This window comes from Notothenia rossii (genome assembly GCF_949606895.1).
Source record: "Notothenia rossii genome assembly, chromosome: 6".
In the NCBI taxonomy this organism is placed as follows: Eukaryota; Metazoa; Chordata; class Actinopteri; order Perciformes; family Nototheniidae; genus Notothenia; species Notothenia rossii.
Window position 1 is genome coordinate 76,460,406 of NC_136909.1, and position 121,896 is coordinate 76,582,301.

At 39.4% G+C, this 121,896-nt stretch overlaps 2 protein-coding genes across 2 annotated transcripts; one reads left to right on the forward strand and one right to left on the reverse strand.

Annotated features, from left to right (window-relative positions):
* Nucleotides 1-27,264: 27,264 nt before the first annotated feature.
* sorcs3b (sortilin related VPS10 domain containing receptor 3b) lies at nt 27,265-64,443 on the forward strand. Its single transcript, XM_079687300.1, has 27 exons — nt 27,265-27,982; nt 40,206-40,273; nt 44,235-44,334; nt 44,473-44,631; nt 44,812-44,885; nt 45,683-45,747; nt 46,405-46,523; nt 48,209-48,298; nt 48,519-48,698; nt 49,558-49,704; nt 50,585-50,687; nt 51,052-51,128; nt 51,217-51,308; nt 52,113-52,220; nt 52,449-52,566; nt 52,746-52,879; nt 53,461-53,574; nt 54,113-54,284; nt 55,093-55,279; nt 55,593-55,726; nt 56,065-56,188; nt 56,493-56,605; nt 57,266-57,400; nt 57,830-57,929; nt 58,801-58,906; nt 59,012-59,172; nt 62,811-64,443. The coding sequence occupies exons 1-27, from the start codon at nt 27,290-27,292 to the stop codon at nt 62,873-62,875; spliced, it is 3,738 nt and encodes a 1,245-aa protein (XP_079543426.1). The 5' UTR covers nt 27,265-27,289; the 3' UTR covers nt 62,876-64,443.
* A 1,466-nt stretch (nt 64,444-65,909) lies between these two features.
* LOC307043492 (VPS10 domain-containing receptor SorCS1-like) lies at nt 65,910-109,132 on the reverse strand. The gene is made up of 27 exons (XM_079687977.1): nt 108,333-109,132; nt 95,265-95,332; nt 94,086-94,185; nt 93,693-93,851; nt 92,215-92,288; nt 88,301-88,365; nt 87,664-87,782; nt 87,234-87,323; nt 86,231-86,410; nt 84,310-84,456; nt 83,083-83,185; nt 82,716-82,792; nt 82,087-82,178; nt 81,835-81,942; nt 81,427-81,544; nt 81,166-81,299; nt 80,036-80,149; nt 78,593-78,764; nt 78,120-78,306; nt 77,278-77,411; nt 77,046-77,169; nt 75,801-75,913; nt 74,846-74,980; nt 71,951-72,050; nt 70,972-71,080; nt 69,735-69,889; nt 65,910-67,969 (listed from the first exon to the last, which is right to left on the reverse strand). Exons 1-27 carry the CDS (start codon nt 109,047-109,049, stop codon nt 67,911-67,913), a joined length of 3,753 nt encoding a protein of 1,250 aa, XP_079544103.1. The 5' UTR covers nt 109,050-109,132; the 3' UTR covers nt 65,910-67,910.
* Nucleotides 109,133-121,896: the final 12,764 nt, after the last annotated feature.

Sequence of the window (121,896 nt, forward strand, 5' to 3'; positions counted from 1 at the left end):
GTCAGAATCAATATATATGTTTTTTATTTTAAAAAAAATTCAGATTGAACATAGTAAAAAACTTTAAATTATAGTGTCCGTCCAAAAATTATTTGTTACGTATAGTGCAAACCAACCTTGAATGATGGGTTAGTAGACTAAAAGGGTTAGGAATCCAAAGTACAACATATAATAAGTACCCTGTATCAAGATTGATGCAAAACAAGTGACATTTGACCTTTTTAGACAGGTTTAGCAAAAAAAACCTCCACCTCCGCCATTTCTTTGGAACCTTCTTTGGAACATTCTTTGGAACCTTCTTTGGAACCTTTCTTTGGAACCTTTCTTTGGTGAGAAGGCTGACTACTACCAAACCATGCATGCTCTCAGGATCCTCAGTGAGGCCATGTGGCGCTTGTACTGGCAAGCATTTGAGGCATGTGCAGCAGAAAGAGAAACACAACACTGGCAGTCATAAGTAGAAAATGTTGTGAAGATGTTGTTTGAGAAAGACACCACTGCTACTGAGAAGTTAGAGATCATCCAGATGTCACGTCCACAGATATCAATCCTACAAGAACAGATGTTACTTTTCCAGGAATCTCTGAATGAGCACCCAACTGCAGTTTTCTGGTTAATCTTTCTGGAGATGTCAGACATTCTCCACAGATCCATCTACTACCAGCGGGAAGGTTACTGGGCAGGAGATCTCTGTGAATCAGCATGGATGCTACCTTACCTCACTGCAGCACGACACTACAAATATGGGCAGCAGTCTTTGCCTCTGTATTTGGCTGAGATGAAGAAACTGCCAGAGACAGCCACAGAGGCACATGAAGCACTGATGGCAGTTGCATTTGTTGGAAGGAGAGCAGATGGAAACCACAATGGTGTCTCTCCTGACATGCTTCTGGAGCAGACATATAATGCAGATGCCAAGGACGCAAGTGGTCTGGACGGTATTACACTCAATCGTGCTGCCAGGATGAAGTGGGTCTACACAAAACCAGTCAATGCAGCTATCTCTGCAGAGCTCAAGTCCATGCTGCACCTCCATTCCTCCAGCCCTCACCAAGTCACTGCCCTTCTGCGCATGACCCAGATCATTGCCAGTGGTGAGAGAACTCAACATTGTTGACTTCATAGGCAACCACGAGTGCAGTGACCTTCCCCCATCCCTCTTCCAGGAAGATGGCAGAATGAGTACAGGGACCAAGGCGAGCCTTGTGAAGATCTTGAAAGAGAGAACCAAAGTAAGCAGCATCCCTGAACTGCCCAAAGACTGCCTCAAGCAGTAGTCCACCATACGACACTGGTCTTTCCACACAGGTGAAGGATTTGGAGTGATCGCTGAGCGATACAGGCACCTGCTGCTGAATGATGTGCCTCCTGGCACTGACATCATACACTTCTGTTGTGACAGATACAGTACAACCAGCCTCAAGTCAGCTGAGCAGGAACAGAGATATGCCAGATCCAAACCAGCGAAAGTGTATGAAGTCAGTGAGCAGTACACAGCTCTGGATCCAAAGGAGTTTTTTGCAGTGTCTGCGAACAAAGCAAACCTGCTGAGCCTCCTTTGTGAGAAGTGGTGTGAGGATGAACAACTGGAACCTGGTCTTGGCCTAACTCATCTCTACCTGGGTGGTGGATTCAAAGAAGAGACCAAGAGTGTGGTGCTCACAGCAGGGTCTGTTATGGATGTTCCTGCTCTTGAATCAACACAGCAGGAGGCTGACACTAGGATCTTCCTCCACAATCTCTACAGTGTCCAGAATGAGGAAGTTGACAGAGTTGTCATACATGCCAATGACACCGACATCATTACCACATGCCTGTACTATGGTGCAACGCACGTCAGCGATCTAGCAGAGCTGTGGGTGAGAACAGGCCAGAATGCATACCTGACTAGTGCCTAAACATAAAATGGTTGTGGTGCTGGGACCTTCACAGTGTCGTGCCATGCCCTTCATCCACAGTCTGAGCGGTAGAGATACCACTAGTTATCCATATTTCACTGGCAAGAAGGCATGGTTCAAGAGCAGCATGAGTCTTGAAGAGTTTGGTGAGAACCCTGCCGATGCCATAGCAGATGACCTCCTCGATCAGGCACGAGACCTCACCATCACTGTGTATACATCCAAAGCTGATCACTTTGAGTGTTCTGATCTGGGCAAACTGAGAGCAAACAAGTTCCTGAACAACAAATCAACGCTCCTAAAGCTACTACCCCCAACAGAGAATGCATTTCTGCTGCACCTGAGCTGCTCTGGCAACCATCATTGACAAGAACGCACACATCGCCAAGCCAGAAATCCCCCCATGCACAGAATTTGGATGGTCTCTGGACAATGGAAATGTAGTTCCGGTACCATCTACAAAGCCAGCAATGAACAAGACAATCTCATGTGGATGTCTCAAGGGCTGTCAGAAGAACTGTTCCTGTGCAAAGAATGCAGCTCCATGCTACATAGGGCAACTGGCAACCAAATGCAGAAGGATACACACTGCCACACTTGAGAGCAGTGACAGCAGCTGTGACTCAGAAAATGAATAGAAAGCAAAAAGCTTTCTGGGACACTACCATGAATACCACCATGTGTACATTGAAAACATTTGTATATTCAGTGTAGGTTACTTTTTCCCCCTTTCTTCTTAAAACATTCACATTTTTCTAGTCCTGGGCCATGTGAATGATTATTTTGTGTTCAACTTCTGATTATTGTGTCATATCTGTTGATTTGTAGTTAATAACTAAGAAAAGAGTATGTGAAACTGAAATAAATGTTTTGCCACCAGGAATTTTGTTTATTTCATGATCAAAATAGGATATTTTTCACAAAAAAAAAGACATTGATTTGAACAAATAATAAAAGGGTATTGATTTGACATTAACTTGAACTTAATGTCAACTTCCAGATAAGTTGAACTCAATTTTCCCTGTCCTAGAACACAGTAAACCTTAAAGGTGGGGTAGGTAAGTTTCAGAAACCGGCTCGAGTGCACTAAAATTTGAGAGCAGGCTGCAGTAACGTTACATATCAGGCAAAGCTAAACACATCTAGCTTAGCAATACTACACAGCCAAAGCAACTCCGATATTGACTCTGGTTTGACTTCTCCTAGTTTCCACTTGCTTTTTGTTCTTAATTTGCTCAGTTATATATTTTTCTTTTGCGACCAGTAGACGATGTTGAACCTAACTCTGCCATGGTGAAAGTGGCCGCCTGTTGCTGACGAGTCATTGAAGTACTGCTGCAATGCACGCCCAATGACGGCACGCCCAATGAGGGCACGAGATACATTTGTGCGTGCATGAGATGGAAGGCTGACAGACAGGGCGGCAATCCAATCCGTTTAGCCGGCCCGGCAAAAAGTGTATCTTGAGTAAAGTAAAGTGTATCAAAAAGTGTATCTTGAGTAAAGTAAAGTGTATCAAAAAGTGTATCTTGAGTAAAGTAAAGTGTATCAAAAAGTGTATCTTGAGTAAAGTAAAGTGTATCAAAAAGTGTATCTTGAGCCGGTTTCTGAAACTTACCTACCCCACCTTTAAATTAAAGGGTTTTGCAAAGAAAGTGGCGGCCATTTTGAATTTCGCTGCCTGTAGCTTTCCAGTCTGTAAACTGAAAAATCTGTAAACAGCATCGGCAGCAAACCTTGTGTATACTAATGTAAACCCTTCAATATGTTATATAGAAATAGTCTTTTAAGTATATTTACCCATTTTGAACACAGCAAACAATCCAGAGGACCACAAGTGCATTTCTTGAAATGGATTTCGCTTTGGAGAGACAAAAAAGGCACAGTTTCATGTAGTGGCCTTATTGAGAACATGCTTAACCAAGGCCTCATCTGAAAGCTTATGTTCTGCTCTTTCAATAGGTTGGCTCAGTTTGTCTTTACCATGAACTGTCACAGAGATATTCAATCAGAAAGAGAATGATGGCATCTGATCCAGACAGAATTTCTGACTTTTTTTCATATAGGGGTTGCATTGTTTGGACCCTCACTGTAGCTTTCCAGTAGCTAGTTGACCGGGTTGTCCACCCATGTTGTGATCCTTGAAGGTCCTAGATATCATTTCTGGTGGACAAAATTTGACAACATTCCATGTCTGATTTCCCCCAAAAATTGGTTTTGCCGGGTATTAGTATTAAAAACAGGATAATATAATATTCTTTAATAATAAAATACTTTGAAAGAACCATTCTGTAAAACAAGTACATTACTTTTATTACATAGAGTATATGTTTATGCTGATAATTTTGTTCTTTTACTCAAGTAAAAGTGTGAATTCAGTATGTTTTCTTGTAATGGAGTAATTTAAAACCATAGTATTTTTACTTTTACATAAGTATAGGATCTGAGTACTTTATTCACCTCTGTTTGTAGTTTACTAGTTGAAATAGGAAGCAGTGCTGCCTGAATTTGCTTGTTGCTTTTCTTTTAGGTTAGTTTCGATCTTCTTTTAAAAACAAATGTCTATTGTTTTTTAAAATGAACAAAAAACTTTGTATGTTTAATATGTTTGGTATAACTCTTCTCTTGCGTTTATTCGCATTGTATTTGATATTTAGGTAATCCAAAAGTAACGGAAAGTAATTGGGTTACATTACTTTTACATTGTGTACTTATCACATTAGGGAAGTAGTAATTGTAACCCTCCCATCCCCTGATAATGACTTGTTCTCGGTCTTGTCCTGCTGCACGATGTGTTGCAAAGAAGGGTGTTTTCCCACCTGCGTCTGAGATCTTTTGTATAAAAATCATGAATACCATCAGAGTATACTTGTCAGGGCATTGTCTGCTTATTCAAAGCACAGGCGGACCAAAGAAGAATGTTAATTTATTGAAAATGTGGTGAATGTTCAAACGGTGTAATAAAGCACGTAGCATCCACTGTAGAATTCATCCTTTTGATCATCTGGCATTCATGTTAAGTTCAATGTATGCCAAGGCCTCCTGTGATGCATCCCGCAAAAATACATACAGACAGAAACTCTCCTCGCTGCCTTGATTCCTCTTCTTCTACCATATTTAATTTCTTTTTGCGACATCGAATAGTTCTACCACCTTCAGTTCAATTTATTGTGTTCTTAAAGTGGAAATGTTACGTGTTGTTTTGAAAGACAATTACTTGCATTTATCACCACTTGTTGTCTTGGCAGTGTGCATTTTCTAGTACCTCTGCAATGCTTAAATACAATGTTACAAAAGGCAAATGACAACCTAAAAATACCACTGGACCACTGTTGTGCTAAATTGAAATAAATCAAAAGCAGATGACGTATGATTGCAACAATGAAAGTATAATGCTAATAGCTGTAATCATAGGATCACTGTTTTTTTTCTTTTAATGGATTTTGATTGACATATCCTTTTTATATTCAGTCGGGGTCCACGTCAAACCTGAGCTGCACTTAAGGTTTATGTGGGATTTGTTCTTAGGTTTCTAAAGGCTTTTTATCTCACGCAACAGGAAGTGGTCTCAGATTTCTTCCGATTCATTGTTTGAATATTAACTTTGTTTGGATGTTTGAATAGTGTCATTCATATTGATCCAAACGCATTACAAATAAATCTCTAATTATCTCTCCTCCAACATACCTTTGAGAAATATTCAAACTAATGTCAATACTTGGTTGGCTTTCTGGCACAGCATGTCAATATTTCCTTCAATTCAGAAAAGCATCATTCTAAGAAATGTAATTTGTTTCTAATTTTAGTCTGCTCCTCTAAGGAAATGTCTGAAAATGGCTGGGGGGTTAGGGTTAGAAGTATCTCCTTTTGCTGATAAAACAGGACACACCATTTTAACAACTGCTAATTACACATATATCTGCACTTTATTGGCTGTGAAAGTTATCATACCACTAACATATCAAGCTTTAAAGCGATTAAAAATATATATTTTTAAAACAATGTGACTTTAAGGTACCTGCCAGGTGTTTATTTTATTTTGTCCACCTTATTCATTTCCATGAGTAATCTAAATAACAGAAATACTCCTGTTCTCTATAATGCCAAAGTTCACCTCAAAGTTACTTGCATCATGTTACGATATATTGCAGGACTGTTGTATTAGACCGATTTATTTAAAATATGAAGTCTTTGATTTTAATTGTGCAGGTTTTTTTTTTTATTATCTGTATATTATGCTTAGAAAAGTCTTCATGTTTATGACTGTCAAATGCAATGGGACATTTTGCTCTAGAGATAAAGTGCAATTATTGGCTTTTGTATGTCAAAAACATTGGAAAAATATCAAGGGACAATTTACGCGGTCAACACACACAGGCAAAAACACCCTCTCACAAACACACACGCTCATCAGGGACAAGGATACAATCGTTTTTCTTGACATTAATCAATGTTGACGTTCTTATTTCCAGAGGTATCGTTTTTTTTTTTCTTTCGCTGCGAACTATGAGATGAACCGAATGGATTTTCTACGACATTGGCTGGATCGGGCGACACAGATGCCTCGGTCAATAGGCCAGAGCTGCTTATGGACTCGGAGCAGAGGACAGTGCCAACAGAGCCGGATCAAACAGCTTGATCTGTAAAGGACTTGACTCAAGACACAAATTGACTGGAGGCGCAGGAGAGAGCACCTCTCCAGCAGTCAGATAACTTTCACAGTTCATAGACACAGGGAGGGACACATATTTGGAAGTGTGCCACAGTCATTAAATCCTGGCTATTTTTGTATTCTGCACACTCACATCTGCTGAAGATCTGTCAGCCCGGTTCTGATATCACGAGGAGCGGAATCACCTTTGCCCCCGACCCCCTCCCATGTTTGTGACTGAGGGACTTATGCTATTAGACACCACAGGAAAGGCTTTCACTCCTGTTACACCCCTGACTCCTGATTGAACACCCCAGCGCTGTTTCCAGGAGAGTGGTCTGCTGCTAGAGGCTCTTTGTGTAGTAGTAGATTATTTGCTTCCACTCAGATGGATGTACTTTAGATGACATTAAACAGAAGCAATATGGGATCTGCCCGGTACCAAACCCATCCCCCCTCCCCCCTCCCCCCTCCTCCCTCCTCCCCTTTGAAGAGCGTGGGAGAGTTTCATTCCCTATTCATCTCGTAAATCTAACATCTTACAATCAGTGGATTTCTTTTTTTTATCCAAAGGAGATTTGACGTGAACTCAATTCTCACATGCACTTTAAAAAAAAAAGAAAATGTTGTTTGCGTTTGTATCCTCTAATTGGCAATCATCTTGTTTGAAATGAAAATTGAACTCACTTTCAGCGTACGGTCCTAAAACATGCATCTGCATAGATCTGGCAGGCACTCTGCTAAGTGTTTCTAATGTCTTGAGAGAGAGTAAATAAAGAGCCCTAATGTGTTCAAGTGCACACATCTAAATAAGACTTGTCAAGAGAACATAATCTGCTCTTCCCATGATGCCTCGTATTTTGTGATGGCTTGTTTGTTTTGCGTTCAAGGGATGGCTTTGAAAGGGAAATGATAGTGATATTTTCTCGTCAAACGTAATGACTTCCCATTTGGAGATGTTAGAAGTCTGTAACAGAGGGACATTGTGCATCCAGATAAGCTTCAGGCCTGAACAGGCTCTATTCTCAAGTGTTCATGATCACAACATCGTTTGACAACAAAGATACAGAAAAAGATTAATTAAAGGGACAGCAACATTTTTACAATATCTACAGTAGCTTAGTCAGTATATTACATTTGCTTCACACACACAATAGTTTCAGTTTGAATATGAGAGAGGAAGTACTCAACTGTCTTTTTTCAAGTTCGGAGAAAGTTTTAGGGTTTTTGAAAAAACTGATTATTCCGCTGCAATAATTGCAAACAATTCCTTAATTTGTCATTAACATGGTGTCACGATTAAAAAAAACAGATTCAATCTTTCAACTCCGACTTTATTAAAACATTGAAGAGCGCTGCAGAGTCACACAATTATCACACTACAAGCTCAACCTTAGATAATTGAATATACAAATAAAAGCATTTTTAGAACATATATGCAGTTGAGCCATTGTTTTTCCCATTTAACTGCAGCTAAATATCACCAAGGGCCATTTGTCTTTAATTTAATCAGAAATAGAGGCAAAGGGCAACAGTAACAAATTCAATTGTTTAACTGCAGCTTAACTTGCAGACGTGTTTTTTGAAATAACTTTCTGTACGTTATTATTATGCAGTGAGGTGTATCACAGTGTCGCCTGGAATGCAAATTCAATGCAAAACCATAGGGTGTTGTATATACTTCAGTACAGCGGTGTACAAAGAGTCCAGAGCACCTGCAGAGTCCATATAAAGCACACTGTCTGTCAGAGGATGGTCTCCAATATGTATCAGACTATAGAGAGGCATGCTGCAGAGTGTTTGTTGAGGGTGTGACGTTCTGTTTTTATTAACGGACGGCAATTTCAACATTTTATCATAATCACCTCTATACAAAGTGAGACAGCTAGCATGTCATTATTTTCTGTAGGACTACCATACAGCAGGCTAAAATCACTGCTCAACAGCACAATATAATTTGTATTCATATAACTGCAGCAAAGAGACGTAGACCAGCGTTGGCGACAAAGGAACTACAGTACAATCGTTATTCAAGGCTGTTGACTGTTCATCTCTTTTATTTCACTTCAGAGAAAGCTTTACTTGTTTTTGTTATGATGTTGTGTTTGGAGAAAAGGAAGGAAACATAATTGTCTCAGGTTTACAGATTAACTCGTGTTGGTCCGACAAGTGTTCTGAAAGGCTGAGGGTATTGAGTTGCAGGCAGAAAGCAAAACAAATACAATAGAAAGCAGAACGCCTAAAACTTGTTTCAACCTTTTATGATCAATGTTTTGCTTCCTTCAAGATTAGAGGATAAAAACAGTCCCCCCTCTGGCTTTTAATACAAACTAGGAGATGTTTTACAAAGCAATCAAATTCAGGCAAAATGTCAAAATAATAAATAAAAAAACAACTACAAACCAGAAAGACATTTTAAATTCACTACAAAGATGATCAAATATTGTTGGTGTCAGGCATTGGGTTGGCTTCAGTTGGGTTACTTTGATATGTAACACCTGTCCCAGTTTGTGTGTTTGCCAGCCAGCTGACTGTTCATTAGGGCAGGTTACGCCAGCTTTTAAAACAGCAATATTTATTAGATTTTCTGCTCTCAGCGAGTATTAACTGTGCCACAAAAGAACAATGGTTTTCAGATCATTATGAGACAGAACTCAAAAGTACAAATACAACTTTTACATAACATGTAAGAGTTATTGTTCTGTTTTTATTTTTGAATATTATCGTCCACAATGAATCAGAAATTCAGTATTTTTTTCTATTGTGATTTTTTGATAATAGATTATTTCTTTTGGCAGAAAGTAGGAAATTGTAAAAAGTTAAATCTAACAACCTGACCGAGAGCATCATTTGTTTAAAAATCCTATCTGGATTTTACATTGTGAGTTTAACATTTTGAAAAGGGCTTCACACTCAATCCCATTCGATTGAGATGAGATAATATGCTCAAATTCTCAAAACTGATTTAAATTATTGTAAACAAAATGAATTGTGTTTAAACTCCATGACCCGATTACCCTGCCCTTTTTATGATTGTTTTATCCTCTATTGCACATGATTAAATGCCAATGCCACAGAAAAAATGCATACTATTTTCAGCTAGTTTTAATGATTAAAATTGTCACTGGTCCAGTTTTCGCTTCAATCGGCCCTGCATATGAATGAGATGACCAGGTTTGGTCGCAGCTACTTTTGATGAAAGGAGAGAATTCATTAATTGAACTGGTAAAGCAATTATGAAATATGTATATGGAACACATTGCATGAGCTGATGAAAGGCTGTCATTGTCCTGACGGCTGGTTTTAGCATTGACATTTTAATTGGTGATTTTCAGCTCTCATTCTGCACCAAAAATACACTGCACTGACGGCAGAGAAAGTTTCTAGGACATTTCCGTGAGAACGATAGCTTCTAAGCTGGTCACATACACAGTCATGCACACACACACACACACACACACACACACACACACACACACACACACACACACACACACACACACACACACACACACACACACACACACACACACACACACACACACACAGACACACAGACACACAGACACACAGACACACAGACACACACAGTGGAGCATTGAAATTGAGTAGTCTGACTGAGCCTTGTGTGGGCTCAGTGACAGCGTTGATTAAACATTAAGGAAGAGATATAATGCCATTTTACCATTGTGAGTTATCCAACCCCTTTGTTCTATCATTTCATCTTTGCCCTTGAACTCAAACACATTGCCGACTGACAGGATAGAAAGAATAATGATAATGAATTATGTATAAATGAGAACTTGAATTCATCTTTATCCAACTTTGGGAAGTTGATGCGTTCGAGGACCCCTGATAGTCATTTGTCATGCAGCTGACAGGAAACACTGCGGTTGGTACTTGTAAAAATGGGCTCAGTGTCTGTGCCAAACAGAACAGTTTGGCTCAGCGGGGATCTTGATCCTCCTCATCTTTGGTGGGCATGACATTACAAGAGGGACAGATGTCTCTACTTTTACTTACTTTAACCCCTTTCTTGAGATGGATTTGGAAGAAAGCGGCACTGTTTTTAAAAAGGGAGTGTGTTAGATATAACAATGCTAAATTACCTGTTCTGTTTACTCTTATCTCATAATACACAAACAAGAGCAAACACAGAAAATACTGGGACACCTCTTATTTTTAGGTTATTTCAACACAGCGGGTGTCCTATCTGATACCCTAGGTGTTGATTTCCTTTTTGTGCAAAACAGTAACAAAGCCTGTGATACCAGATAAAGTGTGTGAGATATTGAAGTGCAGCAGACTTTCAAAGAGAGGACAGGGTTGCCAGGAGGTAACTGACTGATTGCTGTTTTGTCTTTAGCTTGTCTGATCCATCACACTGTAACCATCTTTGGTAAATAGAGGTCGTTCATGTCTTTTCCTACCCATCAATAATGTTGAAAAGCATGAGCATTGGATCCACTTGGACAATCAGAAAGATTGCACCCTAACACACTGATATATTCATAGCTTTATTCCCAGCTAGGTTATACACTTATCACTTTCATTTTGGCCAATATATTGCTGTTGGGATATGTGTAATTTTCTCTGCAGGCCTTCGAATTTCCTGGATAGCTTATCATCAGCCTGTGCCCCTTGATATCATGAACTTTTAAGCATGATATGAAAGGTGGTTTGTGTACCTCCCATTGTGAGGCAAGATTACAGCAGTTTTAGTTTCAGATGTGTCACTACCAAATTGTTTCCGGAACATATTTGCATAACTTTTTTTTCTGTCATGGAGGTTTGAATTCCAGGCAACAAATGAACTAAGATGTTGAATTATCATTATGTCCGCTATTCACCACAGTGAAATAGATGCATTCGGCAGCAGTGGGCTAAACTCTCCATTTAAGCCTTAGGGTGAGTCTTGAGAGTACATTTTTATTTGGGAAAGTAAATTAAGACAAATATACTGTATCTTACATGACATTATAGGCCTCAATATATAAAACATAATATATATATATAATATTGCTACAAACTTAAATTATAATGATTAAATGAGCAAAACTATATGGGTGTAGTTTGATCAGCTTTGATTGACAGTCCTTAGTCACAACCCCATCACTATCATCACTTTTATTAAAATAAAAAAGAAATCCTGATTGGGGAACAGAGGGAAATGACATCACCAATTTTCCCATTCAAATCTCACCCTTACAAAGCAGTGATAAGAGCACATACAAACAAATAAACAAACATAAATACAGCCATCTGTTGTGTGAAATAACCCAAACTGTTGAAACGCTGGCACGACACTTTCTGTCTTTATTATTCATAGTGAGAAACAGTTTGAGGTTTCACAGACTTAAATGAAAACCTTACATCCATACAAATAATAACAGTGGTTACCTCATAACAAACAAAAACAAGTTTGTAAAAATGTTTTTCTTCTAACCTGATAAAAAAGCTGCAATTTCTGTTACACAGTTATTTCTGCAAATCCAATTTGCCCCACATTGACCTTTAAAACATACCAATGAATTATAGGTATTATCCTTACACCTGACCTACAATGTTCAAGGTGGGACGTTTTCCTACATGAACATAAGGTTAATTGATCCGTATATGTTCTTTGAATATGTAAATGACTACCGGAGCCTTAAAGTTAGGGTACATTTAAGAGAAAGTGCCCCTTGCTAACCTTGGGAATAATTAATCTTATAAATGTATCCCTGCAGTGCATGACAACGATACATATGCAGCTATGTTAATTTACATGTGCAGAGGGAGGTCCTCCGGAGCCAGGCTGTGCTTGATTAAGGGGCTATCACCCTCAATGAGAGGAATAATTATCACAACAACACATACATAAGTCCTCTATTAGATTAAGGCCCACTTTAATAGACTCACAGCAATAGTGGGAGTGATGGCTTAATGTAATTGGTTACAAGACGACATGCAGAGGGAAGCGTCACGAAAAATGAAGCAGATTTATAAGACCTGCTCTATCTCAGTTATTTTTCCTTTATTTGACCACTCTAATCGCTCCTGTCCTGTGATCTCACAAGTGTGTCATATAAATGGCTGGTGCATTCTGTTTATTTTCTCCATCCATAATACATAGGCCGGGTATCTAAATCCTGCTGGCGTGTGCAGGAAACAGAGGGGGAGAGAGAGAGAAAGAAAGGGGGAGAGAGAGGTGGCTTGCTAATGGTGTGAGGCACACAGGCTCAGAACAAAGTGGAAGAAATACATACACATAAGCCAAGAAGAGCCACAGAGGCCACGCACTGTGGTCTGCTGGTTGAGAAGTGGTGATTTGAGAGTTTGGAGCTTAGGGAAGGCTTTAGGCAGAGTTTTATCTGCCCCTGCTCCACCAGTATTTAGCATCAGCTGCCTAAGTATTGCTTCTCCCTCACCTGACTGCAAGGTCACCCAAAATATTAATTCAGTCCTCTGGAAAGCACAAATTGCTCTCCAGTGTAACCTTTATCTTTCTTTATCCAGCAATACTGGATTGCTCTCTGTCGGGCAGGATTCTGCGGAAAGCAATGTTTCCAGATTTACAGGTTCATTTCCACTGCAGATCATCATTTATAGACATGGCACCACCATATGTATCCCATGGAAATATACAGCAGGGAGTATATATTGTGCTAGAGCTATTTTTAACTGTGATTTATAGATTGCAACCAACAAATGTGATCGTTGCACATAAATCTGGGCTCCCTATGAGGCTTCCCCTCTTTATTTATCCATTGTCAAACCTGTCCAAATAACTGACCAACAAGTAAACACAAGAGGCTCTAGGGTGGTTATTTGAGTCAGCTATGAAGATGGTTATTTAACTCAGCATACTGTGATAATCTCTTTGAGGTAACATTATGTTACCTTTGTTTAGCTTCTAACTACACACCAAGCATAAAACAAAGGTTAAGAGCTAACTTTGGCGCCCGCACAGAAATGTTTATTGTGTGATTCTACTTCTTAACAAAATATAAATAGGGTTTTCACTTTCAATGCGATGTGTTATTTACAAAATGATGGAATATAAATATCCAACAAGTGTTAGTTGTATGCCGTTTTAACAAGGTACATTTTATCTAAAGGTTAGATCCTGAAGACACAATTCCTTCATATATGAAAGAGGTAGGTTGACAAAGGGACAAAGGCTGACAACATTTATTGTTCCTAGGTTTATTTGAATTCCTCATCATCAAAATTACTGCATTCAAAAATCTATATTTTTTATTAGTGCAGTAAACCATGGGCCACTTTTCGTTCAAAATATGTATCGAGCCAACTAAAATAGTTTCTTAGTAAAAGCTGCTAACGTAACATCTTTTTCCTCGATGTTTGCGTACTTACTCACACTTCCCCCCCCCCCACTTATATGCCCCTGAATGAGACTAACTTTTCGCCACTGCAAATTATCATCAGTTGTGTTTGTGCTTGTGGTTGCCAGATCAACGGCCAAGGGCCCCCTTTCTTGTGTTGATTGAAAACACGGTGGTGCGAGCGTGCCCCACTCACTGCCCCGTGGTTCGCTGTTAAGCTCTTGACTTCTGCACTCACATATGTATGCAACAACCAATGAATATTGCAGTTAACCCACAGCTAGACAGCATCAGTGGAAAACGAAAGTCATCTGTTTCATAGAGATTATTAAAAGAAATACAAATGTGCTATGTTATCTACTCTTTTGTTTTTCGTTCTTTCCCTGTATGGAGGATTTTTAGTTTTATGTCTTGCAGCAAAGCTTTATGCATAAGCTGCCTCTCAGTTTCCTTCTGGTCTCCTGCTTTTGCACAGCAAAGCCAGGATAAACAGGTGCCCGTTTTCAGATAATTCAATGTAAGTGAACTGTGTGAAAGTGAACGGCACGCTCTTCTACCTTTCTGCATAGTTCATAGAGAGAACAAAATAGGAGCTTTTACGCTGCACATCAAACTAAATACTGTAATTGCATAAAAAAAACACAGTTGAGTTGTGTACTGCCTTCTTGTCTCCATCTGATCCTAGATTTGTCCAGAAGCATTACTTTTGATTTGATAAAACTCAAAAGTCACATGAAAGGTTATTTAGATGCTGCAAGATCAAAGGGTGTCTTTCTAATAACTGCGTGTTAGTAGTGTGATCATCCACGAGCTCTGTTTTCAGATGCTGTATGAAGCTTTCACAGAACTGGGTAATTACACCTGCCAAGGGATATTCACAAAGGTAATGCTTTCCATCGCGGTTTCAACCCCCCCCCCCCTCCGACCCTATCTAGGCAGCTTGAATGACAGCATTGCAAAAATGGCGGAAAAGGAAAAATTAGAGTGAGTGAACTGGAATAGAAGTGTCGTGGAGGGAAGATGGATTCCTGTGCTCTCAGTGGAAAGCTGTCATAACAGTCCTCAGCAGCTGTTCTGGGAGCAGCTAGGAGTCTATGGAAATATGCCACACACACACACACACACACACACACACACACACACACACACACACACACACACACACACACACACACACACACACACACACACACACACACACACACACACACACACACACACACACACACACACACACACACACACACACACACACACACACACCACCACTCCTGCCTGCAAAGGCCCAGGTAGGAGTCCCACCTAACTGTGTCACATTTCCATGTTATTGTGGTGAAAGCCGCCCAACAGAGAGGGAGAGGAGTACAGAGAAGCCGGGGCACAGGGGGAAGATCCTTTAATTTAGTCTCAGAGGAAAGCGCTAAGCCTCTATCCTTCCCGGGAGGCAGAGCGCAGCGTGAAGCTCTATAGCTGGATGTTGCCCTCTCAAATAGTTTGCTTCCATCACAGCACCTCCATTACATCTCCTGTGAAGACGGTGATTGTGTAATAGATACGAACATATCACCTCTTTGCCGGTTTTTCTCTAACTACTGTACAGCTTAACTGGTACATTTCCGGAGTAGAAACCTGCCAAGCATTAGATTTAACAACAGCGAGTAGTTGTGGGGGGGATCCAGAGAGTAAAAGTCGTGTCATCACTGATAAGACTCAGCCCCTAGCCCTATGAGACAGTTTAAACTTTATCAAAATTATAAATGCCCACCAGACACTTGTACCACGTTTGTACCGTCAGCAAATTAACTGCTCTACCAATTGTGTTCTGCCTCAGCGGCTTGCAATGACAATGTGGGCACTTTGGTTAAACACCAAATTCATTTATTTATGCTTTTTGTTTTTAGCTCAGCAAACAAACATGGTAAAGATGAGCATCCAGGTAGTTTTCAGATGAAGTTGTCTTAGATATTCTTTTTAGATATTTATAGTTCAAAATGATGATATCAAATGTTTAAATTAATTCAAATTAGTGATCCAAACACAGTGTATTTTAATACGATTGACACTACATTTGTCAGTCTTTCTCTGTCCTCCTCTCCAGCCACACATCCCAGGCCCCCCTCATTGCCATTTTTAATGCATCCACCAGATGGCCTCGGACTTTGCCTCCTTTCCCCATCACCTGATTGACGAACCCATCTATAAACCTGTTTTCACTTCCCTCATGTGCTCTGCAGTTTCCATCCCGCCCTGCCCGGCCCCTCACCTGCATCTCTTCCATCATACGCCTCTTAGTTGATATACTCCATCAGTTACATTCATTTCCTGTCAGTTTGCAAGCTTGCAATTTTGCTTCCGAGCTTCTGTTACCTGAGACCGAACTGTACCTGCATGCACGCACACCTGCACCTACTGTAGGTGATAAAAGTTGATTTGTCAGACACTTGTGGTTAGCAAAACAGGCCGTAAACACAATGATATATTATGGGAAACTTGTTAGCAAACAGTTGCTGATACAGAACAACATTAGTATTCATTTGCAGTCGTTTGTGTCGACCGGCAAATGTAAGTTCAATATTCACTCTCCTTTCTGATCTGTTTGGCTCAACACCAACCCCCGAGGGAAATATCTGACTCTTCAGCTGCTAAACGCTCTGATATGTTAACAAGTTAGTCCCTAACTTTGTCCATGCACTGTTTGAAATTGGGTGGGGCTTAGTGGGTTTTTAGAGCCTTCAATCAGCCGCTTGCTGTGAATAGGAATGAATGATTAAATCAAAGATCAAAAGATCTAAATAACCCAAAAGTATTTGGAGCTGCAGGTTAAAGAGCAACAGCGATCAATCTATATTTGTCTTTCAAACGATAATTAAATGTATAACATATAATTGCATCATGTGTATAAATTGTATGCACTTTGATTTATTCAGTCCATTAGAGCCACTTGTCAGTTTTATAAATCATAGGTATATCAATCTGGAGTCAACTGAAATATTTAATTGCTTTTTTGTCTGCTACAGCTTACATAATATCTCACTTGTGCTGTAAATCACTTGTTCTGTGTTCTCCTTCAGAGAGGAAAAAATGGATCTTATGCAATCAGATAAATCTTTTGGTTTCATGGTTGTCTGGCACTTAGCTTTTCAAACATTGACCATTCAAATTCACCAAGGAAAAGTGCAATGCTCATTTAGCAGGCCAAATGCTCAGATGCAGCTCATTAAACAGCATGTACGTACGTGTAAATGCCAATTTGGTCCAGTTAAATGTTGGTGTGGTCTCCAGCCCGAGATATAGTTGCAAAGGGAACTCTAAAATACTGCGTGAGCTTCTCCTGGTGGCGATGGGCTTCATCGGTTTTTCGTGGACTCATTGGTTAAGGCTTAAACATATCAGAGATTCATGTACAGTATATGTAAAAGACCCACACTCCAGCTTAAAAGTTATTGTGATTGAAATGTGTCATACAGAAGGAATGTTTAGACCTTGCACAAAGACTTTTAGGCTATAAATGTTGAGTAAATACACTGATGCAACATGGACAATAGGTAGGACATTAGAGAGGAATTACATAGTTGATTAATCTCTTTAGTCTATGGTTAGATTCAAGGGTGGGTTTTATATTAAAATGTTTTTTGAAATATACTGTATTCAGTTGTTTATTTCCTTGCTTGTCCTGCATAGCTGCAGGATAATACCTCTGCTTCTGTATCTCAGTTCAGGCGTTTGCATCCAGTGAAGGACGCGGCCCACAAAGCTGTGTCCTTCAAAAGACCTGAAGGCTGCACCGAACCTCCCCAAATGAGCTGCTAACCTTGCAGAGACACAAATAATGCTGCATCCAGGTTCTCTTTATGACGTTTTAAAGTTATATGTTTCTCACCATGAAGTTGCCCTTTCAATGGCAACAATTAGTTAACTGGAAAAGTTTCACAACACCTGAGGTTCCTGTACGTATATGTTATGAACTACAAAGCATGATGAACGACACAGGCCAAATACATCAATATAACTTTAATTTGTCTGTTGACCTGAGATAAATGTCATAGTTGAGTTTATGCCAGCCTTAATGAAGTGGCTTAATCATGGATATATTCACCGGTTAAAGATCACCAGCTGGGACAGAAAAACATTAAGAGGTTGGTTGAAATCATGTAAAATGCCCATAACAAAATTTGAGTATGTAGAAATGGTGGCAACACTTTTTTGGATGTATAAATATTGCTGAAATGGGCCTCTGAATTTGAAATGTCATGAGATATAACACTATACAGTACTGTAAAATAAAAATGTATTCATAGTGTTAATATCTGTACAGTTGCATATTACTATAAGTAGCATTTACCTTCATCTCTCAATCTAGTCCTGCAGACTTTCTGGTCCTTCCATTTCATGTGTCTTGATATTTTGGCCTGAATTGACCCTGGCTTTATAATTAGCTGTCCGTTCCACTCTGGTTTTCTGAGGACAGTTTGCATTTTACACTGTGAGAAATTAGTAGTTTGGTACATTTGTCTCACTGCACAGTTTTAGCATGAGATGTACGATGGAGCCTGTACATCTGACAGCTTGGTATTCCAATTGAAAAGTAAAAGAAGAGCAATTATGAAGTGTGTCTCATGGCATGCGTTTTAGCACTGTCAGTCTACTCTGCTGCTTGAATATGAAAGATTAGGACTATGGGATAATGATACAGATGCAACAAGCAAAGGTGTTGGCTTGTGGATGAATGCTGACAGCCTGCATTACTAATGTTTATTCCCATGACATCCCGATAACATGAAAAAACAATCACAATTCTATTTTTACTGAGCGTCCACTGGCTTTTAATAGCAGTGTTTTTCTACTTTGACTTGAAAGTAATGTTGCAACATGTAATCTAGATGTGTGGCGGTGGATGGGTCACTCTGTGGGGAGCTGGCCTTTACACAAAAGGTGAAATAGGAATGCTTGGTTGGCTTACTGATGAACATTGGATGTGTAGATGAGAGGATTTGGATTCGTTATGTTGTTTTGATGTTAATAGTGATCAAAATCTTAACATTTTTAGTGAATCATTTCCCCAACACTTATATTTTCTGCTGATTGTAAATGATGGACTCAACTGCAAAAAGACAAAAGGTAAACAAAACCAAATTGATCCTTAAAAAATCAGCATGTGTACTATTTGAACATTTTGTACTTTGACGAACCCTTAAGTCTCCAAAAACAATAAACATTCTCAGAAACCAATTTGGCAGATAACAATGCCTGCTGCTACCCGGATTGTCTCATTAATCTACAAACAAAAACGTGCCATCAGAACGATCTGAAAGAGCTTACAATCACATAAGTAAAAAAAACAAATGTTGAAAAAGCATTGCCACAGAACACAATCCAGGGTTTGCAGAATGGTATTATATCTGGGTGGTGGATGAGATGCACCGAGCCGGGGAAGATACAGTAGCTTGAGCATGGATATTTGGTGGCGTTTTTATTCTGTTTTCAGTTTCATTTGACCTCTCTAGCATATCTTCACGGGTGTGTATTTTGTATAGTCCTAGCGAGTTTTCATTTTTCTAATTCTGCTCAGGGTGTGTGCAGATTTACTGTACAATATATCTTCATATAGGCCTGTGCATGTTACATATGGTGGCTTTGACAGATTGAAAAACCAAAATCATTTCTCACATCACGCCATGCTGGGCAGTGTAGATTTTTGATTAACAGCTGTAATCGAACTTGAGCCCCTCTTTCTGAGCCATTTCCCCTCGGCTGTCCAAAAAAAGAACCACGTTGGATTTCGAGCTGTCTCTGACTTCAAAAGGGTCGAGATGGGAAAGAAGCGAGGAAGTGCAAATGGAGGCACACAGACAGAGAGAGGGTGGGGTAGGGGTGGTGGGAATGTACTTGAAAGGAAGACCAAGAAAGACAGGGAGACCAAAAGTGTGTGCGTGTGTGTGTGTCTGTGTGTGAGTGAGGGAGGGAAAGGGCTGTTGGTAGTAAGCAATTGCCTGCCAATAGACCCCAAAAGTAAGGGGCAGAGAACAGTGCACCTTTGGTCAAGTTCTAAAGTGCTCATTTAAAAAAATATTGGAAACTTGCTGAGCGTTTTAGGCTGTATCGACTTTTCTTTCAGTTTGTGAGGAAGGCCTAAAGGAAACCCGCTGATTGTCAGAGTTAGCCCACACAACCAATGTGTAAATGTGGGACAAAATCCATAAGAGGGGAAGACATTTCTTTCCTCTGGCTTCTCTCTTGTCAGCATAAAATATAACGACAGTAAACTGATACAAGCATTACTTGTTTATTATGTTGGAGCAAGGAAGATCTCCTATCAGTTGTCATTCCAAACACGTACTGGTTCCTTTTTAATTTGCCATGTTATACCGCTATAAATCTGCCCCAGCATCATACTAATGCTAACAAGGAGAGAGGGGATTTGGATGAACTCGTGTCATGCAGGTTTTTATCTCTTCTCTAATCTAATCTATTCTTGTTGTTGTTTGCCATCCGCTCCTACTGGAACTAAACTTAATAAGAATACCTCTCGATTTTTTTAAGCATTCATATATTCCTCCCACAATAATGTCTGACATTCTGGGCAGTAAAGAAGTCCTGAAGCTAGAAACCAGAATATCAAGATTGTGTCAATAAGATGACTTACTGATACTGCTCCAGTGGAAACAGCGGTCACTTTGTAGATTCAGGGAATAGTTTGTAGTAACTTCAACATAACATACTAGAAAAAATATCAAATGTTAATGAGCTGCACAAATGTTCTTAGACAGAAATATCGCCCTAAAACTGCAGGAGGTGGTGGCAAATGAGTGTACCTTCTTCCTCCTCACCGGTTCTTTCTTAATTTCACTCTTTCACAAACTGTAATGCAATTATGCAGGCTTCCCTGTCCATGGAAGACCTCATTATACACAAGTATGGCTTTCCAGATTTGAAGTGCTTCACTCTTCGTTTGTCTTTAAAAATAGGCTCCATTCCGAAGATGAAATGTAAACAGCATGGAATATATCATGGGAGGAAAATACCCCAGTTACAGTTGGTGGGTTCAAAAGAGTTGAAATGTTAATTTAAGCAATTCAAACTACACTTAGGCATAACATTGCTGGTATCTCCTTTAAGAGACAGATTTGGTATAAAGTGGGTCAAATCATTGCTTCCTGATAACAGATGGTGTTTGCTCTCCAGTGGCAATAAACAAACATGTTCATTAAAAGTGAACAGAGCAGCTTTATAATTGTATTAATACATCTGTTGGTCATATTCACTGATATATTTGAGTGTAATATATTCAAAAACATTCAGAGGCATATATGTGCATGCCCGTTTTCTCTCAGAGGTGATCAAAAATAAGTTATACTTCCTTCAATCATTTTCCCTTATGAAAATAACCCAATGCTAGATGTGTTGCCTTCCTCTTCTTCATTTGGCAGACAACAAGCAGCCTGCAACGGTTGTCAGTCCATCATATGGTTGACAAAGACAGACAGTCACACATATTCCTGTCCAAGTATGTCAATCTTGAGTATGAATTTCACCCAGCTTGCATGTTTAAGTAGCATTGAGAGAACTTGCAAACTCACAAACTTCCAATCTGAAAAAAGAGACACTGCTATTCACTCAGACACCACTAGTAATGATTAGTTCGTTTTGGGTCAATGTGAACCTTGTTTTTGTAGTTTTTGCTGAGATCAATCAGACACATTGACATTGCTAAAAATAGGTCCAACAATCGGAAACGTGAGCTGTCAGATGATCAGGTCTGAAACCCAACTTCAAGGTTGACAAATATTATATAGAAGAGATAAACAAAGGGGAACAAAATGGTTGGCACCTGAGACCACAATTTCCTGTGCAATAAGCAACCCTGTCTGTTAAAAATGATGTTTATAACCCAAACTCCCCTCGGCCCCTGGCTCTTTGTTATAGGTGATGGATCAGTCTAATAGGAGGACAAAAATGCATTATAACTTGGGTCGAACTAGTATTATGATAGGCAGACAGATTATGTTCAGAGGTTGAGAATCCAAGAATATGCTGCTGAGATACAAAGAGGGCAACCTTTCTCTAAGAGTTCCTAAAAATGGTTTGAAGATTACTTGGCGTGTGGCGCAGTGGATAGAGCCTTGGTGTTGGGATCAGGGGATAACAGGTTCAAACCCCACTGCAGTCAGCATGTTGTTGTGTCCATGGACAAGACACTTCACCCCAAACTGCTCCTGTGGGGATTGTCCACAGTATTGACTATGTAAGTCGCTTTGGATAAAAGTGTCTAACAAGCAACATGTAATGTAATGTATGTATACGGAGAAAAATTAAATTTACATTGTGTGGCAATCTTACATAGGTCAGAGCTATGGGGAGTTGCATCATTAATGTTTAGAGTCTTATACAGTATGCATGAAAAGAAGTATGTAACTGTCTGTTATGTGCAGTCATGTTCTTGCTATGGTATGATTTTGGATTTTTGTTATTGAACAGTAAAGATGTTTGTCCGATGCATGACGGAGTGCATTTATTTCACAATCAAGGCCGGTTTACAAGATGTGGGATTTAGGGTGGGGGGTTTCTATGTTTATTTTGTACAGGGAAAATGAATAGGAATTAAATGATGTGCTTTAAATATAGTAGTAATTTGTTTTGCCAATAACATAATTTGCAATGTTCATTGGACCACCTGCTTTTGAAATAGTAAAATGTGTTTGTTTAGACAAAATCTAAGGATATATTTTATAGTTTTCCTCTGGGAACCTTCAGCCCCGTTTTGTCATGCATTTTTAATAGATGTCTTATAAGCATTTTCAGCTACAGCTGTTGCCATCTTCATTGTGTGCTTCTACCCTGGTTAGGGTGTCATCCTCTTCTCTCATTACATTTTAGGTGAGTGGAAAGGCTATGTTTAGTTGTTCACACACACACTGTTGCTCTCCCCAGTATAACGGGCTGTTTGAACAGTAGCTTTCTCTCTTGCTATTGTTTGTGTTCACCTACTGTAGCATTACCTACGCTACATGTGCTCTCCATACAGAGTCTGGACTCGTTCACTAAACTACTGTTCATTGTCTGGGCTTAGCTTGACAGGAGAAGCTAAATCGCAACACAGTGATATTTCTTTAGCTTACGTCTAGAGGAAGATTTAGATGGCTGACTGTACTCATTTATCCTGGCATTACTCATTCCTTCCAATAGCAGCACAAAATATAGCAGATTGAAACTAATATTTATGCTATATCCACATCCGCAGCACTTGAATAATGTAACAATAATGTAGGCTGACCTTTTCATAGATGTAGACGTGCTAACCTGCATGCTTTCTTATTTTGTCCCACCCCCTCGTTACTAATTTTAGTGGATTGTAGATACAGTTAAACCAAAAAATCAGTTTCTTTAATGAACTGGGAACGTTATATAACATCATTGTCAAATACAGATTACTGAATGCAAGATGCTTGCTAAATTGGACAGTGCAAGTAGCAGCAATAAGGCTGGCAGCGTTTTTTTCTAGCATGCAAAGTGTTACTGTTCTCTGGTAAACATGCAGTTAGCTATTAGCTGCTATCGGCTAGCTCATTCCTTGTCGTTTTGAAAGCCGTAGAAGCAGTCCCGGAATCAAAGATGTCCTCGGAATTCTTTATAGAGAACCTTTAACCGAGATCAGAGTCCTCCCTAAACTTAACCGAACGCTGTGAGTGCCTAACATAACCATAAAAAACGTTTTATCATGCATAGTTGCTAATGCGTATATTGTATTGCAAGAGTGGGGATTGCACTTTAGGGAATTACAATGCAATTCCTTGCCAGTGAACATTTTAGTGATATTCTCACTATCACCATTTGGCGACTTTGCAGATACATTCATTAACATAATGTTCTCATTATGTTGTTAGAAAACCTAATTCTGTTAAGATCACGTTCCTTGATAAACCTTTTTGCTGTTTCTTGATTAGGTGTGTAAATGTAAGTTCCAGGAGCCAAGATTGCAATCAAGGATATTCTAGGGTGTGCTTAGTTATTATTTTACTTCAAAAGAACAATCAACCTAATAACAATATAACCAAATGATTGGCTTACATTCTCTATGAATGTCTATCTGCTTGTAATTCCATACATCTTGTAGGAATTTCTTCATGGTTACAGCAGCAGCTTTAAGTCCAATTTAATCACAACTGACAGACACAATGGCCAAATTAAGACAATCCAAGTTGTACTGGAAACTGGAAATATCCTTTGAAAAATATGGATAATGTTAAAGAATATTGATGAGGGAACAAGACGTAATTGACCCAGCACGTCTGCGCAAATTCTGCAAGCTGTTGCATTACAGTCGTGTGTGAAAGATGAGCCGCAGCCGAGGGAGATCTCGTAAATTGTATTGATATCTCGACAGGCTCGTCCCTGTGTTCATCATGTACGGTGAAAAGGCTCCAGAACACAGACATCAAAGAGATAATAGTAATCCAGTGACTCGCCAATGAGGAGAGTTGTATTTTCTGTGACAGGGCCAGTCTATTGCAGTGGCAAACTGTCCTAACTACTCCTCCCACTGTGATTTTAAAATGCCTCTCTCTCATCTAGACAATGAAGGAGGTACAAAATAAGTGTTTTGCCATCTGCAATAAAAGAAAGTTTCTCCCTTTTTAATGGCATGGATAGAACCGGGCGGGAGTGCACCTTGCTGTTCATCTCCTGCATGCGAGTGTGAGCTGTCTGGGTGATGGCCATTATGGTTCCTGCTGCTGCCTATGCGTCTGCTCCGCCGGGATCACTGAAGTGTTGGAACTAACAAGCTTGGGATGCAGACAGCGGATGCACAAATGGGATTTTGTCCTGAAAGCTTTAGAGTTTGCTCCCTGTCTTCAGTAGAAACAGGAGAGAGGATGGGGCCGTTTGCAGGGACTGTCTGAATTATGCGCCACCAGAATGAGATGATTACATCTGATAATCTTGCTAATGATCTACACTGGGGAGGAGAGCACATCAAATTGAATGAGCAACACCGATGTACACAGCGTTCAGTCTCACCCTCTCATCTCTCTTATTCTCTTATTCTCTTTCACACTCTTCAAATTTATGCAGAATGTGAGATTTTCTCCACCCAGGAAGATATGCAATATTCCTTGTCATAGTTTAAGTACACACAGCTTGTGGGGTATAGACACCCAAACTAAGACATTCAAAATCTCCCCCCCAGATATTTCTACGCAAATAAACACGCATATCTTATCTCCCACAAATACACACACACACACACACACACACACACACACACACACACACACACACACACACACACACACACACACACACACACACACACACACACACACACACGCTCCTAAATACACTGAAATCCCCACAATGGTCTTTCAGGCCAAGGTTAGTACAGATTAAAGACGTGTCATTGATGGAAGAGGCTCCTCCTTCCTCCCCAGACTGTCTCAGTGTGTTTGGGAACAACCCACTTCATTTTACCACCAGCATAATGGGTAAACAGAGTGTGATCAGTCCAATTACCCCCTCATTGCAGAGGCGTTCTGGCGGGGATGGCCGGTAGAGAGATTGAGCTGTCTGATGTGCGGCGTAGTTGCAACAGTAGCACCTGCTGCCCGCAGCCCTCAATTGTATGAATCTCAATTTGTTTGTACAGCCGTGCCAAAAAACAGCTACCAAGACGTTAGGCCTCTGAGGAGGATGGCAGCTGGCTAGCCTTCTGATTGCTGTTTTCACTGCACTGTCTGAGGATGTGTGCAAGATCAGAAGGTGCTGCTCTCAGCAATGAAGTCATGTCAATGTCAGTCCTTCCAGTGGATTCTTTTGTGCTTAGTTCCTCACTGTGCAGCTTTCAAGGACGGGGAACATTTCTTATCCCTCACACTACAGCAGGTTTTACAGCTCAGTGGATGCATGATTTTGCTGCCAAGAGTTCATCCACAGTAGGCCTACTGTAAAGAAGCTGCAGTCCTAAATATACATTCTGAAAATTTAATTATACCAGGTTTCAGATATTGTGTTCACTGTACACACTCATTTGAAGAGGAGCAGAGCAGGGCAATAGACCCCTCTTCACTTTTACGATTTCTCTCACGACATACAGTCAGGACTACTTGACATGTTCATGCAAGTGTGGAAGTATATTAACCTTGACCAAAATGAGAAATTGCCTTCACTTTACCTTAAAATGTATAAAAAGTCTGCCCTCCCGTTACAAGGACATATCATACATATTTTGTCCTGTTCCATTGATTGAAAGATGTGTTTGTTGTTCTTAAAGAATATGGAAATCCTTCTGTTGATAGATCTCTTTCGGGCAGCTGTCTGGAATCTGAAGCCAACATATCTAACGTGTGTTTTAGCTCTATTTTACCAAGCATTAAGATACATTTTGTGAGTAAAAAAAAGGTTATTTTCTTAAATCACAAAGAGTAATTTCTGTAACAACTGACAGAGAGCTCTGTCAGCAGGAAATAGAAATGGCCTTTCAGGATTCATTTGGCTCCACTAATTGAAACTAATACCTTTCAAATAGCATATTGATTCAGAGAAAGTACATTTTTTCCAATGTGCACAGCAAAAATGAATAAATAATACTAAACGTAAAAGTGCCAACAGTAAAACAGAGTTGTAAAAGGATTATTGGCTGTGTGGCATCACAAGTCATGGAGATGACAGCAAACATGTGAATACTTCAAAGCACCTCTTCGTTTCCTGGGCTGTTGTGCAGAATAGGGCCTGGGGTGCGTTGTATTAGTGCCCTAATAAAAAAAAGGTATTCGAGTGTCAGGAGAAATACTCGCACAGTAGAAAAACCCTGCACATCAAACGATATCAGTAGCACGTTTGGATCATATAAGGAAGTCCAACTGAATTTCCCCGAAAGGTATACTCACAAGAGCATGCACACAGTTGACAGGTGAATCTGGAGTTGATTTATGCAAGTAAATGATGTAGTTTCTTTCTTTTCAGAGGCAGAAATGTTGCCACAGCGTGAACACTACACTGCTCTGCAAACTACAAATTAGTCATCTTTTGCTGTCAACCAGTCGCGGTAAATCTTGTTGTATTTTGGATAACTTTTCCAAAAATAATAGCCTCTTAGAAGTTGCTGAATAAAAACTCTACCGAAAAAAAGGGAAACAATATCGTGGCGTTTCATTAAATGATTTTAGCATTTTAAAATCATCTTCCCCCAAACATCCTCATGAACAATAAGCTGAAATCGTTCCTGCAGTCACTCTCCGTCGGCGCGTTTGCCTGATGCGCAGCGCCTCCCCAACTGGTCCCTCACTTTGACAAATTCCTGGACGTGAGCGGGTCTGCTGGATGGCTTCTTGCTCGTAAAAATGACACCCTGAATGTTGCCGAAGTTGCCACATCTTTTTTCTCTCCTCTGTTAGTGTGTTTCAGTTTGGAAGAACACAATGGGACTGTGGTCATTTTGGAGTCTTTCCCTTTTTGCCTGCGTATTTCTGAACCCCTTTCACTCTAAGTTTGTGGCTCAAGCTGAAATAAGTTCTCTGAAAACAAACGACAGATTTTATCGCCTGGAGGTTAATCAGCTAGAGGCACTTGTAACCCGAGAATCAACGGAGGTCAAAGTCGACAGTAGTACTAAAGTTTTGAGCGCTTTTCAATCGAGAGAAGTCGTTGCTTTGAAAGCGAACGATGGCAAGCAAGTGGAGAAAGAAAAACAGAGAGGACTTGAAAACGAGGCACTGATCGGCAACAAAACGGCACTAAACTGTCTGACCAGTCCCACAATACCTGGAAAAAAGTGTAATAACATTTCCGAGGACAACCAAGGACGACCTACAGCGAATATAGTGATAGAAAACTCATTTCCCGACACGAGAAAAAGAGTAAAAAGGGGTTTAAGTACATACGCCGAAAATATGGATAGGAGTATTCATGGAGAAGCGCAGTCCACAGAGAGGTTTGTCGAGACTGTCCAGGGTGTTTCCAGCTCCCGACCCGAGTACCGGCGAACTGGGGACGAAGGCAAAGGGTCTAACCCGAGGCAAAGTGAGCCGCACCTGGACACGTCCACTTTTGCTCTATCGGGGGACTCTGCGCACAACCAGGCGATGGTGCACTGGTCCGGACACAACAGCAGCGTGAGTTTCAGTTTTACAAAAACAATTTATACCATGAAAGATTTAAGAAAACAAGTAATTTCATCACACACTGTATACAACGCTATTTTATCTCTCCTAAATGCAGATTTAAAACATAAAACAGATGTACATGAAACTCCCATTTTTACGCACATCTTTTCCTGCGCGTACAGTATGATGGGGATTCCCACTCTAGTTATTTCAGTCCTAGTTTTGAATTCAGCAATGCATTCTCTCTTTTCACCTTGTGTATTTGTTGCAATTGCATAGAGGTTTGTAAGCGGATTGTCCGCCTGTTTGTGTGGACGCCTGATGGATATGACTGTGCACTTGCAGGATTCCCTCCACTTTATTTCAACATTTGTCGCCTGAACTTTGAATTAACAGTTTACCCCGCAGGTGCATTTATATGACACTGAACTGGGAAGGTGCAGGCATTTAGTCAGCAATCATAGCGCATTAATTATTTATGAAATAATCAAGTGATGTCTCTCAGGAAGGTGCTGTAGCTACAATTAATAGGGATTTTGTCCACCCTTTGACGCTGATGAGACACAGCCTGACCTTTTGCCAAATGCACCAGGCTTTTGTCATTGACATTTGACTCACACTTTGTTGTTAGTTGTTTAATTGCCTGGTTTAATGTTTCTTTTTGAAATGCTGCCAACCTTTGCACTTCCAAATGTGTTGATAGGAATGTGCAGAACTTTAATGGATGACAAGACATTGCAGCAACCACCCAGATAACCCCTCCGCCCCTCCCTCTTACACAGACACACATACACGCCATTGTACCATCACAAAGACAAAGCCATGGCGATGTTATCTCCTACTTTACATATAAAGCATGACAAAGTGTTGGTAGCTCCAGCATTTATCAGGTACACAGATCTTACAACTACTAACAGCCTTGTACAAAAGAAAGGAGCTGCTCTGCCTTTTTACTGCAGGTAATTCAGATCACCTCAGTTCTGGGCAAAAGGGTGTGTGGCAGCAAAATGAATCTGGGAACACATCAGAATGTTTTTGTGTCCCAGAAACACTGTGAATATTCATACATTATCCAAAAATACAGATATCTATAATTCACCAATCATTTTCTTATCTGGTACATTTTCTGTTTGGTAACCTATACGCAGTTCATAACGTTTGTCAGACATTGGCTATGTTGATGTATTGCTGTGGACAGTCTCTATGGAAATACACCAGAAATGCAGATAATCAATTCTATATTGTGAAATATGTTGTTCGTTTGAGACGTCTTCACCAATGATGGCCTTTAGCTCTGCAGGACCCTGTTCACTGGATCATCACTGATGGGCTTGTCACTGCAGCCAGTCAACATCAGAGATTTATACAGTCTGAGCCCCTCTCCCAAAAGAATGAGGAGAACTGCCAGGTTTAAATTGATGGCATTTTACGACTGGATGTTACAGCTCAGACTATACTAGATTTAAATGACTGATAATAAATCCAATCTAAGAGGACCATTTGAAGGAAAATTACTTAGTTCCTGTGGTGTGGGGTAGCTCTATCAAATATTAACTTCAAGACGTTGCCTGTAATCTGTCCAGGATGTAAAATCCCATTGGGGGTTAAATGAGAAAAATGTAGAAGGTGATGGTGAACGTGCCAGGGGGGCGGGGGGTGGGTCGACTCTTCAGAGTTCAGATTTGATAAAGAAATTCATCGTGTAAATCCTCAAATCTGTCACCAAATCAGTCCTCCCTCAACCATTATTTGATTTCTGTGATTGTCTGAGACATGAAAGCCTGAAGTCATATCTCTTTGACTTTAGGAGAGATAACATTGATTGGACTCAGCCATGGGAATAAAACATAGACTGCACAGATCTTTTTTTTTTAAATGTATGCTTCTTAACTACATGTAGTATTGATTGACTGTAGTATCCACATCTTAAATCTGCCCTGAATGTGAATGGGGAAGCAGATATAAAGATGATTGATTTATAAAGATGTTTTTCCACAAATATGAGCAAAAACAGAAAATAAACTAATTAAAAAATACTAATAAAGACACTTGGCTGGTAATGTCCTTTTATAGTAAATTCATATTTCAGTCTTTTTGCCTCACATGAGTGTTCAAGCTGTGATACCATGTTGGTTATCTTTTTAAGCAGTCATCGCAGCACATCCAGCACTCAAGGGATGCAGAGTCCCCCCTGCTACCCTCCTGAAGGCAAAAAGTCTTAGTGTGCGAGCCAGCTGGTGATCAGTGTTATTGGCAGCCGAATGATTTTAGGCTCCTGATTGACCATCTCCTCACGAACAGCTCACAAACTAGGACGCTATGTTGAAGCTGAGGACAGTTAATGAGCGTCTTTATTGACATCACGTCCCCCGAGCTTCTGCTGCAGAAATGCTCCTTATGTTGCTGTAACTAAGGTCCGCCTACCGTGGGAGTATGGGTCATCTTCATTGGCCTTCTATTAAACTCTGGCTCTAGGAGGAGCTGGCATCGATGAGGCCAGCTGTTCTTCCTGGCTAAAGAGAGAATCTCATAGTTTCTTTTGTCCGAGGATTCGAGAGTCAAACGGATCTGTCAGCTCTGCTACGTCGCCTTTGTCTGCTGCGACTGACTGGGAATCAGACATGCCTCCTGGGCCATGTTGTCTGCATGCTTAATCAGAATGAAGCGGTTATTGTTGCAAATAATATCATCGGTATAAATAGACAATAAAAAAGAGGAAATGGCATGGCCCTAGGGGACACTTGTGTTTAAAATCGGTTCATTAGATAGACGTCCATTCCATTTAACAAGCCAGAGCCGGTTGCCTGTGAACTCCTTGATCCATAAAATCGAATGGAATCGGTTCCCAATTCACAAAGGCATTTGACCGGAGTTTGAGGGTGATGCAGGATAATGACAAATGTATTGAAAAGCTGCCTCGGTTATGGTGTTCAAATGCAACAAAGGGAAAAAGTTTCAACGTGGTTTAGTGTTTATAGTTTGGGATAATGTTGCATTAATAAACTGGGTGAGTGCAGACCTCAGACCGACCCCTTGTTGTCTGAGGTAAAAGTCAAAGATGTTGAGTCAAAGGGGGCCAAAATATGACCTTACAAAACCTTTTATTCTTGCACTTTTCATCATCATCTGTCCCCTGCTTGCTAGCTAAGGGTATTAGATGAAAAAGTGGTTCACGTTGGAAGAATTCAGTACAAATTGTTTCCTCTCTGTGATAGATTTTGTATAGGAATAGCTGCAGCACCTCAGCATTTAGCCATTGTAAGCCTTTTCTAGAGGTTTTAGATATATCATTGTGCATACATCATCAGCTTCGACTGATTGTGAGTAAAGTTTTTGATATTTTCCTGAACATAGATTTTAGAGCTGTAGCCAATGGAAAAAGTTATTTCTTTGTACTAGTCATTTTTGTCCTCTAGCTGCTTGTCCCTTGGGGTGTCAGCACCATAAGTCTGTTCATTAATCGTGCCCGTCTCAAGCCTTTAGGGGTGCACTGTCCACTGATGTGATTGTAAGATGCTGATAGATACGGCCGAAATCCTGCGTGCTTTGTAAGAGGTATACTCCTGGTTACAACAGCAGAAACTATTTTGAGAAACCTGTTTGGGCGAGATATTAACATTCACAGAGAGAAATACATCATTTGCTATCGGTTTTTTCATGGCACACAGCATACAAGTTTCTCTCTCTCTATAGTAATAATTCAGAGAAATCCCAGATTTATTCCACAAATGACATGCATGTGTGCCTTTTTTTTCATGAATCATTTCTGCTCTGGGACCATAATGCATTGCATCAACACCGGCTCTCAGCACTTCCTCTGCACTTAGATGGTAGTTTTGGCTCACAAAGTGCATTTTAAGCACCAAATAAAGGCCTGCCACCAGTCGTGTGTTGAAGCTCACTGTCATTGCTTGATTTCTATCTGCCTCTCTATCATTCCCTCTCTCACTGTTTAACACACACACACACACACACACACACACACACACACACACACACACACACACACACATACTTATTTCAATTTTAATCAAAGTGATAAAGCGGGTGCAGAATCATATTTGACAGTTTTGCATGTGATTAATTAGTTTAATAACTGTCACAGTGTGGTAGTCACATACTACACCTGTGATTAGGTTATGAAAGCAAATGTATGCACTTTCTGATTGTGAAAATCAGAAAATTCTAATTGGGAGACGGTCTCTTTATTAATCATCACAGATAAATCGTTAACACAAACTGCGACACTTTATGAAAGAAGTTGTTATGGCTAAAGGTCGTTTGTTCAGCTCTTTACTGTAATTACTCGAACCAAATCTTCCCGGTTTGGTTACATAATGCCTTGACACTCGCAGGGTCTTGAAGCAGCTTTTTGCCTGAAGCAACACAGCAGTTACTATCATGTTTAAAGATGACGGGGATTGCGCAGGTGGCAGTCGGCTTAAATAATGGGTTGACTTGGCAGTTCACAGAGACAGGAATGTATTAGTTGGAGGGGGAAATGGTTTTTCCTATCTAGTGGGATAGAAAGGGCCAAACTTAAAGCGCCACACACACACCGACAGACCGAGCAATCAATGGAGATGATTGAAAACTTCCAAACACAAAAATGACACATTTTGAAAACAAAATACTCACTCAATGGTTTCCTGGAACAATCCCTCTGAAATTAATGATGGTTTTTGCTTTGAGCAAAAAAAAAAACTAAAGATATTGAGTGATTGTCCAAATCTGAAGCTATATAAATGGAAAAAAGGAAATAAACTGAATAGTCAGCAATTTAGAAATGATGACAAAATAATCATCAGTAAAGAAAAGACTTGACAGTAACTATAATCATCACTTAAAAAACGTCATTATTGTATTGGATTTTGAATTGACATTGATAAGGAAATTATTAAAATTACTTGGCATAACTCTTTATGAACATTATATTCTTACTAAATCTAAAAGACTGGTTCTTTTTAAAAGAACTTCTTTGATTATATTTCCTAGCATGTCTACCTTGTTTTGGTGTACACTGTTTTTATTTCTTAAAATGGCACAATTTTCCACACAAAGATGATTAAATTGAAATTCTTCATATATAATGTTATAATTGGTTGCTTCGGTTGAATTCTTTACCCAAACACGTTTCATTCTGATATGGAGATGTTCGAGTAACTCTTTAAGACGTGTGTATGACCTGCTGCCGCTGTGTACTATAGAACAATTAAATTAGGTGTGACAAACACATGAATATGTTGTAAAATTCAAATCTCAAAGTTTAAACGACTAAAGAGCTCAAAATGTGACTTTATTCACAACTGAGGTGTAAGGCAATATTTTTAATTGATTTTCCCACAATAGCAACCACCAGAGCCTATTTATGACAATGTTTTGCAGTCAAAACACTAAATGGTGGTGGCCTTGGTTATTAAATAGAGTTATACTTTACTTGAAACCTGGTGTATTAACTTTATTCAAATTCATCAGAACCACATTATTCCCAATCCAAAAACAAAGTGCTTTTGTTTCCTCAACCTAACCACATGTCCTGTGCCTTGAACGCCCCACTGCTGCCAGATATAACATACAGATCCATAAGAGACATCATTAGATTTTTCCCTGTGGAAGGAAGCACTTTGGCCTCTCTGAACTCTTATGTTTTGTGGCTGACCAAGAATGCAAGATGAAAAATAAAGTGTTGTTTTTTGTTTTCTACTAGTTGAACCCAAAACCATGGTTAAAGTAATGAATATATACCGACTGCTTTCACATAACTTTACATTCACTTTGTTTGGTTTGAGTTTTTTTGCTGTGTTTTTAACACAGAACATAACAAAGATAGTAAATAAAATCCAGTGCAGGAAGAGGCCACAGAAAACCACTTATTTGAAGCCCCTACTTACAAATGTTTGAACATTGAACAGTGTTGAAGGTATCACAATTAATACACATATAAAATATCTTAATAACAGTACATTAATAAGAACAAGATATAAAAAACATCAATGGCGATAAGATAACCTTTGTCAGATTCACTGGAACATTTGACCAACTTTTTATCAGTGGACTCTTTCAAAACGAAATGTAACCTGTCCAATTGGCTGTAAGACCATACCAGTGTTGCAACACTGACACCCTCCAACTTTCACACCTTCCTAGGCTTCAAATCACTGCAAGAATATTGTTCTTTGTTGCAAGGAAACGTATTAAACTGTAATTTGTAGGATCGATATCAACTCATAATGTATCACTGATGTTGGGGGGTGTGGACAGATGTGTGTAGTGATCTCGCAGAATTATTCGTATAGGGGGTCATTTTAGGTAGAGGGCTCTTTCTTTTCAAAATCTCAATTTGGACCCACTGTTGCCTTTGGCTCCAGCTCAGACCCCCGCGGGCAAAAGCTGAGCCATTAGGAGCCAAAGCTGTGAAGGAATAAATGAGACGAGAGAAATGTCTGAGTGGTGTTCTGCTCAAAGTACTCCAAAATGCTAACTATAGTTCAAATTCATCAAAAACCTGTTCATTTTCCAGAGATGTGACATTATCATATTTCACCCTGCTACATTTCCAATCTCTGTAGTCGTCCATGCCTTAATGAGTAACAGGGCTACAATGTGTCAAAACATTTAAATTAGTTCTGAATTTGCCATCAGATTTGTCCTTGGATGCATCTTGTTTTTCACCTTTGGTACAAAACAGAGTGCTGTGATGTCAACATATAAACACAAAGGAGGAATAAAAACCGTGTATATATATTTATACATACTCCATTAAACATTTTTCATTTACTTCTTACCCCAAGCTTTCTTTAAAGAAATTAAGCAATCACAATCTTTTATCCCACTAATGGCAAACAGCACCTTTAATGTGTATTGTTGTTAGCAGCAGAGACATAACATCTCCTCTCAATGTGTTTGAAGTGAAACCCTCCTCTATTCAGCCCATTTAATTAAGTCCCTCCCCCCATAATGGCCTGAATTGATTGCTGAAACCTGCATTAGAGCAATATGACCAAAGCTCAGGAGTCAGGAGGATAAGTAAACAGCAGACAGCAGACTAATGCACCAGGGACATTTCGCTGGGTTTTACTTGATGAAAGCAGCCTCCCCAGAGTATGTTTTCACCCACAGAAGTACCAACAATCAATTGGACCTCAGATAAGATGCGGACAGAGTTAGGCCTCTCTTCGACCGCATCATTCATTTTGAATGACGTTTGTCTTTTCTGCTAAGTGCTTTACTTTAGAGGAGTCCTCGCAGAGCCACATGTTGTGTTTTTATCCCCTCACCCACTTGCAGTGCACCTTGATTTCGCCCTCATCTCTGACAAGCCTTTAAGACATTTATGCAAATGCACAACCAATACTGTATTTCTTTTCTCCGCAGGTGTTTGCTTCCGATAATTTCTAATGGATGCATGAATATATTAATATTATGAGAGAGAACATTTATATCACTGTGTTGGGTGTGTTGTGACACATACACTCACTTTATACACAGATTACTTTCTCAACTATTAAGTGGGTTTTGGGCCTAACAAAGGACATAAACCAACATTTTCTCTTCTGTTTGGCTTGGGAGCTTTTCCTCATTATTAACAAGATATAAAACATAAAAGTAATAGACCAATTCAAACCTCACATGTTGTCAGTGCAGTGGGTGTAGAAGATCTGGGACGTTAATTAGCTTGTTGATTTAAAGATTCAAACAGCCTCTCATTTCTTGCCCTCGGCTTCTGTCTTTATTCTGTTAATGAAGTTTAGGATGTAATGAGCTTAACAACAAATGAAACAGGTTTTATGTTTGTGTCCTCAGAATTGCCTCTGCTTTCAGGCCAGAGAAATTCAGAGTAGTGAGGCGAACAATGGAGTCCCAGTTTGCTCCTCTCACATTGATATGCCAGCTTTTGGTGTCTGATAATTGCCCGGATGCATTAGGGGCCCCGTGGATCTGCATTAGTTCATAGACTTGGCTCTTCCCACTACCTTTTTCACCCCGCTTCCTCTTCCAAACCACTTCTTCCGCTTCTTATTCAAAGTCGTAATGGCAGAGAGTCAATTTAGGGTAATTTACGCTGGGACACATACAACAATTATGTAAAAGCTGGGCAGCACCCCAATCCGGCCCATTACAGACTCAATTTGCCCTCAAAGATATTCTTTTTGTTTGAGAGTTTTTTATTCTGTACGCGTTTTAGGATGCGATCATCAGTGATGTAAGGATGATGTCTTAACTATTGAATTAAATTGTTTTTCTTTGATTTGTTCTTTGTAATGGTAAGCACTGCTGATAGTTAAACATATTTACATTTTCTTTTAATTTGATCTTTATTGTTGATAGGTTTCTTTAAATTTGACACAACATTCTAAATTGTTGTACTACCATTTAATTTACTTACTGGTCTACATATACACCAAATATGTAATGAGCTCTTATCAGTCCACTAGTCTGTGTTACGCAGAACTTGGGTGTGTTGTTTATTCAACATGCTAACTTGTCTCAGTGAAGCACTCTCTGTTTTTTATTCTCATAATTATTATACATTATTAAAATATTATTTGTATTATAATCCTCATGGTCTAACTCCCTAGAAAACAAAAAAACTCGCACAGAAAAAAAGCCGCTTACTATACACCTAAATCTAGCCACTCCCGGTAAACAAAAGAACACCTGCACTCAAGGCTAAGTTTCAATTAAATATTTTGACAGATTCGATACACACCTTTTAACTTTGTTTATCAAATCTAATAAGGTGACAAACACTGACCCACAGACAGCTGACAAGGAGCGATGGCATATTTGGGTAAAAGCCAGCTTATGAAAGCTTATATTGAAGACATGATTTAATTAGTGTCGACACATTTCAGCGAATTGTCAGGCATTTCGATGTGGTGGTTATACTCAGAGGAGGTAAATAGACAAGGGTTACTCCTGGGAGATGACTCTGTGTATGAATGTGTTTACCCCACTGTACAATATACAGAAGCTTATGTATTCATGAGAATGTAAATGTGTATCATTTCAGCTGTGAACTTTTCACTGAGTGCTAAAGGTAAAGGAAATAGAAGAATGTGCCAATGCTTTTTTTTCTTTTGTTACAAAGAACTTCACATCACTCACTGTTCTCAACTTTGGGGGTCCCTTGGAAATTAATTTGGATCCTTCATTTGGCCCCTCTGGCTCGGTTCAAAAACAGTGCCAGAGCTACATGAAAGTGGCGGTATTTCTGAAGATTGCTACTACTTCCCGTTGTGTGTAACTCCTAAGAAGGAAAGAAACAGCAATCTGGAGGTGTGATTATTATAGTAAGGGACTATTTTGTTTCCCTTGACTACCCAATTAAGCAGGCATGTTCTTGAAAGCTGCCATCTTGAAGATGCTTTAGTGAGGGCTACAGATTTCATTCGGAGCGTGTTGTTAGCGAGTACAGTAAAACTGCACTGATGTGAAGCAACAGTCTTTCTCATATTTCTTAATAGCCATATTGCAGTTGATTGATAGAGATGATTCATGCCTAAATTGCGAGCTGTGTAGAAAAACCTCTGCCCACCAACATGGGGTTGAAATGCCTCTCACGTCCCACTGAAGCACTTTAAACATTTGAGAATTTCTCTTTTAAAAAAAAAAACAGATGGATATGTCATTAGTCATTTCTAAAGATTTGATTTGCTCCAGCAATCTGTGTGTGTGAATATGCTTGTGCAAGTGTAGCGTGTAGGTCTGTGTGTGGATGAGACGTGTGTCAAGCCGATGCATTATCTCACAATTACATCATGGATGTAATCCTTTGTTGCCATGGAGGCTGTCTATGCAGCCATCTTCAAGAGTTGATACCTTTCCGTGGCCAAACAGCTTGTGACTTCACCTTTAATGTTTGTTTTCCTCTTTTTCTAAGTGCAGTTCCTTATGAAATATATAAACAGCAGAAAACAGTATACCTGCAGAGCCTGTTTTTAAAACTAAGAAAGGAAAAAAGACAGAGAGATTGAAAGAATGATAGAAAGTACAAATAAATAAAGCAAAAGAAGGAAAGAAAGCAGCAAGAATAAAACGTTATGATAAAAGGATGACTAACCCAACTCCTCGGAGGGGGAGCGCCAATCCGAAAAATGATTGGTTGACTTTCCCGGGGCAAAGCTCTCTTTGCTCACATCAATAAAACATAAACATGAATAAATGCACTGCTTTTGGCCTTCCAGGGTCCTTACTTAATTTCATGTATGCAAGTGAGCGACGATATGCATGGAAAATTATATTTAGCTAGAAGGCTCGAAAATAATTCTGGAAACCATTTTGTGTTTGTTTGTTCCCAGTATTTACATAAGTGCAGGGCTGCACCACAAACTCTCAGAATTTGAGTTTTAATATTCTTCTATATTTGTTGGGTCCTTATAGTTTAAACCATGCATCTGATGTGCATGTGCTCTCCTTCAGCATTTGCATGTAAGTAATTGCTCCTTATTGACTTGAGCCCTGACGCTCAGCTATCAATAATTTGAAGACGTGGGGACACACAGTTTTCAGTGATGTACCCTTGATGTATCCACTTAGGGACAAATCAGCCAAGCAGTCATCTGCCTCACTAGTCTGTTGGTCCCCGAGGTAGATCTTCCCTGACCCATATCAACGGGTCAGCTTTTGTTAATGAGCCGACCGCACAAAAACGTTAATAACATTTAAGACGGAGCTTCTAATGACAATTACAGCTCGGGTGCTGAGGGGCTTTGTTATCAACTTCTGCCATTCGGGGCTATTTTTGGACGTTGTTTTACGTTCTCAGTTAAATTAGTTAGCATTTGATTAAATTGGATCGTTGTTCGAGTGATTGAACCCCATAAAACTGTGAACATTTATTCGTTGTTCACTCAGTTAATTTGCAGTGCGCAGTATTTGAATCCCTTTGGTTGGGAATAAGGCGCTTCTAGTTTGACACTGATGTAGTCAATTCAAGATTCAATTTACCTTGTATTATTTATACAGTCCCATGACACAGAGTCACTGCTGTTAGCAACAGAGAAGTGAAGAAACAAACGATCGACAGTTTTGCTGAGTTTTTCTCTCGTATCTACGGTAGTTTTCAAAGCAGGCAATTAGGTCCAACATCACAGCCACTTAACTAAGTCGGCTCTCTAAATTGATTCAGACTCCAGCATTGGACCTTGCAGACATGGTGCATTTAGTTATGCAAATGCTTCTCTCTCTGTGTGATTGGTTAATTAACCTGTAATGCAGATAGTCCCAGTCATGCACATTGGCCATTTGATGGCTAAATCGTGGGTCAATTGGGTTTTTAACATTTCCAAAGCAGGCTTAGAGGCACGTCTTTGTTCCTCCGAGTCTTGTGTGGCTTTTCTCGGCTTAATGACTTCTTCCATGGGTCCCATAAGGTTAATGTGTTTAAACTCACTGTAATTGAGCTTTTGACCTATCTTTCAGGCTTTATATAGAATTTGTCATATTATGCTATGTTCCTGCTCCCTGATTGTTATAATCTACCATTCCTTCTCCCTCCCTTCATGCCCTGCCCTCCCTCTCTTCCCCAACCCCCCTCTTTATCCTGAGTTATGAGCGTCCCCATGGGAAGTCATTTATAATGCCATTGGAGTGACAATAATTTGCTTGCACACCATTTCACTCTGCCCTCTGTGCCTTGGCAGACTTTTATGGGCCACATTTTTGTTTTCCCAGAAACCCATCTTCCAACCACCCTCAGAGAACACGCAAAAGCATTTAGCCAAAACGGGAACTGGACGTCATCCAATGAGTAAAATAAGAGACATAACATCTTCCAAAAACCACATTTGAGACCTGCAGCTACTTCCCTAATTTGAAGGTAAAAGGAAGACAGATGAAAAAGGGAAGGAGAGAGGATTGTTCGCGGCAGCCGCTGACTGCATTTCTTTTTTTATAGTTCAGTGCACAATTATGATAAGATGTTGCTGTTATGTAGGTATCATTCCACATGAAGAACAGACACCATTTCTGACAGCACACATGGGTTTTCTTTAGTTCCTTCCAATAGCAGACTGACATCTCCTGACAACATGAGGATCACTTGTCATTGGGATAACATGCTGTATGACGCTGGTAGTTATTAGTAAAGGGATGTAGCAGACATGTTGTATTCATTCCACGCCATTAGGTATAGACAGGTGCATGCTGGGGAGGCACTTACTGTATGCAAAAGCTTTTTAGTGCAAGCGTTGGCATGTAATTAAGCATGTCTGTTTTTATTATGTTGTAGGTGATCCTGATCTTGACTAAGCTGTATGACTTCAACCTGGGGGCTGTTACTGAGAGCTCACTGTGGAGGTAAGTTTGTGTTTGTCATTGCTATTTTTAACTTTTCCATCTAAATCGAAAGGTAATGGCATCGTGGCAAGGATTTATAAATATGCAAAAGCAGAGGCCTAAAAACAATAAGGATAATGTATTCATGGAGAGCGCAGTATTGTGTTAGTGTGATTTATAGTGTTCTCACTCGCTAGGATATGAACAATGAAGTTACACTTGGAGCCAATATGAAGTATTGTAATAAAGCAATATGAAGTAGTTCAGAATTAAGCATCCTCTTCTTTGCTTCTTTCAGTCCTATAAATAAAAAACAACCCAACTAAGAAAAAGCCTTTTACAACCCCCCCCCCCCCCCCCCCCTTATTTCCTGTCCATCATCAGCACAGAAATGAATGATAAAACTATCTGAAGTTTATTGTTCTTTCTCTTGTGTCTCTTTTCCTCTGACCTAGAAACTTCCTGATGGAGTTTTCTGATTGATTGTCATCCATAACCTTTTGTTCCAGAAGCAATTGACATGCAATTGCTACTGTATAGCCGTAGTAATTCTATTCAGTATGTACTGAGAGGTGAGTTACAGTGCCCTGTCAGATCATAAATAAGAATTGAATTCATTAAGGATTATACCGCAGAGGCCAATCCAGCCCTCTGATTCTGTGCGGTTTTTTTTCTCACCTCTCTCATAGCCTGCAGAGAACTCATTTCATTCTGAAATACACGTGAAAAAAGAGACCATCAGACCGCCAAGCATAGAGTTTCAAATTAATATCTGTTTCACCAGAGGCGCCGCTAAGATTTACACCCGAGTTGACACGTTTTGATATCCCATATTGTGTACAGGAGGTCTTCCATCATCAAGGTGTCTGCTTAACAATAGCACCACGAGTAAATTAGAGTGCACCTCAGGGGGTGCACAAAGGCTCTTAGTATGAGTATTAGGAAAGCAGAGATTTGGATGTTATGAAAAGAAACGGGAGTAAATGATTCCTGTGATAACAAAATAAATGATTTATGACTACAGCTCGGGGCCACTGTTGGTGGCTGAATGCAATGTGCAGATCAATGGGTGACTTGCAGAATCTGAACACACATCGAGTCCCTTTGTGTTTTTCAAAAGGCTACCCTTTGTGCTTAAGAAACTTCAGGATATAATGACATCATTTAAGAGGATTTTTTTCCCACAGCCTCAATCAAAGAAAAGCGAAATAAGTACTAACAAAAATGTGTTGAGTGGTAAGTCTTCGTAAGCAATGTCAACACGAAATGGGACGATTCAGATTAATGCACAGACAATGGCTGCAGACACTGGGTATCTATCCAATTATGCAGTGAAATTACATTTAGAGGCACTCAGGTAGAACTGTGAGCGTGGAGTGGCTGTTTGTGACGAGGAGAAAATATGAAGATCAAGATGACAAACACATCTAATCTTGTCATGGGATGCATGGAAGGAACAGGCAGTTGTATGAAGCGTAATAATGTGAATACGATGCAGAACTAATTGTCTAAATCAAGTGTAAACCCAGGCCATTTAGATAATCGACAAATGTGTGACTTATTGTCATTCCTTTCTTTTGTTTTTATCTGCTTTAAAGGACTACTTAAACATGTGTTTGATAGCTTTGAAGTTTATTGTTTTGCAACACAGTAACAGAAATTGGCATCCCCTGAAGATGAAAAGAAAACCGAAGACAAGTATCAAACTAAACTAAGTTGTTAAAAGAAGCCTCTAATTAAAGAGTGTTGTCTTCGCTCTGGTAAGGATTCAGTATTATTTACATTACCGTTGACCATATTCCTAACCATACCTGAGGTTCAGAAATTAATTTCCTAACTCACAGGCAGATGCTGGTTTCATTACATGTCAGTGCTGCATAACATTCAGCTGACAAAAACTTTCTTGACATGTGTAAAGTGAATGTTAAAGGTAGGGTAGGTAAGAATGGAGAAACCAGCTAGAGTGTACTAGAATTTGAAAATACACAACCGGAAAAAATCTGCCTCTTCCTTCAGACTTCCTTACAGAGCCCCTCCTCCAACACACACGCACGCGCACATGACCAATGAGGGCACGAGATAAGTTTGTGCACGAGATGGAAGGCTGGCAGGCAGGTAGGCCATCCAGTTATTTTAGCCCGGCCGGCTCAGATGATTGTTCGTGCTTTTTACAGCGCTACGGCTTCCACAGATGACATTTTTTAATGTATTTATTGTCAAAGCATTTAAGATATTCATTGCTATCGGGATGTTAAAAGCATTCCATGGAATATAACAAAAAGTGTTTCTGAAGTGAATTACCTACCCCACCTTTAAGTCTGCATTATGTGTTTGTCAAAGCTGCATTGTTTTGAACTGTGTTGTTGATGTGTGTATGACATGCCTAATGAATATGTCAACCTTTTGTAATGCAGAATGCTACCAAACTTGCATTATGCCTTTCTTTATATAAATATTTGTACTTATTGCTTTCTTGTCATGCAGTTGTGAAGAGGAGATTACAGATTATTTCCTTGGCGCTTGTGCAAAAAAAGAATATGCTAAGAGGTTCCCCTGTTGATATGTAATGTAAAGACTGTTTGAGTGATGTTCATTGTTGGTATCTTTGAATCCTAACAAACCTGTTCAATACATGTCCAATGTTGATTTGTTTGGATGTTTTAAAACCTGCATTGTTTGCATTAGTTAGCCGTCTTCTGCTTCCTGTATTTACCGTTGCATTGCTACATTTCTTGCCAGCAATTATTGGCAATTTAATTTGGTAGACATGGCTAATCATCAATCAATGTTTTTTATTTGCGTTGTCTGCTGCTTTTACCTTAACCAGTTGACATTGTCTTCCTCTGCAACATTTAGTGACTTGACAGACCATAACTACTTAAACTTTAAGAGTTTACCAACTTAAATATAAAGGTGACTAAAACAAACCATCCCTGATCTGGACTAATTATTTTTTCTACAAGTCTACAAGAGTGAGTTAATCACAGCGTCTGGGCCTCTCTAGCCATGATCTTTGTACAACACTCTCAGATAAAGCTTTTAAAATAAGAGTTAGATAAGGATGCATCTTCCTTGTTGGCAGATGACCTGAATTGTTTACCCCCAACAGACAGCATTTCCCTGTATTCGGCAGGTGGCAGGTGCTCATTTTATGTCTGTTCATATTGATGAGATTAGCTTAGAAATTATTCAGCATCTCTTAAATGTAGCCGTATTTTTTCTTCTTGTATTTCTGTTAATACTTGTGTAATGATGTCACAGTTATTTGTTTGTTACTTACTGTCATCCAGCCGTTTTATTCACAGGCTATGATTATATTGAACATTGTTGGCAACATTGCTCTGTGTACACAAAACAAAACAAAATTGTACAATCTCATCAAAAAATGTCTCACTTTTTGTCAAAACTCCACAGGGTTCATTAACAAGTATTTATTCAATTTGTCTGTTTTTAGCAACTTTCTGTAAAATATAATCTTTGCAATCTTTATTTACAGTTCTGACTTCTTGAGAGCTCTGCTTTTTATTCAACCGCCACCCTGTGCTGAAACATTTTGGTTGAATAAAGAGCAGACGCCTCCATTAATGAATGTGTTTTTCCATGTTATTTTCCCTATTTCGTCCTCAATAATAATTTGAGCACCCGCTGTAGATGACTGATGGAGTAATGACAGCACATTTTTAGTAGAGCACATTTCTTGCAGGATTACATCAAAGTGCTTTATAAGAGCAACACAAACAAAGATAAAACATTACAGGAAGTCAGTCTCTCACTGCAAGTCGATGTTGTTTGCAAAAAGGTTTTCAGAAAAATTTGAAAAACATATGCTATGCTTTGGAGCTGCAGTCACGCAAATGAAAACTGATTTGTAGGTAATGGGCTAAAACATGCCACATCACTGGTACGGTGCTCTAAAAGCAAACATGTCTCTAATGGATTTCTTTCATCAAACATACAATATGATGTTTCTGTTTTTGTGCAGATCCTCTGACTATGGAAGCACCTATAGCAAACTCAACGACAAAGTGGGCTCAAGGACAGTTTTGAGTTACCTGTACGTCTGCCCTACCAACAAACAGAAGGTCTTTTATCTCTGATCCCTTACAGTCCCGCCATCAAATTACAGATTTTTCTCTTTAAATTGCTGCCAAATGACGGTCCCTCTGTCCTTCTCTCCCTCTTCTAATGCCATATCCCTCGTCTGGCCCTCTGTATTTTAGATAATGATGCTTAGCGACCCGGAGGTAGAGAGCGCTGTTCTCATCAGTTCAGATGAAGGGGCAAGCTTTGAGAAGTATCCCATTAACTTCAATATCCTGAGCCTGCTCTTCCACCCTGCACAGGAGAACTGGATACTGGCGTACAGTCATGACGGCAAGGTAGATTCTGAGTGAATCCACAATGAAGATAATATATGATGCTGAAAACAGTTTTACATTTCTTTTTAAAATAAATGTGTTTCTTCTTTGGAAGTGATTATAGCTTAGCTGCTCATTAACATTAACTTCCTCCTGAAACTTTAAGAGTGATGAAGATCGGCCTCATTTTTTGTCTTGCAGCTGTACAGTTCAATGGACTTTGGGAGGAAATGGCAGCTTGTGCACGACAACGTGATGCCAGGCCGATTCTACTGGTATGATTATGTAGATCCTATTTTTGTACAGTTGACTGATTGTAATTTGCATAATGATAGTGTTCGTGACCCAAAGCTGCCAGAAGGATCCCGTGATCTCTTGTCAAAAACAGATCTCCTCCCCATGGCAGTCGAGCACAAAACCCATTATATCCATGTCACGTACCGTAGACCTGAAGTAATGTTACGCTTCTTTTTCATAGCACCAACATGACATGCTGTTTTTGTTGTCGCTGTCATTAAGTAATCTCGACTGCTCGGGCACAAAGCGGTGAATATTGATGCGAGGCCGTTTATCCCTGTTTGTCATGGTACGTGTCAAACCCAAGAGTGTTTTTAAGCCATGAAAGAAAGGACATTTGTTGGAGGACATCCTCTCCACATGCTTGAACGGCGAGGTGTTAGATAAATAAGAGCAACGCAGCGGGTACAGCGGCACCCGAAACAATGCATTATTGGTGCTCTTGAAACCGTTCCTTCATGCACGTTGTCAGAGAGTTATTTTTCTAAATGGTGTTGCAGCCACCTACAATACATTTGCTATGGTTGATGTTTCTGATAATAGCTTATTTTTGTTGTGTCCTGTTTTGAATTGAGATGAATTGCAGCTGGTGACTTTCACTTTTCAGGGGATAAAAACATCTTTCTATAGGTTTAACAGAATAGAGATGTCCATCTACAGCTGTGACACTCAGCCTGTCCTCCCATCTCCCATCTCTTATCTAATGTTCCCTTTTCTTCCCCATTTACACTTCTGTCTGCTGCTCTCTATCGTCTCCTCCTCGTGCTCTTTCAAGGGCGGTAATGGGGCTGGACAGAGAATCAGATGTGGTCCACATCGAGACGCGCATCGCAAAAGGCCGTGAGTGCTGCACTCCAGTCCGCCACAGCAGCAAGACCCTCAGGACCCCTTGCCTCTCATTTCGAGCGAGGTCACGGGGAAGATTAGACCCGTTCTGTTGTCGAGATTGGTCCCTAAAGTCTAGTAAAGCACAATAGGTGTCTCCTGACAAAAACGGAGAGTTTTAGCGGGTTGATGGATGTTTCTCTTCTTTAATCTATCCCCTGTGTCTCATAGAAAAAACTCACCACCTCCCCATCTAAACAGCATGATAGATTCTGTCAAACCAATTATAAGGGGTTTCCTGTTCTATACTCATACTTAAATTCCCCCTGTGGTGAGGAAATCTGTCTCTGAATTAGCATACAAACTACTATCTCGTGAAAAAACGAACTTATTTTGTACTCTGACACAATGCAAGCACTGCAATGCATTACTGCGTTGAATCTCAGCTAATTTGGATCTCAAAATGGGCAAATGTCCACTGTAAAGTAGTTATTGAATATGTTCTTTATTATTTCTACAGTTACCCAAGCTTGAAGTTGTTCCAGGACTGTAAACTTAGAGTCTGTTTAGCATATATATAATATATAGCAGCTCCAGTGAATACAAAGTGCATTTTGAAGGTGTAAATGGTTGTAATTTACTTCTGATTGATTTTCTTTCGCCTCTCCACAGGCGCCCAGTACGTGAAGTGCAGAGCCCAACGATGCACAGAAGGCAGCAAACTGTACCTTTTCCCTGGATATGTAGACACCAACTCTATGGTTGTGCAGGATGAATATGTTTTCACACAGGTTTGATTAGTGATAGATTACTTTTCTTGCTAAAACGCCATCTTTTCACGCACATGTTTCTGTCTCTGTGAAATTTGATTTTCTTGTTGTTTTTTTGTGCATCCAGTTCATGCTTTTCCATCAAAACCCACATAATGGCTTTCCCCCCACACACCTGTTCCCCACTTGCCCAATGTGTGTTTTGATTATGTTTTGTCTCATTCATGTGAAGGCACGCTCTGTGTTTGAGTTTCCGCACAGACATACTCCCTGCCTGAGAAATGTATATGCTAGCTGACATCACACGGCAAAGGAACTGTGAATAGACAGGTTGGTGTCCTTATTACCGTTCACTCTGACTTTGACTCCACTTAGACAGCAGCATTCAGGGTCATTATTAGAAATCTAATTTTCAAATGCCCTCTGCTGTCATTGATTTCTATCCACAGCTAAGTAATGTTCTCTCTGCTGGTCAGATTGATGCATTTGATCATTCTTGTTGGACTCCTGCTAGGTTTCAGAAGAAGAAAAAAAAAGACAGTAGCTTTCTAAAGCTCAGTGTTTGGAGTAAATCACTTTTCCATTTGGAATAAAAACCCTTATATGTTTGCTGTTGGTATTTCTATTTATGTATCCAGAGATTTAATCTTTTGATATGATATGATTTCGCAACAGCAATACTTTAGCGGTGACCCAGTTTCACTTCCAACACACTTAATCCACAGTCTTGATTGGAATGTCTGCGATGTAAGAATGAAAAAAATACATCACAGCGTGATTCAGAAATTGTGATTCAATAAAATGCCCCAATTGCATTTAGCCGAGATGAGATTCACCGTCAAGGCAGAGGCAGACACGAGGAAGATGTCTGGTGAGAATAACTGGACACAGAGAGTGTCTGCGCGGCGCTGTGGTGGCATGGATGACTTTCCGGTGACTTTCATTGCTTTGGGCAGTTGGATTTAACTTGACAAAGAGTAATGAGGTTATCGATTGGGATACAACGAAATAAGCAGTCTTCAACACCTCCAAAGTCTCTTGGGAGCGAAGGAACAGCCAAGTGCAACATCCTCAAAAATCTGGCCTGGGAAAATGCAGCTCATTGATTTTCGATAGATTATTCCATTAGTGCCCTAATGTAGTGTGTTGGGGGACAAACACCATCCTTCTAGTTGATTAGAAAATAAGCAATCAAGAAGTGTTGCCTGGCCTGTAAGTGGACAGGAAAGTGGTAGTGCATTAAGACCTCTGACACACACTCCAGATAAAGCCAACACAATGTTCAATGCCTCTAAGCTAGAGACTAATTGTGATAATGATGATAATTTCTGTTGTGCTTGTAATTTTAGTCTGGTTTTGACACTGTTGATTGAAATTGCAAGGGGTTTTATCAAGTCAGTCATGCGATTTAAAATGAATACACCTCCTTCAGGAGACATTTTATCTTTCATGTCCTCATTTCACATTTGGGATGTGGCTCTGTTTGTAGAAGAACTCCCATCCTATTTTGTTTTTTCATTTGCAAGACAGACAGTCTACATAGTCCGTCTGTGTAAAAGAACTCATGGCATCAATCAAAAATGCAAATAACAGAGTGGCTGACCTCAAAGGAAGAAAAACAAGATGTTAAGTGAAGCAACACTAAAATATGTATATGTGTGTGTCTATTTAAAACATGACAACGCTTCTTTGACTTCATTGCGAAGGTGACCAAGTCAGGACGAGCCAGCTACTTTGTCTCCTACATGAGAGAGTCCTTCAAGCGGATGAAATTACCGAAATACTGTCTACCAAAGGTAAGCAAGAAAGAAACCAGCAACCATGACTGTCAGATAATAATATCATAGAAAAACATGATTATTGTTTTGTTTTATAGACTACAAGTCGCACAACAGTTTGTTTAGAAATGTCACTCTTAATACAGAAGCTCATGATCTCTATTGAAATGCTCTTTTGTCTCCACCTGTCTTTCTCACTCATTCTCTGGGTTCATCCGTCTCTCTTTCACACCTCCAGGACATGCACATTATCAGCACAGATGAAAAGCAGGTCTTTGCTGCGGTTCAGGAGTGGAACCAGAACAACACTTACAGCCTTTACATCTCAGACTCCCCGGGGGTCTACTTTACGATTTCATTAGAGAACCTGAGAACCAGCAGAGGACCCGCCGGTAACCTGCTGGTCGACTTTTACAAGGTGTGTAGTTACTCCGCTTCCACTAATGCCCCTTTCAGTTACTTCACATAGTAGTAGAAAGCACTTTACCAACCTATGATTGTGATTATTGAGGGGCAGCAGCTACCAATGTTTTATGATCAATTATTTTTAATTCTCCATTAATTCATTTGTTGGTTTTGTCTATACAAATGTGTATTACTTTGTGTTTATGATCCTGAGAAGACATATTTTTCGACCTTATAAAATCCAAAGAAATTCACTTTTAAAGATACATAAAGTAGTACAACAGCAAATCCTCAGTTCAGCTAAAACCCAGTACAAAATGGAGGTTCTTTACTTTAGTATTTCCATGTTATACTACAATACTTCTACTCTACTTTTGAGAGGTCGTTATTGTACTGTTAACGCCACTACATTAACAGTTATTGTTGAAAATGTTGCAGATTTTACTTATAAAACATATAATTATTCTATCAAATATAATGCATTTTTAGAAAATAAACAATAAAAAGTGCACTCGGTAGAGTTCAGATCTCCATCAGGTGTGTGTAACTTTGGGACTGGACTCCAGGCAAACCTTTTTTTCTTGAATTGAAACTGAACAATCCCAAAATCAAACGAAATAGTAGTTTCCCAAAATGTAATTAAAAAGCATATCAAATGAGCCCCTACTCAACGTGTGGCAAGTACTGCTTTTTAATGCATCAATAATAATTAACAAAGATTAAAACAATATTAAAACTGACAAATCACATTCATTTAATACTTTCATGTTTGTTCAACTAATCATTTCAGCTCTAAAGCATCATGAATATAACTGTTTCTTCGGGAAATATACTATATATAATGAATGCTTCTTTGCTGTTGTCCTTCCTAGGTTGAGGGGATAAACGGGATGTATCTTGCCAACAAACTGCTGGACAGTCATGTCAAAACTTTCATCACATACAACAAGGGACAAACATGGGCCCTGCTGCCAGCTCCTGCTGCTGATGTGGCTGGAAATAACCTTCATTGCATTCTGGTGAGCTTGAGCCTGTATGCTGGAGTGAATTTATGCTGCTTTTCATGCGAAATGAAGTTTATGACATCCATCATTCATCAAATGTTTCAACCTCATCAGCTGTGCATTGGATGTTCTTTGATTCAGAGCCATTTCTTGCACGGGGCGATGCGCCAGCTTCACCATCAGCCTCCTAAATGTCCGAGGAGATGCTCGGCAGGAATGTTCTTATTATCGGTGTGAAGCACAGAGTGTCTTTGTGTGTCGTTCCAGGGCTCCAGACTTTCCATTAACCTCTGTGATTTCAATTTACTACCTGTAGTCACACTGGACTAATGAATGTTAGATTACAATGAATTACATTATGCGGCTGTGTTGTTATTCAGCTGACATGTTATTAATCTAATCCAGTTAGTATGTTCTTTAGAGTCTAAGTAATGTGAATTGTTAACGGCGTGTTTCAGGGTGTCTCTTTGACATACAGATGACCGTCATTCTCTCTTCTGCTTCTGACCCCCTTCCAACCTCTGCTGTTTTCATGTATTGATGTTTTTTCAATGTGCTTTAATCTGAGAGATGAGTGGAAATTATTTGAATCAATTTTTCCAGTTTTATCACCGAATCTTGGGGAATTGTAATTACATGCCTTGTTTGTTTTAGAATGAAACAATTCAAATGCCCACTGTGTCCTCTCAGCCATTTTCTCTCTTTTTATCCAGGCAGAGGAGTTGAAAGAAACAAATTATCTTTGTTTTATAAATGCTATCTGAGTATGTTAGCACTTTCCTCTCAACGGGAAGCATACTTTGAAGGCAAAGCTAATTATAATCGCTCCTGAGTAGATCTGCCTGATACGTATTGTCTCAACATGTTCTACAATGGAAATCCTTTTTATTGACAGCCATTTTGTTCGCTGCATCTGCATCTGGAGATGTCGGAGAATCCATACACGTCCGGACCCATCACCAGCAAAAAGTCTGTGCCAGGAATCATCGTGGCTACAGGTAAAGTTACATAAAGGAAGGGCATTTGATGTCGTAGATGTAACTGATCAGATTAAACCAAAGGTATCGTCTCAGATAAATGCATTGTAGCAGTGCAACCACTAAAACAGACAAACTAATAACACAGTGCCCTCTTTCTGTCATTGAAATCTGATACTAAAACTCCCACGTCTTATATTTTGGGGGGGAGATAATTAGGTTGCAGTCATAAATGTGTCCTTCAGTGGAAAATAGGGACATGCACAGGTTTCACAATACAACTCTTACCGATTTTACGAGTTGATTGTGGATAAAGGTGTGTTATGAAGTTCCTTTGCTATGTAAATACAAACTTGAGTGAAATTATTCATGTTTTTGTACTCAGGGAACATCGGAACAGAACTGTCCTCCACTAACCTTGGGATGTTTATAACATCTGACGCAGGAAATAGTTGGAGACAGGTGGGTACACACATTGATTCCTTTAACTTAAACAGAGTGCGTATTCGTGAGTGAAGCAGATGAGCTATTTTAATGTGCACTAAAACAGGTTTTCGACGAAGAGCACAACGTGTGGTTTCTTGACAATGGAGGGGCTCTGCTGGCGGTCTTACATTCTCCGACGCCTATTCGACACTTATGGTAGGTATAGCTACTCTTCAACATCACACAATATCATAATTACTTTAGGTGGAAGCTGTAGGTGTTGGAAGAGTAGTGGACAATTACCTGGGTATCATTTCGTTTGTTACTGGGTTTGATGGAACATATGATTACATTCAATGTTTTGAAATGCTGATGGGCTAACCGCATGATTATTGTATCGTCACTGCGGCTTCAAAACTGTCAGAATCATTTCCAACAGAGGAGAGTCTGTTATGGCTTTGTACTCTGGGCTGGATATGATGGTTTGAGTGCTTTTATGTAAATGAAAAGTGGAGCAGGTTGGAAATATGAGACTGAGAATGCCCTCATAAGCCCCTCATATTGTGGGCGCTTTGTAACACTATCTACTTTGATGTCCCTGAACATTACGGCCCTGTCAAAAGTGATTAAGCTCCAGAAAAGGTGATTTGAAACACCCCAAATCTATTTCTAATGCTACAATCTGAGTCATATCTCTCTCTTCTGTTTCATCACCTTCAAATGTTCTCCGGGTTGAGGAACAGTTGTTCTTTTGTTCGGCTCGATTATTTTTCCCAATGTGGGAAATCTGAGGTACCTCATTTTTCAACTGTGGCAAAAGCTAAATCACCCGAAGTCGTTTATAATATGTATTTTCATGCCTTGTTTTTCACTGCTTAACCTCTGTGCTTGTGATGTTTCAAGCTGTATGCCAACAAAAAAACAATATATTTAGCCACTCCGAGAAGACAAACATGGATGGATGGACACAATGACTGATGCTCATGTGTTGACAGCTGTTGTTCTTTTTTTTCCCTCAAGGATCAGTCTAGACGAAGGGAAAAAATGGGATCGTCACAGCTTCTCCTTGGCACCTCTGTATGTGGACGGAGTTTTAATGGAGCCAGAATCTGACAATCACATTATCACGTAAGCGAAGATACACAAGTCCAGTTCAGCAGGGGTAAAAGCAATAATATTAGAGAACTAGCTCTTCTGTGAAGGAAAACAAACATCCACCTTTTCCTATCTTGTCTCTCAGCATAAAGACAGACTTCAGATCTGCAGTTGCTATTGTTACATGATCATATCAGAAGTTTGTATATGTTAAGATAAGATGGTCTTATCTGAAATGAGCATTTATGAAACATCTTCCAGTTTCTTTGGACACTTCAGTCATCGCTCAGAGTGGCAGCTGATCAAGATCGACTACAAGGGCCTGTTTAGCAGGAGATGCATGGACGGAGATTATCAAACATGGCAACTACACAACAAGGTAAGAGGAATATTAAACATTATTGATTCAATGATCGCTTAAGCAGATGCATGTTTGTCCATGCGTCATCACTGTAAACACAGCACACTCGCTTTACACAAGACCAAAAAAAACATATTTCTGTCCATCTTCTCTTTACAGAGTTTCTTGGGAAAATCATCTTTTTCTCTGTTTGATAGGGGGAGCTGTGTGTGATGGGCGAGAAGCAGATCTATATGAAGCGCAGGCCAGGCAACCGTTGCATGCTGGCCCAGGACTATTCGAGGATCTATTCCTCAGAGCCATGCCTCTGCACAGCGTATGATTTCGAATGGTAATGACTTCTTCTCTCAGCTTTCCCAACTGAGACTATACGGTAACTGAGACTTTTATCCTCAGTGATCCTTAATTTCTTCCATTACGTGTTTATCAAACAGCTCTTCTCCTTTGAACATCTAATTCACTTGTACTTAATTACGGATGCTTGGAGACATTTGTAATGAAAAACGGATATATCAGTTTGCAGAACTTCATATGCTTTAATATCCATCCTATATTGCACATTTACTTGAAAACCAATATGACTATATTCCTCGAATCTAATTATAGTTTAAAAATTGTAGTTGGGAGTTTGGAACTTTTCATTGTGCTAATGTAATTTGCATAATGTCAAGTAACTTATTAGAATTCAATTAATAATGAATGACTAAATTAATTTTAAATATATTTTTTCCATCTGTCTGAAATTCTGTTTGATCCTGCTTGTCTGACAATCATGTCTCTAGTTATGGTCTTAAAATATGCCATGAAGCGCCAACTGCAAAGCTATTGCCCCACTACAAACACTCGTAGAGGCTAGATTATTTGATGGCGCAGTGTTTATCATTATATGAAGTGTCATGTCTTTTTTGGCAGTGACTATGGCTGGGAGCGCCAGACGAATGGGAAGTGCTCACCAGCTTTTTGGTTCAATCCAAACGGGGTAGCTAAAAGCTGCAGCACCAGCCAAAGCTTTCTTAACAGCACAGGGTAAGTGGCCACCAATGTTCAATCCATCACAAAACAATATTATTCCACTCCTGCTTGTTAGTCACGTTGTCTGGCACAAACAGAAAAATAATGGTTCACTTCCTCAGTGGTTTGGATAAAAGGCTCAGCGTAGAGCTGAATAAAGTAACCTGCTGTAGACTGTGTCCCAATTTCATTATACATAATGATGCTGAGACTTTTCTGGGAACGAAGCATGTTCACATCCAAAAAGTGACAAAATAGGCCAGTATACATATTTCTTTAAATCTGTGTGCTGTTGATCTCCACTTTGACAAGAAGAGTTGCAGAACTTATTTTAAGGAAATGATCAGAACTGATCATTGAATTCATATTGGATCGTGGTTAAACATGCTGCTTTCTTTTTATGGAGTTTAGTCAGCAGTAGATTACTCTAGATTCCTTATGATTGATTTACATATATGTACTTCAATGAATGAAGACTTCTGTACAGGCTTTATACAATGAGAATAAGTATAAAGCATATAAAAGCATTATTTTTATTCACTCTGTCTCAAAGGTATCGGAAGGTTTTGTCCAACAACTGTAAAGAGGCAGGGAGGAATGTGTACTCTCCCAAGAGGCAGGCGTGTCGTCCCCGACCCCCGCGAGGCCTGCGGCTGTCCACCAGTCATGGAGAGCTCAGCTCCACTGTGGGAAGCAACGTCACCTTCATGCTCTACCTCGACGACGTGAGACTTATTGCCTAAAAGATCTTGTGGTGCTATTGTAGCACCCAATACAAAGGATCAATTACTATCCAAAAAGGTCTCAAATCACCCGTTACGGGTCCAGAATATTCTGTAAAAGCCTGCTATAGTATGACAATCTCTTTTCATTCAAAACATGAAAATGTTTTGGCACCTTTTTAATGTTTTTAAGGTTTTGTTGCATACTATTCTAGGTTTGCTTATGAATATTTTCAGTTTATATTTTTGTATCATACCTAATTATGACAATTCTATTTACAACATTTCATGGCATACTACTATGACATATTAAGAGAAATGTATTTCTTTACTTTTTTATGATGATTTCACGGTATACAGTAAGTAGTATGATTTTTTTTCTGACATCCTATACTATGGATATTTTATCGATTTTTATAGAATACTTTACGATTACATGTTTTGCTACATTTTGATGACATCTTCATCGATAGCTCAGGCTGAGGTTGTGGGTTTGTTCCGCATAGAAGATTAGTACGTTTTAAAGGCTGTTGTCAAAGGAAAGACAAAGGAACTAGGCTAGTGAAGATCAACTAATCCGTGGTACTTTTTGTTATGACCTCTGAAGTTCTGTTTTTACTTTTCCTCTTTATTTCTCTGTTGAATTTCTGTCTCTGAACATTTATATTCACCTGCAAAGTGTTTGTGACACAGCTGATAGTGCGTCTCAGCACAGGCACTTTCGTGGTGGACTGCACTTGTATTCCTTCTAATTGAAGCATCCTGTCCTAAGCCGTGTTGACAGATGTCATGTCTTACCGTCTGTGCACAGGGAGACTCGCTGAGGACCAGCATCCAGCTAGACTTCGGAGACGGCATCAAGATCATATACTCTAACTTGAGCAGGACGGATGATGGCATCAGCCATATCTACAGAGCGACTGGGATTTACCGAGTGACAGCTATGGCTGAGAACAGCCAGGGATCTGACAGCAGCATACTGTTTTTACACATCACCAGTATGTGAATAAGAAACATCATTACTCAGTCCTGTGGCAGTGCATATAGCATGAATCTCTTCTCTTTCATGGATAGTCACGTCCCCACTCTGCTGAATTCCATTTCAGTCATGGCTGCATTATTTCGTATGCATTTTAGCCTTGGTATACGGAAAAACACACCTGGAGCTAAATGTACATGAGCTGTAAATGCAGTAGGACTCAATGTTTGATGAATTTGTGTGTGTTTAACGTGTACTTGCATTTATTTGTTTGCCATGTTTATAATGCATGTATGTGTGATGTGTGGTGGTGTATGTGTTGTGGCCCTCAGGTCCAGTGGAGCGGGTGTATCTCTCCGCTCCTATCGTAGCCATCAGGGGGAAGGAGGTTAATCTCACTGCGGTGGTTTGGCCGAGTCACACCAGAACATTGACCTTCTTCTGGTGGTTTCACAACAGCTCCGAGGTGAGAAGCTTCTCCGCCCACTCCCACTGTTCCACACACAAACACTTTCTTTCCTGTTTACCGCAGTATTTTCCACCTTCTCTTGGCGTCCTTGTCTTGTTGTGTAAATCCACAAAGCCTTCACACAAATCATGTCAAATGTGAGTGCACGTGACTGCGTTTCTGCGGTAGCCAGCTAGGATGGCTAGTCCTGTTTATTTATCACGTTGATTGTTTTCACGGCAGCAGCTCCTTATTATACAGTGTGTCAAGGGCTGCATGTACGCCGTATTCTATATTCAGCGGAGAGCATGCAGGGTTTTTCTGTGAAATTCTCTGTGTTTCCTTTTGAAATCCAGCCCATTATAACCTTGGAGGGAAGCGTCTCATACACGTTTCAGAAAGGAGGAAATAACAAGGTCACGGTCCAGATTGCTTCTGGGAGCATCATATTGCAAGATTCAAAAGTTTTAACTGTTAAAGGTGAGTGGGCAAGACTGTCTTCAAAGCACTTTAATTGGTGCGATGCACGTTACATGAATATGCAATATGCTTTCTCCGGGAAAGTACGATGCCTCTCGGTCCATGCTGCAAGCAACGCCATGTTGATGTGGACTTATCTAATGAATAAAATGTCACGGTGTGCAAACACGAAATCTTGAGGAGCAATTAACTTCAAGGCGTATGATGCCAAATGAGAAAAGACAAAACTGCACATCAGATTAATCAGAACGAAACCAGAAGTAACATTCACATTGCAACACACATCACTTTGCCGTTTTTGCAGAGTTCTTCAGGTCGCTGCTGTTGTCGTTCTCGCCGGCTCTTGATGAGCACAACCCTGACATCCCAGAGTGGAGGGAGGACATCGGACGCGTGGTGCGGACAGCTCTGTCAAAGGTACATCCAGCCCATAATGCTCTGAGGCCTCTCCTGGAGGCAACATCAGCCACCAGTGGCTCTCAGTCATTATTATTGTATGACTGTATGCAGTATTGATACTGTATTCATGGTGTTTTATGGTCCATGTGTGAGAGTTGTTGTTTTTACATTTGACAACAGCCACCAGACACGGTTATCTAGTGTGAACTGTAATTGAACCTGATCTCAAACTGTGGACTTTTGGCAATTTTGACTTTATTAACCAAAGTTTAGACACAACAGTCCAATTGTAAACCTCCATTCAAGTTTTTATTTATACATCAACATTCAAACAAATATTAATGTACCGATGTTGGCTTAAGTGTTTTTTTTCGCAGCTCCTTGGCATGATGCTGCGCAGGCATCCACAAATAATGAGTTCAAAATATTTTTTGTAAAAAGCGTAATACATTGTTTTAAAATCCATTGACACTACAGTTGGACAAAATACATATTGGATGATACACAATCTACTAAATGTATGATAAAGGTTGGTAAAAATAGCATCTTGTTGTTGTTGGTTCTCAAAAAGCCATTGTTTAACATTACACATTACACTACATGATTAAAAAATAAGATGAAACTCTGTAACTAATGAAAGTGCTGACCGCCGCTCGCTGTGTTGTCCTCTGGCTGCAGGTGTCTGGAGTTTCTGAGGATCAGCTCCTGGTGTCTTTGTATCCTGGACTCCCTTCTACAGCAGAGCTCTTCATCCTGCCTGATGAATACACATCTACTGAGAACAGGAAAGGGGGGGAAGAGGCTCTAGATAGGGTAGGATATTGAATAAATATTATAATAAAATAGTACACTTATATCAATAAAAGCTGTTTCACTTCTACTGTTATGGCACATTAGTTTGTTTTTCCTGTATACAGTAAACATTTAAAAAGGACATGTTCTTGTGTTCACATGCTTTAGACAATGACAATCCAATTGGTCAAGTTTTGGGATTTGTTGATGATTTTTTTATTATAGAGGGAGCCAGGCTACCCTAAAGTCATTATGCTAAGCTACGCTATTAGCTTTCTGGCTTATATAACATAATCAATGTGTAACAGACATGAGTGGTGGTTTACTCCAATGAAAGTGTACTATTTTTTAAAGTTATACATCGATACTTCATAATATGATTAGGTGAACTTAATTTTATTTATATTTAGTCTAGCATTATGTACAATTCTCTGTTTTATACCTGAACAGATATCGGACATTTTTGTCACTGCCCTGAACCAAGGCCTGATCCAGTTTGAGCTGAAAGCAGATATTCGCATAGTTGTCTACATGACTCAACAAACGTTGGGTAAGTTTGTTTGTAACTATTGCCTATCATATCCTTACACTTGTTCCAATGTAATTGCTGCATTTAAAACAATTTTGGATGTACATAAAAAAGCATAAACTTCAGTGTTAATCTATGCCGGTATAGTGCAGCATGTCTACAGTGTTTGTTCTGCTTGAAGCTGTGAAACAGATCAACTGTATGTCTTTTTTAGGATGATTTGAGATTGAGTTCCTAAACCCTGAAAAAAGAAGACAAAACTATGAGTGACATTTATATGGGACTGTGTATCACATCATTTCAATAGATTTCACAGTGCATAAGATTTCTGCCTGAGGCTATGAGACAGTAGTTCTCTTTTGTAATCAGCCAATCAATGACTTGATTGACAAAGAAAGCATTTGGTATGCACTGAAGAAATCGGCAGGGTCACCAGGTCATTAGCATATCGCAAAAATGTGTCGATCAACCCTGCATAGCTTTACCCTTTTCATCTACCAACGGATCTGTCTTCATTTGTGTCTGCTTACAAAGGTCTGCGTTGCCTTTTAAAATGATCTAGAAAGGTCATAGACTTCATAGTCCTCTCTCTGAAGGAGAGAAAGACGGGAGGCGAGTGGCAATACTTTGAATATTGCATCTCAGCATTTAAAAAGGCATGACTATGCATAAGCTACCTGCACGACGGACCCCAGGGAGAGGAAGTACACCTCCTAAAGGTTCCTTTTAAAACCCTGTGGGGATAACATGCAGAGAGCAGCTCTTCAAGCAGCGTTTACATGACATGGGGTGATGGAAGTAATCTCCTGGTAATAAGACATGGTTAAGGAACAAAAAGAGAGCAATTGTCTCGGTCAGAATATGTCACTCTTGGGATCCGATTGTCTTTCAGCTCCCCTTGTGGATTCAAACTCCATCCACAGTGGGTCGGCCATGCTGCTGCTGCTCACCGTGGTGTTGGTTGGTTTAGGGGCCTTCTTCATCTACAAGTTTAAAAGGTACGTTCACTTTGATTAAAAAGTCAAATGTGAAAATCAGACACAGTGTATATTTGTTGTTTCAAAAAGCCTTACACAGTTGCTCTGCTATCGTATTTTTATAAGGAAAATCCCTTGGATCCATGTTCAGACTGAGGACAGTAGGGAGAAGGACCCGGAGGTGATCAGTACAGTCGGGCAGAACGACAACATGTCCAAGGTCAAGCTCAGCGAGTTTCCCTCTCCGAAAGAACTTATGGAAAAGGAGCTGGAGGCCAGGAGCAGTGGTACGTTAGCGGCAAGTTGTTAAATAAATATACAGCCTTTAAAGCGGAGGTGGGAGGGGTATTAAGATATCTTTAGCTATACCACAATTTACAAGTGAAACTGGATCAAGTACAAATCCTGCATTCAAAACCGTATGAAGTAGTTTTAAGGAAATTTAGTAAAGTACAAACATAAAAGTACTCAAAATGCAGGATATTTCGGTACCACTTTACAATAAGACCACCCTTATAAAAGGGTTTACGAATAGTTTGTAATTCATTTATTAAATAGGTTGTGAACACTTTATAAATCATTAATAATAAGCTTTAATAAGACATGAGATAAACAGGGCAACTGTGACCGGTCGCTTGCCAAATAGTGAGCCCACATTTATCTGGACTGCTAAGTCTTATATTGGCTACTTAGCTTACTTTGTGTTCTTCATCAGCCAGCATCCTTGGTATCTGTTGTTCACTGAGTTGATTCTCGCTAAGGAGCCAGTATAAGGCTTAGCCATCTTACCAAATGGTGAGCCTGTGTTGATGTCTGAAAACTATGTTAGAACTGGTTTATAAATGGTTCTTAATGATTAATAAAGTGTTTACAACCTAATTCATAACTTAATTATAAACCCTTTATGAATCCTTTATAAGGGTAGTCTTATTGTAAAGTGGTACCGATATTTCTTTATTATATCATGAAATATATTTTACTTTTGAATTATTATTGATGCAGACAAATTCAAATGACATTTTTATGACAAAAGTAGCTAACAACTGCATACACCAAATGGAGAAACATGTACAAAATAGATATAAAGTCATATCTATCTAAATTAATCTAAGAAAATAACTAAGAAATGTACGTTGGAAAGAAAAGTGGATTTTTTTTTTAATTAAGGAAACTACAGTATAATGTATGACAGTTGCGTTTTAGACTTAATTAAATACAGAATATGAATACATGCGTACTGCTTAGACACGCTAATACCGGATTTAAAGGATGACTGTCACTTTAAGAGACTGATACTGATTAACATTTTATTGCCCTTAAAACGCTTCCCTGCCCATCTGTTTTGAATATACTGTAACTGTATCCTTGTGTTGACACAAAATACTGAGTGTACCTTGAAGTGCAGCTCATATCTGAGCTGCTGGAACGTCTCTCTTGATGAAATGTGTCATATTTTTTGCAAATTGCACGCCAGAAGCTCAACTGCAGCCCAGTAACCAGATATCACGATGACAAGTTAACTTTATGATTGCTATGGTTGACATCCACCGTGATGTCTTTTAGATGAGAGCAGTCCCTGCAGACACTGGATTATTTGACAAAAGTAGCACTGCAGTGCTCCTGACAAAGACATGTGTGCTGCAGGCCGTTTTCTGGTCGCTCAGCACTTTGGCTATTCTTCATTTCTCAGCTGTTTCTACTTTCAAAGTCCTTGCAGATCTGAAACAAATGAACTCCTTTTTTGTGGCATCAGAAGAGTTTATTTATAAAAGGGCAGGGCAGCGTGGGACCTTTTAACTTAGGGCTCGCTAGATGAAATTAATTGAATTTGTCATTAATATTCTGAAGCTCGGTTTGATTCACATGCAGTTTGATTTTCACTGGGTTACAAGTCTGTCGTATTCACTTTACAAGCATATAATAAAATATATCATCAGCTAGAGCAGGCCATCGTTCGGTAATCATTCATCCATTAAGAACATTGCCTTCTTCCTCCACTATTGAATTGCGAGTTTTTCTGATTTTGTAGTTTAATTATGTGCCCAGTATAAAGAGAATATGCCTCTGACGTATATGTTATAAAGTACAGATGTTTCATTGCCTGTAAGCCAGGCCTTGCTCCAGCTGGTGGAAAACATGCCCCCAACCAGAAGAGGAACATTAACCAGTTTTAATTTAATTAATGTCTGGGTTCAGTGATTTTATGTGTTCTAATTTTAGTCCAAATGGCTTTACAAGCTCTAAGAAGAGGGAGAATATGCTATTCCTTGATAGTTTTCACAGCACAGCAGGGGCCATGATGTGAAATTAAAATTCATGAAGGTTGAAATGAAGATTTAAACATGTTAAACGGAATTTGACAGATTAAAATAAAAAAATGTGATGTTTTGATTAATGTTGATACAAATTGGCTGTGAATGATGAACATGACAGTTCTCATGGCCTCATGTTTCATAATAAGTAAGTAGAAACATGCAGTTCAGTTGAAATTCCAACTAAAGCTTTAAAAGACAAATGAGCTTCAAGAATAAAACACATTTATCAAGCGACTGACTCCTACACAATTGAAGTGTGAGAGAATAATCTTTTAGAGCACCTCACAATAAATCACGTCATTAATCACATGTCTTAACAGCCAATCAGAGACAACCAACATCAGCTTCATTGTTGTTCTTTTAAAAATATTAACATTTTACTTATTGATGTTATTCACAACAGTTGTAGTGTATAATTTATTTTTTGTTTATCCCTAACGCAGCTATAATGAATATTTATGTAACACGTGTTAGCTCATTGTTTAAATGTTCTTTACTGTAAAAGCGTCACAGCAGCCGGCTGTATTGGAAAAGCACTTAAGACCCAGTGTGTGCAACCTGCTGAGCACAAAGGACTGAAAGACGCAGTTAGCGACTATAGCTGTAAACAGAGTGGAGAATTTAGCAGCTGAAGCCAGCAGGAGATGGTAGGGACACAAAAAAAGAGGGGATGTTGAAGTTGAATTCATCAGGTGGTTTATTAAAATTAGCATTGTATAATTATTCTGATAAATAACTTCTTTTTTTCACCTTTTTATTTTGTGTTCATACATTTGAAGGTTTCATAAATCTGTCCCCAGGTCACTCCTTTCAGCTCCGTGTGGATCGTCCCAGTAATTTGTATTGAGCCCCCTGAGATATTAAAATATTAGATTTAACCTTCTTAAGTTTAAATGATATCAAACATGTACCCCACTCTTATCCTGTACATTACAAATTGTGCTACAGACTACGTGCATTTCATTTGTAAATATTCTCAGCTTGAAAGCAATTTAAATCTGATAAATCATATTTTCTTCAACAAATCTGGGCTGACAGCAGGATCTCTTCCTTGATGAGTTTACTGCGAGGTTATTAGTTATTTGGGCGAACAGGAAAATTGGCTTCACGTCACGCTGCTTTAGAGAAATCCCTGAATTCAAACTACTGACACAGTTGAGAGATAAAAGTGGCACCTTTTTGAATAGACCCGTGTTTGCACAATCTGAACGACCCCACTTGTCACGGCGATCTTATCCGCCCTCCATCACCAGCTCAGCGCTGTGTGGAGAGGCCATGTTCCTCTGAGGCAACGGGGGGCTTTTCAACCAAGATGCACTGCTGAGGAATTCATAATTAAGTTTAAAAGCTTTTAGAAACCATTTGATCTTCCAGTAGACAGATTAGAGAGGAAGCGAGAATGAACCTTGAGTTTTTTTGTTGATGTTGTAGACAGTTATTTCTTCAGCCTGCAATCAATGTCATGTAGATGAAGCATGAATATAACATAAGTTGTTTGTCTTTCATTTCTAAATCCTTAAAACAAGCAACTTGTGATGTGCATGTGATGTCAAGGCAAAAACCTGTCCCTGTATTTATTCTCTTTTTGTTTCTCTGCACATGTTTTTCAGGCGGAATTGGAAGAAATATGGAGAGAATTGTCACGAGGGAATTTCCAAATTGTACTAATGTCTAAGACTTTGTTGCTGAGTGAGTACAGATCGTTGTGTTACAATTGTGCTGAAATTGTTTGCTTTGTTTAGCATTGATTTTAGTTTAGTTTTTTACAATTCAACTCACGCTAATAGCTGCTATCCTTTAGTCATGTTTGTCACCCACATGGGTAGAGTAAGTATCTATAATACTTAATGAAGATCAATCCACGGAGTAAGATTCAAGGGCCTCTAGTTTGGGAGCGGGGAATTAAAGAAATTAGATTATAATGTTATCGGGCAAAAAATGTCCAATTAGCATCCAGATTGACTAGCTTTAAGTCAAACTGTGGATGTATTGCTAATGAGAGTACTTTATGAATAATCAGCTGCCATTGTGTACTTTTGATGAATTCTGTACTGCCTGTGACAAATCATCGTTTTTCTTAATTACGTGAAACAAAGGGTAGGAAAACCGAACCAAAAAGCTATTAGATAAACAATCAAATGAGAAGAATACCATTTAATTTAATGGGTCAGTACAAGAGAAAGGACGTATTGGCTTTACTGTGTAAAAGTCTGATCGTTATGTTGAGTTGTGTTGAATTCAGCATTTAATGACAGAGGATGATAATGACCTACTATGAGGACATTAAGCCCCTTGAGGAACAATATAATACAGGGATACAAATGATACACTCTTTTAATGTTATAAAAATGTTTCCCTCTAACACACAAAATGAGCCAACCGGCTATAAAATTTGTCAAGTGTTACATTTTTATTTTCTTTCTATAATTTCATCTTTTCTTTATATCCCTAATAGACAACCCACAAAAAACAAAAGTTGTCTGTTTAAGGAAGAACACATCGTGCCCTGCCTTCATACCACAGAAATATAATTAATACAACATTTAAATCATTATTTGTTTATGTTAAATAAACCATTTAACTTTAAGCTCTGGATAAACATGAACATTTCCCGCCCTTTAACTAGAGGTCTTTGAGTTGTAAATATACACTTATGAATATTTATATAAAAATGTCAAAATCTGACTGTTGTGGTGGTTTTAGGAAATATGTAGAAGGCTCTGTAAGATAACACGGTGCTTTCAATGACTGTCTCAGAACGTCGTTCAAAACAAAAATGTGTTATTATGGACGGTCTGGCCTTAGAGGTGGAAATAATGTAAACTTGTACATAAAAGAAGAAGAAATGTAAAGGCTACGTCGTCCTACTTTATTGTAAAGTCCTCTCACTGAACCGGCAGTGTTTCTACGACCCTCAGTCTAGCAACAAGCTGTTTGTCCTCTTTTTTATTTATTTTGTACAGAAGCATGCCCTAATTATCTGTGATAAAAGATAAATGAATACATTAGGGTGAGCGAGTACTGTGTATATACCACGGTTGGTTTAAAGTTTACACATTAAACAAATTATTAAACACCTTGTCTTATAGTATAGTGGTGCAAAAGTTGTGCATGATCTATGATATTGTTAATTTTGGTCTAATATATATATATATATATATTGTCTTGTTTTGAATCATATTTCTTACTGTGAACAAATTGCCATTTTAAAATTGTTCAAAATAAATGTATTTTTATATTGAATTATGTTTTTGTGATTTTTGCATTCACACGCAGTATACATTTTGATTATGATATGCAAATATATAGTTTAGTCTTTTTTTTCCTGACGAAATGATGCAAAGACAGGCTGTTTTCATCTCATGGCAACTCAGACATCTCTTATTCAGAGTTATCTAAAACTCAGGTGCCTTGCTGCAGCCAGTGTCACACGTTTAATGATCCCTCAGAGGCTCTGAAGTCACTTTTAATGAGCAGAAGTGTGATAACACCCATGTGAAGATTGCCATCTGACACTTTGACTGAGCTTCATTTTACCTCCATGGCGCCATCACTCAAGTTGCCAGTTACAGATGGGTTCTATTTAATAGAACAATTACTGAGGATGTAGTCGTGTGATGACATTTTGTAAAGAAGAACTGCTGGCGTTAGTACTGCTTATTCTCCATCTTCAGATTCAGAAAGAGACAAATAAAAGCGATAGAAAGGTTGGACGGTGTGGCTGATTAGTAGAAATGATTCTTTTCACACAAAGATGCAGCAACAAGGCCCTTGTTCCTCCGTTTTGCATTTTTTTTTATTTCAAATCGCACACCAATCTTCATCACTTCAACAGCCACCAACGCCCCGAGAGTCTTATTCTTGCTCGTGCTCTCAGTCTGAATTAACACCAAGGCCTTTCTCTAACTGCCCTGGGATGTTCGGCGGTGCAAAATCAAATTGAACGGTGACAATCCCTAATGGATGATTCGCTGCAGCCAGACACTAATGTAGCACTCAATGAAAGGAAACATGCTCATCAATTTCACACTGTGGCTAACACAATATTGCTGTGGGTTATTGTTGTGGGACATTTTTCATTCAAGGTGCTACCCCAGTCTGGGACAAATCTGCCACGATTGTGTGTGTGTGTGTGTGTGTGTGTGTGTGTGTGTGTGTGTGTGTGTGTGTGTGTGTGTGTGTGTGTGTGTGTGTGTGTGTGTGTGTGTGTGTGTGTGTGTGTGTGTGTGTGTGTGTGTGTGTGTGTGTGTGTGTGTGTGTGTGTGTGTGTGTGTGTGTGTGTGTGTGTGTGTGTGTGTGTGTGTGTGTGTGTGTGTCGATTTCCTGGAGAGGGGATAATTAATTTGTTGCACGGTGGGAGAGCCAAGGAAGCAGCCCATTAAAATCTCTCCAGGCTACTTGGTGCTTTTCATTGTCCTGCCGCTCGGACCCATTGTGTAATGCAAATGACTGCACTGAAACTTCGGGCATTCTAAGCATCACTTGTTAGAGGAAAAAGACAGAAAAGAAACAAAGAAAGTGTGCCTGGCAATCAAAATTACCAACATGAGTCATACTGTAGTGTCGCACTTCATGAAGTCTTGATTGATTAAATCAAAGGTCAAACAGAACTAACTCCTGCAGTGAGCTACATGGATCTATACATTGACGACAGCAGAAAAACATAAAGCAGTTATTGCTTTTAGAAATGAGTTTACTAGACAGCCACGCCGCATTAATGCTGTTTCTGCTTTATTCCGCAACCATGGTTACTTCAGCGCGATCAAATGAAAAACACAGTAACAACCCACTGGATAATCAAGTCACTTGTAATGAATGAGTTGTCTAGCCTTTGAGAAACGGAAAACACACTGCAGTTCACATTCCTAACAAGTCAGTTTTCTGCCTAATTAAAACACATTTGAAATATCTTGGAGGAAAACAAAAAAAACATCATGCAATTCTGTTTACAATCGTATTCACAGTTTGATTGGGAATGTACAAAAGGTTTGTTAAATAAATATGAAAAACTGATGGTGTGGAGAGATAGCGTTCGCCCGATGACGAGTTTATTTACGCTTCAGGCTCAATCGCAGGATGGGAGGGAAGAAGTATGGAGAAGCCTCTAGTCAATTTGTCTTACTGACATATGATGCTGACAATACTTGAAAATAAAAGTTTGATGAAGAAGAACTTCAGTACTTATCCCAAAGAGACAGCGGCTGACCAAAGCTCTGTGCGTAGGCTGAGCCTTGTTGACAGGAGATACGTCTTCTCTACCTCTGTATCCCTCGCAGCAAAGAAAAGGAACGAATCTGCAGCCTTTTGTCCGCTGAGTCCTTGGGGGTAAACCTAGAACAGACTGCAGGCTCCTCTGCGTTCCTGTTAACCGAGGAGATGCCAAGTGGGGATGCTGGTATCAGTGTGGTAGATAAACAGTCCAGAATAAATAAAAAAGGTTTAAAGATGAGAGGATATTTCTCCATTGAACCGGTGTTGTTTTAGAGTTGTCTGTGAGAAGGCACCACAACCTTCACACTGGGATCAGTTCAAAGGAACAACACCAACATGGGAATCATTTTGTAACTGTGTCAAGGAGAACATGTTTTTTTAACTCAAACCAAACACAAACAAATAGCTAATACATCATTGACTAATTACTAAAGAAAATTCAGATTTAGCATCTTCCTTACTGCATTGCAGCATGTGTTGTCTGCTGTACTTTAGCTTCTTTGTTAACATGGGAATTATTCAGAACATTTACATTTAGTTCTCTATGGAAACCAGAATGTACAAGAAAAGCTCTGGGCAACGAATAAGTAGGAATCACAAGTTTAAAAGTCATCGCACTGATTTCCAGCCAAATTGACAGTAAAACAATCACGCATAGGATGCAGCTGCAACAATAACCATGAGCATGATTTAGACAGATCTGTGTATAATCAGGTTTTAAGTAGGTTCCACATTTACAGTATCATGTTAGCATTCATTCCAGTGTCACTAAAATGACTTATGCGAGTCTCCTAAACAAGAGGCATTGCTTAGTTCCCCACCTACTGTATATACCTATCTAGTTTATCCACTTTAATCTTCTGTTCTTATTTTTGTTATGACATATAAAACATGTTGAGCTGCAAAGAGACAGGCTTGATGGAATACACAGATCTGGGACTTGGAGCCCTCCATCTCCTGGATATTGCAAGCTTTCATTTGATGAGAATCTGGTGATAAGATGTACTGATTGTACAGAGCTTAATGAATCTGCTTCCCTCACTGTCTTACTCAGATAAGCTGTTTCCACATAGTCAAACAAAGTAAACTTCACAAACACAAGCCCAGAGAACAGAAATAGGATCATTTTTTTCACATATTATTATACATCACTTATGTCCCGCCGTTTTATATTTTCATATTTGAGCAGATGTAGCTGTAACCAGCTGAGACAAATAGTTTTTACTGTTTCCATTATGGATGTACATTATTTACATAAAAAGATCAATGTCCTTGCAAAAATACAAGTATTTTCAGTCAAAAAGTGTCCCTTTTCAAGAAGCAAGTATAAATCTGTACAGTTTCCTCGGAGGGATTAGGCAGCACAGTGTGAACTGGTCCATCCATGCATGGGTAGCAAAACACTCGAGACCATTCATTGTGACCGTGGTTTCATAGCTTGCTGGAAGTAACTGCCAAGGAAGATGTATTGCTTTCGAGTTGGTCATAGACTCTCAACATTAAAACACATGGGGCGCTTCATCAGAGAGCTTGATGTCTGTGTGAGATGGCAGGTAGCCTGACAAGGGAGAAGAAAGAAAAGAGACAGGTGGAATTTTATGTTTTCCCATTTGCATACGGCTGTATTTTTGCAGGCAAACACATTTATCTTGGATGGGTCGATTGTTTAGAAGTAAATCAACTGGAACCTCGTAGATATTTCTTGATGAAAATGCTTTCAACACTCCGCTACTTTCCTGATGCACTAATTATTTTACTGGATCAAATAATTCACCTAGACATTCTCATCACTTTAGCTCGCAATTGATTATGCTTCACTTACCTGTGAATACTAATACCTTGCTGTGAGAAACTCAGGTTGGCAAATACATAAATATAGCGCACATAATAATAACAACTATATCTTGGCACCTCCTTTATGATAATAAAGGGAGGGGGTGTAGCATCAGCACTTACAATGGGTGAATATCAAGTATCTCTTTCGTGTCACTGCATTTTGTAACACAACTTTGGTGAAAACTTCACTGCTATAAAAAGAATAATTTCATAATAAACCTGTTTCCTGTTAACCCTTGTGTTATGTGCCTTCCTTGTATGTATAACTAGATTATTGTTCTATGCAATAAGGTTGTGGGATATCCGTTTATGTGATTAAAACCTCAAGCAACGATGTGAGTTAAATGTTTGTGGGGCTTATTGCGCAAAATAATTACATTTTAAAAATGCAACAGCAACAAGTCTATTAAGAAACTATTCTCAGGTTAAGTATGGTCACATTAGCCGCCCCTAAAAAAGGAGGCAATATCACCATTTTGGTTTGGTAATGGGCATTTTCTTAGTAATCATCAAACTGTGAGAGGTTTATGAGAGCAATGCTCAAGTTGATAGAGTTCATTTGAACAGAAAATGCTGATTGCACATTGCCAGGTAGTTTGTTTTTATTTCTATGCCATGCCAACCATGTCGCCTATCCCACATGGAATTACAAGACACTGCCAACTTTTGAACATATCACACTTCTGGAGGGAAGGAAAGGGAAACATGAGTTATAACATGATATGTACTCTTAAGTAACATATGTGTATGTGTTAAACTGCAGAAAAGCTATACACATGACCACAGAGAAAAAGTAAAGAAATTATAAAAGATTTAAAGTGTATCCTGGTTACCGTCTCTCTGTCTCCAAGGCTTTCTTTAGAAACTGGCACGCTTAAATGTTTTGTATTTTGATAGCCAACTCAAGTCTTCTGTGCTAATTAACAAGAATAATGACTCCACAAGTCTAAAGAAATGGTCAGGAAAAGTCTTTCTTCTTTTCCTCACATGCACATTATGGGATTCAAGTGAAGTGATGCAGTCGTTCAAGTGTAATATATAACTGTGCTTTTAGGGTGTGTAATACATTATATAACTGTACCGTACCTTTAGTGCTTTGCTCTTCATAATTGTTGTAAATAATTCTTTTATAGGAACAATTTAATACTTGAGAAATAGATGGATATCTCAAAAGTTTTGCATATAAAAACGAAGTGTTTTTTTTCTTATGGACAATCTTACCGTTTAGTTTATTCTGGTTTTGATATGAACAACAAACCAACATTTGGAAGCTGCATCAATGAACATTCTGCCGGTGATTACCAGCCCTCTTTAACTGGAGTTACACCACAGACATATCACCAAATGAATGTATCAAGTGATAGAATAAAACACCGCTTAGAGGATGAGACCCTCATTTGCCAACATGAGAATCTGAAAATGACTGTGTGATAAATGCTAAATATTCTTGAGGGATGACTGTAGCCTAAAGGAAGACCAACGAATACCTCTGCCTTTTGAATCCAGCTGTACATCCACCCGATCCAGGGAGGTCAGCTGGTCCCCCTCAGGGTTTGGGATGGCGATGGAGGTTACCGTGGGGATGACCTCTTGTTCTTTGTCAGGCTGCTCCGCTGTGTAAGTGTTGATGCCCGGGATCTTCCTGTAGGTCATGCCATGGGGTAAGAAAAAAGGAAAGAGAGAGATATATATATAAGAGGCAAGCAAATGGAAACCCGCCACCAGGTCTGTTTCTCTAATGCTCACACTAAGCATAATGTGTCACACACTATTTTTAACTGTTAAGGATGGGAGAGGATTGCTTGAAAGCTGGAAACTAGAGCATTTCACATTCCACTGGGCATTGCTCCCTCACTTTCATATTGTTCACCTCCATTTTCAATCAATTTTTCATCCCCCTCAGATGCACCCCCAATTCTGCTTAAAACTAACATCTTGCCTTTCTAATTTCACAGGCGCCCCTCGTGATTTCCTGCTGCAGCTGTGACATTTCAGGCAGCTTTAGAAAGTAAAAGTTGATTTCCTTAATTTAGTAATAGGGATCTTGAAAGTTAGAGTTAAGTAATGTCTTAATTTATAATGAGAACAATTCTTCAACATCTACAATGGCCCTAAATGAGCCCTGTGATTGGCACGGGATTAGCTGCTGCAGAGGACGCTATTTACTGTACGTCCCTCAATGTATAATGTACGTTGTCTCAGGGCTTATCTCCTCAACCTTTCCTGCCATTCTGCAAAGTGTGCCTCACCTTGGATGGCTGTGTTTAGCATTTCCCGAAAGGTCAACCCTCACATTGTCAGATAGATGAATATTGATAACTGCAGGACTCTGACACCCATTCAGCTCTCTGGGAGAATTGATTAGACTGTCATTCCCTGTAATATTCCGCAGATTGAGACAGAGGGGAATTGTCTTATTCCTAGAGCCATTATTGTGACGCCCGTGTCCATAACTCTGAGATATATGGAGTCGGAATACTTCTGGAAACTTTTAGGAGTTCAGCAGCGAGGTGTTTGCTTGTGGGTAATGGGGCCGACTCTGAAAAAGGGTCGTTATGCAAACACACACGCACACACACACCAAACAATAACATCTACCTTAACGTAGATATCTCTGTAATGATGCGAGTCTGCAAACCTGAGAATGGATCTGCACACATTTTCTCACACAGTTATCCAGTGCCTTTTATATGGTTACAATATATGATATCCCGTATACTGTACCTTTTAAATTTATATATAAGAAAGACAGCCAGGCCCATCAGAACGACTGACACCAGCATGATGACTGCAGTGCTGCTATGTCCGCTATCACTGCTGTCCACAAGAGGAGCTTTCAAGGAGAAAGAATGAAAGAGAAATTGAGTGCACATGAAGGCCAACTGATCTCATTTCTGGTCTCATAGGAATACAAATAATACAACAATGGAGTATCAGAGCTCAGTTGTAATGCTGACCATGTGAGAGACTATAGGGACTCCGAGATATGTCCAATAAACACTTCCTTTTTTCATTGATAGTTACATATACTTTATCAAGAATAATCTACTCACTATTAACACTGCTCTCCATGGATATATTAAAAACAAGTAATGCACCAATAATACAGGCATCATTAAGGTTTATGTCTGAGAACATGTAGACTAGTTTGTTCCTGAGTAGATTTATTTTATACATTTGCATTTTAAGAAATTGTACACAGGTTACAGGGTATACATAACAGAATGATACATTACAATGTATTAAATAACTAGATACCCATACACAAGACAGAAAAAGAGGAATACACAAAATAAAAGATGAATAATAATTTATAGAATGTAACAGAAAAGGGATGAATCATTAATACTCTTACATACATTAATCCTCACATCCAACCAGAGGGTTATTAATAATGTTTTGTAATTTATATCTCAACTATTTTTACCATCTAGCATGAAATATATCAACTTGCTTTCTAATTCTCATGGTTTCTATTTTCATTTTTCATTTACAAGACTCTTCCATTTTGAATGTATTTAAGTTATCATCTTTTTACCAATTCACCATTTGTTTAATTATTGCTAGACTTAAAAGTCATCTTCACCTCCAAATTTGTAAGGTCTGGCCTTACATTACCGAGAGACAAGCACCTGCACTGCACTTCTCTCCCAAAAAAGGACTGGGTTTGTTCAGTAGGTGTGTGGCAGAGGAGCAGCCTCACCTGGAGACAGCTGTGTGGCGTACACGTTCACCTGCACCCCCGGCTTGAGTGTGAACTGGATGAGGTCTTGGTTCAGAGCACTTAGCAGAACCTGAGAAAGCTATGAGGAGGAGTGATGGAGCAGAGAAGACTCGGTTAGCAGCGGCTGCACAGCAATATTCTACAGTCATCAATATTTCAAACACATTCATTTCATCTAACACCCTGAATTATGAATCACAATTTTTGCTTCCATTTAAAAGAAGAGCATACGTTGATATGACACAAGGAAAACCAAACCTTCTGCAGCGAAACACGGCACTCTGTTAATGGCGATGGAAACCCTATCAGGTAAAAGGAGAGCCTGCTTACGGTGTGACAGTGACATTTAAAAAGAAAAAATCAGTAAAATCTTGTGCTTTTTTAAACGAAATGGAATTTCTCATCTGTTTTTTTTTCCCCAGTAAACCTGTTTTCAGGGCGAAAGGATTTAATGATTTTAAAGTTCACGTAGGCAAAGCCATTGGAAAGCAAAGTATGTTCTTATATCATAAAATAACTGTTTTAATTTTTTTCCCTGAAGTGCCTTAAGTTCCCGCTGCTTTTTTCACACCTAGATGAAGCAGTCATTTAACAGGGGACCGAACTGCCTTCCCGGAGCCCATTTGAGTCCTTAGCCATGCCTCACTAATTCCATCTTGCTCTTTCTAAAATCTTTCCACTGGTTAAAATTAGACTGCACTACACAGTATGAATAATTACTTTTTGTTCTAGTGGCACATCAGGGTCAGTAAATCTATTACACATTTTAATAAGCTGCTCCACACATACACTCACCACATGCATGTGTGTATGCGTGGGCACACGCTGACTTAATGCATCCACATTGCAAGTCATTCACTGGAGAGGAGAGCGGTGAACTGAAGATTTATTACCCTATTGTCTGTGACGTTCTGCCAGGTAATCAGACAGGCTTTAGATAAATACATCTCTTTAATTCCCAATCCAGGCCGCCTGCCCCAGTTTGTTTCCTTTCTCAAAGCTGCCAATTATATGATGCATCAATGTAATTAAATACCTATTAACTTAGTTGAAGACCGTTAGCCAGCAAAATGATGTTTATTTTTGAAACATTGAGGTCCTCTCTGTTATGAGGAATAAATTAGTTTTGGTTCAGCTGAAGCGTTAAAAACAGCACGGTTTTATTGTTTTGTCACGTATTTAATAGCTATCCATAACTTGAGAGAGATTAGTTTTTAAATAATATGTTTTTGTCGTAAGACAATAATTAGAGCCATTAGAGGGATTTAAATAATTATGAGACTGTTATTGTCTAAAGGTTTGAGCAAGTTCCAAACTTCTAAAGGGTGGCAGTGAGGTTACAGCGTGTTTGGAGATGCTTGGTGAGTTTCATTTCAGTGCCGGATGCTGTTTCATTGCTTTTACACGGGAAGACATTGCCCTCTAGTGTTGAAATTATGTATTACCCCTTTATTAGGAATTGAAAACAAAATGTGTGGGAACATTACAACATTGATTGTCTGTGATTCAATTAGTGAAGTAGTAATTAGCAATACAAAATATTTAAATTATATAAATCAAATTTGTGTTGCAATATAAAAACACAAATGCAGTGCTTGAGAAGAAGTACTTTAAGTGAATAATTCTGCAGGAAATCAAAAGGGGTTTCATCTTAAACCTAATTATGTCCTATGGAGAAATATGAGATGAAACGGGTTTTATGTGCCATCTATAGAAAAGTATTCCTCTTCTTCTCTGCGTGTTATCCCTTAATGAACCACGCCAGAGTTTTTCCACATCTTTTACCCCAATTACTACAAAAAATGTACACTCTTCATTACCGCTGACCTTTTCCGAGGAATAACATAGTGTTTCCCCTACCTACCATGCAGCCAGTGGTGTCCAATCATTTCCCCCTGGTATGAAAATACATTTGCAGAGACTTTAAACTTGTCTGACTTCGGTAATCCATCACAATGAGCATCATGTCTGCATTTATTTTTGTCAAACGTAACCTTATTGTTACGCGGGGACAGAGTGCAGACTTTCCAAATAAAGCTGCACTTAAAACTGTGTTAGAATGCAACAATAATGTAACTTTGACAAAGATAAATGCAGACATGATGCTCATTGTGATATATTGCCTCACCTAAATCAAATTTGAAGTCTCTACAAGTTGATTTTCGTTGAAGGCTCACATTTATAGAAAACCAATGGCTGCCTGAGAGGAAAAATAATTCAAGTATCTACCAAGGACAGCGGATCTAATTTGAACGTATTCATCGAAGCATATAAGATTTAAAACAACTCAACAACTAATTTAAAAAATACAAGTATATGATGGAACAGAAAACTCCCCAAACTACTTTACCGTCAATGTCAAACAGAAATTGGAGATAGATTGAGGATGATTGCAGTAATATGAAGGAAAGACACAACTGAAATCAACTTTTTTATATTGGCAAGAGATTGCAACGGAGATGATGAATAGAGGATGATGGCTCTTTTGTTGCATTATACCAGGATGAAATTATGGATGAAATTATGGCACAGGATACTTTTGGCTACAAGCAAAGCTATCACACAAATTGGCTGCAGGCAAAACCTCCAACAAAGGAAAACTGGACTACAAGTGCTGATGAAATGAAGTGGAAATTAACTTTGGTTTCAAGCCCACGATGTGAACAAATATGCAAAATACTGTGATGTATGTATTTATGGCTATATGGTGTAACCTTTTACATAGGTCATGTGCTTCTGTACATATTGTGCTGCACATATTAACCCACGCAAGACATTACATTCAGTTGAGATATATTTTATTTTGTCTATTGCAGATGTATATTGTAGCGGGCATATGCCAGCGGCTGTTTGAACGGTTTAATAAGACGGTACCTGATCCAGGTGAGCCCACTTTTCATCCATGCCTCCGACTCTTGGCCTCTTCTCAGGCAGGATGAAAATCTCTGCTGTTGTTGGTAAACCAGGGAGCACTGTGACCAGGAGCTGTCCCTTGTTGATTCCCGTGACCTTTAATAAAAACAACAAAACCTCCTTAAAAAGGTTTTTTAATTGACAGTGTTTGAGGTGATATTCTATGCTTTGTGTGCCCTGTGTCATTGAGTGAAAACGGCTAGCTCTCAGCTTCATATATCATTTGCCTAAGTACCAGTCACTGTCAAGATGTAATGCACGGATCAAACGAAACATGCAAGTTTAATTTGACAGTCTTTGGTAAAGGCCAGGGCTTTTAGTGCATTTATGCCATAACCAGAGGTCTGCTGTCAGCTTCCTGGTGTAAACCATGGTAATATCTGACAAGACAGAAGGTCAAAGTGAATGTTTCATACTGAGGGCTACTGTAGGATATATATATATAGAGCTCAGTATCCAGGTCTTTTACATAACCTGCTGCCTTTTTGACATCCTGACAGTGTCTGAGAAGGGGAAACCAGACTCTCTAACCGCAGTTACGCTATTTGAACTTAAGGTTTTGGTGTTCTCTCCAGGCAATGGCATTCAGCTCTTTAGAGAACAAATGGTTACTGTCACAATGGTGCTTTAACTGCCCTTCAGTTTTTTGACGGGTTCAGTTGAAAGCTTGCACTGCTAATAATCCTTTCAGGTGATGTGGCATGTAAGCGAGGAGAGGTTAACAACTAATTACACAGAAAGTGAGGTTAAAGACATTGAAAGAAGTCCAGTGCTGGTATGCAATACAAACGCAGCATAACCGAGAATGGAAAGGTCATTGGCTCACATGACAAGACTTAAGTATTTCTTGAATGAAGGGTTAAGTCCTGACTGAATTACAGTTTTTATAATAAAAGCTAGCAGCTGAAGATCTGACCTGGACCATGGAGTTCTTCACCACTCGGCTGATGTCCTCTCTCCACTCTGACACCCCGGGGTTCAGCTCGTCCAAATGAGAAGAAAAGCCCAAAATGTGGGACCGGAAATAATCTGAAAGTGAGAAAGAATTTGAGATGAAGAACAATGCATATCTTCTGTTGAACTTCTTCTTCAAATGACTACTGAGTACTGTACTGACTCTGTATATTCCTTACAAATTATTTAGGCTAGGCTTAAATGGTAATGTGATCACCAAACTGCAAATTGACGAAGAGAACTGAACTTATTTCTGTCTCAAGGTTCAGAAATGTTTATAGGGTTTTACATATTATACCCCTGAAAGGTGCATGAGATGTATGATGACATTTCTATCTTGGCGAGGTAAGAAGCAAAAAGATTTGGTTTGTGGTTTTTTATTTATGTGCACGCAATGCATCATTATCCATCACTAATTCAATAACTTTGTTTAATAGGCACCACAAGACAAGACGGTTGGGTTCCTATAATAAAACATATTCATTTCTAACTACCGGCAGTTAGAAAATGCATTGTTTTCAATGGAGATCTACTTAATATCCAACGCCTTCTTAAACATATACGTAAGAGAAGCCTCAACGATATTAACCAATTTGAATTTGTTGAACATTTTAAAGAATTTAAAACTGCAACAAAAATATATAGAGGCATTAAAGTTAAAAAACGTTGCATTATTTCCAAGTTATATGTGCTTTTATTTTGAATGTTCAATGTAGACGTAATTCACTACTACAGATATAATAGTTCCATATGTAAGACATATATATATATATATGTATATATATATATATGTATATAAATATATAATAGACAGGGAATTAGAATAATGTTGCTTACACTTGGAATCAGCTTCTTATTAAAAATCTTTCATTTTAGAAGGTCTACCAAATTGCTTTTTAACGTGTCATGGCCTTCATCAGCGATTTTGAGTTAATTAAATTCAAATACAGTACAACCAGCTGATATGATGAGGTCGAATTCCATAGTTTTAGCTCGTGTGATAATAATTAAACCGCTGATGAAGGCCACGAAAGCTCGGGAAAATCAGTAAGCAGACCTTGTGAAAGGCTTCTTTTTTTTCACGTCAAAAGGCTTTGAAGATTGAAAAACATGTTTCAATCCACTCTCAATGGATGAATGCATAATTGACTTCATAGTTTTCACTTTGTAATTATATTAAGAGGATGTGTACTTGTATTGAGTTTACCATAAACGGCCACAGTCATTTGGTCCTGTCGAACAGTATTGCCGACTGAAGCCTGAACGGTGACAGTGTGGCTTCCCTCCTTGGAGAAAGTGAAGGACATCATTCCATCCAGAGTCACAACAGGCTGAAAGAGAGAGAGTCAGAGAGAGAGGAAGATGTACTGCGACTTGAGAATCTATCAAGGGATTCAGGAAATAGGCTGCGTGGTAGAGAATGAAAAATAAAGGCTTACCTCTGTTTTGTTATTAAACCACCAGTAATAGCTGACTGTTCCCACATTGCTGGGCCGTAACACCGTCGTGAGGTTTATCGCTTTGTTCTTGACAACCACTGAAGGAGCCAAGAGCTGAATCTGTTCGAGTTGACCTTAAGAGAGAAAACAAAAACACTATGGATCAACATCTTGTGATTAAATATGGCTAAACAACTATCAAAGTTGCAACAGAAGCCATGGATTTTGCCACAATAATGATAGCCTGCAACACACTGAGTGAACTCTTTCTGATTTAATGCAGGAGCATTTGACAAGTGTCTGTGGAGGCTTTCAATGCTTAACATCCTTGAAAATGTCACCCTTGGAATCCATTGTAATGAGAAGAATTCAAACTGACCACAGCTGCTCCTCTCTTTCAACCAGGAGACAACAAACAGCCGTCTTTCACGCCTACACAGGGTGAGTGACACTCCAAACTTTGTGTAGAGATATTGGATGTAGTTTCCTTTAACGAGCCAATTTGAAAGTACAAGAGTCAAGAGCATGTTGGCCCAGGTGTTAAAATTATTTTTGCTTTGTAAAAGGCACACAAGTCTAGAAGTTGTACCTATGTGAAGTATCTTATAGTTCATGATAAGTCATGAGAAATGATTGAGACTTAGTTTATGGTGTAGTCACTTAAGTAAAATGAGGTTATTTCTTAACAAGTTCACCTTATCATGTGATTAGGTCAATTAAAAGGGTAGTATGCAAGTGAATACATTCAGATAGACATCAACTCAAAGAGTATTCTGGATGGAAAAGGGCAAAGATTTACATTCAAAAAATCATTGGAACCAGTTAGCAGTGATTTGACTTACAGGTGACATGGAGGAAGAGTAGGACCCTGTCAAAGCCCAGAGAGTTGCTTGCTGTAGCAGAAATGTGGTAGATGCCAACTCTGCTGTAGATGTGTTTGACCCCGTCATCGATGGAGCTGATGTTAACATATGATATAGCTGTCCCGTCGCCAAAGTCCACCGTTATACTTGTCATGGAGCCGAGACCCTTCAAAAAGAAAACAAAATACTGTCACTCACACTTTAGCCTCAGTGTAGCCACAGTAACACATAGCAGAGTGCATTTTCCATAATATATACAAGAATATATACAAAAACGAGGTCAAGCGGTTAATCATGTCGCCGCACATTGATTTGACAAGCTGGAGCTCCAGCCTCTGCACTATGTCTCTGACAGCATCGTGATATAAAGATAAAAGACTGAAGAAAAAGCATGCAGCCTAGAACTGTAATACACACACACTACTGTTGCTTTGATAAAGTAAAGTCAGCACCTCTTCCAGAAAGACCAAGAAAGTGACATTCCTCTCCAGCGCTGCTACCAGTGTTCCCTCGCTGGTGAAGAGCTGGAGGCCCCGGGGGGCATGGCTGGGACACTTCTGTCGCCTCGGGCTGTACTTCAACAGCGTCCCCTCTGTGCAGTTGTTAGACAAACCCCGGCGGTATCTACAATTCATTTAAGACCCACAAAGGACACAAATAAGCGACACAAAAATATATAACTGTGTGTGTAAAAGCAGATATATACAGGGGACATATTTAAAAGAGAGAAACCACCACCTCTTTAGTCTACAATTCCCCCTACGCTCCATCAGATGAGCTCAATTAGCTTTTATTAACACCAGCCATCAGTTAAAACCATGTCAATTTGTAACAGATGTTAGTTAACACAACACTATTACAAATACAAATTATATTGTTAGAATATTCTTAGCACACAAAATATAGCTGTCGTTAAAAATGTTGACGTTTTTAACTATCTGTCCATTACATTTTAACTACATTGACTTCACTACTCGATTGCCAACTAGTTTACATGCACTATCAATTGCAGCATGTGGTGTTCAGGTGCAATCGACTTGTTATGGCTCGTAGTTCAATGGTTATTTTGGCAATAAATATCCTAAAGAACAGCCTCATCATTTCTTAACCTGTTAGTTTTCCATTTCTCCTCCTTCCATTTATAAGTTAAGTATTTATAATTGATAGTGTTTTAAATTAAAGGTCCCCTATTATACTCATTGTCATCAATATATTATAGTTCTATTATATATGTTGCATTGTTGGAGGAGCTCAGGTCAGAAGAATGTCATTGCCATTTCTACACTGTAGCTTTGTGCATTATGACGATAAACCTTTGAATCTTGAATCTTTTGAATCTTCTCAGTTATATACAAACATGTCACTGAAGCGTTTGGCTGGAATACCAAACAGATCATGCATGGTAGCATCCCATAATCCCCTCTGTTTCAGCTCTGTTTCAAAAGTGCTGCTTCTGTGTCTGTTACTTTCGATGAAAATAAGGAGCCCCTCCCCACGCCCTTTTAGAGATATTTGGTTAAAAAGAACACAATGGTGCTCTAGGAGGAGATTCAGGTGATAAGGTGGGCGGGTGTTATCTTGGTTGGTGATTGGCTAATGGTTACACAACCCAAAAAACATTATGACATCACAAACTGGCCACAATCTGATCAGCTCATTTTCAGACAGGTTTTTATATAAATGGATCAGGACAAAAAGAGAGGGGGTCTTTGTTCCTGAAACTTTCAGAATCTCTTTACACAGAGGGGACACATGTTTATGTAGAAGAGACATGAAAAAGTGGATTTTGCATAATAGGTAAAACACAAAATAGCAGGTTGAGTTTGAAATTAACCAAGGACAATTTGACATCGCTACTCCCCTTGCTCGTGTCAGTACGAAGGAATAAAGTGTACCCTGTGGTGTTGAGGAAGCTCTCCCCCCTGATGCAGTCTCTAGATGTTGCTGAAGGAACAAACCAGAACGCCGGAGTGCAACGCCCGTCAATCTGCCTCTCAAACCCGTAGTCGCTGTTTCAGTCGGAACAACAAGTACAGAAAAAGATACACCGAGGAGTTATCGGGAGTAGTTATCATTCATTTAAAATATCAAATAGAATTACTCAGCTCAAAAAGAATAAAACTAAATAACTGCATCCCTACTGAGAATAAAGGTGTTCAAAGATCGAGTCAAACTTTTCACAGCCGCTCAGAGTATGTGAGATTTGATGTTTTATGTATCAAACTTCTGAAGCAGAGAAAGAATAGTGCATGTTTACAAAAACTATAATTATACTTTGAGAAAAATCAAATGGATCTGTCATGTTGATCAGGGAAACAGTGTCAGGAGAACGAGTTGGAAAGTTGAAATAAGGCTTTTAGTATTAAAGTGGCGTTCAGCCTTGTTACTAAACTAGAAGCTGCAGTTCATTTTCCAATGGAAGAAAGTACGAGATAGAGTCAAGGGTGTGGGATTACAAGAAGTACTGACTGGAAGTGACACTTGTTAGACATATAATAATAGACTTGAGCATCAGGCAATAGTTGTATTCATTATGGATATATAAGAGAACTTGAACGATGCAGAAATGTACTGCTATCACATACTTGACTGTTAATGCTGAGCTTTAATACTTCCAGTCAACTTCTGCCAGTTAAATTGACGATATGATTATACAGTACACAGCATTGAAAACATCAGTTTGATTATTTACTCCATATTGGGATGAATATTAAATTCAAATTCAAAAGAAAATCTGTTTTGGCATATTGATTGCAACCATAATCGTATATAAACATTATCCATGCCTAGCAGACAACTGATTGCATGTTTCTTAAGTCATATTACACACTTGCAATCCTAAGTGGACAGAAAGATAACAGAAATAAGATAAAAAAGTTGTAAATCCTAAAATATATCTCTTCAAACACTCCTCTTGTTGTGCCTAGAGAGCTTCACAGACTCTGCCTCTGAAGATTGATAATGTGTTGTGCGTTGGATGTAATGAAGTGAAAGGAGAAGTGCAGCTACAGAGTAGGAAACTCACCACTCAAAATCTGCCTCTGTGCACGGGCAGGAGTCTGACATCTGGGAAATATACTGATTTCTGGTGTTGACACATCGAACGTTTGCTTTCAGTTTTTGGAAGATTCTCTTCATTCCCATGATGCACACTTCGCCCTGTGATAAATAATGCATCATAAACATTTCAGAGGCTCCTTTTGCCTTTTTTTTGTCTTGTACCATCTTGCTTTTATTGTGTGAGTGACTCAAAGAGATTCACTTGGGTTTGTTCAGACCCTCTTACCTCATTGTGTAACTGCCATGTCATGTAATCTTCAGATGTGCAGCGGTGTTGGAAAATGGACTGGAAGTCAATTTTGACAAGTTGCCACTCAGATCGATGGCTAAAATGACCAAAGATTCTGCACAAACAAGCAAAATATACAATATCAAAAACATTTGGTAGAAAAAAAACAACCTCAACTCCTCTATGGGTAATTTGAAGGCAACAGCTTTAATCCATATTCCTCTGTGGGTAGAAAAACTCCTCCGCAATTTGGGCATATGAAGACCTTTCAAAACCACATTAAATAGACTCTAGAATAGAATATTTATGTACACTACTAAGTCTTCATTGGGGTAATATGTTATTACCCAGTGGAATAATTAAACCAGAAACACGTCAGTTCCCTGTGGTTTCTTCTTATCTTACGTCATTATGAGGGTGTCCTCCCCAGGCTCCCCCAGCACCCCGTCAACATACAGCGGAGAGGAGGTGAAGCTATATTTGTCCCAGCTTCTGCCCTCATCAAAACTCAGCCTAAGGGAAAGAACAATGGTTGGATCACAGACAGACCAGACACAAGCAGTAAGAAAATCTCTGCAGAAAAGCAGTCTAACTCCTTGTTTTGAAGATTTAGTACAGTCTCTAAAAAGAATGCGGTAGGCCCTTGGAGAGACTTACCAAATGTGTCTAATTGGCAGCGGTGTGTGCCGGATGGCCACCAGAGATCCCCCTTGATTCAGGAAAAACAAGCTGTATTCTTCCTGAAAAACCTATGAGTATAACAAATAAAACAAGTAAAAAAGCTGCAGACAGGACCAGCTTCACTTCATCACAACAGACAAGAATTGAAGTCTACAGAAAGTGTGCACCTATGGCAACATAAGGAACATGGATACTAACAACTACACACCAAACAAGTGCAAACCACAACCGTTCTTTGCACAAGAATCCCAGTTGTGTGATAAACAAAAAGTTACAAAGTCTTGCTTTCTTTGTTGATTGTTGTTGTCTTCAGCCGATGGCAAAATAACAATCTGTCAAAGTTTATTTTGGTTTATTTGTTCCACAGATCAGAGATGCACATGTCTTCACTCGGCGCCAAACCTCAATTCTTTATGTCTTTGCAATTGTGGCTGTTTCACTGAGAACTGAGAAGCGAGTGTTTGCTCTGAAAGCTCAGTCACACTCATATTCTTTGTTTAGATAATGCCTGACAAGGTCATATTTTTCTTTTTGTTCTGTATCATACTGAGGCAAAGGATTTTAAGCAATTGAGAAAATAAATGTATTGGTGAAGAAAGCTGTACCTCTCTCCAGCTGTTTCCAGCATCCGATGTGATGAAAATACTGACATTGTTACTGGTCAGCTCTGGTCCGACAACACCTGAATACAAAAGGTAGACAAGCACTATGTTCAGTATAGTTACTCTATTGTTATTTGAGTATTTATTCAGACACATTTGGGGGATTATTATTTCCACAGTATTAACATGTAACAGATGTACAGCAAGGATTCATTTCATCTTATTTTGTAAACTGGTGTCGGCTACATACAGAAATACTGCACTAGGAACTGGGTTTAAGAACGTATATGACTGGGAGGGCTTAGGGATCAGATCGGAAGGACCATTATGAAACATGAGTACGGATATTCAAATCCAATAATCCCCTCACCTGACGCTATGATTATTCCTGGAGCTGAATCTTTGCTGACGATGTTTCCCGAGGTGTAGGGATTCTCTGACACGTGGAGGTGGAGATGTAGCGAACAATAAGGCTGCAAACACAAACACAGGGGGATTGGTTTGCTGAGCTCTAAGTGTGAAATCGAAAGGTTTGATACAGACCTGGTTTTTGTTGTATATGATGTGTCATAATGACTTCTGACATGATTATGACTCTATCTTTCTAAGGAAAAAATGATGTTTGAAAGTTTTCACATACACATACACACACACACATACATAGCTATTATCATACCCCATCAAGGCTCCTGCTAGAAATATACTGTAATGTATGCTGGTAGCTCGATATAGAAGAATAACAATGTGTAAATTCACGTATTATGGTTGGCGGTATTGCAGCTTAACATCTAATGAGAGTATGATGATGCAATTTTTCACGAGACCTTTATTTGGCTCATAAAAAGTTCCTGTTTAGAAATGATGTATGGCTAAGAATGGCCTCTAGATAGGGTTATAGTCATTTACATTTTATTTGTCGAATGGGTCTACCGATGTGTGTGCTCCTGCATTATTATGCATTTTCCTACTATCTACACTGTTTCCTTTAGTACCTGGTCTCACCCTGTGAGCATGTGATAAACTAAAGTGTTTAACTTGCTGCCATGTACCCAAACTTATCTTGAACAGTGAACAAAAAAACAGTTTTGACTGAAGCTGTAATTAGCTCTTGTAATGAATAATGACCGGTTATAGTCCTTCTAACTTGATTTATTAAATTGTATATTATATAATTTGTTTAAAAAAATGCTACTACACTGCACTCAAAACACATTTTTATACTTATGATAGAAAATGTAATACAATTCAGCATATGATATATTATGATAAAATCCCCAATAAGCTATTCACATACATACTACTACCACTGCTGCTTATACTATTTATACTCAAAACAATAACATAAGGTTAATTGAATGACTTCATGTTGTATTTTAAAGACATTTATGCTGAAATAACTTATGTTATTAAAACTTGACACAATAGTGAGTGACAGTAGGCCTATGGTAAATCATGGCAAAGGTGTCGTGTCCAAGCTGTTTGAATGTAATTACATTTATTTTCCCTTTGACCACAGCATGGCATCATCCAGTTGTAGTATTTTTGTAGGCACACAATGGTAATCCAAATATGTATCTCTTGTCAGTGGCCCACTTACTTGTTCACAATAGACCTTGTTTCCCTGGAGATCGGTGGTTGGAGCCTGAAGAAGCCTCCAGTCTCTGCCTTTGTTGTATGTGATATAAGTTTTCACTTGGTTCTCTACAACTTTATTTGACAGGAACACCCCTTTAATCCCGGCAACCTGCAAACATGAGAGATGGAGAGCGGTGGGGAGAAAAAAAAAAAAAAAAGGGAAGGAAAAAAAGAAACCTTAAATTATTCAGACTTAAGTAAAGCTGCAGGCCTGGATCAGAGAGGAAAAGATGTCTGAATGTGGTAGTTTTTCCGACAGGGAGCACTATTTTTGACCATCTGTAGGACTCTGCAGAATCAAAACAACATATGGCGCATCACTGAGCTATTCCTTCTTCTTTGTACTTATGTTCACAGAGACGCAGACTCTCACATGCAACTATTTCTTCAGCACACATTCCTCTTCCATTACATATCTGCTCTTGGTCATTGCAGCTAAATATTTCTAGGCCTACAATGTGTGTGGAGGTCAGTGAGCAGTAAGAATAACCAATGCTGATGGCTATCTGCGGTGTGCATTCGTAAACTAGGAGGCTTTTAGTGCTGGCTGCAGATGACGATAAGTGATACATACATGTTCAGTCACTGGGAAGCTCAAAGCACATCTGTCAACGCAGATATAACGTTTACAAGTTAAAGCTGCTTTTTTACCCTGTATGTGTTTGAAGTGACTAATGTATAGTTGGTACGTTACCTGAAGACTGCACCTACTAAATTTTTTATATGTTACAATGTCACAGATAATAAAAGCCGACAGGAAGTGGATATGAAAGAGAAAGTCTTTCAGTTGCAGAATGCAATGCACCAACATCTGTTCCATTGTTGTCGAGACACCAAAGAGATCTGAGCACAGGGTACACTTAAGAAAAGCACGGGGGAAAATCAACTTGAACTGTAAGCAAAGTTGGAGGCTGTCTGTTGTTACTTTACTTGTCAGAATACCTTGATCTCTTTAAAGCTCCCAAACAAGCGATTTAGATATGCATGGTGCTCTAAGATACAATGTTTCTTCTCATTGTAAAAGACATAATGGGTAGGTGGGTTGAAGATTCGGAATTAAATGTAAGTGTGAGTTGATTGATGGATACATTTAAGAGGTACTTTACTAAAGTACAGCTACGTTTTATTTTCATTATTGGTAACTATGTGTATAAAAAGTCAAAACATGTCATCCTAAGAACACAATTTGTCCTGCAATATTATGTTAACTTTGATAATCAGTTAATAATTTGAGTCATTTTTCAAGCAAAGATTCTCTCTTCTATAATTTGAAATGCATCTTTGTATTTCTCTTAACATTAGCAAATGCATGGTTTTGGACAGCTGAAAAAAAATGTTTTGGTGTGATAAACAAGGCCTCTGATGTTATCACAATCAGCTACAGGAGATAACAACGGGCAAATGCCACTTTTAATCAAAAGAAGAGAGGACAATAGATTGGTTTAATTGTCAGCATTTACTGATTTTGAAACATTGTTCTATAAACAGCAACACTTATGAACCCAGGTCAGGGATTTCCATTGAGATTGAAATGCCTGAATAAGATGAAAACTTGTAAAGGATGACAGCACCACCAAACAACTGGTGGACATAATGCGAAAACACACAGCTTAAGTACCATCTTGGATACTACTTTGGTAGATAGAACATGATAAAGTGCCCTCTCCTGTGCCCTTCCAGTGGAGAAAACATGATAAAGTGCTTTGTAGGGTGTCCTTACATGGAGAAAACAAGTGCCCCCTAGGGTGACCTTAAAATTATGAAAACATGATGTAGTGCCCTCCAGGCAGCCCTTCACGCTAGGAAACGTTTTGCGTTCTGATGCCTTGCTCATACAGCTGGTGCCCTTCAGACAACATGAGTTTTCCACCGCCACTGCCTACCTCATACAGGTCTATCATGATGTTGCCCTCCGGTCCTCCACTGCTCACAACGTTCTCCAGCATCAGGGTGAAGAACAGCCCTCTGGACTCAGACATGTACAGGTTGTAGGAGTCGTTCTGGTGCCAGTCCTGAATCGCTGCCACCACCTGGTTGTCATCTGTGCTGATTATCTGCAGGTCCTAAATGTATGAAATCCATGAGTACTGTACATGCCATCGAGTTTTAGGCATTCATCCAAAGGAGTTAAAAAAAATCTGCATATAAGTGTGAGCATATTGGCTTCAGAGTTCAAGCAGCGAGCAAGCGATTTGTTACTTATGACATCATTGAGCCAGGATCAGCAGCCTGTTCAAAGATGAAGACAGGCTCCATTTAATTTTACTGAATACCTTTTCCAGAATGAGGTGAGGTAGGGGATGTGTGTCCATCTCGAGGAAATGTTGACACTATAGATGGATAGGTGGATGGATGGACGGATGGAAACAACACTGCAGGCAATAAATCTCTCCTTGTTGTTTTGACTATAACCACCATTCTCTCTAAAACCACTAAGCCACCCTGCTGGGCTTTGAGCAAAAGGGGTTGAGAGCAAAACACTGTTTCTGTGCAAAAACACATTTACTTCTCTGCTTCAAAAACTTCCTTTGGAGTTATGGGGAAAATGTGCAACTCTGCATCCATTCACATTATCTGTATCTGTTGATACAGACGAGAGGGCAACTGATTAAAAGACGATCCATTGGTCCTAAATAAACACGACATCTAAAAATGTAATCATGTACAACAAAATCAATTTTGAGGAGGATAATAATGGGGGAAACAATTTAATGGGTTTGTCAGCAAACATTATGACTAACCGGGAACAGCTAAGCAACCCTCACTAAGTCATCGTGATACCACAAAACAGCCTGCGGGAATAAATGGAGTGTTTCACAGTAAAATGAATGCCGCACTTGTTCTTCTGCAACTCACCGAACACTGCATCCCTTCCAGCAGTCTTACCTTTGGCAGAGTATACTTGGGAAGCTTCATTGGGTAGAAAGCATTTCTTTTATAGGACACATAATGGACAGACTGACCACCTACTGGCACCTGGAAAGGCAATATAGGGAAATTAGCAGTTAAATCACATTTCAGGTAAATATTACTAAGACTCACTGTGCACACTGATTGCTAACAGCATGTATCAAAGCATTTAAGCCAGCACCAAAACTCTGGGTTTCCTCCTAATTAGGATGTTGTGCATTATGGCAGAATGATGTTAGAGTAAAATACACAAAGTGATTTACATTTCATGCCATCCTTTCCCAGGATAATGGCCCCTTTCTAGTTAATGAAAAATATGACTGTACATTAAGTTACGATTGAATGCAGTGGTTTTACAGCTTTTAATTGCTCTTTAATGAAGCCAGACCTTGCAATAAAAACCCACCTGGATGAAAACGTATTCATCCTGAACCACCAGGGAATTAGGGATGATAAATCCAGGGAAAGGCTTGCCCTTGTTTCCATCAGAGCAATTCTGAAGTTTACAAGTTATGTACTGTGACCCTGTGGGTAAGCAAGAAATGAGTGCTAAAAATATGACAGAGAGAAAAACAAACAACGGTCTGCAGTCCACAATCAAGGTTTAGCTTATGCTGATGGTTTTAAGTGAGCCATAGAGGCAACATTCTGAAGGCCAAACCTTATTCTCACTAATAGATCAAGTAGAGAGAGAGCTGTCCCAGTGTGTTAGCGTCAGCCAAACGAGGCGGTTCCCCCGGGGACGGGGCATTAACACACGAGGCCTTATGGAAGTTCCCTCTCTGCACTGTGGCCAATAAAAAGAGCCAAGTCACAGCCTGGCTGTTGAAAGATGAATTAGCTTAATCGTATGAAGAGTCTCCATGCAGCCAATTCAGATAGGAACGCACGTCTTAGTACTGCATAAAAAAAGCTCTCACTTGTTTTTCTAAGTTAAGGTTCAGGAATTATAATAAAGGTGAATATTTTCATGCAAAATCTCTTTAAAAATGTCACTAGTCTACTTTTCTGCGTTGCCAAGGTAACATCATTTTATGACTCACGTCCGTCAGAGATGGTGATCTCCAGGTGAATCATCCCTTGCTCTTTGTCTAAGCCCAGCCTGGACCTGCACCGGGACAAACAGGAAGGAAACATTCCATTTCTGCTTAAAGGAGAGCCTTCATTCATTAATACTGACATTGATATGACATTGTGTGACTCAATATTTACATCATATGCCCGCATTTAAGTCATTGTCACAGTAATTGGTTCCCAACCCTGTTATTTTAGCTTCATTACAGCAAATTGCCCATTCAAAACTAAACGTGTACATACATTTTTAAGCCACAGACTGAGTTTTCCTCTTGGGTAGTTTTTAATATTTTTTACAAGGCCTCTGAGACAGTCTCTACCTCAAGGAGATGACTGCATCAGCTCTTTGTAGGGTCTGACTTAGCCTATAATGCAAGCAGAGATAAGTGCTTTTTAATTCAAATGGGACACACTTTTTTTTATGTAGAGATTAGCTGTTATTAAACAATTGACACACCGTAGTTAACTGCCAGCTTTAATTGTATCTTACTTAATTAACTGGCAATACTAATATAAGCTTACTAACATATTTGCCGTATACCATTAAAATGTAAAGATATAACCACATTTACACACAAATTGAGAGATGGATTTATGAATAGCTGGTACAAGTTCTGAAGGGGTTAAAATATCCGGTAATTCACAAAAGAAAGTATAATTAGAGAAAATGTGTCCTATTTAGTATTATTAGAAAATTATGTTTTTATTTCCTCTGCCTTTTATCATAATGTTATATCTGCGAGTGCTAGGTTCTAAATTTTGGTACAAACCATTTAACTTGAGATTTTAACGGTTTTGCATGTTTTTTAACATCAAGTGGCTAAATACAGAAAAGTCTGATAACCAAAGCCATTATTCCATACAAAATATACATCGAAAATGTAAACAGTTCACACATTAAATGCATTTAACTCTCAGCAACAGACTGTTTTCCTGTTATCAGAAATGCAGTATTTTGAGTTTACATTATATTTAATGTTAAAGTTGTATGTGGGATGGGGAATATGAGTTTCAGCTGTGATCTTAACTTTTCTTTCAAGGTCTTTAATACAACAACCTTATAAAGACCGGCCTGACGGACCTTTGACCCGCACTGCACTTTATGGGTAAGGTGCACTTAGCCATTTCATTCACTTTCAATAGAGATACTTCATGACGGCAGGACGACAGGAGTGACCACTTGTTGTATTAATAGCAGCTGTTGTGACAGTAGATGGCTTTCTTCTCATTTTCCATACTGTGTCTGAACTGTAATATAAAAAGCCCCCCGTCCTGCTTCCCTCAGCACTCTTTAATTGCCTCACAGCTCCATCTCTTTTAATGGACTTTCTGTCAAATACTTCATCCAATTCTATCAGTGAACAGTGGCACTTGCTCTTAAATAAAGCCCTGCAGTGTTACATAGTGTTCTCCATAACTAACACATACCACTATGTCTGTCTAGCAAGGGCGGCTGTTAGCATGTTTTTGCAAATCATGTTTGTCAGAATTTAGCAGTTCATTTGAGCAGAGCAGGTTGTGATGACAGATGTTTTATCAAACTTGATTTCTGACGGTGTGGGCAGCGTGTTGTGTTGTTTCCTGACATGTTTTAGTTGATTTATTCCTCCAAAGATATAAGGGAGTGCATGTGTGAATATGAAAAATGAAGGTTTTTAATAGATCATCTTCAAACACTGCAGCCTCAGGACGATGCTAAAGAAATATCAGACACCATAGACCTTAATTAGAATCTTAACTCAAGATATAAATGGTATATTTTGATTTAAGACACTGTGAAACTGTTATTTTACAGTAGAAACATCTGACGTGAATATGCCCTTACAGCACTTCATTATTAGAGATGAATATTCTTTCATGGACTTTTCTGTGTTGGAGAAATCTAAATTTGGTATCCTTAATTCTGTATTTTACAAAGCAGTGCAGTGTTATATGTGAGAAACTCCGAGCAAATGATCCCTGATGAATGACTAAAGAGGGTCTCTTGATGTCTGCTACAAACCTAAATTAAGAACATATGCTCTCATGGGAAAGGACCAATGTAAAGCCTTATGTGAAGCAGAACTGAGCTAAAAGTCAAAGATCTCTGTGTGCAGTGAGCTCAGGTACATTACCATTAGCTACAGAGAAAAGATTTAATTGTTTCCCCGAAGAGAAAAGGCATCGTTAGTTATGTGATTTAGGAGAGACTGAAGATGACTGATCATGTTTTATTGGCCATTATGTGATGATTTAGGGCCTATACTTCTTATTAATCTATCTTTCGTTTCTGATGAGTTTCTCTGGATGGATAATAATAAAGAACTGAATCTTTTGGCATCCTATAAGTCCACATGGAATGGGAATTTGTGTGTGCAAGACACAATAAATAACCTTACCAACCACACACAAGTCACTAACTCTTGTGAAGGATAGAGATTTCTCTTCATTACATTACATGTTACTTTTTTATCCAAAGCGAGTTACATACTGTGGGCAATCCCCACAGGAGCAATTTGGGGTGAAGTGTCTTGCCCAGGGACACAACGGCATGCTGACTGCAGTGGGGTTTGAACCTGTGCTCCCTTGGTCCGAACACCAACGCACTAAACCACTGCGCCACACACCTCCCACTCTTCAACCGCCCGCAACAAATTAGTGTCATAACCAACTTTCCTTTGAGGATTAAAAAAACCTCGGCCTCATTAAACTAAAGTGTGTCTATGTTTTGTGTACTTTGTCAGCTCCTTTTTCCTTGTGGACTTGTATTAACTTTAATATTGTTGTTAGTGTGTTGTCTTTGTATTTACCACACCAATGCAAAAGCTGCAGGAACAAGTACCGCAGGTCACTCTAACCTTCTTTGATTATTCAGTGGTTCTGCTTCTTTAGCTATATGTGTGAAAAGGGATTCTGTAGCCAACAACTATAAAAACTTTATAAATTAAACATTTATCCTGGGCCATAACCCCTGTATCAGCACCCAACAGCTAATATCGCTAACACACTTGCTCTGCCACTATAGAGCCAATTATGTACAATATCCATAGGGTCTCATACTAAAGTGAGAATAAAGGGAGAATATTTGAATATAACTTGATTTGTAATACTGTGATATCCTAACATCAGCCCAACAAACAAATAATACTTGTTGTTTTGGTTATATTTTCATGTTTATCAGTGGTTTATAGTAGTTGCTTGGATACTGAACAAGTCTCATGTATGTGTAATATACTACAGTACTTTCATTTGATGCTACTTTATTATTTTACTTCACTTATCTGATACTTTTCAAATTAAGATTTTAGAATTACAAAACAGCATTGTCACAGGTTTGATGCATTGATATTGATATTTTATCAGTTAAATAGGTACTTCTAATTTCGACACTTTAAGCACATTTCTCTGATGATACTAATGTACATATTTAAATACAGAAAATGTATTTGTTACCAAGTATTTACAAGTTTGTGTATTAGTGCGTGTGCAGGTAAGCAGAGTCCTTCCACCACCGATATAAAAAATAAATCCATTTTATATAAATTCATTACATATCTAAAACGTATACCTAACTCTTTTTTTATTCATGTTCAGATCCCACTAAATAACATGTAACATATATGACTTTAAATGAGCTGCTGACTAATCAGAAATGTGCATTAATATTGATGTTAGGGGTCAGTACTCATGTTTTCTCCATGTTTCTACTACTTCCCAGAGAACACAGTGTACATAAAGGCTCTGTACTGCTGCTGTGCTAAGTTGGATTCATTTTCATTAATTAATGTATAATTAATTGTCCTCTGCTTGTTTATTATTTATCATGTTTTCAGAGTAAATCAAAATATGCTAGCATTTCTACCAACAGTACATCCCTCTGAAAGAGACTGATGGTTTATCTCACCAGTAGAATCTGTTGGGGACGACGCTGTCATGCACGAGCTGCCATCTCCTCCCAAATTCAACAGAGACGTAGAGCTGAAAGATGAGAGGAATGCATTAACCAAATGAGTTACAATATAAAGAGTAATGTTCCAAGTCAGAATGTCCAAGAGAATTATTCCCTGATATATGTCTAACTGTATTATCAAGAAGCTGTCAAGATTTGTAGATTTTATGGCGTCAATGTGTTGGTGTTGTTTTGAATTATGCACTACTGCGTGTGTGTTTTGTGAGACTGCATCAGTGACGAGCAAATCCATCAGTTCCTGTACAAATACAGTGATATTCAGAAAAAAGGGAAATTGTAATAAGACTAGTCAATCTGTTTCTTTAGAAAAGAGGGTAGGCGAGGACAGACTAATTGGCCTCTGTATTAAATTAAAATGTCTACTTACTAAAGTAACTCGGCAGGATTTTAGCTTGATCGGTGTTATAAAATCACTAATTTAAGTGTCATTGTAGTCCTTTTATTTGATAAAGCCATTAGTCCTCTTTTTACTGGACTTGTGTTGAAGCTTTTAGAAAGCCTGTCAGCTTGTCGTAATGATCGAGCTGCAAGCATTTAAAGCTTGGAGCTTTACAAGGATAAGCAACATTATTTAGACTTATCCAAGAGCTTTACACTTTAGAAAGACATGACAGACAATCAATACATGTAAAATGAAACCAAGCTATGATTAATTTTTGCAGTTTAAAAGGAAAAAAAGAAGTTTAAATTGCGATTTACAGAGACGTACTGAATGACCTTAAGGCAAACTTCTTGAGATCCTCTTTTTGACCCGTTGATGGTTCTCGAGTAAGCTTTCATCTTCCTCCCTGCACCATTTATCTCACTTCTCAGACCTTGACTGTTTTTCTCTTGGAAAATCAACTTTTCCAAGAGCAGGCTGGGAAGGCCGAGTTTGATGAGTGTGGTTTTGAGTAAAGCAGGGTTCTTGGGCAGGGTAATGAAAAAGTGTGTGTGTTTATGCATCCTACTGTGTGTTTAGATGTGTCTTCCTTGTTAACTTTCCTGTATGTTTTGTGGGACATAATTCAGAGTTGGATTCAGCTTCAGACATTATGACTTGATAAAGGGGGCAGGTGATGGGCTGCCTCTCTTTTGGCACCGGCAGCCTGGCTTCAGTGGCAGATGTCACCTCTCATGAACACCATGTCCTGAAAGCTGGGCGCTATTATCAAAATTAATGTTTGGAGCGTGACAACAACCTATGTTTCGTATAATTGCAGGAAGACATCAATTTATCTGTGGCACAACAGGATATAATATATAATGGCAAGAAGAGTCTGGCAGAAATCTCACATTGAGCTAAGTCGTGCATGATAAGCAGCAAGAAAATCCTACACACCTATTCAGCAGCCAGAGATTTCTTTCCTGTCACATTTTCATTTCATTCTTGATTCCAGTTATTTTGATGACACCTGACAGCTACACGTTACCTTTTGGTCGTGGCTGTAAGCCAGGATCCAGTCCTCCTGCTCGGGGTGAAACAGCAGGCTGAGGATATCAAAGGCTAAGCTGTGTTTCTGATAGGTCGCCCCCTCGTCAAGGCTAATGAGCAGGCTGCTCTCCACCTCCGGGTCGGTAAGTAACATGATCTGAGACGAGACAAGAAAGGAGACGGGGGGAATCAGCGGCCCACGTCGACAGCATCTATTCCTCAGGGCTTATGTGTACTTGTGCGCTGTTTGGAACAGACGCATCGTGCAGACTCCTGTAGGGTTGCTTTGTAGTGAAGATACTAAAATAAACCTCTGTTACACAGCAAAAATAATAACCGATTTATTCAATTCAGAGTCGTGATTTTTAATAGGATGCATGTGCACACTTACCTTTCTTTTATTGTTCGGACTCACGTACAAGTAGCTCAGGATGGTTTTTAGCCCAACTTTCTCATTAAGCTTCTCATATGTCGACCCATAGTCCGTTGACCTAAAGTTTAATTGGAAGGATAAAGTAAAACAGGTTGTAATGAGAGAAAAGGAGAATGAAGGTTCACCGTCTAGTTAAGATGCTGATGGTGTCATTAAGCATATCAGGCAAGCAGAAAATTGCAACAGCAGAAGTCTTGAAGCAATTTGCTAGATGAATGGAGATTCTTTTAATTATCAAGAATAAATAAACAAGAATATCCTGTGTGGTGAGGGGATGAAACATTATTAATACTTGTAATATTATTGCTGCTTTGGGGTGAAAACATAAATCTAAAGCTTTGGATTTTCATGTTTAATAAATCACATTGAGTATTAGAGGACATAATTGCCAGATGACTTAACATAAAGCATTAAAAATGTTTTTGGAACTTTCAGAACCAGAGGAAAAACAATGAACAAACTAACTTTAGATCACTTCTTTGGATAAATTGTGATCAATAAACATATTATGCTGGTCTCAGTTGTTTGGTGGCATTTCAGAAACATTTGAGTGTGTGAAATGGCAAATAAGTATTCATTATTCATTATTTAAACAGTTTGCAACGACCACATCGGATATTAACCAAAATGTGGCATTTTTGTACATAATTATAATAAATATACCACATGGTTTTCCCTCTGAAAATGTTACTTTTGTCATGACCTTTATAAACCCCAATGTAACCTCTTCAAGTTCCTTTCTTCACTTAGGAATAAACTGACCTTGCAAATACTGTATTTTGTTGCAGCGGAAAACTTTCTTTCACAGCACTGACGTACAACCTTTTTTTGAGTTAATATTGTGACCTTTTTAGCAGATGGTTGATTATTTACAAATCCAGCAGTTAGAGATAAACATTTTTGGAGTTGTGTGAAGATCTAGTCAAGTAGTCTCCATCATTTGAGCATTGTAAGTATGCTACCTGTCTTCACAGTAGTGGGTACTAACTATATGTTCACAAGACATCAAAGAGGTTTACTATTATATATCTTATATATAAACTTAGATAGGACTCCAATGTATCTGAGACGCCGAACAAAGCTAATGTATCATTTTCTGTAGCGAACTGATTTGTTATAACAGACAGAAGATCTTACCTCCATAATGAACTCTCCGTTACTCTGCCAGAGTTGAAGTCGTAGTACTTTGTTAACATGAGGATCACCTACAAAACAGATCACACAGATAGCTAGCTTCAGAGGAGAGCTATCATCAGAAGCAGCTAGGGGTCACAGGGTGAAACAAAAGAAGAGAGTCGTCCATGCAGGCTTTTTAAGCTCCATGACAGACATGTGTTTATTAAAAGCCGAACACTGTGATGGCATGTCAACCCATCCCTCGGTTAGTTGTAATGCTATAAACCACGCGCGTATTCTCTGTGGGGAAGCTGACCACATATGCATAATGTAATGGCTTTTAAGACCATGTAGACTACCAGCCAAGGCTTCCACTAGTAAACCATGACTGAATGAATAAATAAGTCAAAGCTATAATTCATATCAGGCACATAGCGACAGACCTCGTAAATATCATTGACAACTTTTTTGAAGAGGATCATAAAGTGCCTTTACTTGATATACTGTACGTTCAAAAAGCCTGTATATTTGAAGATGTCTAGTAAATTACCCAATATATGTGTTGGTATATAATGCATGGAATCACTAATGAGTAAAGCCACGGACAAAACCACAATTATTACAACAACTTATGTCCAAAAGAATGCATTTTATCCACTTGATTAAATCTCAACAGCCCTTTACAGACAAAGAGCCCTTTATATTGTGCCCTTCACCCTTTACACAACGTGTGGTGCGCCCTGCCTGCACTGTGCAATCGTAAAATCTGCAGACTATACATCTCCCTGGGGAAGTCTCTCTGGGCATCTTTTCAACGCTATCTTCTAATTATCGAGTGTTATGACTGTTTGGGGTAACATTCTCTATAACAAGGAAACACTCCATCACGCAAACAACGAATCTGAACTTTTTAAAACCTTGCTCGTAGAAATTCAAAACACTCAAGCGCTGACTTCTTCAAAGAATAATTGTGACAAACACACATTGTGCAAACATGTGAAACCCCCAAGGTCCAAAAATGATAGTATCTTTGATTTTTTTAGCTGTGTAAATAACAACTTCCTACCAACTGGTGCAACACCAACAAAACCACAATAACAGTAACTCTGACTAATGAGTGCAAAAAATCAACCAACAGCGACTCCATCCTAAATATGGACCACTCAATATCCAATATGTAATTATTGTACCAATATCAGAATAACCCAAGCGAATGAAATCCTCCTGTTTTTGTGTTTTTGTGTAAGACTATTAAACAGTATCTTCGAATGTCTTGTTTGGTTTTCTTTGAACAAAAGCCCAAAACGTTAGGAAATAAAACACAGTAAAGCATCAAAGAGAAGCAAGTATCAAACATGTTTTCTGTTGATCTATTTATTTATTAAACTATTAATTATCTTAGCTCCATCATAAACAATTCAGTATATGAATTGTCCTAAAAAGTCGTACATGTCCTGCACATTTATATATATGTTATTTGTGTTTTTTATCATAAATGTATGGCTTCTGTCTTTACCTTCATGATATCCCAATTAAATAATGCAAAATAAGTTCCAAAATAACATCTTTACAAAAATGCAATGCATTTAAACTTAACTAGTTTTGCTTTATTTGTTATAACTTACCCCCTTTGTAGATAAGCTGACGTATGAAAATCCTTTATATATGAGCGCTAGTTCAGAGATAATCCATGTAGCTTTTTATAACTACACTACCAAGTGTCCAGAATGGGTAGCAGAGATTAATGGCTTCAAATGAAATGGCCTATACCTTCCAACAGTCTTGGACACTGTCATAAGCAATAAAACAACATGCAGCAGTCTGAAAATTAGGATAAAATATATCCCCCATTCTGTCTGGCAATTAACTTTATGCATTCGCTTGGTAAGTATCCAGCATTACAGTCTGATGTCATTTGCATCCAACTTCGCCTGCTTACTCTGTTCTGAGGGACGTTGAAAGAGAAAGGTGAAGCCCCATGGCTCAACGCGTCAATACAGTGCTATAATATTCACTTTGTAGATATTTCTGTGCGAAACGGCCGTTTGAAGTTCAGCATGTCACATAAGACATTACATTGCTTTTTGAAATCACTGGACGAAGGTCTTTAATTGCTCACACCATATACTGGATGAAGGGAGAAATCCCCCTATGGATGAGTAATAACGCCTTATGCAATTCATAATTTCCTAACACATTTCAACAGATGTATCACATTTGATTCCAGCAACCATGTAGTGCACAGCCCATTAACACAGCAGAGGCACCTACATACCTCCAAACTGGATTACTTGACATCCAAGAACATGCAAATTGATTTTTCAACCTCTAATCCTTTGTAAATCTTAAACCTTGAAGGTAAATGGACTGGGATGAATTTGATCATTATGTAAGAATGAATAGAGGCTTAATAGTGATTTAAAGGGCTTAGGGTGAAGAGATTACTGTTGAGAAATGAAGGTGTAGTCTAAAGAGGAGAAGGGGGGATTCTGTTATTGAAGGGTGAACACCTGAGACAAATGAACGGAGCGACAGAATACACATTACGATTCATTCCCACTCTCACCATCCTGGAGAGACAGACTTATCAGCTGTTGGAAATAAGTTGCCCCATCAATAATACTGTCATCACATTCAGCCACTGCAATTAAACAGATGGATGATTCCATAAAATCAATTGTTACAAGAGTTACTGACTGGAATATTAACAATGAAGACAAATAAAACACATCAAAAAATGGTCACATGCCTGTTGTGTTTCGAAGGCTTTTGCCTAATGCATGATGGGATGGATCAAGCTCATCTTTAGCGCTGAATAGGATCAACCAATTGAAATTAAAACATTGACATGTTTTTATTTTTGGGATAGGTTCTAATGCTTTACTTTTAATACACTTAAAAGGTTTTATTTCTCCAAATGTAGCGGTAAGTTGCCATATACTGTAGTCATACGAAAGATTGTTGATACAAAATAATAGCGGCTTTATTGATAAAGCTTTTAAGGTCACATTTTCAAAGGACAAAGAAGATTTCTTAATGATAATTTCACTTCATTGGTTACTGGTGATTTTAATGGTTATAAATAAGATGTATCATTTGAAAGGAGAAGGGTGAGAACATCTGCCGTCAAGATATTAACACCCACGAAGTATTAACAATGTGACAAGGAACGCCTTCCATGGAGTAAAAAAACACAGCTTAGATTCCAGTATAGCAAGTATGATCAAATCCCTATACTATAAACAGCATAATTTACCACTTTTAATAATAAAATAACTGTCATTTTCTATTACATTGTTGATGGCCCTGCGACTCTGCAGCAATAGCCTGCAGTAAAGCTCATCCTTGTATACTTCAATACCACCTCAGTGAGAAACGCAATGTACAGAGGCCTTTGTCTGCCACATCGATTTATATCACTTCATTAACAAAGGCAACATTTCCTCAGAGGCCAGATGTTGTGCTGAAGCTAGGTTGTTTGAAGTCAGAGCGTTTGGCTCTCACATGGATGGCAGGTCACTGCAATCATGAATTATAAAGCTACTTCAAATAAACTATTGTTGTTCAAATAAAACCAGATTTTTCCTATACAAGGAGGAATAAAAGCAAAGTGAACAAAACATCTTCGCTCACTGCCTTAAGCCCTTGAAGGGTATTAATATGACTGGAAGTTTTGAAAATCGTGTTCCTTGAAGTAGTAAAGTTCAGCCGCATTGAGACTGATAGCAGCATACTGTTACCTCTGCAGATGGTAATACCACTGATCTGTGAACATCAAATAACGGGCATTTTAAATGGACAGAGAACAGATACTCCGTGTTACAGCTTTCAAGCAGAACAGAAAGTGTCTGACTTTATTGGACTCGTCGTGTCGAGACGTGTGTAAGTACAGTAGCAGCTTGGTTGACAAGTCATCTGAAACGGCTTTCCTAGGGTCTTCTACTCTCGCACCATTTGCTTCTTCACATAAATGAGAGTCAAGGCTGGTTCAGCAGCTAAGCTACAGCGGCCTGCTGAGCTTGGAAGTTTGCGTGTGCAGGAGGAGGGGGCTGATCAATGCAGTCGAGATTAGAAAGCTGGAGGCTAGGTTTTTCAACCCAACCAAAAGGTTTGCATCCAGTTTGCAAGGATGTTTTTCCAAACTACTTGTAAGTCTTCAGAATTTAGTTTGAAAGTGCTGAGTGGGAGGGCAGCAGATTTAGTTGCATGTAACAAACTAAAAGCTCCCTAGACTCTTTAATAAATTGCGTTTTTTCCAGTCATAAATAACATTAAACGGCTGATCTTGATAAAAAATGCTTGGGAAGGATTTCTTTCAGCCGGGCGAACTAAAAGTGTTTGAAACCTCCTGTTTTTGCATCACTATAAATCCAAAGAAGAAAGTCCAGTGTAAATCAAAGTTTGGGTTTTGAATGTGAGGCTTTTCTTACTGCAGGCAGATGGTGTAACTCATGCTGTGTGAATGAGTAATGCAGGTAGTCAGCATTAAATAGGAGACTTCTCTTCACCAAATGAAGGGGTGACTGAGCAATGGCCAAAAACAGTATATTGACAACAACGGCAGCAACAGGTATGTCTGATTCATGAAACACTAAGCTGCTGACGGTGTTGGTTTAACTTTAAAACTCACCAATCAGCTAAAGACTTGAAAATACATTTAATAAAATACAGCAGTGAATAACCGTCCAGCAGCGCTTGTCGTTTTGTGGTTGGTTGGTCGGTCCCAGAAAAATCAGACACTCCTTGGCAGCCACAGTTTTTGCCTTGGTTGCCAATTTGAAATTTGGCATGGAGGTCAAGTGTGTGTGTGGGTGTGTGTGTATGTGTGTATGTGTGTATGTGTGTGTGTGTGTGTGTGTGTGTGTGTGTGTGTGTGTGTGTGTGTGTGTGTGTGTGTGTGTGTGTGTGTGTGTGTGTGTGTGTGTGTGTGTGTGTGTGTGTGTGTGTGTGTGTGTGTGTGTGTGTGTGTGTGTGTGTGTGTGTGTGTGTGTGTGTGTGTGTAGGATTGTGTGTGTGTAGGATTGTGTAAAGGTGTGTGTTTGTATGCATGACAATAAGCAAATGGGGTGGTAACAATAGGATGTGGCCTGTCAAGTGTTGTAAGGTAGAGTGTTGGGATGCATGCATTGAAGCATATAACTATTGAAATGCAACATAAGTATGTCTTAAGTGAAAACACAAAAAAGTGCAAACACAAAGACATGTCTGCAACATAACAAATAAATAGAGTAGTAATGTAAGGTAAGGTCTCAATACCAATGTTACAGCCAAATACATTTTATCCATGGTCTCATATCAAATCATTGGCTGATTTTCATATCATTTCTGCTCCATTAGACAGCACACGGTGGAGAAGAAAAGAAATCGGGGGAGGGGGAGTGGCACAGCTGGTCTATAAAAGACACTCTGCAGGATTTCAAGGCGTAAGAGATCCTCACCACAGGAAGGCTAGGTGGCTTGGCGGAGCTCAGCTGCCAGTAGTTTGTGTGCAGTGCTGAGCTTTAAAAACCAGCCGATCTGTTTATCCATGCAACGTAGGCAATGCCACATCCTGGAATTTGTGGAGGAAAAACACATTCTTTGTCTTTGGTTTTGGTCGTGGTGATGTTATTAATATGTATTTCATGAATTTATGTATGTTTCTTCAGCAGGATATATGATGTTCACTCCCTTAAACAACACTATAGCAACTTCTCCACCCTCAGCAGCCTGTCCATCACGGCCGCCCAGGAGACTGGGGGGGGGGTGGGCGTCCGTACTGACAGCAGCAGCCTAAGGGTTGTCCGAGCATGTCAACAAGCTGCAGGAGGGCACATGCACCACAGTGTTCAGCACCAGCTGTTTGGGATGGCATGCTGAGGAGCCAGAATCAATGTTGGGGAGGTAGGCGACAATACATTGTAAAATAGGTGTTCAGGAGTAACCTTAATTTAACCATTGAGAACATCCGGTCTCCTCAAGGTGCAACATTGACAGCCGGGGGGGGACACACGTATGATTGCAGACAAAAAAGACCCCAGTGTTGATGTTTGCAGTTGGGCAAGCTGCAATCTTTGTACGAATTGTCCTGTAAATACTTTCTTAGTTATAGTATTTTCCCCCAAAGATATTGAAGTAACTGTTATTTTGTATATATTGATTGTTGTTCTCTTAGGTATGTCTTAATGTGTGCATATGTATAAATATGTCTGTTGATTGTGTGTATATATATATAGGTATATACATATTGTTATATATATTTGTATTTTTTGTCTTTGGGATTGTGGGAAACTGTATTTCGATCTCTCTGTCTGTACACACAAACTGAAAGATTGAAAATAAAGTTGACTTTGACTTCATTGAAAACTGAATACTGTGTGTATTGAACAGTTACATTTTAAAATATTGTGCAGTTTTGAAATTTGGATGTATATATTTGGGGGAGACATGGGAGAAGACATGGCAAATGTATTTTTCTCAGTAGTTTCTTGTTCATGGAACTAATTTACACATTAATCATGCCTGAAAAAATCTAGTTTGGCATTCATCTTGATGTAAGTCACATTGGTATTTTCTGCAGAATAATAAATGACGAGTGTCTGACATCCATTAGGCCGTGCTGCACATGGACTGCAGAACATACTGTGGACACTCCAATGTATACTTGTGTTGCTTTTATGCAGGCATTTTCAGAGTCCAGTTAAATCCTTGTAACTAAAACAATGTTATTCACATCTCACAATGAGCTGGAATCGAACTTCCCTCCACCTTGAAATAACCCTCGCTCTGTTTGACCTTCAACCGATTGCTAAGCCATATTGACACACAAACCTAAGAGCTGAAAATACAATAAAACATGGATTTGAGCACCCTTGAGCCAGGCATAAACATTCTGTAAGATGGAAGAGGCATTTTAAGAAGAAGCTGCTAATTAAGTGGCTCCTCGTGGTTGCTTAAGGCTGAGGAAAGGTATTTTCTCAAGCATGAAAGACCTTTGCCAAAGATGGAAAAAACGTAACAAATGCTACAAAGAGAAGGTTTGTGGTACACATGAGCAGAAATTCACCTCAGGGGAGACACAAAACATGAGCTCCCTTTTTGCCGAGAAATGGAGTCCGAAAGCAAAACATGTGTCAAACTAAATAAATAAATGAATAATGAATTACTTAAGCTCAAGGCAGTGCATTGCGGACACAGGCTGTCTATCAACAGCTTGCATTTTTGGGACAAAAACTCTTAAGAATGTCCTGGATGTTTTAGGGATCACCAGAAGAAGAGAAATTAGAGATAACACGGTGTCTTCTTCAAACACATTAGATTAGGCGCATTCACACCGGAGTAATTTTCCCCCTACTATTCCCTTCTAGTTCCGTTAGTACCCCTTATGTCGCGTTCACACCGGTTCACACCAAAAAGAGTACTTAGTGCCGGGAACTTTTACCCCAATTTTTAGTGCCTGCTGAGAGGTGGTACTCTCCTGAGGAAAAAAAAGTGCCCCAGTTATGATTGGCTGGGCGAATTGCAAACCACGCCCCGTAAAACTCTGAAATGTTTTGTAGAGCCGCCATTTTAATATCCTCGCATTAGCATTATTAACATTAGCATTCGCCCAGCACACAAACGCAGAGAGACTAACTTATGGCAACACAAAAGAAAACATAGGAGAGGTGGAGAGGTGGAGATGAGGAGGTGTCGGCGTTCGAGCGATTTACTTGGAAGGCTTCAGTACTGAAGCCAGTCCCCAACTCCGGGGACTTCCGGCCGGGGACTTCGGTTGGCATTATACGCCGTGAAGTTGTTTGCGGCCTGCCAGTAAACCCAAAGCAGAAGAAGAAGAAGTGACGTCAGCGGCTCATTTGCGTAATCTTCCCTCAGGGAACTTATTCCGGTGTGAACGCGATCGGCTCTTAGTTCCATAGGGGAACTAAGTGCTGGGAACTAAGTACGGCAAAGTACTTGGTGTGAACGCGGCTAATAAGGACACAAGTACCTTTTTACTCATCCTGATGGTTTATGCAATAAATAACACAATTTGCTGCCTGTTTTACTTATTTTAAGAATATTACTGTTACTCAAATTAAACACATAGCATCTTTAACAGCTAGATTGAGGCGAAATAGAAAAGGACAGATGTGTTCAAGGTCATGAGGGGCTGAAGCTTATACCAGCAAGCACTAGGCAACACCCAAGACAGTTTGATAGGTCTAACGCAGAATGACAAACACATTCGCAAATAAAGGTATATTACACTTTCTGATTCACCTTACTTGCATGTGCTTTGACAGTGAGATGAAACTAGAGCACCTCAGTATAACCAAAATATGCTTACCAAGTCAAATCTCCTGATCATCAAATATTGGCTAAATTTGAATATTTGTTTATGCGTATATTGGGTAGCTTCTTGATGTTCAAGTTGCTGTTCTGGCAATAAACAGAAGAGAAGTTGCATAATGCGTCAAGCTCAAATGTACAGGTGTAGAGGGCCCTAACATGTTTGACGAATTAGTTGCTGTTAGACATTCAGTTAGAACAGTCTTGCATCACCTGTTTGACAATTGGGTGATTTTCTAGGGTTTATCGAAAAATAATGTTCTTAGGCACGTTCACACCGCAGTACTTTTCCCACTTTAGTTCATCAGAACTTAGTTCATCAGAACTCTTTAGTTCTGATTAACTAAGTACAGATCGCGTTCAAACCGGAATAAGTCCCTGGGGGAGGATTAGGCAAATGAAGCCGCTGACGTCACTTCTTCTTCTTCTGCTTTGGGTTTACTGGCAGGCCGCAAACAACTTCACGGCGTATAGGCTACTGCCGCCGGGAGTCCCCGGCCGGAAGTCCCCGGAGTTGGGGACTGGCTTCAGTAGAAGCTGCTGGGACTCCCAGCAGCTTCTACTGAAGCCTTCCGAGTAAATCGCCAGAACGCCGACACCTCCTCATCTCCACCGCTCCCATGTTTTCTTTTGTGTTGCCATAAATTAGTCTCTCTGCGTTTGTGCGCTGGGCTAATGCTAATGCTAATAATGCTAATGCAAGGATAATAAAATGGCGGCTTCACAAAACCTTTTGGGAGTTTTACGGGGCGTGGTTTGCATACCGCCCAGCCAATCAGACATAGGAACCTTTTTCTCCCACGAAAGTACCTGCTCTCAGCAGGGACTGAAAACTGACGGAAAAGGGGGTAAAAAGGTTCTCATTAACTAATTTGAGTTCCGGCTCTTTTTGGTGTGAATGCGACATTTCGGAACTATATCGGAACTAAAGTGGGAAAAGTACTGCGGTGTGAACGCGGCTCTTGACTGTTATATATTATGTTCAATATGGGCCCCCATAGAATGACTTTTCATGACGTATTGGCCATGCAGACTATGGGCTATGAAGGCCTATCTAAGAGTTAACAAAGCATTAGATCAACCAAACAGACAGTGTCTTCCCACTTTAACGCAGTTGCATTTTACAAAGTCAGAATGCTGTTGAATTCAAATTGAATGCATGAAAGTGTGGATCCAAAGAGGTGATTCTTAAAATAATGTCTGAGAAGGTTTGGTATCATTATGGCTTTCTTGCAAGTTTTCTTTATCTTACGTTGGGAACATAACAACAGCCTTGTGTAGAGATAAGGCAACTGGACATGCAGTAGGTCAGCAGTAGACAGATAGAGCATTTGACCAACGCCCACCTGGAGCAAGATGCACGAATCAAAACCAGACTTGACTCCCTGCACACTAACCTTCACTTATATTTTCTTTAGATAAACATGATGTCTTGTTGGCTGATTGCTAATAAAAGGTCAAGTGAGTCTATGATTAACATCCTCTGCAACACAATAGGATAGAACTTATTTATCTAACCGTACTGGCTCCTGTAGATAAGGTGTTATAGGCCATGGCTGTTGGTGCTACGTTAGAATTCTGAATGAAGCAAACACATAAACTTATCTTTTCAGTAAGGCTTAATTGCTTAGAAAATGAGAATTTGACCTTCGGCTATAGTGACATACAAAAACCACATGAATCACTGCCTTAAAAGCAACATTATCCTTGATTTTCATGTTGACTAAAAAGCTAAATGAAACTGCAGCTAAGTTTTTGTGATAAAGGCACATATTATAAAAGGAACAATAACATCAAACCTATTCAACAGAAAATGAATAAAAAAGTAAAGTCTTGAATTGGACAGAAAAAAGTAAACATCATAGTCCTTATTAGGATTAGACGAAGAAGCTGATGTTCTGTAGGCCCACAACTCAACGACTGCTCAGATTTCACAATTTGTAAAGAAGAAAATCACAGTAAGCTGCGCTATTAAGATATGTGATTTGTTGGCAACGGGTGAAGCCGCCTGCAGTGTATAAACAAGGCAGCACTTTCTCACAGAGACAGAGTCACATTAACAAAAGGAGATATTACGTCTATTGAATACTGAATACTTCTATTGAATCAGCCCCAAAACCCTTTCTTCTCTTTCCCCAATTGATCTACTTAAATATTTTACAAATTGCCTGCTTCTTCTTATTTAGCCTGTAAGATAAGGTTGCCTATTAATGTGGTAAACCCCTTTCAAATCTCCTCATATACCTAGGGAAAGTGGTTGAGCCATTATAACTGGACTATGACAAGTTAAACAAAGACGTTTAAGCAAATTGGCCACTTTTGAAACCAGCTGGAAAATCTGTGAGCTTCTTTGTGATCACCTGGCCTGTACCTACACAGAGAAAGGGGGCTGTCACATGTCGCAGAAGTTGGAACACACACACATTAAACAATTATTAGAAGTGTGGGGTTGGACTCTGTGACATTAGGTGTGAATTATCTAAGAAGGACTATAACGTGTAATGTGTAACTGTGAAAAACTATGATGCCAAATCCTGGGGATAATACTGCTACAAAATCGATCAAAAGGAGCTTTAGATTTTAACCATCTGTTATTCTCCAAGTATTTTCTTTCTCACCAATACTTGCACGTATAAAGTATGGCAGACGAGTTAGCCTACTTTCCAACAACACCCTTCCCTCCTTACATACTCATATTCAACGTACAGTCATGAGCACTATTCTTTTTCAACAGGGGAGGAGAACCCCCCCCCCTCCCTTCATCTACTTCAGCACCACAGATAGCATGGATTTATCAATACTAAGCACAGTAAGAGTTGCTTTTGAAATGCTCTGCTGAGCGTCTGCTGGAATCATAAGCCGTGTGACAGCGATCAGCTCCGTTTGACGCGGTGCAGCTGCAACCAGTGGAGGCTTCTAACGTGAACAAACCCCAGTCAGATAACAGACCAGTGAGTCAAACAGAATAGACTCACATTATTCAATTAAACAACCCCTCTGCCCTGCACTCTCATTGCTGCTAGAGCACTGAAAATGGAGATGGTAGGTTAACAAGGGTGATACATTTAGTAGATTTTGCTAACAAGGGGCATGGCTTCTCCCTCTCAAATCGCCTCTGGAACATGAGAGGCTAAAATCAAATAAGTGCATGACCCCTGATGCTAAACTATTCCTTTAAATAAGGCAACAGTTTGAAAAGGATATAAGTATGTTTTTAGATTCCAGGTTTAGTTGTGGTTGGATGCAATGGAGGCATTTGACTGCAGCATTGTTGTCCGTGTGAAATGGGTTGGTCCTGCTGACCCTGTTTTAAATCATTAATACATCAGAGGTCTTCTTAGTCTACAGTACCTTCAGATGATGTCATCATAACATCAATTCTCACAGCTATGCCAAAGAAAGACAATGAACCTACAGTATATGTAGAACCAAATTATTGAAATGTGATAAACTGGCTCACATTCTGTCTGCACTTTATACATTCGTAATTATTATCTAAGACTAAAGGAAATACAAGAAAGACATAAATACTTTTGCTAAGCCCCAAGGCCAAAATAAATGCACCTTCGTAAACATCTTGGATCTCTGGTTTCCCCACATCAAACCCTTGAAATTGTGTGAGATGCTGCTTATAGTAATGAATCACACCTCCAAATCAGCTTCTTTCAGCTCGGAAATATTTCAAGAGTGCAATTTAAAGCAACAACATTCCAAAAAGCTCATTTGTGCTTACATCTCAAGCAGGATTGACTACAACACATCTCACTGGTCTTAAGTCTATTTAGGGACTATAAATTATTTAAACTCTGCTGCTTTACTCCTGATCAAAACAAGAAAAAGAAAGCTTTTGTCTGAACTGTACGTGGCTTCAAGAATCTTAGATGTTAAGATTGTATGTAAGTCCCTTTGCTTGTGTATACAGTGAAGCTTTAAATGGCTTACATCGAAGACCCCTATGGTTTTGAAGCCTTCAGATTTACTAACATCCTCCGCTGTATGTTGTTAGATGTCCAGAATCATAGATAAAAAAATGGGAGGTTCCCAATCTGGGTTAGCTGGAGGTTAAACACATCAGTCAATGTTGTTTTTCAACTTGTCTTTAATCTCTCCCTGTACCTATATTTAGTATTTGACAATATTACTTTAATGCTATTTTGTACTTCATTGAGTTTCTCAAGGTTCTTTTTTTGTTGCACTTTAAGTAACATTGTTTGTGTAAAGGAGGTTATAAAAATGAAATTATTATTATTATTTAACCTATCTGGTGTATAATGACTTTCACTTTTAGCCTCCAGTATCTGTGCTCATTGAGCTGCATACCTAACCTTTAGAAACAACACCCATTTCTATTTTTGAGAAAGGCATTTAGGGCAATAAGACAGCTGCATAGAAATCTATCACATCCACAGGAAATCATAGATTATGCCTAAAGCCAAAATCAGTGATTCCTTTTTTTTTTTTAAACAGCACAACTCTAGGCAGAACATTAAACTTATATTAATTATTTGTATTACTTTAAACAGCCTACCTGCCAAGTCAGCTAATCAATAAACAATGGTATATTGAGAGTAGAGAGGGAGAAAGAAAGAGGGGGGGGGCAAGGCAAGATTGAATCCCTCTGACTCGCCAGGGCATCAGCTCAGCACTCAAATATTTAATCTCCTAAAACTACTGATATAAATGAGTTAAATTACTGTGCAGGATTGGTGAGTGAACAACACTGACCCCACTGCGTCAAAACAGGTCCGTGCGTAAATCTGGGGCACATAAACTACTCACGCTGCTGTTTTGTCCGGACCAGTGCACCATCGCCTGGTTATGAGCCGTGTCCCCGGCGAGAGCAAATGTCGAACTTGTGAGCTCCAACTCCTCCAGGTCCGAGAACGAGACGTCCTCCCCGTCCTCGGCTCTGAACCCGGACCAAGCCTCCGCGCTCCTCGCACTCCGGGTTCGTCTCCAACTGGCCACATCTTTATCCTCGTTAACTGTCACATCAACGTGCTCCCCATCGTTTTCCTCGTTATGTTTTCCATCTCCGGTGCTATTTTCGGTTACGTTACCATTACAGGGGGAAGGGGCAGCCGCGGGTGAAGCACTCCCAGTGAACTCTTTCGGGTGGGAAAGTTTTTGCTTATCGTTCAAAGCGTCCTTCTGGGGACAGCTTGATTTATTTCCCCCGGAGCGAGGCTGCACTTTCGACGAACTTTCTTCGCTTGCGGTTGATTCCGCAACCGTGTGCTTTTCCTCCCCGCCGGCGTTGGGTTTGGCGCCCGGTGACCCCTCCGTAAATCCCACTAATTCTTCCGCTGATGCCTCGCCAAAATTAGTGAAATCCAGCTCCGAGAGGTCCAGGGGAAATTCTGTAATTAGCGGCAGCTGGCACGAGGGAATGCACCTTATCTCCCCTTTTGTTCCGCCCAGGATGGAAGTTAGGGTGAAGAGCCAAATCCACTTAGAGAAAAAGATAAAAACGTAGTGACCGAGACGACGCTCCATTCTACGTTAATTCCGACTTCAGGCGTGTTAAAAACATGTCATTTTCACTCTTGAGCGTGAGTCTGTCATCACCTGGTAAAGTGGAGTCCGGGAATGCACTGTGGGGAGGTGCAGCAGCGCGCGGACAAGTGTTCCCAAGTACTGATGCAAACGATGCATCAGAGGAGGAGCTGGAGGCTGAATTCTGGACGAGAGGGGAGAGGGGCCCATACCCTCGCATCCTCATCTCAACCTGGATGAAAAAAGCAGCAACTTGGCGTACCATTAATTCAGTTATATTTCTGTAGAGGCACGGTTACCCCCTGGGGGGTTTTATTCTGTTTTTGATCAGCAGTGTGCCAGATATTCCACTGTGCAATCTTTGACTGGATCATCATCTTGTAGGTAATTATGCATTGGAATATCTGAAAGGTATTCTAATGCTCCCTGAGGAAAAGTCTAGAAACATTATTGGGTGTGCCTCTGCCTGTCTTTGTGTAGAAATGCTCTTGTCAGGAGCTCTACAGGAGATACAACGAGGCTTTGCATTTTCCATTAGCACAGGCCTTGGTAATCAATTAACGGGATGCCTGTGTTCACTGTCAATTACTCCATGCAGGTAATGACTCTGTTGTGGCCCCTCTGCAAAATGGCTTCGAAATTGTTTCACTTAGGCTGCACTCCTGTATTATCCAAACAACTCAGCTGAGTGGAGAAAATGCCTACCCACCAAAATACTGTTTTTTGAGTCCTTTCCTCAGATTGATATTGGGGGTTTTGACATAGAATACCGAGAAGCATTCAAACAAAAGAAGAGATTATTAATCAACCCTATGTCTGTATGTATCTAAGCACAGGAACATGCAGCGTCCATGGCAATAACCGAGAACCCATTATACTGTAACCACGCAGACACCCCGGAATATAATGTTATATTTCCTCATACTTTGGGATTTGTTCCAGGCAGCTAATGGTAAACCATTAGGAGAACTAGAGCCTGTCCAAACCCCGTGATTAGATTCTATTTCTAGGCAACATTTAGTCAATAGGATGAGGATGCTGTTGACTGGTGACTGATGCCGAAGAGACTCCCTATATTGAGCTGTGTTCTCCACATCGCTCTGAGCTGCGACGTGATCCTGTTCCACACACGGGTCAACTGCACAGAGATGTCTTTCATTGGCAGCCATTAGTGATGCAGTGAGCAAGAGCTGTCTCAATCTGTTTCAGTTAGCTCCCACCAGACAAGGGGAAACCAGTCTATAATGCAGATTGATGGCTGACTGAGAATTTCAATCATGTAGAACATTGACTAAAAAGCTCAAGTCTTGAGTGTAATGCAAACCTAATGCACAGTTAAACTATTACAATTCAGACGACGTCTCAGAAAGTAGTGCCTGTGAGTGTGGCTGGACTTGAGCGACTGTTTCTATGTATTTTTGACTTGCTGTTTGTCTGGGATACATCTGCAACGACATTGTGAGGTGATCATTATGGATTCTTGCCTGACCTGTCTGCTGAGTTTAGTAACGGATGGTTGTGTGCACATGTTGGGTTTGTGTATGCCTCGTTTTTTTTACATTTGGTCATGTTTTGCTTGTAATACTTCTGTGTGAAAAGTAGAGATGGGTGCAACTACAGGTTGGATGAATATTGATTAATATAGTGATTTGTGTTCTCAATCAACCAATGAATTGTTTAAATGTCAGAAATAAATGAAAAAGACCCATCTCAATTTCCCAAAGGAGGAAGGAGCCTGTGACATTTTGAAATTATTTGCTATATTGGAAAACAGCCCACAAACCAAAGATGTTGAATTTACAATGATCAGTGAACAGCCGGAAATTGTAAAATTGTTTTAACTGGAACTAAAGCATGTTTACATATGTGCGCCTTAAAAATATTGAAACAATGATTTGGCTATTAAAATGTTGTAGACTAATCAAGTTTTAGATCTTGGAATTTCAGTTCAAGCTCTGGATAAGAGTGATACTGTTGCTTTTATCTTCATTTTTTTTTTACTTTTTGTTTACAATTCTGAATTTATCTGACAGAGCTGAGATCAAACCCCATACATTGCTGTTGACATGGCATGAGCTGTAAGTTACCATATTATGCTTCTCTTTTTTGTTTCTAATATACTTTATTTGAAGGCACACTGGGAGGGTGCAGCTATGTAAATTTCATATGTGCAAAAATCAATAATATATTTTTCAATAACTAAAGTGATTGGGGTAAAAAATAAAAAGCATACATTTTGAAAAATGTAGAAATCACGTTCAAACCAAATATGTAGGCAAATGAAGTCAAGTAGAGTTTGGGAGGTTCTTCTTTAAAACTAACCCTCCACAGAGAATCTTTTTGACTTGTTTACTGACTTTAAATGTCCCTGTGCAGGGCGACAGACTTCAGGACTGATGGCTTATAGCACATTTGTGTGCACAACATGGCAGCTGAGTGGAATCATTGTCTTTCGACAGACAAGATTGCTGCTTTGCTGCCTGTCACACGGACTGAATACAAACTGCGTCATGCTCCCTGAGCTCATACTTCTACGATGGAAACAGCAGACAGTGTGAAAAGCACACAAAGGAACAAGACGGCAGCATTCTGTGTTGTTGGATTATTCTTAATACTTTTTTAATTAAATAGAATTCAGTGGAAGAAGAAAAGAGCACTGTGTAAAGCCCATCTCTGAAATACGAACTTTTCCACCAATGTCTCCTTTTTTGAACTGTTCTAATGAATCTGATGTTCATAACAGGAACAAAATGGAGTAAAGACAATCAGGACATTAGCCATGCACAGAACATTGTCTCGCCCTTCCGCTCCGACTAAAAAGCTAACATCTGCAGTGCTGCACAGAGTGTATAAGGAGCAATGTGTGACAAAAGACACACACGGTTGCCATGGAAAATTGGTCTCTCTTTTAAACATTCAATAATAATGTTCACCTAATCCTCCTCTCTAACAAGGAAATGGAAATAAGTGTGAAGTGTCTGCAAGTTTTTGCCTTCATTAAGATGTGTTACAGAAACACGTGCTAAGCTTGAAGGTGTTGAGGTATCTTTAGACACCCGAGACAATTAGTGCTGAACACCTCTGGGGGCACGAGGAGAGAAAAGCTCCTTTTCAAATAATGATTTCAATTACATTATTGAGAGATATTGAGAAATGCAATACAGGCTGCAGGTTAAGTGCTCTGACCCCAGTAAAAAGCTGCGGGATTTATCTTTTTGAAACCACAGATCCTTCAGATTTATTTTCGATTATGTGATACAAACTTTATAGTATGTGTTGTCAGTAAGGTAAAATAGTGAAATTATATTCTGCTGCTCACAGATGTGTACAGTTATAAATATATCCTGTAGTTTTACAGTTCTATAACACTGTCCTTCTCTACTTTACTTAACTTTGTGCTTATTTTATTATACAGTAGATGCAGCTTTAATTCATTTACCTACAGCTCTTGCGTATAAAGTCTGATTCATAACCATCATTTATTCAGCACAGATTTAGTAATTGGTGGGGTGGACTTTCCAATTAAAGTACCTCCTTAACATCATGTTAATCTTCTTTTTTTAATAGTTTTGCTCAAAGGTGGGGTAGGTCATTTTGGAGAAACCAGCTCGAGTGCGCTAGAATTTGAAAATACATAATTGGAAAAAATCTGCTACTTCCTTACAGAGCCCCTCCTCCAACACACACGAATGCGCACATGACCAATGAGGGCACGAGATAAATTTGTGCACAGATGGAAGGCTGACAGGCAGGTAGGCCATCCGGTTATTTTAGCCGGGCCGGCTCAGATGATTGGTCGTGCTTTTTACAGCGCCACGGCTTCCACAGATGACATTTTTTTATGTATTTATTGTCAAAGCATTTAATATATTCATTGCTATCAGGATGTTAAGAGCATTCCATGGAATATAACAAAAAGTGTATCTGAAATAAATTACATACCCCACCTTTAACCTTCAGAATGTGCCTCTTTGCAGTACACGAGAACAGCAACAGCAGTCTTATATAAATCACACAGCTTTACATTAATTCACATTTTAAAAAGCTAATTCCTCAAACAATTTGAGGAATGTATAAGAAATAGTTTTTTTAACAGCGACAGGGTTTACATTTTTCCTTATTTCTCTCCAACTTTAGCTGAATTACAAATTGGTGTGATGGTTCTGAGAGAATAATCAACATGAGTTGTTTGTGAGATTAGAATAAATTAAAGTAGAGTTTAGGGCACGAGGAATTAATCTTTTTCAATATTAGCAGAATATTTGCTAAAATCTACCAATATGTATTTAGAATTTTCAAAAGTGCTTATGGTTGTTAAATTGGTCTTAAATGGTTCCTGTATACATATTTACAGTAAAACAGTGTAGTATTAAAACTACACAGCGATAAAACGCAATCTCAACTGATTCTGGTTTGATAGCCAAATAAATTCTCTGAAATGTGGACACTAAAAAGCACTTGGCACAAAGGTATTCATTATTCACAGCAACAGTACTTGGATATTGAAAATGTGTTTACATTCACTTTTGATAGCACTGTCAACAAGCTCAAATCCATTAACCCTAGCTATACAGCAGGCACACACCCACTTGTATGTTTTCAGACTGTCAAGGCAGTGTTAGATAACCAGTGTCAGTGGGGTGCTGAGTCAATATTCTCAATTATAAAACATGGTATAATGGATCGTTTGGTTGTGCATATGTGGATGAAAAGTATGTTGTGCAACATTATGTATGCAGAGAATAAAATGAAAAGCTTGTTAAGTAAAATAAACTACAATAAAGTGCTCTGGAGTAGATTTCATATTCATTAGTCCCCACCCCAGAACATGACTTCTTTGATTTGATTTTCCACTACTGTACATGTCATTAATTCTGCTCTCTTGGAAATGATATTCTTAAAAGCCACCAGGCTTGAATAAAATAAATACAACCATAATTTGTGTTTGAGCCCATCTGTTCCTTCTATTTAAATACAAAAGCCCATCTCTATAACTAATATCCCACTCATCTGCACCCTAAGATCTTTCCTTTCAATGTGTCTTGTCCTAATATGTTGTTTCAATATGTCAATGCTTTTGAGATTCTTTTTAGTGGCCCTGTACAACAGAGTCGGATAGAGTGCTTATACTGATAGCTTTCTCTGTGTGAGTGAACTTTGTTGTTCTACAAACTGAATTATTTGGTGCCCCAAATAAAAGCTAGAAAATAATTTGTCAGGAAATGCTTCTAGACTTGAGGTAAAGTTAACAGGTTTGCAGAAAATGGCCCTATTTCTATTGTTATTTATAAAAATGGACACCTTGGGAAATGATGGCAAGGTGATTTATCCTTTCATTTGATTAGGAAATGTGATTCCTGAGAGATGCCTTTAGTTGGTCAGAAGAAACCCAGAGAGTGCAAAAATGAAAATAAATCTCAACCTGTTGGAGAAATGTTATTAATATCTGAGAGAAATATTGGCACAGCGGGCCAAAGTTCTGCCGAAGTAGGTTGTAATTAAAACTTTCAGAAATCCATCGTGTCCACTTAAAGGCTGTGTGGTAGTGACAGAAGTCTGAGCACCCTGCTGAAGGTTTCCTCATTAAAGTGTTGTCGATATTTCCTTTTGAGCGACTCACTTCAGAGGTTATTAGCAGTTTGCAACTGGAGAGGGAAAACCTTGAAATCTTAAGTAATAATTACGCAATTAGAATTGTTTAAAGGACCCGGATAAACAGTTGGAAAATGTTCTTTGATCATGTTAAAAAATATTCAGCTGGCCGTGTCAAACTATTTTCAGCGCTTTCGGGGATACGGTTTTATATCAACTCATCATTAGCCCACACCAGCACAACCATGACGCACAGCCTTGTAGTTATCAATTATAGATGTACCCATTCAAACTGTTTCTTCAATTTACAAATGACAAGAGTCTTAAAACCCTTTGCTCTTTGGCACAATGGATAACTGAAAAATACCAAAAAATAATTGTGATGTAACATGCATATTTATCGGATGCAAATCCATCAATTCCATTTCCTATCCATCTATATATATATATATATATATATATATATATATATATATATATATATATATATATATATATATATGTCTATCTGTCTGTCTGTCTATCTATCTATCTATTTATCTATCTATCTATCTATCCATCTATATATATATATATATATATATATATATATATATATATATATATGTCTATCTGTCTGTCTGTCTATCTATCTATCTATCTATCTATCCATCTATATGTCTATCTATCTATATGTCTATCTGTCTATCTGAGGAATTCTCTGACAATCCAAAAAGTCCTCCAAGCAGCAGTGTATTTGTTCTTGCCAAAATGTTGTCCATGCACGATATAAAGACACACAGAATAGCTTTGTATCTGAAACCAACTATTGGCCTGGTCTGTGCTTTATAAAAACATAATAATTGGTACAAAAATAAATACTATTTATAATGTGACATTGTTGTTAAGCTTTGGTTAGTTCTAGTTTGGGTGAAAATAAGTGTCTTAAAGGTGGGGTAGGTAATTCACTTCCGAAACACTTTTTGTTATATTCCATGGAATGCGCTTAACATCCCGATAGCAATGAATACATTAATTGCTTTGACAACAAATACATTAAAAAATTCATCTGTGGAAGCCGTATTATGCATTCATTATGCTGCGCTCACACCGGACGCGTTGCGAATATTCGCTTCGATCTAATCGCTCGAGTTTCACCGCGGCTGCCAGCTGTGTTGACTCGCATCATTCAAACAAGACGCGCTGGCTCGGGAGCTACAACTACAACAAAATGAACATATTTTACCGTGATTAAATTGTAATGCACGTTTCTAAATGATGCCGACGTAACAACATACTGATACCGGTTAGTAAAAACCATGAATTAATGCTTGACAAGTCTGCAGACAAGACGGCAGGCGAAAAACCTTTTAAAATGCTTGTTTTCTGAATGGAGATTGGGTCGACCAGGCTAAGCTAACGTTGAAAAAATTGAACTCTCGCGTTTGTCGCGGCAGAGTTCAATCGCCTCAATCGCGTCGCGTCCACCGCTTCATGCTCGCCGTCGGAGCAAATTCGCATCTGTCCGCGTCTCTGAATTGACTTTACATCCGATTTGAACGCAGCGGTGGGGTAGGTAATTCACTTCAGAAACACTTTTTGTTATATTCCATTAATTGCTTTGACAATAAATACATACAAAACTATCATCTGTGGAAGCCGTAGCGCTGTAAAAAGCTAGATATTGATATGGGGCTGGATCTCTCAAACTGCCATGGCCAGGCTTATGGCAACGCATCCAACATGAAAATATAATGGGCTGCAAGCTCATCTCAAGAAAAGCAACCCACTCATACATTACATTCTGTGCGCAGCACACTCCTTGAATTTGGTTGGTGTCAACTGTGTTGAAAATAGTTGTCGTGAAGCAAGCCAGTTTTTTGATATACTTCAAGGACTTTATGCTTTTTGCTCTGCTTACACACCGATGGAATAAACTGTTCACTGGAAACGTCACACTGACGCTAAAATCTCTCTCCTGTACAAGATGGAGCTGCACAGGAGACTCCACAAGAGCTCTTTGTGAGAATTACACTGCAATAATACCTCATTCACACCAACGCAACTCTGGTTCAAGCTCCGTGCTAGAGCTTTTCAGGTTCAGAACCGGTTCTTCGGTTTAGCTCCGGCTCTTTTCACACAGCCCAGAGTCAGACTGGTGCTGCGTCATTGCGTCATCGTTTGCGTCATGACGTAACCGTTTGTGTACCTGCTTCATAAAGCCAAACCGCGCGGAAACCCCTCACAGCTGACACCCACAACAACAACAATGGCCGATTGTGCTCCAGCTTCCTATGTACCTCTTCGGAAGGCCAGATTCCCAATAGGTAGCTGGTCTCTTCAGTGGACCACTGCTGCTTGTTAAGTTTCTCCATCGTTGTGTACAAACTGGATAAAACGCGTGTTTTTTGATGTTGTTCAGGAGTTGATCCCGCCCCTGCCCCTGCCCCTGCCCCTGCCCCTGCCCCTGCCCCGCCTTGATGTAAGCGTGACGTATGCAGTGCTTTTGCTCTAGCCGGACAATTTTTTGTTGCTTGAAACGAACCGGATTCCGGAGCTAAGAGGCTGCTCCGCTGTGGGGTGAACAGGAAAACCCGGTGCTTTTCAAGCTCCAGCTCCGAACCGGCCCTGAAACACCATTGGTGTGAATGAGGTATTAGAGGGGCTTTACAAATTTTGGCGGCTGATAACACAGAGCGTCAGGACACACGGCGAGAGGCCTCCGCTTTGTGTGGCAAATTTGTAAAACTAGAGACTGCTCTGCTGATAATATGACGAGACAGTGGAGCAGGAGGTGGCATTGACTGGCAGGAGCTGATCCAGTTTAGGGCTTTTGTCAGCACAGAGCCAGATAAAACTCCTGCAAACAGACTGCAGGTGGTGCTTAAACATGGACTACAGACACCATTCCCCAATGTTTTTGTTGCGCACAGGATTTTTCTCACACTGCCTGTAACCACCTGCGAGGGTGATAGGTCCTTTTCACAGCTTAAACGCATCAAAAATGAACTTAGGACAACCATGGCTCAGAAGAGACTTTCAGCCCTTTCTTTGATGGCCATCGAGTCTGATCTTGTGAGGGATCTGGATTTTGATGACCTAATCACAGACTTTTCAAAGAGAAAGTCAAGGAAGAAACACTAAAAGTTAAGATCCACTGTCTCTCATACACACTCATTCTCTCTCTCTCTCTCTCTCTCTCTCACACACACACACACACTCACACACACACACACTCACTCACTCACACACACACACACACACACACACACACACACACACACACACACACACACACACACACACACACACACACACTCACACACACACACACACACTCACACACACACACTCACACACACACACACACACACACACACACACACACACACACACACACACACACACACACACACACACACTATCTTCCATCACATACTGTATACTGATCACTTAGTTGAGCAACCACATCATTTCACTACATATTTTACTTTTGTAACTCTCAATGTTTGTAAACAATACTTGTACAGCCAGCCAGTCATGTTTTGGCATTAAGTGGGGTGCTGTTCTGAGGTTTTGAGTGATATTACCTAGGTCTTCATGAGCCATACACTGTCTTGGGATCTTATCCATTGTATCTTTGTCTTGGGATTTTTGAATAAAAGGGCAAAAGGCTAGACCTACTTTGGTTGAACTATGTGGCTGTGTCCCTACTGTTGACAAATAGGTGTGCGATTTGACATGCCAGATTGACTGAAAATTCTAAATATTGGTCATGTTGGTAGGATTGGGTAGGCGTGGTGTTACTTCTTGGTACGTGGGTTGGGGGGGGGGCATGAGCGCTCAGTGCCCAGGGGCACCTGGAGGTACTAATCCGGCCTTGCTGCCGGCTGTATACTTGCATCATTCAAACAAGAAGCGCTGGCTCGGGAGCTACAACTACAACAAAATGAACATATTTTAACATGATTAAATTGTAATACACGTTTCTAAATGACCAGGCTAAGCTAACGTTGTATATGCTCATTCCACACTCATAACAACGGCCTACAGACATAAATAAACCAGTACTGTATGTGTGTTGTACTTGTTTAACTTCTGTCCTGTTTCTGAACAGATGAGGAGCTGTGATCTATGTGTGTTAACTGCTAACAGCTAACGGCTGATGTTTTCTGGTTGAACGTCAGTGACGGCAGGCTGAGATCCTCACCGCTGATTGGCTTCCGCGAGAACGCGTCACGTGAATTTGACGCTAGAGTTGAACAAATTGAACTCTCGCGTTTGACGCAGCACCGTTCAATTGCCTCAATCGCGTGATTCGGGCCGCGTCCACCACTTTATGCTCGCCGTCGGACCGAATTCGCGTCTGTCCACGTCTCTGCATTGACTTTACATGTAATCGCGCCGCCCCCAAACATCGCATCGCGTCCGATGTGAACGCAGCATAAGGAAGTCTGAAGGAAGGGGCCGATTTTTTTCGGCTGCGTACTTTCAAATTCTAGTGCACTCGAGCTGATTTCTCCATTCTTACCTACCCTACCTTTAATGTTAAGTGGCTTTTGTTGTCTTGGTAATAATAATAATAACCGCATTGTTAAGGTTATGGGTTGATTTAATAACAAACAACATTGACTGTCGTAATGACGTCTTATTCCTCTAAACTTTGTTTACACAACTTTTGGTAGCAGCTAAGCTTTGGACGCAACATGCTGTTCTCATATTATCTAACTTAAATTAGTCATCGACACATGAGAAAAATAGGTCATTTACATATAGAAAGAAACTTTAAGACACAGATAACTAACTTCACAGGCTAGCCATGTTACCAATAATGAGGTCAGTACAGCCTTTCTCTACTAGTCTTAAAGGCCATGGCAAATAAAAGAAATGTGCACAATAACGAAGGAGCGAGGGTTGAATGGGAACTCCCACACGGTGCATCAGTAATTCACAAAGTGAAATATTTCATCTTGCAGAAGACCCCTCTTATTTTCAGGAATGTCATTTTTTGAGTCGTATGAAGGAGCTGGAGAGAGACATCCTTTCCAACATCAATTATTAACCATAGCTTATATCACAACCTCGTAGATCAAAACACTAAGCTTGTACGATACTAGAGGGCATCTCATATATTTAGCGCTGTCAGAGAAACACAAACCTAAAGACAGAAAGGTTAGGCGTTTGAAATCTGACGCAAACTCACAAGTCTTTGTATTTTCCCTGACAGGTACACGAATATGGCACAGGAACACTGTAGGGTATGAGTCTATCTTTGTACTTCTCCATCAGGGGCAGACGATTTTGCGCTACCACAGAATAGGGTTCCTGTGAAAATGAATATTTTATGATATTGCTACCAGGCTATGATTGGTAGCATAAGAGTAGATTTGCATTCCAAACTGCCTGTTGTGCAAAAAATTCATCATTACTAATCTTAGAGAAGTGTTAATGTAACAAGCAGTCCAAAAACACGTAGAGTTTTTTTATTGTCTCCCCTGAGGTTTTAAACCACTAGCAGGTAAAAATATTTACCCTTGGTTAAAAGCCTACCATTCCCTTACTCATTAGAGACACATTAAGCATTGGGGAGACAATTTCAGTGTATGCTGCTTTATTCTGTACTGCCAGTGAGGAAAAAAAGGCCTATCCTCTCCTTGTGGCTGCTTTTAATAATGATGAGATATAGTTGCCATAGCGCCCCTTATAATATATTTTCAGCTGACAAAAAAAATGTAATTTTAGAATTTTTTATCTCATCTCTTGGCAGCTTCCCATTGGTAATTAGGCATCTCAGATTCTACCAAGCAGATCTGCTCGGTTTTAAGCCTTTTTGCAAAACAAAAGACATTAGAGGTAAAATGAATAATGTAGAGTCTTTTCACAGTAAAAAGTCTGGACACTTGCCTCAAGGGGGGGCTGCGTCACTCCCCCAGCCCCCGTAACCTATATTTGTTTGAGTTTAGTTTTAACGGCCCAGCGGGGAGCTGAGCTTTCCAATACAGCGAGTTTGCAACATTAAAACAGATGATTCATCTCTGTCCCTGTGCTGTGATGCGTAAATGTGATATAGTATGTTTACCCATGGAAACATACTTCTGAAGTTTTTTTTAATGTATTTTTATATGAGTTTGGGTGCCGTTACAAATATAGAAAATGCTTTGTAACACAAACCGGGAGAAACAACGCCTATGCATTCGTATTTGTTCGAAAGTCTAAAGCAAAAATAGCCTCGCTGCCTTTGCATTCCCAAGCCTACTCCATCCTGATCCAAAAAACCTGTCACTCTCCACCTTGTGACACAAACAAACTGGAACCACCACAGGTACTCGATGCTGATTTGCATTTTGTATCAAGTTATTTGGTCCTACGCCAGCACAAGCATAAAAAGCTCGCCTCCCCTGATATGGAGGTCCTGAATGAAACTGTAGGCTGGGTGGGGGCTCTTTATACAGAGAGCTCATTAGTTGGAGAGACCTGTGTGCATTGTTCCAAGTCTGCAGAGTCAGCTAGGGAGCCACTCATCACTCCCGCACAATCGAGACCCCTGCACATCTGGTCTGGCAGCTTCAGGGTGACCTCACGCTCACACAGACACACACATGCACATGCAAATCATGGCAGAGAAGGGAACATAAACATTCACCAGCGCACAAAGAGCACCGGGATACCTGAATGCATAATCTCCTGGCTAAACATGCATGCATTGTGTAGACAGAGCTCTGAGGATGAACAGCATTGTAATATAAAAGATTGAACGCACATTCTGCCCCCGTGCACACACACACCTGCACACAAGCACTGGCCTGTATCGCTTGGGATTTACTGGCCATTTTACACCGAGCTGAGGTGGCCACCTCCAGCGCTGACCCTGCACTGCAGCTCTGCTCAGGGACGCAGGTACAGCAATTGGAAGCACTTTCCCAAGAATCCCCAAGCACAAAAAGTAACAGTGCCTTTGTCAATCTCCGCTTATGAAGGTTTTAATTTAGTGGCTTGAAGGTCTAAAATGCACAGCTACTTTCATATAGTTCAGTCCCTTTACTGCTATTCCCGGTTCTCAATTATACAGCGAGCGATCCGCACTGCAGCATGCTATACCAAACTGTGGCTAGAACTGTGTGTGCTCATACCTACAATGCTTTGGCATTATAAATCTCTGAAAGGAAGTCATCAGCATGCAGGTGACTGTCACGAACCGCATACGAATAAAGAGAAATTGAAATAAATCTATTCCACAGCAAGGGAGAGGGCATGCCTCCATTGAGAGCATGTCAGT

Excerpts from the sequence above, each read along its gene's own strand:
- LOC307043492 (XM_079687977.1), bottom strand. The coding sequence starts at position 109,049 with ATGGAGCGTCGTCTCGGTCACTACGTTTTTATCTTTTTCTCTAAGTGG. Across the intron at positions 87,324-87,663 it reads ATGAATACGTTTTCATCCAG|GTGCCAGTAGGTGGTCAGTC; the intron begins GTGGGTTTTTAT and ends TTGCCTTTCCAG. Across the intron at positions 81,545-81,834 it reads GAGGACACCCTCATAATGAC|AATCTTTGGTCATTTTAGCC; the intron begins GTAAGATAAGAA and ends TTGTTTGTGCAG.
- sorcs3b (XM_079687300.1), top strand. The coding sequence starts at position 27,290 with ATGGGACTGTGGTCATTTTGGAGTCTTTCCCTTTTTGCCTGCGTATTT. Across the intron at positions 49,705-50,584 it reads ATAACCTTCATTGCATTCTG|CCATTTTGTTCGCTGCATCT; the intron begins GTGAGCTTGAGC and ends TTTTATTGACAG. Across the intron at positions 56,189-56,492 it reads AAAAGTTTTAACTGTTAAAG|AGTTCTTCAGGTCGCTGCTG; the intron begins GTGAGTGGGCAA and ends CCGTTTTTGCAG.